Below are 123,792 nucleotides of genomic sequence, written 5' to 3' on the forward strand. Positions count from 1 at the left end.
AAAGAGTTGAAAGGTTTTTGGCCCATCAAAATCACTACAAAAATCGCAGAAACGACCAAATTATTATAAAGACCGAGTCTGCCACACTAACCCATTGATTGATCGGCTTCATCTCGCTCTTGGATCTATTTATTACATAAATAGGGAAATATTATATTTATTTCCATGTATGATTTTCTAGTGTCATCGAATTTTTTTCTCCTTCCGAAAAATAAGAAGATAGATTAATAAAATTGAAATTTGATAATATAAATGATCAAAATTTCAAGGTGACAAATTGATGTGACCAATAATATGATTTCCCTATATATTTTTTGTATATAGCCAATAACACGTTAACTTCCTTTCAAACAAAAATAAACATGTTAATATCGAAGTAATAATTTTGAAGTCAATTTCTGTCAAAAAAAAATAATTTTGAAGTCAATAAAATACTCTTTAATATAAGTATTTTGCTATTTAATGCAAGTAATGAATTACCATTTTTATCACAAATGCATAGCGAGGCAATAAAATATCCCCAACGATGAGAAAATGGAATTATAAAACCATTAATAATATATGAATGTAATATTTCTATTTGCTAAATGTTTTGTAAAACTACAAATAATATAGGCTAAAACTTATGTGAAACGATCTCACGGGTCGTATTTGTGAGACGGATATCTTATTTGGGTCACCCATGAAAAAATATTACTTTTTATTGTGAATATGGGTAGGGTTGACCTGTCTCACATATTATGGTCCGTGAGACGGTCTCACATAATATATATATATATATATATATATATATATATATAAATATATATATATATATATATATATATATATATATATATATATATATATATATATATATATACACCCCCAGATCGAGGATGAGCCCAGCCTACTTTCGGTAGCCCAGATAGTTAGTGGCCCAGCATTCAGGAACTCCTGGTAGGACATCTACGCGGGAGGTCATCCGGGCCGACCTCCCAAACACCCGTAATTAGAGCAGGAGGGAGTAGGGCCGAGCTCCAACAGGGTCCAGGATAGGAACGAGCTCTTGCCTAGGAGAGCTCTTATTCATGCATTAACGGGTAGCCCATGGAAATGCCGGGTCTTCCTTACAACATTAGTAGGACCGGCTCAGAGGTGGTTCGATCTGCTGTCGTAACATTCCGTCACAAGCTTCCGAGAATTTAGTACTATCTTTATGAACCAATATGCCACCAACAAAAGATACTTGAAGACCTCCCTAGGTTTGTTCAATATAAAGCAAGGTGATACAGACTCACTAAAGGATTTCATTAGACGGTTTAACGATGCAGCCTTGGAGGTCCCAGCCGCGGCCACTGAAACCCTGGTAAATGCCTTCACGCAAGATCTTCGTGGGGGACAGTTTTTCAATTCTTTGGTGGAAAAGCCCCCTCACAGCTATGACAAGCTCCTGAGCCGAGCTGAAAAGTATGTGAACCTTGAGGATGCACAAAGAAAAAGACGTACGGATGGCAAGACGGAAGATAAAGACAAAGGAAAGGAAAAAGTGAGCCGAGCAGGAAGAGGCCTGCTGAAAGATCAGAGGAACGAGGCCGAGGTCTGGGACCTTTCCCTTATGCCCAGTTGGCTATGAGCTTGGAAAGGGTCATGGCAATATGTGAAGAAAGGAGGAAGTTAGGACTCTCGAAACAAGCCGAAAAAGGGGCCACGTTTACCTCCCTCGGATAAGTTCTGCAAATTCCATCAAGAATATGGTCACATTACAAATGACTGCCAGAGACTAAGGGAAGAAGTGCAATGGATCATGCAGAGAGACCCTCACATGAAGAACCTCTTCGCCCGACCAGAAGGAAGGTACCAAGATGGCAGGAGAGGTCGAGGACCTCTCTCGGTGAATCAGAGACCACCGCCCAGAGAAAACCAACCTAACCAGGGGGGGCTTGGGAGACCCTCAGCGACAGCAGGTACCTCAGGTCGAACAGATAACTAATGATCCAACCCGAGGTATGATACACATGATATCTGACGGATCAACCGACGGAGATTCCAGCAGAACTCGAAAAGCCCATGGTAGGAGATTGGAGAGCCTTGGTTTAGATCTCGCTCCTAAGTCCGACCCAACCATCAACTTCGGAATGGAGGATCTGAAAGGTATTGTGGAACCTGATAGACGTGGTTTTTACATATTTTATTGCATTAGTTTGTGTGTGTTTGCATTGTGCATGCGTACATTTCATTTACATTTTGTTCATTTTAAAGTAAACATTTGCATTTAATCATGTCTCACTTGTGTGTGACAAAATTTGCAGGAAAAATGACCGGAAAATCGAATCTGGAGCAAAGTGCGCAAGCCAAGAAGAAAATGGCAAAAAGGCTGACGCCTGAGCGGTGAAATTATACCGTTCGGGCGCGAGAGGTGATCCGAGCTATCTCCAGAGAGGATGGCGCTCGGGCGACAATATTCCACCGCTCGAGCGCGACCTGAGTCGAGGTGGGGATGATTGGAATGCAACAAAGAATGACCTCCAAAAGGGAGGTTCAACTCACATCAGAAGAAAAGCCAGAGACAATGGAGATAGGAATTCAGCGAAATGTCAGGGTGGCGACCGACCTAGACCACCCCACAACTAAGCACGATTTATTGGCATGTTTAAAGGCTAACCCTGGCGTATTCGCTTGGTCCCCGCAAGAGCTTCGAGGGGTGAGTCCCAAGATCATGAAACATCGCCTCAACATACTTCCTGAAGCCCGACCAGTCAAACAGAAGAAAATACACTTTGGTCCCGAGAAAGACAAGATAATAAAGGAGTAGGTAGACGAACTCCTTAGGACAGGGCACATACGGAAGGTCTTTTTCCCAACATGGTTATCAAATTTTGTTCTGGTCCCTAAGAGCTCTGGGAAATGGAGGATGCTTGTTGATTTCAGAGATCTTAACAAAGCTTGCCCAAAAGATTGTTATCCTTTACCAATGATCGATTAACTGGTTGACTCCACCGCATGTCATCAATACCTATGTCTAATGGATGTTTACCAGGGATACCATCAGATACCACTAGTAGAGGAAGACTAGGTTAAAGTAAGCTTCATCACCTCCGAGGGGACATTCTGTTATGTGGTAATGCCTTTCGGGTAAAAAAATGTAGGAGTTAATTATCAAAGGCTCATGGACAACGTTTTTTCAGCTCAGGTTGGGAGAAATGTGGAGGTCTACGTAGATGATATTTTGGTAAAGTCCAAGAGTTCGGCCGACCTCATAGAGGACCTCCGTGAGACCTTTGCCACTCTCAGATCTTATGGGTTAAAGCTGAACCCCCAGAAGTGCACCTTCGGGTTCAGGAGCGGAAAGTTTCCGATATATAGTAACGGAAAGAGGAATTGAGGCCAACCCCGAGAAAGTAATAGTCATTCAATCTATGTCACCTCCTTGGAATCTCCAGGAGGTCTAGAAGCTTTCCGGGAGAATCGCAGCTTTATCGCGATTCAATTCAAGAGCAGCACACCGAAGTCTGCCTTTCTTCCGAGCTCTCAGGAAAGCTAAGAAATTTGAATGGGATGAAGAATGCGTGAAGGCATTCGATGATTTAAAGAAGTATTTGGCTGAGCAGCTCCATGAGAGCAATTATATGTTTATCTCTCGGCCATTGAAACGGCTGTAAGCTCAGTCTTGATCAGACAGAAAGGCACGAAACAGAGTCCCATATATTACATTTCTCACACACTCAAAGGAGCGGAGCTCAGGTATACAGTGGTAGAAAAACTTGCTCTAGCTTTGGTCACAACAGCTCGAAGACTGAAGCCATACTTCTTATCTCACCCAATTATGGTCCTCACTAACAGCCCTCTCGAGAAGATAATGACTAATATTGATATCTCAAGATGGTACAGACGCTCATCTCGAGTGCTTATTATTTAGAAGATCGGGAGAGGAATAAATTGAAGAGGCCATGAAATGCTTATCACCTCTGCAAATATTATGCTTAGATACTGTAAGAACTTTAGTTTCTTTTATTCTGTCAATTATTTTTGTTGCAAGGACATCAAGTTTTGATGTTTTATTCAGATATATTAATAAAATTATGCATTTTGGTTAGAAATTATCGCAGATAAGATTTTCCACCATGTCTCAGTTCAGGGGCATCAGAGCTCACCTCATCTTGGTAACGTCAAGTTTATAAGGGTTTTCACCCTGTCTCAGTTCAGGAGCTTCAGAGCCTACCTCATCTAGGTCACGCCAAGTGTAAAAGGGTTTTCCCCCTAACTCAGTTCAGGAGCTTCTGAGATCACCTCATCTTGGTTACGCCAAGTCTATAAGGGTTTTCACCCTGTCTCAGTTCAGCAGCTTCAGAGCTCACCTCATCTTGGTTACGCTAATTTTATAAGGGTTTTCACCCTAACTCAGTTCAGGAGTTTCAGAGCTCACCTCATCTTGGTTACGCCAAGTTTATAAGGGTTTTCACCCAATCTCTGTTCAGTAGTCTCAGAGCTCACCTCATCTTGGTCACGCCAAGTTTGTAAGGGTTTTCATCCGATCTCAGTTCAGGAGCTTTAGAAGGTCACCTCATCTTGGTTACGCCAAGTTTACAGGGTTTTCACCCGACCTCAGTTCAGAAGCTCTAATGACACCATAACTCATCTCGCCACAATCACGCTGACATGTGTTAATTCCCACCTCAGCTCGGCAGAAACTTTATCGTTCGAGTTTTTATATTATTTTGTTTAAGTATTGTGCCAAGCTTCTAGAGCCCAGCCGACCTCTCTCGAGGTGGTCTCACCAAATTATTTTTATTAAGTGTTGGGCCGAGCTCATAGAGCCCGACCGACCTCCCTCGGAGTGACCTCACGGAGTCATTATTTGTATCAAGTGTTGGGGCGATCTCCCAGAGCCCGGCCGACCTCTCTCAGGCTTACCTCACCAAGTCATTATTTTTATTAAGTTATTGGCCGATCTCTCTCAGGATGACCTGTAAGGAGGACCGTGTATCGTGTTATCGTAAATCCTGTGTGATTATCGATAATTAATGAAATTGTCATGTGATTATGTATTTGATGTATATCGTGACAATGAAATTGAGAAATGAATATTGAATATGAATTGACGTTATAAGAGCTCGAGAGGAAAAGCCAGACGCCAATTAAGTACAAAACCAATAATTTGTACAGAATATGTGGCGCCCGAGTGGTAGAAAATTACCGCCCGAGCGCCAAGGTAGAAATCATGAGTGTTCGGGCAGAACATGCCGCACCCGAGCGGTAATTTGTAACCGCCCGAGCGCGGTGCATTTGTTAGCCGGGGGCAGAATGTCTCGCGCTCGGGCGCGAGAATTCTACGCCCGAGCGCGAGAGGCGGTGGGATAAGCATAAATTCTTCTTTTTTCTTTCCTCCGTCAATTGATTTCAGTAACTTCGAGAGACACGAGGGATTTCGATTTTCTTCCGTCCAAATCGACTTCGAAACGATGTCTAAACGCGAAACAAATTATATATTTTTGATCGTCGCGTTGAGGGCTTCTGACTGAGGTAATTTTCTTCTAGTTCCAGCAGCTTGAAATATCAAAGTGCTGGAATATCATGTATTTGAAGTTGAAATTCCGATATATAGTAGAATAACCGACAATAAACTGATATTCGAAGTCGGAATTGAATTATGATATGATTTTGATTTGATATGAATTTTTGAAGTTTCAAATGATATTTGAAACTCATATTAATAATTTTGGAGTATGTTATTGATTGGAATGAATATGTTATTGATGTAAATAAAGTGTTATATCAGTATCTTCAGGCTAAATTGGAACGAAGAATTGAGGTATGTTGCGACCGGGTAACATACGACAGGTATCTGTATTATATGATATATGTTGGATTGATTTGATTGATTGGATTGAGAATATGTGTCTATATGCCTATTTGTTGATTTGATGTGGCATACATGACATTGAGATTGAGATATCGATGTATAAAATAAATGTTTTGTTAACACACATCATTTTATGCATACATCGATACATGACATGCACGTTGAGCTATGATCCTTGGATACCCTGATATGATTTGATTGGATTCCGGGGTTTGTGAACACAATGGTATGTTTGGTATTACATGACCCTTAAAACATAGACATTTGTGGCCCCATATGATTGGATATGAGATGTGAGATTGATGGCGCTTCGTCGACGTTATCATACGTGTATTCCAATATCGGCCGGTGTGCCAGCTCGAGCATTGATTTGATTTGATAGCGATTCGATTGATTCTGACATGTGCTCAGTGGATGGGCATTTGACCCGATACCTCCACCACATACATGCATTGCATACCATATATCATTGTTTAGATATCTGTGGTATATATGATTGGTTGTTCCATACGGAGCTTTGCTCACCCCCAAGGGGGGCTGTTGTTGTCTTTGTGTGTGGACAATGGCAGGTACTCCAGGATATCAGGAGACCGGAGAGGGTACTTCTGGAGGGAGCCACAGCTTGGGCTGAGGTTTTATGTTTATGTCTTGTTCCCAGTATATGTGTATATGTATCTATATACCGGGGCATGTCCCAAGGATATGAGTTGTTTGTATATGATTATGTGTGGGCGTGTTTTATGATTTGAATTTAGATACTATTTTTAGTATTTAAATATTAGAAGAGATATTTTGAGCTCATTGTAAAGAAATTTTAAACTCGTTTTCCGCTGTAATTACTTAACTCTAATCAAATGCATTGTAATAACGATTAGGAGCTAAGGGCCCCACATGACCTCTTCGGGTTATTATTTTTGTAACGTCTCGAAAATCGAAAAGTCCGCTTGAACCACATGCATGCAAATTATTAAATTTCTTTAGTATTTATTAAATTCTTTTAAAGCATAAAATGTATGTTTATTTTATTAAATTATGTTTAATTATTTTTATGCATTATTATTGCATGATGGGATTTAATTCATTAAATTTTAAAAGTTCATGCACTATGATTTTTAAGTTTCATTTCGCGCACGAACGAAGAGCGGAGACCGGGAAATTTTCAAGAAAATTATTTTAATTATGTGATTCATTTTTATTAATTAATATAAAATATTTTAAAGGTATTTTTCAAGAAATGAGATTTTTGGGGTATTTTACTTGCATGATTTTAAATTTTAACGGTACGCAAATTTTGGCGAATCGGAGAACTTTTTGAGGGTTCGGCTAATATTTTCAAAATATTTACAACATGAAATATTTTTCGGGAGTGTGTTTGGATTTAATGAGCCTACTTTTAAGTTTGTGGGCTTAAATATCTTTTTTAAACTTTTAATTAAACGATTAAGGCTCATTATTTACTAAGTAATCATTTAAATAATTTAATAGTGTTATCCTACACCTATTATTCTTCAACAACCGACACACCCCTTCCCCTATAATCCTCTCTTTATATCAGCAGCTCATCACCAGCCAATCTTCGACAAAGCTTCAATCTTTGCAAAGAAAATCTCTCCAGTGCCCTCCCTCGTGCGATCGTTCAAAGTTTTGATTCAATATATTTCAAGGCACGCATGTACTTTTATTTCTGCATCATACATGCTAGTTATTTTCGGATTTGGGTGTTTGTTTGCATAAAAGTCTCGATCCAGTCATGCACAGGAAAGCTTTTCAGTTTTACTTACGTTCTTGCATCTTTTGATCATTACTCACGTTTTCCTTGTGTGATGTGCCAAGGGCTGCTACGTTCAAGTGTTAAAGGGGCTGTGCGAAAGGGGTTTAGGTGCTGTCATGGTTGCTGAGGCCGCAATCTGTACTTGCTGATGAGAAGGGTCGGTGGCTTTGAGGTTTAGTTGATGTCCTTGGTAACCGAGAGTGAGGGGTGATGGGTTCAAGAGATGTGAGAGATCCAGCTGTGTGAGAACCCTTCCTAACCTTGGATCAGACCCTGGTGGGACTTAGCTATGGTCTGGAATGGTGAGAGTGTACAGCTGAGCGGTTGTGTGCTTGTTCGAGTGAAGGGAAAAGTGTAGTGTGCGTGATGCTTGGGTCCCGAGTTCGTGCGTGCTAGGGTGTGTATGGGGTTGGGGCCGTTAGTTTTATGGGTCCAAGAAGATTTCAAGGTGGGCTTGGAGGGGTTGAGGAATGACTGGTCTTGTTAGGTGCAAGCCTAGGAGTGCTTGAGTGCAAGTGGTGCCATTCGGGTTTTGGGAAGGAAAGTTGCCGAGTTTTCCAGCAACTGTAGGGGACTGATCTTCGTGAATTAAGGGCCTTAATTGTTGGGTTTTAGGACTTTTAGGTGTTTTTAAAGTATGGTAAAAAGTTGGAAAAATATTGATTAAGTTTCGAGTCGATTTGGGTTAAAATCGGGACTCCAGTCTAAGTTTTAAAACAATTCGGTTAAGTTATGAAATTGACTCGATTTTACGTCTAGGGATGTTTTTAAATATGTATTGGGACATTTTTATGAGTTTGATAAGTTTCGGATCAAAATGATAAGTTTTGGATATATCCGGGATTTAATCGTCTCACGAAATGTTAATTAAAGGATTATTGGAAACGTCTAGATTTAAGCTTAATAAAATTATGGAAAATTATATTTAAGCTCAAATAATTATTAGAAGTCTAATTTTATAAATTGAGAATTTTATGCTAAGATTTGGTTTAATTCGGGATTAAAACGCATTAATATGTTATAGTGAAAGATTAATTTAAAAGTCATCGATTTAAGCCAAATAAAAATATGGAAAAATTCGTGTAGGCTTGAATAATTATTTGGGACATTTTAGAGTCAATGGAATTAAGAAAATGTCAAAAAGGTGAAAATTTTACGTCTAGGGGCAAAACGATAATTTTTGAGTTCTCAGGGGCAAAATGGTCATTTTGCACCCGGGTGAGATTTTGGTCCTGGCAGCGCCCTGAGAACATTTTATCATGTTTTTAAATGTTTATGCATCACGTTCATGAATTTTATGGAATTACGATAAATACATTGAATGCTTGGTTTAAAGGAAAAGTTACGTATATACATATTTTTATTAAGTGATGATTATGATGCTATTTTGAAGGATGAGATTTGGTTGTGACTGACGATGTATATGTATACGATGATATGAGATATGATGAGCTGAGGCTCGGGCTCAGTGGACGGGTAATGCTGTCGCTGATGTCCCTCACCGTCGGATACCACGGTTACATGCAGATGGATCCATCGATAGAGCTGATACGATAGAGCTAGTACGATAGTCACAACTAATGAACTGAATTCAATTAAAAAAGAAATGTTTACGTATATGATGACATGAATTGACATGCTTTAACACGTATATGTTGATACGATGATACATGCTATGATTATTATCATGTTTTGAAAGGATACGACACGTTTACGTATATGATGACATGAATTGACATGCTTTAACACGTATATGTTGATACGATGATACATGCTATGATTATTATCATGTTTTGAAAGGATACGACACGTTTACGTATATGATGACATGAGATGACATGCTTTGACACGATATGATTTTACACAACATGTTTACGTTATGCTTTTAAGTTATGAAATATATTTTGAGTATGATATTTTTCACTGCTGTGTTCTATGTATATATACTTGTTATTTCTGGTACAGGTGTGCTGAGTCTTTAGACTCACTAGGCGTGTGTGATGCAGGTGAGCTAAATGTTGAGGAGACTGGAGGTGCCGAACTCTGAGTAGGCAGACTTGGTTCGGTGACACAACCCGAGGACCACGTGTTTTCCGCATTACGATTTATGCAATTGAGAGGAGATGAACATTTTCTTACGATGATGATTTTATGATTTTTACACGTTTACGTTTACGTATGGTTTTGGACGAGTTTGGTTATTTTAAACTACGCTATTTTTACTGTCAAATATTTAAGATCATTTTTAAATATTATTTCGATAATGCGAGCTTTTATTTTTTTTAAAAAAATTGTCCAGTAGAATTTTAAAAATGAGTGAGACGTTACAATTTTATAGTGTTGGACTTCTCTGAGGGTGACCTCACAAAGTCATTATTTTTATTAAGTTATTGGCCGAGCTCCCAGAGCCTGGCCGACCTCTCTCAGGATGACCTCTTCGTGTTATTATTTCATAGTATTGGGCCGAGCTTCGAGATCCCGGCCGACCTCTCTCAGATTGACCTCACCAAGTCATTATTTTTATTAATTGATCGGCCGAGCTCCAAGAGCACAACCGACCACTTTCAACGTGACCTCCGCAAATCATTATTTTTATCAAGTGATCGGCCGAGCTCCAAGAGCCCAGCCGACATCTCTCAGCGTGACCTCATCAGGTTGATATTTTATTAAGTATTAGGCCGAGCTCCAATAGCCCGACCGACCTCATCAAACTACTGATTACTATTCGTTTTGCTGACCTTACAAAGCACAAAATAATGAAATAAGGTTTCCTTGAGGGAGTTCAGTACAAGAAAAAGAAAAGAAAATAATAATAATAAAAATACAAAGGCGCTGGGGCGTGGAGCTTAGTTAGTCTTCTGGTGCCTCTGGGGGAGGTTATCCACCACCTTCTGAGCATCGAGAAAATCGGCTGAGAACCCCTCCGGAGGGTAGCCAGCTTCCCTGAACTGAGCCACGACACCGTCAAAGCCCACATATATGAAGTCAAGGGCCCTCTCAGCAACAGTAAGAGCAAACTCTTTTGACTTCAGGAAGGCCTCCTTGAAAACAACGGAGCCCTTTTTCAGGTCACCTTGAGCAGCCCTGGCCACCTCCTGAGAAGCTCTGATCTCCTCATGAGACGCCTCAAGTCGGACCTCCATCCCTCGCAGCTCATTCTTTAACTTCATGGTCTCCGCTGCAAAGCCCTGGCGCATGTCATCCTCCCGTCTCTTCGAGTTGGCCTTCTCCTTCTCCAAGGTCTCCGTAAGGTCGGCCAGTTTTTTATCCAGCTCAAATGAGGTTGTCTGGAAGGCCCTGGCATCCTTCGAGTACTCCTTCCGAAAATTGGTGGCCCGGAAAGCCACCTCGGCGTTCAGCAGGGCAGCCTGTGCAAAAAGAGCGTTTAGTTACGTTCAAAGAAAGCACAAAAAGATTATTTTAAAAAAAAAAAAACTAAGAAAGAAAACATTACCTCAGCGCTGGCAGAAGTGGACCTCGAGACGAGCTCGGACCAATTGAGCTCTCGGAGGAAGTTTGGATCGGCCTCAGAGACGACGTCCCACAGAACAGCTCCCGCCAGAGAAGTGGGCCCTGTCCCTATTATCCGGATGTCATTCCGGTACATGTCGTTGAGATTGGACCTCCAACGGATGACCTTGGAACGAGAGTCCGGCCTGAACTGACGCAGGGGCACAACATCAGTCTGGAGAGGCCCGAGCTCCCCGCTACTACCGGACTGACCTACTGGGCTAGAGGTGCCCGGGGCTCGGCGCTTCCAGGAAGATGCGCTCTGGGGGGCCTCCCGAGCATCAGTAACCGTCACCATGGTAACTTCCTCAGTGCTAACCTCGGCGGCCACGGCCTTACCTTTGCTCGCAGCATCCGAGCTAGCCTTCTGCTGCTTGCGGGCCGCAACTTTTTGGATCAGCGCATTCATGACTCTGCTAGCTGAGGCAAGAAAAAAGCGGGGTCATATCGAAAAAAAAAGAAAAAAGTAAATATAATATATATATATATAATTATATATATATATAGACAATTAAAACAAAACAACAAAAGAGAAGGGTGCGAGTAACATAGGCCGCACTGAATTCCATACCCTCATTGCCCTTGGGAGTGACTTTGATCGAGCTGAGCCCGTAATAACGCAAAAGGTCCTCGGCTAAAATGGTGGGAGTATGAAAACGCCGACCCCGGATGGCCCTGAAGGGCCCAAGGAAAGTCGAGCTCTTACGAAATCCCAGAGTGGGAGAAGGGAGCTCAAGGAGAGCAGCCTTCCATTGGGAACAGATGTCCCAAAGGTCAGAAGGTTGGACAAAAAAATAGTGGTGTTTCCAAAATTTGTTAGAACTCGGGACCCCTCGAAGAATTGACAGTTTGGCCGAGCTGAGAAGTAGAAGGGGCCTTCTTCCGACCTCTTAGGGAGGTAGAAGTGGGAGAAGCATAGGGAGTCTACTTCGAATACTAAGGCTTTGAAAAGAACAACAAAGTTGCACAAGGTAGAAAAAGTGTTGGGTGTGAATTGGTCGAGGTGAATTTGGTAAAATTGGATGAGCTGTTGGAAAAAAAAAGAGAGAGGGAAAGGAAATCGAAGGCCACACTCTAGCTGGTTTTGATTGAAGGTGGAGCAGCCAGGAGGGGGATTATTAGCCCTCTCCTTAGAATGAGGAAAGATGAACTTATAATCCAAGGGGCATGGGAGAGAGCTCGGATGCGAACCTCGTCCTAGTCATCCAACCATGAAGGCTGGAGCTCGAACCAAGGATCGGACGTCCTGGTTAGCTCCTCGGGATGACTGAGACTAAGCTGGTTCCGGATTGCGCCATCATCACCAGTGGTAAGACGGGAGCTGACCCCCTCAGTCTCAGAACACTCACCCGACCCCGAGGCGATCTCCGTAAGGGGATCATACTGATCCACCTCTAGGAAGATCTCCTCGGAGGTCGGCGGGGAATGAAGAATTGGGGAGGTCATGGTAACAATACCTAATGGAGAGCGGGAGTGGGGAGTTGGAAAAGAAAAAGAGGAATACTTTCAAAAGGTCGGAGCCGAGGTGAAACGATGGAAAAGTTAAAAATGAATGAGGGGATGGCCGGTATTTATAGAGGGACCAGAAGGAGATCGGACCGTTGATTTCAAATGGGTTGAACGGCCGAGATCATCTCGAAATGCATGAAACTAGCTGTTTGAATGACAGGTGACATCGACGTTTCGTGTTTAGGACGGGAACCAACATGGCTAGAAGCTTCGTGCCTCCCTCTTTTTCAGCTCAGCACGGGTAATGACTATCGACTTAATCAGCATGGCTAGGGACTTCGAGTTTCAGATCAGGTCAGCTAGAACCTTGTCATACCCCAGCACAGTGGAAAACTTTGCTTAGTCGCTCAGCTCGGCTAAAAGCTTCGTCTTCTAGATCAAGACAGCCAGAAACTAAGAGCTCAACTAAAGGCTTTTCCCTATTTGATCAAAACATCCTATAACTTTTTCATATTAAGCTCAGGACAGGTAGAAGCCTTTAAGCTCGGGAAAGCAAAGAACTCGTAGCCTAGCTTGGCTAGAAGTCTCACCTCTCAGTTTAAGGAAAGCCATGGACCACCGAGAGTTCGGACAATAACGAGCTTTTGGTTTACAACATCAGCTCGACTTGATGGGGGACTCGTGATACCACAGATCGAGGATGGGCCAAGCCTACTCTCGGTAGCCCAGATAGTTAGTGGCCCAGCATTCAGGAACTCCTGGCAGGACATTTATGCGGGAGGTCATCCGAGAGGTCATCTAGGTCGACCTCTCAAACACCCGTAATCAGGGAAGGAGGGAGCAGGGCCGACCTAACATGCCGAGCTCCCATGCAGAGCTCCCACGAGTCTCCGACCCCACCTCCCATATAATGTTACCGCGCCAATAGGACATATATTGACAGACCTCTCGAGCCGAGCTCCAACAGGGTCCAGGATAGGAACGAGCTCTTGCCGAGGAAAGCTCCTATTCAGGCATTAAAGGGTAGCACACGGAAATAAAGCCCAAAAGATTAAGGCCCGTCAGAATCTTACCAAATCTTGCACAAAATCTAACCAAATCTAGCCAAATCTGGCACACGATTCTGAAGATGTAAATCTACCAAATCAGGACTCTATCTTTCTCCTATAAATACCAGGTTTCGCTCATTTTTTATTCATTCATATATTCACATTCTCTCAGCACACACATTATTCTCTCAGTTTTCTGTTATCTGATTTGAGCGTCGGAGGGGCTACGCCGGAATAATCTTCCAGCCCCCTTCTAACACCCTTGTTTGTGCTTCCAGATTTCAAAAGTCCGATCCAAGCTCCCCAAATGAATATCCAACCTCCCAGCTACCTTTCACAAATCAAATTAAAAATGTAAATATTTATGAGGCAGAGTACTTGTTAATCCTATAATTTCAAATTCATGGATCACGCACGCCTGTTCCAAACCAGAAATTTAAAATCAGCACACAAATGAAAGCAATAACCAATAGTATGAGTTGAACAGTTTTCTCCATGTCTTTACACTTGATTGAGCTGCGCAAATCATCATCTTTCTTCTGATGTAGCAGCTCCGGCATGTTTCCACCCGAACCTCTCTCGAGTTCTTCAACACAACTGTCTGGCGACATTCTAATCTTCTCTCTCTTAGGAGGGCCGTGTTCCGCAGCAGCGGGGAGAGAAGAAAAGATTCTTTTCTCATCGTTCATGTGTAATGATATCACCTTGTTTTCCCTGCATTTCATCCCAGAAGAAGAAGCAGCAGCAGTGATTATGTAGTGCTAGCTTAGTTTGCGTGCGAAGATATTATAATAATTATTTAATTGTAAATGAAAATATCCACCACGAAATTCAACAATTGGCAACTTAAATTTGTACCGTGCTTTGCTTTATTTTATAACTCCTTACCTTTGAAGTAAGCTTGGATGTCAGTTATATTTAAATTAATTTTTTTTCCGTTTTATTCGTGAAAATGAATCGGCAATAGTACAATTATGTTTGGTCTATGTTATATTAATTTAGAATGTTATTCTTCATGTATTTTTAGACAAGATATGCATATAAACATCTGAATTCAAAATATAAAAAAATATTGATAAATTCCACATTTTTTGTTTTATATATAGCATAGAATGAGCCATTATAAGTAAAAAAAACGTGTATACCTCAAATTTTTGGCCCATGTTGGGTCTGGCCTTATCCGACAAGAAGGTCGATTGTCCCAATACCTATCCCTCGGACACCCGATATACCTTCAAATAAGGGAAAATAATCGCAATTCAAAACCAAATATACACATATACAATAATCGGTGAAAACGAATGTTTATGAAAAAATCTTCTATTGTTTAATAACTACTAAAAAAATCAGCCTGGATACAAAATTAAATTCATATATATAAAAAAAACAAAAAAACACTAACTTGAGACGGAGCCAGTGGTCGATGGACTTTTCCGGGATAGCCTCCAAGTAAGGTAAATATGGAGTACCCTCTCCGACGCTTTCGAGTTTGATAATGATTCTGGCATAATATGATAGTAGATACGCGTTGATTTCCAATCCGGAGAACTCTTTATTCATCATAAATCGTATCTTCCATTTTGGGTTGTTGTGCTTGCGGCAGGCTTGTAGTACTTTCCATAATTTGACATGTCGTTTCTTTCCCGGTGGCAAGGCCCGGAGGTGGAAATACCAGTTTTCGACCTCGAATTCAATTTCTTGATTGGTCTGGTTGCGCAATTCAGTTATGTGAACAAGTACCTTCTCCATTTGTAGATGAAATTGTAGCTAGGGAAAGTAAAATGTCTTCTTGACAAAAGGATAGTCGGAATAGAAAGAAATAGATGGATTAACCATGGTGTTATAGGGATCGAGAATATATGGAACGTACGCCAACTAGTGATTGCTAGTTTTATCGGCCATTACCCATTTTATTGCATGAGGTTGCTAGCGGAACATCGATGTTTTTATAATGGAGATTTTAGATTGAATTTTTCGAACCAAATTAACTTAATTTTTGAAATTGAAAAGGGATAAGAATTCCATTTCAAATCTAATCAGAATGACATGGAATTTATTGACTTTACACGGACATATCTTAATTAGATGGAGATTATCACATTTTGATGCGTAAAATTTCGAATTCCACTTCAAATCTAATCAGAAGGACCTGGCATTTATTGACTTTGAAGGACATATCTCAATAAGATATTGGAGATTATCACATATTGATGCGTAGAAGAAATATATTGTCAATGTACATTAAATTTCGTTGAATTCATATAAAATTTTGAATTCCACTTCAAATCTAATCAGAAGGACGTGTCATTTATTGACTTTACACGGGCATATATTAATTAGATGGAGATCATCACATTTTGATGCGTAGAAGAAATATATTGTCAACGTACATTAAATTTCAAAGAATTCATATAATATTTCCTGGAAATTTCCCATTCTGCATTAGAGTAAGTCATGAAACCACACTGGCGGGGCGATGGAGTTGCATCGGGCTCAAATTTCACATTTCGTTCAAACTTACATCAACTATATTATAAACGGTGGAGATCTAAAATCGTAGGTATGTTGTTCTCACCTAAAAGTGAGCAGGTTTCTTGCAAAATTATATACAGAAGAAAACTAACAGTTGGATTTGGCTGAATTTTGGGTATGATATTCAAAACATATGATAGTGTATTCGGAACGATAGAGATCGGATTTGGACAGAATCTTTTCCTGAATGTATCACTCGAAAAATGAACAAAACTTCGCCATGCAAAATCTTCGAAAATGGTGCAGCACTTAGAAGAAGATTTTAGAAATATAGAATGAATTTAAAGGTGTGATTTTTGAGAATGGGGTGGTAGTATTTATAGGTAGTGGTATGAAAATCTTATCATAATTCATTGTTAATCTTTCCAAAATTTCGAGATATTTCTTCCATAATTTCGAAATTCTTCCTTGATGAGAAAAACTAACTTCTATGTAATATTTTTTTCCATTCGAACATGTTAAAAGACGTATTGAATCAGAAAACAAATTTAACTACTTACTTGTGAGATATTATGATAGTCGTACTGATCCAATAAATGTATTTTTAGGTTAATACCATGATCGCCACATGCTTTTCGACCCCGTCGATGACAATGCCTAATCATCAGGCCTTCATTTTATTCATCAGATCTACCCTGCTACCTTCCTACTTCGCCACATTATATACACATCAAATATTCAAAATAACTTATATATACAACCCTCGACGCACGCTCACATACACACACACACACACACACACACACACACACACACACACATATATATATATATATATATATATATATATATATATTATGCGCCAGAATATATGTAATATATATTATGAAAATACAAAGATGTACATGTACCTTATTTAATTCGTAGAATGTAAGTGCTAAATGTCTCAAAAACTAGCTAAGCATCATGTATTTATAATAGTGAAGTATTTAATATTTTGGAGTACCTGTGAAGCTCCCGGACATCGCAATGGACTCGTTCCAAATTGTCAACACGGCGACGTGTCGTCGGGGGCACCGCATGTACATTGACGAATTATTTCTTTTTGAAATTGAGTAGTTTGAATCTTGAAAATAATTTGTGTCACGCGATTTTCGTACGCAAAAGTACGATGTCAAGTTTTAATATATGAATAACATAATATTATTCGCATGAGGATTGCAAATTAGATTTACGTGAAGTACAATAATTAAAATAAGACAAAAACTTATGTGAGACGGTCTCACGGATCGTATTTTATGAGATAGATCTCTAATTTGGATCATCCATGAAAAAATATTACTTTTTATGCTAAAAGTATTATTTTTTATTGTGAATATCGATAAGATTGACCCGTCTCATAGATAAAGATTCGTGAGACCGTCTCACAAGAGACCCACTCTTAAAATAATCTCAATTTTATTAGAAAATTAAGATTTAAGATTATAATAAATTAAATAGATTAAATAATGTGAATTTCAAAGATGGCTTTGTGGACAATATTTGAGATGGGTTATAGATAAAAGATTTCACTCAATTTTCATTCATGTAAATCATATTAATTGATAATATCCAATATTCCAATTTATAGACCGATAAACCTTAAGTGTTATTGACTTTTTCTCTCTAGAATGTGAGTAAATCTTATTATTTTAAAGTCAATTTCGATATCGCTATTAGAAACTAAGCGTCAATATATTTAATCAAGTTATATGGTTTTCTTTTCACTTAACTGAAAAGAAATTGTAAGCCTCATGTACTCCACAAATATCATATGTTGTGATTTCCTACTATCATATTCAAAATTCCCTATTCTGAATATCAGATTTCGAATAAATTTAACATTTAATTTGTTATCAATAAATTAAAAGGAAATAAAACCGAAATACATAAAAGGATTGTTTTATTCCTAATTAATCTTTGTCCTTTATTTAAATTAAAAATAAGAGTTTTGCATTTCTAGATTAATTTGACTTGATAATGAGATTTAGATCATTCAATCTTGATATTTATACTACATGATTTCGTATTTATCCCTAAGATATAATATCTTAGATTTGAATGAAGTTTAATTCATAATAAACTCTTGCTCCAAAAGGTGAAATCGCTCACCTTAGGCGCCCCTCATCCCCGGCCCGACAGGAATGTGAGAGGAGGTAAATCATGGTGACTCAGTCAACCAGCAGCAGCTAGACCTTATGCTACGCCGCGCACAAGGAGCTCCCCCTCATTGGAGGGAATTTAACTCCCACACTGCCGCTTGCGAGACTCGATCCCTGGTCATTGCTCCAAGATTTACTGCTGCTGACCAACTGAGTTAAGCCCATGCGGGCAATTCAAAATAAACTCTTGTTTTCATATTGGTAGGATTTTGTTCTTATGGAAAGATAATTAAATCAAGATATGAAGATATATATATATATATATATATATATATATATATATATATATATATATATATATATATATATATATATAATATGGAGAGAAGAACGGACGGCTTTTGAGAGGATTGCTCGCAGCTGCTAGAATTCATCTTTGGACGTACACAAAGCTCAGAGTGGAAGATAATTTTCATGTTGAAGAATTTGAGTGATTGATTCACGTTTACGTTGTGTTGCTGATTGGCGTTGAATCACACGAAGAACAACACTGATACAGAGTGTTGATCAAGAATGTTATTTTATTTGTTTTAAGCTACTTCGGTTTATGCATCTTGTTTTTTAGTATTGGTTTATTTTGATGTATTTTAATTCTTTGGAGTGTCAATGAATTTGTTTTTTTTTTAATTTTTATTAGCATTGTTTTGTGTAAACAAATTGTATATTTTCCTAGTGAATTTTTGTCATGAAGAATTATACAAGTATTGGTACTTATGCATAATTTAAATCTGGTCTCTATTTATTCAAGTTATACTTGTGTGTCAATAATCAATTTTCGCTACATGTTGTGCGCTCGTATTGACAACACCAGCGTACAACACTAACTTTTGATACGTACAATATATTAGTTTCTTGTACGTTTATGATCAGCCGCTATTTCATACACAAATAAATTTTAAGAAAAAATAATAATACACAAAATGATATTCAAAACATGAAATCAATCAAGATCTGTCAATCTATAGGGAGAACTAATAACTTTATAATGAAATAATCAAACATGTAGACATATTCAAGAATCTCTTCAATAAATCAAGAAAATAATAAAAATAAAAGAGTAAAGTTAATTATTTTCCTCAGATGCATTTCATTCGTCTTGTGATTCAACTGTCACTTGTCGTTCACTCTTACATATCAAATTCATGTCTCGAACCTCATTGAATGCGTAGTTGTATGGTTCTCTTCTATTAAAAAATGGGTCTACTTCTATTTTTATCATTAACGGGCAAAAAATGACGCAAAAAATTTAATATAATTTTAGTTTTGTATTTTCAGTTTTTCATGATTGACAATTTTAGTGATTTTTCTGCAAAATAATATTTATGCAGGATTGCACATATCTGCTCCATATTGTTGTCATGTCAGTGTCATGTAGTAAAATGAATTAAATTGACAAAAATCAAAAGACAACATACTAAAATTTAAATTTAACAACACATATGAACAAAAGCACAAAAAGAAGAAGAAGAGAGAACCGTCTTTCTATTTCCCACGAGAAGGAATGAATTTCATGTTTGTAAATTCACATTCTTAGTCATTCATTTCAAATATAAATCTAAGAAACAAGTATTGACAATGCATGATTGCAAATTTTAAACAAGCATATTTAATCATTTTGAAATAAACACGAGTCTATAATCATTCCAGGATTAATATTTGTCAACATATTGTCATCTCACGATCTAATTAGAATTTCATATTAAAATAGAATTTATTATGAAATTTATAATTAAATTGCTCCAAATCCTACACAATTCCATTATATATAAATGTCATCATCTATATGTCTCCACATCGACTGTCCAAATAAGACGGCCACATTTATAATGTTCAGGACCACATTAGTTATATGTTAATTAAAAAGCTCATACTTTAATTAATTTCATCACGTACTTAATTTAAGTTTATCATTAATAATTTTAATCATCTTGTAAATATAACTTTTATATATATTAAAATTATAATTATATCCAATAAACTAGAGATTTTACCGTGATATTCAAGATAATAAATCAAAAATACGTTCTAAAATCACTTCAATAAATAATAAACAATTCCAATGTTTTAAGAACACTGTCCCACCAAAAGATCCCACCAAAAGAAGCTAAATTCTAAATATAATCTCCAACAATTCGATGACACAAATATCTTATATTATAAAATGTCATCTACATACACGAACGACCACACATTTGCTCGCGAAATAAAAATCGCCGAAAAAGTAATTACTTATTTAATAGTTTCCATATACTCAAAAAATATCCATTATTTTATTAAACTATGATATTATATTCAAAGCAAGATAGTACCATATTCTTTTTAATCAATAATATTTATATTTTAAACTCTTTTATTTAGTTTATTTAAAAATTTATTATATAAAATTTTTAAATACATTATAAAATATAAAAAATATATTATATTTAGTGATACCTTAGAGTAACTACTTCAGAAAATACCAAAATATTTAATTTCATGATTACTCTTCTTATCATTTAAAAATCTTTTCAAGTTATTTCATATTTAACATAAAAAAAATCTAAACAAACAACTCTATTAAATTAAAAATAATTTCATATTAATTATTTAATATTATTTGATCAACTTTAAAATATAATAATAAAACATATAACTATTATTAAGAACCCATATGTCATGAATAAAATATGGTAAAATAATTACTTGCCGTGTACTTCGTTGCTTCCTTAATTTAATATATTTGTTGGACGTTGAGTTGCTTGTCAATTTGGAGCAACCGCATTTTGTATTCAGACGTGATAAAAGCGTCGGATGTTATGCTGTCCCCATTCCATTTTCATAATATAATACTAGTTACTCGGTACACGCGATGCGTGTGTACAAACAATCAGTATAAAATGTGACAAAGAACGTCAACACGTGGAAATAAAAACCAACACACATGACACATCAATTGTAACAAACAGACGACGACGTTTGAGGGATCCCAACAGTATATAGGAATTCAACAAACGGCATATAAAAACTGAACCAAATTTCTACGCGTCGTCTCTCTCCGTCGAAGATCTCCGCCTTTTCTATACACACACGAGTCTGTATCTATCTACCCACTGTTTCATTTGCAACCCTAATCCCCAAATTAAGCTGTCGAATCACCTCAAGCCCACCGTTGGATTGGTATTGGCTATTTTTTGTTTCAGTTTTCTAGTCAACAGCTTGGAATTTTCTTCGAGTAGTGATGGTTGAGATTTATAATGGAGGGCAGTAAAGTTGTTATCGACAATGTCAGTGGTAGTAGAGAGAATGGCGCCTCCGGCGGTGGACGACCGCCGATTCCCAACGCCTTTGGGTCGGGTTCACCATACCGACGCTGTTTGAGCTCTGTAGACTCGCCGTCTTCGTGTGTAACGTCTCTGGTTCGACATCCCTCTTTGGTAAGTTCATCCCCGGTGTTTTGTGCGTCGACGTTCTGCATTTGGTTGTATGTTCTTCATGCCCAGATTACATTTTTATTGTTGTTATGTTCACATACTGCATCTGAATTGAAGAAATGGACGATTGTTTAGGATATTTGGTAGTTAGTCGTGCTTATTTTAAAAGTTTCCTGGGATTGATCCTAAAATTAAACCGCTCGTTGCTTCTGATTATTAGAGTGGCTGCCTTTCTGGAGTAGAGGAAGAGTGTAGTTGATCGTAATCTTTTTTATTTTATTTATAATATATATACGGACGAGAAATGGATGGGGCGTAAAATGACATATCTTAGAGCTGAATGATTTGTTTGAGGTGAGAACAAAGACAGAAAACAACAGAAATGAGGTTTTAAAGTCAAATTAGAGGGCTTAAATGTGTCACATGATGTCAGTTAGCACAAGGTAGGGTAATGAAACATTGTTATTGTATATAGTTATGCCGGAAAAAACGAATACGGTTGCAAATTTGTCTGTTGCTCATAGATATTCACTTGTTGGTGATATTATGTATGCGCCATGTTTACGTAAGTGAATGTGTTCCTTGCCAAACTGATAGGAGAAGGTTGTGGAAGGGATTCTTTCTGCACATGGAAATGATGAAATCGTAAAATGACATATCTTAGAGCTGAATGATTTGTTTGAGGTGAGAGCAAAGACAGAAAACAACAGAAATGAGGTTTTAAAGTCAAATTAGAGGGCTTAAATGTGTCACATGATGTCAGTTAGCACAAGGTAGGGTAATGAAACATTGTTATTGTATATAGTTATGCCGGAAAAAACGAATACGGTTGCAAATTTGTCTGTTGCTCATAGATATTCACTTGTTGGTGATATTATGTGTGCGCCATGTTTACGTAAGTGAATGTGTTCCTTGCCAAACTGATAGGAGAAGGTAGTGGAAGGGATTCTTTCTGCACATGGAAATGATGAAAAAATCTTTAAATTCATGTGAAAGTTATTACACATTGATTACTGTTTAATAGATGTGACTATTTGGCTATTTGAACTGATTGCATGCACTAGTAGCAGTGCGGTGCTTTCTTGACTATGATGTAAGCTCTATCTCTTTTTTGGTATTCAATCTATTCAACATTTGGAGCATCGGAAAATATTATTTAGTTGATTATCCTGTATTAAATATATGTTTTATGAATTTGACTTCAACTTACTTGTATGTCGTAAGCATTTGTTCCACTTCATCTGAAATCTGATGTTGGAGTTTCTTTATTTTAACTGGATGGATGATAGTTTTTTACTTGAGCTTTGGCAGGTCATGACCAGGTCCTCGGATATTGCAATTGTACAGACATTGAATGGAGAAGATGGTGAGACTGAATTTACTCCCCAACTTCGCTCAGGTGTGTGGGCTGACATTGGTTCTCGCTCAAGCATGGAGGATTCGTATGCCTGTGCAGACAATATGATGAATGATTATGGGCAAAATGATGGTGATGAAAGACCCAGGGCATTTTATGGGGTAATTGCTCTCTTCTAACACCTAATATCCACGTCGTATTCTTACCCTTTCTGTTGATGGACATATTCTAGTGAGCAGTGCATCACAATCGTGAATTCACGTGATATTGATCTTTTTGGGATTTTTGGTTTTGCATGGATGATTACATTTTTAGTTTACTATTTAGGTTTCCAATGTGATATGGGTATGTGCAATGGATATTGATAGTTGTAGAACCAAAAATTTCTCTTCATTCTTCAATATTAAAAGCTCACAACTCATAGCTTAGTTCATTGCTCGTTGGATCAGGTTTTTGATGGGCATGGAGGAAAGCACGCTGCTGACTTTGCTTGCTACCATTTACCAAGATTCATTGCTGAGGACGAAGATTTTCCTCTGGATATTGAGCGCGTCATTGCATCAGCTTTTCTGCAGACTGATACTGCTTTTGCTGAAGCATGCGCTTTAGATGCTGATCTTGCTTCTGGCACCACTGCTTTGGCAGCTGTTGTCATTGGAAGGTTATACTTCTTGCAATTCATGAACAACTTTATGAACCAGTGTTTAGTTTAAAAATGCAAACAACATATTATTATTATTATTTCTCGAGTCAAGTCATTAAGGAACCCTCGATCCGGAGGTCGTAGGAAGAATGATGCAATTGATCCGGGACCGCATTCGCGGTCTTCCAGTTAAAAGAATTAGATGTAAGATGGGGCAGTTTGGTAAGTCTTCAGCCTTGAGGAAAGCAATAGCGGTATTTGTACTAGTAGATCTGCCCATTATCTAATGTTCCAAAGTAGGCTACGCCCTACGGGTTACCACAGTGAGTGGGCGGGCATGTATTTTGACCCTGTAAATCAGGGTTTTGGTGAGATTGAGTTACTCTGCTTTTGAAATTAGTACCTTTGGCCCAATCTCGATCCTATAAAGCTCACACCTATACAATTCACACCCAGCTCAATTATTCAGGTTTTGTGCTGAGCTCCCTAAAACAAGGACTTGTCATATATCAATACATAAATTCGTTAATCATAAAAAATTGTAACTCCATAACTATAGTGTAGGTTTACATGACAAATTGACAATTAATGATCAAATTTATCATTTACGGGTCTCAAAAAGTAACCAGTGAACGTCCATGCAAGTTTCCATTTCAATGGTCTCCGAATGAGCAAGTCATCAGGTTGGGCTTTGAATGAGGGACTGAGAATCTCGACGACCAATGTCATCTCAGATTCTGATTAGGCTAAACCCATAGATATTGGGCTTAGCGACCCCATATGCTAGACTCTTAACTTTTGTCAGGTCGGGTGGGAAGAGATTATAGTAGCGTGCTCCAGTTGACAACTTGACAGTCTTACGTATGGTTTCCATTTTGTTTCTGATTGCTTTCTGAATGAGTTTGTAAATTTATTTTTTGTGTCCATTTTTAGTTAAGTTTAAGTGTTCCCAACATGAGGAATTTGTGTCTTTTAAGGTGATGAAACTGTGCTGAAATTATTCATGTTGTGTAGTGTTTGAATTCACCTTTTTATCTCGGAAATTTTGTAATTTACGTTAAAACTCATAAGTTGAAGGAACTTTCATACTTCTGCCATCTGTGGATTTTATGCTCTTATTCTACTATCAGGTTTCAGCCTTGTATGGATAATGGATTAATGGGTATATTCTTGAAAGCTGGTCAAAGATGGATTAGTAACTTGATCTTGAGTTGATATGCTCTTGTAAACATAGATGTGAGTAGTGGAGTAGGCAACGTGAGGGTGGTATTGTTGTGTGACTTGTTAGTTCACATTCAAGAACCTTTTGTTCATCAAACTATATTTCAATGCAGTTGCAAGTAATTTTGTTTGCAAACACTGAATACCTGCATTTTAAATGATGAACGTAGTAAACAATTCTCATTTTGTCCATTAAATGGAGGCAGCTCTCTAGTTGTGGCAAATGCTGGAGATTGCCGGGCAGTACTTTGTCGTAGGGGTAAAGCGATTGAGATGTCAAGAGATCATAAACCTATTTGCATCAATGAAAGAATGCGAATAGAAGCTTCTGGAGGCTACATCTATGATGGGTATCTCAATGGACAACTAAATGTCTCTCGTGCTTTAGGAGATTGGCATATGGAAGGATTAAAACGTCAAGATGGTGGCCCCCTTAGTGCAGAACCTGAATTTATGAGCACAAGGCTAACAAAAGAAGATGAGTTCCTCATCATAGGCTGTGACGGCCTGTGGGACGTTTTTAGGAGCCAAAACGCTGTTGATTTTGCTCGAAGAAAACTACAAGAACACAATGATCCAATGATGTGTAGCAAAGATCTTGTGGAAGAGGCCTTGAAGAGAAGGAGTGGAGATAATTTGGCAGTGGTCGTAGTGTGTTTCCAGCTACAGCCACCTCCAAACTTGGTTGTTCCGCGTGGAAGAGTTCACCGGAGCGTTTCTGCGGAAGGGTTGAAGGAATTGCAAAGCTTCTTGGATGGCTTAGAGAAGACTTGACAATGAAGAAAACATCCCCCCCCCCCCCCCCCCTCTCTCTCTCTCTCTCTCTCTCTCTCTCTCTCTTTCCTAATTTCTCTAGAGTTTTTTTTTTAAAAATTTACTCCTTAATTGATTCGTGGGAGAGAATGTAATTTACAACTGTAACATATGCGGCGTCGATACATCCTTTTGTAGTTTTCTACTTTTGCGTGTCATTTTTCCTGTTTTATGTTATTTATTCACGAGGATTTTTGTCCTTTTGACATCTGAGATAATATGTTTCCATTTATTCAAGTAGATGGTTACCCCATCTGGAGCAGGAGCACGGTTTTATCATAAATGCGGCATCTTGGGCTTCTGTTAACAGAGTTTGTGGTGTGGCCTATTACTTGCTTTGTACTGAAAAATGCTCCTTGCTATTCCAGGGAGGTTTGTTAACCATTTTTTTGTTGAAAAAAAGTAAAAGGGCCAAGGTGTTTTTTGTTCTTTTTTTATGATGCGAAGGTGTTTTTTTATTCACTTATAAATATAATGCGTAAATAATTAGAGGGGTTGAAAGTCGAACTATTTTCTTTTACAATGATGAAATATGTGGTCTTCGTTAGGGGCATATTAGGTCAAGAATACATGTTTTATGAGATGATTTTATCTCATTCGAACTAACGTGACAATCTGCAAATTATGTACTCTTGACCTAATATGATCCCATAACGAACGACATTAGATCTTTCATGACATTGTCTAACTGATTCGAACTAATGAGATTATAACATTAGATCTTTTGTGATCCATGAGATCGTTTTACAAAAAAAATTTATGTTTGAATTAATGTGAAAATATGCAAATTATGTTTTTTAATGGATATGAGATAAATCATCGTCCTAATACAATATTCTACAACTAATGTTAGTCAAATAAAGCAAATCTGTGTACTTTATGACAAAGTGAACTTATTTTATGCATAAAGTAAATGTGAGCATTAGCATTGTGGCAAAAACTTGTATGAGACGATCTTACGAGTCGTATTTTGTGAGACGAATCTCTTATTTGGGTCATTCATGAAAAAATATTACTTTTTATGCTAAGAGTATTACTTTTTATTGTGAATATCAGTAAGATTGACCCTTCTCAAAGAGAAATATTCGTGAGACCGTATCACAAGAGACCTACTCTAACATTTTGTTAGGTGAGCTGATCTAGCCCATATACGCAAAAATATATAGTTCCATACAAATTTAATGACATTATATTGTTTTAAAAATTTTTTTAATAAAATGTTTTAAAATATATTTTTAAAAACTAAATATATGTTTGAATAACTATTTTATAAAAAGCATTTTATAATTTAAAAGTAGTTGTTTTCCATCCTTATTTTCAATTATAAAAACATAAAAAAACGTATCTAAATTGTTTTCTGAAAACTATACCCGAAGAACAATTTTCTAAAAGTATTTTTCCACATTGTTTTACAAAAATCTTATCTAAATACATATTTTAATTTTTTCCACTTATAAAATACTAAAAATATTTTTAAAAGGACTCGTTGGTATGTCTGTAACTTCTGCTTTCGTCTTTTTAAATTTATGCTATAAAAAAAAGATATGTGGGTTTTATGCTTAAAATAAAAACTTGAGATTTCAAAAGTTAAAAAATTAAACGTAATAACATACATTTTTATCTCTGTTTAGATATTTTCAAATTAAGATAGCAGTCGCAATTCATTCTACCAAGTCTTGCTAGAACATGTGTATGCATTTCTTGCAGTTCACGTGGACTTATTTTCGTTTAAGAAAGCTCTTTCGCTCAACCTCATCAATATGGTTGGACTAAACTGTTGGATTAATTCATCATTAAGAACATTCTCAGCCTCGTCTTCTTCAAGTGTGACCATAACTACTCTGCCAAAATCGGCATCGCTTCCCGGGGATGGAAAGATCAGAACTTGCCCCGGTCCAACAGCTGGATTAAGGTAGTAAGAAACACGAACTGGGCTTGAATTACCTTCAAAAATGGCAGAATATGGATCCGCATTCTCTAAATTTGCACAAATCAGATGATAGTCTGTCATCCATGGAGGATTTTCAATGTTTTCCTGCTCCAAGAACTCTATGAAATCCATAACTGTATCCTTATTTACTTGTGAGACCACTTCCTTTATAGCAGCAGCGGCTTTAGACACTTCGTTTTCATTCAATCCATCTCCTTTCACCATGTTATACACAGTGCAATTTCCGAAGAACCCTTTATCCAATTGAAGCTTTTGTCGTGCGTCCAAGCTCACACTCATGTCCATCAAGGAACCTTTAATTCCCTTTGCCTTGCTGATACTTGTCCAAAACAAAGCACTCAAGACCTCAAAGGGTGTTAGTTTCAACTCTTGTTCCTGTCCATTAAGTGCTGTTTCAGACATCTCAATGAATCTCTTTACCATTTCATGTTTGAATTCTAGAGTAAAGGTAGTTTGTTTTACATCAGATACTGCATATGGTTTCCCAAATACTGATTTGTAGTGGTTGATCATTTGAAAATAGGGCCGGTGGTTGGGGGTGTTGCCTTCTTGTTTTTGGGGCGGCAAGGGTTGGAAGGAGGGTGGAGATATGATCTTTCCTCCCAATGTTGTGTCAGCCCAAGCCTTTATCAACATGGTGGCACATTTGGGATCAGAAAGAAGGTGTGTACAGCTCAAACCAATTGCTAGTCCTCCAGTTTCGAATTCTGTTATCTGGGGCATCTCCAAAACAACCAGACATTAAAAATCTAAATTACGGTCTCAAAATCAATAATTTCGAATAGATTTTTGGATAAACAGTTTCTATGAGTCATAGGCCTCTCGAAAAGCAATGGCAGGAGCGGATGTTTCTTTACCTGAACATAAAATGTAGACCAAAAATATGGTTTGTGAAACATTTCCTCCCAATGAACAAGCTTCAGCTCCTTCTCCCTATCCACATTCCTTAGCCACTCGTCCAGTGTCACTCTCGCCCTCGCTTCCACCATTCTCAGCCCTGCATCATTGCATTTAACCGTCCAGCGCCCTTCAGGGGACTTTAAAAGCCGCCCCACAACTACAGGAAACGAAGACAACATCTCTGATATCGATTCTCGAAGCTTCATAGTCAGCTCTCCGACTTTTCTTACCGCTGGAAGCTGGTAATAGAACACAATTCGAAGATTGTTATGTTCCATTATGCGGTCCAAAACTGATAGAGGGATGAACTTGCCTGGTTGCACTGGTCTAGCACTAATCACGGTTCGTTTACAGATAAAAGACACTTCAGCCATTAAGTTGGTAGTTTGTAAGATGTTTCAGCTTTAGTAGTGTGATGCTTTCAAGGTTGTATAGGTGCTTATTTAACAGAGTTTTATTCATGGGTTCAAGAAAAATGCTCCGTCTTTTCTGGGCAAAATGACTTTTTCATGACATGTGCACGGTTAAGTAGTTAACTAGAATAATGTTCCTGACGCAAACCAGACAGAAAGAAAAAGCACATCGGTTTTAGTTTCAACATCTAAATTACGTGATTGTAGACTCAAGAAATTAAACTGCAAATGGCTTTGATGTATCAAGTTCACATATGGAAATCTTCTTTGCTTTCCTTGTATTGGCGCGGTTGCTAAAATGGTTTTTGAAAAATAAAGCACCCCTCCTCGTGCACAACCACCCAAATGTCTCTCTATTACACAAGCAAAGTTACGTCGCTTGAAATCTTACAGGATTCACACCACGGGTTTCACACTGTTCAAGGACACATTTGCTGTTCAAAGAAGATACTATATTTATATTAATCATTGTGTGTAAGATAAGAGCCGTGCCCAATAAGCACCAAGCATCGGCAGTTGTCGTGTTGAATGAAAGGTTTCTAAATATTACGCAGCGTGGATTTATTGTGCAGTGCGCACCTTTAAGAACATGCCAGTGACCATAACCTTCACCATAAAGTATTTTAGGACATGGACCCTCATTCGCGTAGAAGTCGTAAATTTAACATATTGTAATACATCATATTCCTGTACAAAGAAAAACAGTATCTTTACAAACAGATCAACTCTGTAGACCCAATCACAATGGCCTGCCATCTCCGAGAAATGGTTTCAGTATGCCACCATGAAGGACTGATTCAATTAGCCAATAACCATCCCAAGAACCACCCATCCTCTATAAACGAAAATAGCATCCATCAGTTGAAGTGTTAAAACATCTGTATCCCAACTCAATTTTCAACTTACATAACAAAAATGCTCCATGTTCCTACCTCAGCAAAGAGACCTGAAGAAGAAATGTAGTCAATGAAAAAGGAGCCATAATCATACCTGAACCATCGTAAATTGAAGTACTTCTTCTTCCTCAGGCCGAGCTCCTAGTATCCACACTCGCTGCTTATAGCAATTCTGTATAGCATATGCTAATTGTTCAAAGAATAAAGAAAGCTAATACGCAGAGTAGCTATTGTCACGCCCCGAGATCGAGGTTAGTTGACATCGGCGTTATTCAACAATCACATAATTGCTAAACAACAAGCCTCGTAGTACAGTATAAACCAAAACCAGTTTATATATCATAAATGCCATAAAAATGGAATCTTCTTTACAATAGTACCTCTGAAAACGATAAAAATCTGCGGAAGCGTTTATAACTTGAATTAAAAACTCACGAGAACATATTCTTAATTAAAACTCTTCATGCGTCCACTATCAGTCCCAAAAACTGGTGTCCGATTCTTCTTTCTCTATTTCTTCTTCTGACTTATCTGGGGAGGATAGAGTAAGGGGTGAGTATTTTGGGAAATACTCAGCAAGCAGGGGCCGTTCGAGTACAATATAACAACATGCATAAAATTTTGAAATCACATGACTTGCATAACATCATTCATAACACATGCTTAACATTGACCAGCACTGAGATTCATCTACTTTCTATGGTTTACTGATATCAGTCCCTAATTTTTACTCCTCTAAGGGGGCGAGGCCGTATAGCGGTTATGTCCCCCACCGCGTAAGGGTACGTCATGGTTGGGATTCCCACCCATATACAGTCGAATCCTCACAGTGCTCAAAACCGTATGACAACCAACACAAGAACGGAGTAGAAGAAGAACGTACTCGACCGTATTTTCAAAAAAACGAAATAAATATGCATAAACGAAAGTTTAATCTTTAAAACAAGCCCACTTACCTTAGACTGGAATAAAACGTGAAGAACTCGGAAAACATAGTAGAATCATGCAACCAGCACTTTGAAAACGCAGCAGCACAATCGTCGAAAAATCAGCCGTCTTGAAAAATTCATTGCGCCTTATTGAACCGTTGGATTTTGCTGAAATTTGGATATGTTATTCGGAACATATCGAAGGATATATTGAACGGTGGAGATCGGATTCTGAGCAACCAAACGTGAGAAACGAATTTCTAAACTAGACAGAATTTTGATGACTCGTGCAGAATTTTTGGGAGAAAAATTTCGAAAATTTCAGCAGCATGCGGAGAGCAAATTTTCGAAATTTAGGGTGTAGGGAATGCTAGGCTTGATGTGGTATTTATAGGAGAGGAGAAATGAGCTAAACTTGGTATTCAAATCTTACCAAAAACCGATTGATTTTCCTTCCAAAATTGCGAGATAATTATTCCTTAATTATCGAGATGCTCCTTCCATACATATTGATATGCTTCCTTGTTGAGAAAATTTGCCTTGTTTGTAATATTTCCTTCCAAATTTGATTGATATCCAGCCTTATTTCGAAATTAATACATGATTTGTACTGAAATTGAATTTCATGTATTTATTGGCTTGAAATTTCCAATACCATGTATTATTTAATATTTTCGAATTTATTATAACTCGAAAATAAATTCTTATACATGTCTATATTTAATTAATTACATGCCCAAAATTTTGGGTTCTCACATTCCTCCCTCCTTATTGGAAGTTTCGTCCTCGAAACTTGAGTCGACTTGACCTTGGAAAAGGTAGGGATATTGCTTGCACATTTTCCCTTCAAACTCTCATGTAGTTTTCTCGTTCTGTTTGTTTTGACCATTGCACCTTGACGTAAGGAATGATACGTCGTCTCAATACTTGGTTCTTGGTGTCCACGATATGAATAGAGACATCTTCATATTTCAGCTCTCCCCCATGTTACATTTGATCATGAGCGGTTTAATTTTCACAACATGGCTTCAGTTCGAGATGTATTTCCTTATTTTGGACTTGTGGAATACATTATGGATTCTAGACATATCTGGTGGCAATGTTATTCTGTAAGCCAATATGTCAATCTCTCCAGAATTTTGAATAGTCATACGTACCGAGGTTTCACTTTTTCAGCTTTACTGAATCTAATGATTCTTTCAACTAGTGAGACCCTTATATAAGCTTTTTCCCTCAATGTGAATTACATTGGTCTCTTTTTAAGATCAGACTAACTCTTTTGCTGGTGTTATGCGGCCTTGAGTCAGTCTCTGATGATGGCCACCTTTCCATTGTCTCTTGGATTAGTTCTAGCCCAGTTATGACTGTCTCTTCTATTTTGTCCTAGTACAGTGGTGATTGATACTTTCGTCCGTAAAAGCTTCAAATATATTCATTCCAATATTTCCGTGATAACTGTTATTGTAGGAGAAATTCTATCAGGGGTATATGTCCACTTCAATTACTACTGAAGTCTTAGGCACATGCCCTTATCAAACCTTCTAAGGTTTGAATCATTCTCTCTGTTTGACCATCATTATAAGGGTGATAAGCCGTACTAAGAGTAACTTTTGTTCTCAGGGCTTTTTGAAAGCTCTACCACAGACGTGACACAAATCTTGGATCTCCATCCAAAATTATGATTGTAGGCACTTTATGTAGCCGTATAATGTTATCCATGTATAGAGTAGCCAACTTGTCAATATTATAATTCCTTCGGACGAGTAGAAAATACACAGATTTTATGAGTCTATCTACGATTATACGCACCCTGTTGTGACTCTGTATTGACTTTGACAATTTTACAACAAAATCCATGGAAATATGTTCTCATTTCCATTCTAAGATTCTAACGGTTGCAGTCTTTCCAGTCGTTGAAACTCGACTTTCACTTGTTGGCATACTTGTCACTTAAATATAAATTCGGCGATGTCTCTTTTCATTCTGCTTCGTCAAAAACATTCTTTCAAATCTCTATACATCCTTGTAATGACGGAATAGATCGTGAATGTTGACTTATGCGCCTCTTACATCACTTTTTATCGAATATTGTCGATCTCTGGCACACACAATCGTCCTCTCATTCCTAGGATTCCGTCTGGGTCCACTTGAAAATCTGACAATTTTATTTCCTTGGCTTATTCTTCGAAAAACTCTAGTGTCGTGTCTCGACTCTGATTTAACTTGACTGCTTCTCGAAGACATGGTTGTGCGGAGAGTGATGCTAGGGTTATCTTACCCATGTTTTTCCGACTTAAAGCATCGACAACCTTATTTGTCTTGCTGGGGTGATAGCTTATTGTCAAGTAATAGTCCTTGAGCAACTCTATCCACCTTCTTTGCCTCATTTTAAATTCTTTTTGCATGAACAAATACTCGAGGCTTGGTGGTCTGTGAATATTTCACACTTGATATCGTAGAGATAGCGTCTTCGAATTTTCGAAGCAAAGATCACTTCTACCAACTCGAGATCGTGAGTAGCTTAGGTTTGCTCATGCGGCTTCAGTTGACTCGCCTATCTCGCATGAGTACGCATCTGATATCTTTCTTTGAAGCTTTACTGTAGATGGTAAAATCTTGTCCTCAGTAGATCATACCAACATTGGTGTAGATGCTAACTTCTTCTTTAATGTTTGAAAGCTCTTTCACATCTTTCTCTTCAGTTGAATTCATAGTTCTTTTGTACGAGTCTCGTCAGTGATACGACTATTGAAAAGAAACCCTCGACGAATTTCAGCTAATAGCCTGGTAATACAAAGAAGATTCTAATTTCGATTGCATTCTTATGTTTCAGCTAATTTAGAATTACCTCTACTTTCTTTGGGTCCACTGATAGTCCTGATTTTGATCTTACATGACCTTATTCTGAATGCTGACATTGGGGTGTCTTCTGCTCTGACCTATAGCTGATGATAGCATGTCCTCAGGTCAACCTTGGAGAATATTGTAGCTCCTTTACGTTGATCAAAAAGATCTTTTATCATTGGAAGAAGATATTTATTCCTAATTGTGATTTTATAGAGTTCTCTATAATCTATACACAATCTCATACTTTCATAATTATTCTTTACAAATAGGACTGTAGCTCCCACGAGAATGCACTTGGCCTAATATGCTTTTTGTCTAACAACTCTTGAAGTTGTTCTTTTAGCTCCTTGAGTTCATCTGGAGCCATTCGGTACAGTGTATTGGAGATTAGTGCATCACTGGTACCAAATTTATCTCGAAATCTACTTCTTAGTCCGAGAACATTCCAAGCAGTCTTTCTGGAAAAACGTCTGAAAATTTTCATATTACTGGAATATCTTCCAACTTCGGCTCATCTCCTTCTTGCACTTTGTTCACCATTGCTAGGTAAACTTCTTCTCCCGATATTATGGCTTTCAAAGTCTAGGTAACAGAAAAATGTATTTTTATTCCTTGGCATCACCATGGTATCTGATTTTTTCTTGATTCGGGGTTCAGAGTTTGACATTCTTACTCTGACCATCTACTATTGCACGGCTCTTAGATAACCAATTCATCCTTAGTGTGACGTCGAAATCTACCGAAGTGAGTTGAATTAAGTCGGCACTGAACATACACGAATTGATACTAATTTTATCTTATCTTGAAATTATCCCGATTCCTATCTCAAAAATTAAAACCCATATAGAATATTGAAACTTAACTCAATATCGATCTATAACTTAAATCCCGAAAATTATAACGTAGTCGTTACCTCAAATATTTATTCTTTTAACTAAATCTTACTTCATCAAGATAATGAGCCTATCACGCTCTAATACAAAGGAGTTCACTGGATGTCATTCTCTTTGAATCATTCTTAGTACCATAAAAGTCAAAACTTATTGTACTATACTTTCCTTGGTACCCATCAATATCTCATAACTTACTTTTTTCATTTTTTTACGTAAGGTCGTAGCCTACTTGTTATCCCAAAATAATATAAATTCCTTAACCTGATGATATTTTCTCACGTCATATTCCAATGTCCTACATATTTAAAGTTAACGCTTAATATTCTTAATAACCCAAACATATTGCTCACACAATTAACTATCGACATAAAATCAACTTCTATAGTACAATACCCAAAACTTATGATATAATTCTTATATCAACTTTTCTCATATTAGTTTTCATAAGTAACTTATCATCCTCGAGTCAATTTTTTTTTCTCCTTAAATCAGAAGCTTAAGTCAACTTATCTTTGATAGATATATTCCCAAAATATATACAAATATTAATTGTCCTCATAATAAATTTCCATAAGAATTCTACAAGTAATCCCAAAAACGCGTTGAACGTGAATTTTCCAGAATTTTTCCAAAAATAGAAATTTTGGACATTGACCCATGGATAGAAAGAATACGTCGAGAGGATTCCAGAACAGTTGACGAAATTAAATTCTGAGTTTCCTACGAAAAGTTATGAGTTCTACGAAACTTTCCTAAAATAGCAAAAACATGATTTCAGATGTCTAAATGAAGGATTTTCTCGTTTTCGGACCACGCCTCACATCAAAGTTGTGAATAATACTTGTTGGAAGTTCCGAAGGGGACTGCGTCAGCCTTTTGCCATAATCTGACAAATTTTTCTTCCCAACTGGATTATGAACCTGGCGGCTCTGATACCACTTAAATGTCACGCCCCGAGATCGAGGTTAGTTGACATCGGCGTTATTCAACAATCACATAATTGCTAAACAACAAGCCTCGTAGTACAGTATAAACCAAAACCAGTTTATATATCATAAATGCCATAAAAATGGAATCTTCTTTACAATAGTACCTCTGAAAACGATAAAAATCTGCGGAAGCGTTTATAACTTGAATTAAAAACTCACGAGAACATATTCTTAATTAAAACTCTTCATGCGTCCACTATCAGTCCCAAAAACTGGTGTCCGATTCTTCTTTCTCTATTTCTTCTTCTGACTTATCTGGGGAGGATAGAGTAAGGGGTGAGTATTTTGGGAAATACTCAGCAAGCAGGGGCCGTTCGAGTACAATATAACAACATGCATAAAATTTTGAAATCACATGACTTGCATAACATCATTCATAACACATGCTTAACATTGACCAGCACTGAGATTCATCTACTTTCTATGGTTTACTGATATCAGTCCCTAATTTTTACTCCTCTAAGGGGGCGAGGCCGTATAGCGGTTATGTCCCCCACCGCGTAAGGGTACGTCATGGTTGGGATTCCCACCCATATACAGTCGAATCCTCACAGTGCTCAAAACCGTATGACAACCAACACAAGAACGGAGTAGAAGAAGAACGTACTCGACCGTATTTTCAAAAAAACGAAATAAATATGCATAAACGAAAGTTTAATCTTTAAAACAAGCCCACTTACCTTAGACTGGAATAAAACGTGAAGAACTCGGAAAACATAGTAGAATCATGCAACCAGCACTTTGAAAACGCAGCAGCACAATCGTCGAAAAATCAGCCGTCTTGAAAAATTCATTGCGCCTTATTGAACCGTTGGATTTTGCTGAAATTTGGATATGTTATTCGGAACATATCGAAGGATATATTGAACGGTGGAGATCGGATTCTGAGCAACCAAACGTGAGAAACGAATTTCTAAACTAGACAGAATTTTGATGACTCGTGCAGAATTTTTGGGAGAAAAATTTCGAAAATTTCAGCAGCATGCGGAGAGCAAATTTTCGAAATTTAGGGTGTAGGGAATGCTAGGCTTGATGTGGTATTTATAGGAGAGGAGAAATGAGCTAAACTTGGTATTCAAATCTTACCAAAAACCGATTGATTTTCCTTCCAAAATTGCGAGATAATTATTCCTTAATTATCGAGATGCTCCTTCCATACATATTGATATGCTTCCTTGTTGAGAAAATTTGCCTTGTTTGTAATATTTCCTTCCAAATTTGATTGATATCCAGCCTTATTTCGAAATTAATACATGATTTGTACTGAAATTGAATTTCATGTATTTATTGGCTTGAAATTTCCAATACCATGTATTATTTAATATTTTCGAATTTATTATAACTCGAAAATAAATTCTTATACATGTCTATATTTAATTAATTACATGCCCAAAATTTTGGGTTCTCACAGCTATGATCAGTGCACAGAAGGGGCGTAACCTCATTAACGTTTAAACTGCTCAAGATCTTTCTTTCCAGGCGAACAAGTAAAACTCTGTAGCTCGAGTGATGAAAGATCCGCCTGAATCTTTCAAACTGCACAATAACCAGAGTTATAAAGCGACTTCAGTTTTTTACAGAAGATATAATTAACATAACATATATCTATTATTAATTTCAAGCAAGTACCATTCAGTACCGACTTTAGCACTAAGTAACTAAAAATACGAAAAGAACATGTGGGGTAAAATTGCCAAAGCCTAAATACAGACTCACCTGTCCTAAATCAAAGAAGGGGCCGAAAAATGTTGATCTTCGAACGGATCAAATCCATTAAGCTGTCCGCATATAACATCACAGTGCCGATAACAAAAATTACTTTAGGTATGTTCCAAAATAAACAACGAATCAGAGTTCACGAATTAGCCTATGCATTACTTCAATGCCATAATCTGCCCGAGGTTGCTCGTTGAACATCAAAGCATCGAGCTGGTATGTGACAGCTTCTTCGGCACTAGACTATAACATGGAAAATGAAACACAATTAGCTTCCTACAAGAAGAGGTAGTGAAACATATCTTGTCCAAGATTTCAGCTCAAATGTTACACTCAATCTTCGCTCAAATGGTCTTTTCCTACGAGGCTCGAGCCTGTAAATGAACATGGAAATGACTCTTAGTAATTGTAGGCCAGAAAGAAGCAAGGAGCAGATGAGCTGGAGTAACTAGACGATTGACTTCCTCCAAATGAGAAATTATTCTAAAAATATGATTTGTCAGTAGAGATTGTTCTACCTATGAAACCCCGCTAATCAAAATCAAATCCGCAATTGAAAATTTTCAAAATTATCCCGGTTAACATATAAACACACAATACAAGCATGCACAACTGAAAAAACGTCAATTTCACAATCAGATCAAGACTTCGTCTCCTATTATATTGTGAACGAAAAACAAGAAAGAAGAATACCAGTCAGCAGAGAGAAACTCAGGGACATCGGCGGCGCATGCTAGAAAGCGTAGGCTTAAAGGTTTGGAAGAGTGTGAGGGTGCAGACCAGAGATGAACCAACGCACACCGTTTCCATCGTATTTTAATCTCGAATTTCAGTCATCGGCTGTTAGGAAATCCTCGGATGAGAGGAAAGGTGGGGACATGAAAACTAGTGGCCGTGTTTTTTTAGTATCAATTACACTTAAAGTCGCATGTTTAAACAACGATTTTGACTTGTGCTCCATGATTTGAGCTGCAGTTTCCTACAGGAGAAGTGTTGGAAGCTGAGTTTTTTAGACAAAGATTTGGTTTTGATGGTGTAGCCGTAAAACTAACTTTTTTTCTGAACTTCTTTTTTCTTGTCTAAATCTTTAAATTAAAAAATCTTTGTCTTGCAAGTGTAACAATTTCAAAAAAAAAATGTAAAATTTGATATAACAGTGGAGAATCGCCCTGCGTAAGATTCAAGCTGGTATTCAGGGAGTGGAATTTGTATGTTTTCTATCGTTAATGTTGCGATTGTTTTACGTTTAAGTCGTTCCCAAGATCAAAGTAAATCATATTCTTGAAACTTCGAAAACAAGTTGTGGAAAATACGAGTGACTTGAACACAATCACACCCTGGATTCCACCATTTTCTTCAAGGAAGTTCCCTGATTCCAAACCATCTGTCAAATTGAAGTGTGTGAAGCTTGGATCCAGTTACCTCATAACCCATGGAATGATCCTGTTTTTGCGCCTTTGGTGGTTATATTGCCTCTGGAAATTTTCATGTATGTTATGCTACCATCTCAAACACAATCTCATATCTGTCATCTTGTGCTCGACTTTCTATCCTCGTCCTGTGTAACATTTGAAATGCCGTGATGAACAGCCCTAGGCATGTTTTCATTGAGGTCGACCTTGACTGGTTAATTTACCTATGTGGTCCCTGATTTCCGAGGGAAAATTCTTGGGAGGTCTCACCTTGGTGAGTTGAGTTAAATTCCTGAGACTATGCTACGAATTCCACCAAATCCATGCATGACCTCAGAAGAAAAGAAATAAAAACTGTCGTGTGTGGTGCTTTTGAAACGCTTCTTGAGAAGAAAGTCTCTTAAGCCCAAGGACATTGGGGTTTTGATAGTGGATTGTGTTATTTTCTATCCAGTGCCTTATTTATGTGTTGTGATCTTTAATCATTACAAGCTCAAGAGAAACATTGTAAGCTACAATATTGATGGAATGGTGTGTAGTGCTAATTTAATCGCCTTTGATCTTGATAAAGATCTTCAAGTCCGTCCAGAAGCTTGTGCTCCAGTAATCGGCATGAAGAGTATTACTCCATATGAGAAATCTGCACTTGATTATTTCATATGGGGATTGCTTGGGATTCTGCTGGCAACAAAAATCAGAGTACTGGAGATCCAAGTATTCGGACAATAAGTGTTTCTCCTGTGTAACACAAATGGAGGATCCCAACGGGAAAATGTTGGAGTTGCACAGTTCACAGATTTGATGGCAGTGGATGATGATACCTTGAAAACAAACATAATGACTCTAGGTTCTTTTGTGCTCCACATACGGGAACAGTTGCTTTTCTTTGCAAACTTGGCGAGGAAAACCGATTTGAAGTTGAAGATGAAGCTGAAGTCATTATCCCTGAATTTGAAATGGCTTTCGAGCATATCTGCTTCCTTGCCAGCGGAAGGTGGTGCTGGATGAACTGGAGAAGAGCCTTCAGTTGTTGGAGTGTCACATGGAGCAGTCGAGGATGGCTGGGTACCGGTTTGGTAACATCTCTAGGAGCTCTCTGTGGCAAGAATTAGCTCATGCAGAAGCCGTAGGAAGGATCAGGGTTGGAGAACCATGGATTGATGAGACTCACCAGTTCCCGTGGAGGTTCCCAAAATCTCTACTGTAATATACGGGTTTTTTTGTTGTTGTAAATTTCAATTTTTTCTCTTTCTTTGTTCACGGCAGGTAGATGAACTTCGGTGGGTACTGATTGTTTAAAGATTGGGAAACCGATTAAGTTATTTCATATGTATCTTTCTAAAGACTGGGAAATCAATTTAACTATACTAGTGTTGCCTGTATTTCTTGGATTGATAGTACAAGGATGAATCAAACGAAGCCACATTTTGAACGACTACACATCATATCACATTATGCTTATCCTCCAATCCAACGAACACGTAGATACTGGAAACAAAGTCATAAACACAACACATCCATTAGACAAATGATATGTTCCACGTTGCATGAGTGTGTTTCCCTGAAGCTCTAGGACAGAAACAAATTGCTGAATCCCAGTTCAACATGCAACAAATTAAACAGATGTGTAGACATTCTAAGCCAAGTCCTCAAATCCACAGCATTTGTTAGCCACTATAGCTTACTCAAGAACAAGAAAACAATAGAATCCTACTCCTTGGAGGACTTGTTGATGAGTGACTTGTGTATATGTGGAATCACACCACCACCAGCTATCGTTCCTTTGATAAGAGTATCAAGTTCCTCATCACCACGTATAGCCAGCTGCAAATGCCTGGGTGTAATACGCTTCACTTTCAAGTCCTTGCTTGCATTGCCAGCTAACTCCAACACCTCAGCAGTTAGATACTCTAAAATCGCTGCGGAATACACAGCTGCTGTAGCGCCCACACGTCCATGAGCAGTAGCTCGCTCCTTCAGGAGTCGGTGAATCCGTCCAACAGGGAACTACAGGATTGAAATGGAGTAAAAGAGAATCTACTAAGTTTACATCATGAATCGATCAAAACAAGAAAATCTATTTTTAATTCTACAACAAATGTAACCGAAAAATTACATAGGGGCAAAAACGAAATATTTATCTTAATCTTAGCCTCTTTACAATTAAAAAAATGAAGTGATTATTAAACCATGTGGCTTCATAGGACAACCACAACGTTCTCAAGTAACTCACTATTTCTAAAGAAAAATTTCCTCAACGCTGCTGGTTCTCCACAAGCCTCAACTTAATGAGATGTACAGATTTTTTATGATAGACTTTGGTACGCCTACTTCAAATGTTTACTTCACTTCCAATTTCTATTAGATACACCAACCTGCACAGAGAATCCTCTATGCAAGAACAACGTAAATAACCAAAAAAAAAACAGTTGGCCAAGCAGATTATACAGACAAGAGACGACAAACTACCAAAAAAAAGCCTCTAGAATCCCCCAACAAATAAGGAATCACAAAGAAAAATGCATAAAATCGAAAACCCTAAAACAGAAAATGAAAAAAAAATCAATACTCAGAGCAAAAGGTAAGATCGGAAATCATTCCTCCAAACAAAGAAAAATACTAAAGAAACCTGAAGTCCAGCGCGAGAAGAGCGAGAAATTGGCCTCTTTTTGTCCTTGTCCTTGTCTTTGGAAGCTGGGGTCTTCCCCGTCAACAATCCCTTCGCCCCTTTACCTGACATTATTCTGATCTACAAGTTTCAATACCTAACAAACAAAATTGAATTCCAGTGAAGAAGAAGCACATGACAAGGGAATCGAGTGCTACTTACCCTTTCCACGAACAGCCAATGAGCTGATTGGATCCGGGATTTGGATGTTGTAGGCCTAGCTTGATATTTGTCTTTCGATTATGGGTCTCACTGATTTAATTTAGGGGCAAATACTTGTCGTCTATACGGTTTCACGGGTCGAATTTGTGATACGGATCTCTTAATTAGGTTATCCATGAAAAAATATAATTTTTTATGTTAGGAGTATTACTTTTTATTGTGAATATGAGTAGTATTGACTTGTATCACATATTAATATCCGTTCACATGAGACCCATTCTAATTTAGGATTTCGGTTCAGATAAGTTTTGAAGTTTGGTTTTATTTTATCGATTACTTTCGATATTAGTACAAAATGTTCAGTTAAACATAGAAAAAAAATTAACATTAAACTCATACGTACATATGGTTACACGTTACTTTTAAAATTACAAAAGTATCTGAATGAGATTATCTTTTTATAGGCGTATATGTTATAATTTTATAATCTCAAAAGTAAAATATAATGGAGTACGTCTTTTGTGAGACGGTCGCATAGATTTTTATTTGTGAGACGGGTTAATCATGCTCATATTTATGATAATAAGTAATTTTTTGGCATAGAAAGTAATAATTTTTCATGAGTGACTTAAATAAAATATTTGTCTCACAAAATTGACTCATAAAACTGTCTCACAAAAGTTTTCGTACATATAAAGTGTGTATAACCTTCATTGTACATAAAATAGTTTCATTATATTTTCTAATATTTTTACATAAATTTTTGTGCTCCTCCCTGATAGATTTGGGGGAAACATCTCCTTTATGATTTTTATTTTTACTGGGTTGACCTCGATCCCCACTCAATCACTATACAGCTTCCGCGATCCATTGGGCAGCACTTCAAGATCAACGATGATGGTTTGCTGGGGGCCGGTAGTTGGCGGATTACTCCATGGGATCCATGAGTCTGTGGTCTCTTTATAGAAGGATTTCCCTAAGATGATTTTCGAGTGGAAACCATATCTACGTCTATAGATCTGACTTTCCACAGCTGCGCCAATGATGTGATCCGTAAAAACTGTGTGAGGTGGGTGGGTAATTTCTCGGGTAGAAATGTTCTTCCCTGGGAATGATCGGGATCGGTAGGATGAATCCGAGTTGGATGGTCTGCACACTTGTAAACAAGAAACATTAACGGGACACCGAAAATCACTCTGATGTTTAGGTTAGTCAATTATTCCCACAAAAGAAAGAAAATTCTTTAAAGTAAATATTAAGAGTATTTATGAGAATAAAAATAAACTCTCTAATTTTAGCTGTGCTGAGGTATTTATAGGGTCCCAAAGTCAAGGATCATTCCGAGATGTTTGGGTAGTGGTAACGATGTAGGAACATGGCCCACGTCCCATTTATCGGAGTATTTGGTGAATATGGGGGAATGTGTTCCATGATTATCGTTGGACAAGACCCACGATCAATTGACCTAGTCTTTCGTGTCTTGCTCGGCCAAGAATATTAGCCCGGGCTCGTATGCGTCCCTAATGGTCTGTAATGTTTCTTGGGCAATTGCATGATCGGGTGAAAATGGTGGTCTAAGTAGGGTAGACGTTTACTTTACCCTAGCTAGTTCCAGCTCGGTCTCCTGAGACCAGCCCTGGGTTGACCTCACCTCGGCCTTTCTTTCCCGTCCGAATCCAAGAATAACTCAGGCCTTTTCTGAGGCATCACTCTCAAATGTTACTATTTTGAGCAGCGCCGAGCCTGTGCACCCCAAAGTTAAATATAATAATGCGAAACTCATGTATTTCAATGAAAAATCACATAATGCACCGAAATCTAAATGTTAAAATCCGATCATAGTTTATGAATAAAAAACATTAGATGTTTTAGACTTTTCTCATTTTAAGTATGTAGGTCAGAAATAATACAATATTTTATGTGTGGATTGATTCATGATAGTGCGTATAAGGTCGGGGTTTTACATGTTAAAACATGAATCTCACGATTTCGATATACTGAGATCATTGAATTTGACAGAAATTTGTGAAATATTACCATGATTATGCCTATATTTTGATATACGAGTAGCACGTAAAAGTTTTCACGTACAAAATCTATCAAAATTTTTCGAACCAAGTTTAAATCTAGTTCCAAGATTCTTCGTTGGGATCTATATAATCAAAAAATGTACATATCCGAATGTAAGCATAATTGCATTTATGGGCGGAGCCGCTAAGCCAAGTGTAGGCACTTGCCCACGTGACTAATTCCCCACACTAAACTCCAAAAACAAAATTTTTTTCCTTGATAATTTATATACCCAAATTTGATGAGATTCAAAATTTAAATTATTGCTTGATATTACTATACAATAGAAATTATGTAATTTTCTGTACAGTTTTTTCTATTGGATTTTGTTTTGATTGCGAGTTTCTACGTGTTGTTTTTCATCATTTTTTTGGTGTTTTACATCAATGAATAAGTGCTTTTAGTCTCGTGTTTGAACGTTAGGATATATTATTTATGACTGTTGATTAAACAGTCTTTTTTTTTGCCTTTTCAATTATAGTACATTCTTGTCTATAGTACTGAATAATGATCCTTGCTCCGCCCCTGATTGCATTCATCTTAGAACTCCACACCAATATCAGAGCTAGCCAAAACCAGATGATCGCCATCTCGGATTACAGCCAAGTCCTCGACCAATGCTCCGTCTTTCATCGTGATTTTGTTGGGACGAATACCGAACTTCTGATACCCATAATTGAGTAGCTCATCCACAGATTTAGGCAAAAGTATCAGTATTCCAGCTGCATCACCCCTTTGTGGATAGCTAACAACGACTCTTGCCTGGTGCTGAGGTGGAGCAACATTGACACGAGTTTGAAACATCAAATTTGCTCCTGTTCATGATACAAGAAAACATGTGAACAACATAAATGATTTGTTATTTTAATCACAAATTGCCACATTATCTGTTTTATGTAGCCGCCACTACTCTATAAAGTTGCTTGAAATATATATGATATAAAAATATTTGAGTTGTATCGGTACTGTTATCACAAGTAACTTCTTATAAGCAGTTTACTGCAAATCAACTTTTGTAAAAATTCACCTTCATTTTGTCTATGGCCAGCTGTGATGATCCCTGCAAGCGAATTCTGGGAAGCGGTTGCCCTGCGCCTCGCAAAGCTGTTAGAAAATCTCACGTATCTGGAATATGAAGTTTTCTCTTCTGGATTCAAAGGAGGCATGCTAGGTTCGCTTGTGTGCTTTTTAAGGTAAGGCACGTCCCTCGACTGAGATGGGAAACTCCCATTTTTCTGTTGTGTGTCTCGGTTTTCAGGCTCTTTCCTGGTTTGAAGGAAGGCTTTGATCTCTTCATGACCTTGGTAATCGGCTAAGGCTCGAGGAGTCCATCCATGGACGTCTGGTTTGTCTATGTCGATTCCCTTTTCCATCAAAAACTTCACGATTTCGACATTTTCTTCAGATATAGCTGTATGAAGAGCTGTGGTTCCCAAGCTATTAAGCAATGTGACATCTCCTCCAAACTTTATTATTTCATTTAGTAGCTGTATGTTGTTTTGCTCGACAGCGTAGCATGCAAAATGAGCAACGTCGCCAGAAGTTAACGTTGCCCCATTGTCTACCAGAAGTTTTATCACAGAATCGTGCTTCCCCAAGATTGCATCCCATAATGGGACATTTCCTTCGGAATCTACACAAGATAATTCTTCTCTTTAGTTATAACATTGAATATTTTTCATTTAAAATCATGTAGCCTCTCACATTGGTACCTCTTCTGTTAGGGTCCGCTCCATAATCTAAAAGCAGAAGCACGCATTCTAGACTTCCTTTGGATGCGGCAATATGCTGAAAGTTGAACACGAAGATGCTAGCTATCAGCAGTTACGACACTTCAAACATAAAACAATGCGTAAAGAAATATCTCGTACCAAAGCACTGAGACCGTTGTTGTCTAATTCATTCGGATCCATGCCTCGTCTCAGCAAATGTTGCAATAATAAATCATCTCCTCTGGCGGCTGCAAAGCATAAGCTGAGTGGCATGTCCATTCTCCCATGAGCAAGCATGTGCTCCGTGTCTATCAAAATCGACTGCATCAGAGGGTCTTGCCTTTCTTTCAGATTCTGCAAACAAATCTGATGAATTATTTCAAAGCCATTAAGGAGAGATCCATTTTGGTTGATAGCTATACTTCCAACCGTTGTTCTCGAAGGCAAATTAAAGATCGAAATATGATATTTTGCCTATACACGACTTAAAAGATTTCAAACGCATCACTGTTAGTGGCTATAATTTTTGTGTACTGGTGCAAGCACACTACTCAACCAAGCAACCCCTGTCAGTTTCAACATGTGTCATGGTATTGTTGATTTACGAAATTTCGAAAATGTATAAATTTTGATTTTGATATTGGAGAAATTTAATACGATAAGTTTTACACATGTAGTCGACGACAAATATTTCCGGACTTACTCATCAGATAATGACAATATGGAACAAAGGGCGACCAAGAAATAACTTTAAAGTAGCGAAATGCAATTATTTTTCAATGTACCTGAAGTACATTGTTCATGATTATTGTCCCATCTGCAACATTAGCTTGAAGAATGTTCAAAAGTGCGTTACGACTCAACCGCAGAAGCTGGCTCAATCGTTTCGTACGAACCGTAAAAAGTTGCGGCCTACAGCTAAGAACACCAATTTCACCGCATACATCTCCAGTCTTCAACTCCCCAACTTCCTTAACGATTCATAGAAAAGAATTTGTTCTGATCAATTTTATGTTTATACCACCTTATAGAAATCTGATGTAAGGAAAGGTATTAGTTTACCTGTTCTGTTCTATTTGTATGCGTGATAAGATCCTATATTGCACCGTAAACACAGTATTAGATTGTTGCTGAAAATGCGAATGTAATTGCCTGATTGACATATGCTCACACCGAGAGAGCTCGATTTGATCTTACCACTGCACCGCTAACCAGAATATATAGATCAGTAGGAGCTTCATTTTGCAAAATTATATCTTCCCTAGGAGGATAATATTCGGCCTTCATCTCCGTGACCTACAATATTTCAGAGTTAAGACCATCAAGAATATCTATTTGATACGAGGTTATTTATAATCAAATGGAAAACAAGAACACCAATCTGTACCAGTTGAAAGAGCAGGTCGCTAGATACCCCATGGAACAAGTACACTTTATCCACAAGACTGTAAAACAGAAAATGTGATATACTCGAACGAAGAGCTTTCGGGAGAGCATCCATAGTCTCTTGCTGCTGCAGCCCTTCTGAATCAGTTCTGAACCTGAGGCTCAAGTGAGCAAGCATCTGATCTTGCAGTCGAGGAGGCAGTTGGTTCCTTTTCGCAAATCCTGAGGCTGCATTTATAGTTTCTCTCTGCAAAAGAAGTTGGACTACACCATTCGGTGGAGGTGGTTGGATAAAAGATTTTAAATCGACACAAGAGTGAACTTACGAATTTTCTGGTTCTGAAGGTTGATTGAACGATCAAATTGGTCATGTTTCCAATGATATAGGCAGTCAACCCGAGATTGAATAGCATAAAGAAAATGTCGAATATCATTTCATCCTTGTTCACGGGATGAAAATCGCCATAGCCGGTAGTTGTGACGGTAACTATAGACCAGTATATAGACATAACATAGCGATCCCATATCGGGGATTCGTGAAAATTTTCCATGAAAAGTGCAATCCAAGTCTTCTGTGGATCATGGTACCTATCAGCAATAAAATAGAAGATGCAACCGGCGAAATGAACCGCAAAAATAGTGACCTACACGAAGCACATACACTCGATCAATTAAGTTTATATTCGATAAGTGAAGCAACCACCTGCCTTTTAAGATTCTTACCCAAGTAAGCTTCAAGATTCGAATCATGAAATAGTTGTAGTTTTTGTCTTTCTCCAATCTGCAGAGACAATTAGATCATATCAACAAATATACCTATATCATATACTAACTTTCATTTTAACCAAATGAACTTTGCAAGAGGCAAATATGGTACCTCTTGAACATTGCACTGACTCGTCTGAGACGCCAGAGGCGAAGCATACTAAAGTATCCATATGTTTCCGTCGTAGAGGGTAAAATTTTCCGAGCAAGTTCAGAAGGTATAGTGGAGATCACATCAAACACCAGCCAGGTTCTTGAGTATCTCAAGGCAATTAGCTTTTGGTCGTCGATTAAAAGAAATGTTTCTTTGTCGAGGTAGGCGACAAAGAATGTAAGGACAATGTCGATGAAGAAAAATGAGTTTACGATGTTGTCTGTAATGGCGAGAAGCCCTCTAGGTCTTCTAATGAAGCCAAATTCAAACGGGGACACCCACGCTGTGTAGAAGACCAATAGCACTAGATAGGAGTCCCAAGCTCTGAAAAGATCGAACAGATTAAACAATATGCATCATGTCCAATATTATGTCTTATGAGTAATATTTTTTTAGAAAACTTGGTTCACTAGCCTGACCTTAACCAATTCAGGGTCTTCACCCACAGGGCCAAAGATTTTTTATAAACTTAAGACTGTAAAAATCAAGCTGCATTAAATCTTGATTATTGATAAGCAAACACACGTGCATACAAACAAAATTTAACCATTAAGGCTTAAGCTGAATTTAATTAGCAATATCCCATGTTTAGCAAGTCACCATTCAAGATTTTCCCAGAAACTGCAATCAAATCATCATCTTTATGATACAGAAAACTGAACCAAGAACGTGATCACATAATTATTAAAAAAAAAAATCCATTTATGATACAGAAAACTGAACCAAGAACGTGATCACATAATTATTAAAAAATAATAATCCATTTAAAAAATCCTGGTCCACGACCAAATATGCATGCAAAATCAAACACAGAAGATGACACGAACCACTAAAAATCATTTGATATTTTCCAGAACTTTTAAATTTTAGAAAAAAACTGCATGCAAAATAACACACATGCGTGCCGATCTCCAAAACATATCGAGCCGGCGTACCGCGTACCTGTAACGACGATCAAAAGGGGAGACAATGAAGCGACGAAGCTTGACCTTGCGATTGCTGTTAGCGCCGAGAGAAGGAAGAATGCCCCTCGAAATGGCATCAGAATATTTCTCATCTTTCGAGACTAATTCGATTTCATCATCTATCTCTCTCATTCCACACATGGAGCCATTTAATATTGGCTTTTTCCCAAACATGTGCTTCATTCTGCCCACACGAACGAGTCCGCTTCTTGGCCACCTTCTTATGTTTCTTTGTCTTATCAATGATATAATGGTTTCCGTTCCATTTTCGTGGCTGTTTTTTGTTGCTGTGGACTCTTCGCTATTGAGTCTGTCTCTCTTTCTCTGATTTTTGTACAGTTGGACGATGTGTTTTCCGGTGAGACAGCCTCATCGGGTACTTTTTCTTGTGCTTCTTTTGCGGCAAATCACGAGTTTCCTTTCGGTAGTCCCGTACGTCCAGATGGCGGAATTCCTTATGATGAGCTTCTTCGGAGGATCTTTAAACGTAGTTTACTAAGTAAAGAGGAAATTAGATATAAATCTCCTCTCAATTTTTAGTTTATTTATTAATTATATATATATATATATATATATATATATGTATATGTATATATATATATATATATATATATATATATATATATATATATATATATATATATATATATATATATATATTGAATATGTTATTCAATATAGCTGTACAAAATCAGTTCTAAACTAGTTCGATACCGGATTCAAACGGATCGAATTAAAATGATTTTTGATTCATTTGAAACAACTCAATCTAATTTACTATTGATGTTGAATTCGATTCAATCTGGATGTTGATTCCATATTAAACCAGACTAAATTGGTTCGGGATTAATTCAATAATTTATGTTGGAGAGGCGTGGGTTCTAGCCTACCATCCCACCCCAAGCAATTGTACTAAAAAAAAGGGGGTTTAGAATGCTACAGCTGCTTCTATTCCAAGTCCTTGAATATATGCGTCATTCAATTGTATCATTAATGTCCAATTAATAAATGTCTGTGTAACAGGTCAAAATGTTTATATGGTATAAATGAAATCGGTATTTGTGTTGTTATGGAAGATGCATTAGATGGCTTATCAGGTACATTTGAGGGGAAAAATTAAGTATGTTTGACTAAACTAATAAGTTTGCTATCAGTTCATTCTTTCTTTTGTTATTTTAAGAATGCCACATAAGTTTCGCACAATAACTATTTGAGACGGTCTTTTATGAGACGGTCTCACGAATCTTTATTTATGAGACGAGTCAACCCTACCGATATTCACAATAAAAAGTAATACTCTTAGCATAAAAAGTAATACTCTCAACATAACAAGTAATATTTTTTCATGAATGACCCAAATAATCGATATTCACAATAAAAAATAATATTCTTAGCATAAAAAGTAATAATTTTTCATGTATAACCCAAATAAGAGGTCTGTCTCACAAAATACGACCCGTGAAACCGTCTCACACTATTTTTTGCCTAACTATTTTGAATGGATATTCTTGAGTATGATGAATGAAGTAAATATCCTATTGATCAAGAATACAAATAATTAATAATTAGTAATATGAATGAATACAAGTATAATGAATTTGTTAGAACACTTATGTTTTGGTGATTTAATAAGAGTGCTAATCCAATGGATAACTACAGAGCTTAATCGAATTAAATTGAAAAAAAAAAAACCGATTGTGTAGATATGTTTCCAGAGCAAGACTGTTAATCAGAGTCATATCGTTGCCTAATGAAAATGTTATTGAACTATTTGACGACAAAGGATCGCTGATAGAAGTCGAGATGAAATAAAGGGTCGTTGAAGGCAGCCGAGCCGATCAAAGAACAAGGAATAGAACAATATACTTCAGCAAGTCAGTTAGTCTAAACAACGGAAATTACACGAATATCTGCTAATCATTTCTGAATAGCAGAGCCCAGCTGATGATTGAATAAGATCTCATATAATAGTTTTTTTAAATTTTTTGAATATCAGATTCCATGCGAAGTACCAAAAGTGTACTATTTGTCAGAAAGGATGATGACATGGTACAATGAGATCTATATTTGTAACGGATTTCCAAATTCAAAAGAAAGATCATTATATGCGATACCTATAAATAAATCAGTCGGGCATGCTTAAGATCTCTCCTGGCTTCAACATTTCTATTTGTCTAAGAACAGTTCTTCGAGTTCAACGAAATTTTTGAAAGCAAAACTGATCATATCAAGCACACACTGACACTTTGTAATTTGATCATTAAGGATCAATTCGTTCTTAGAATTTATTTTGAGAAATCATCATAGCTGAGAGTAAGAAGTCATACTATTCAAATTGTTTAAGAATATGATATACTAAGAATTTCAGTTAGACAGTGTGGTAAGTCTTGCTGAAGTGGGCAATTTTAAAATATTGTAAATATCAAAGTCTTTTAGTGAAATCCTTCTACAAGGAAAAATGTGTGACATATGAGTAATTCAAGTTTTCGTATACTCAAAAATAAATTTTTGTTATTTACATTCCGGTAAGTCCATTTTTGTTCAATATTTGATAACATAATTGTTCTTAACTTAAACCATTTTTTTGTATTCAACACTTTTCGGAGAGTCTTTTTTTTTCGCTAAGTAATCAACTATAAGTTTATTTATATCTTATCGACGAGAATTGTGTTTCGGTATTGTTAATCCAACAGAAATATTTTTACAATTTGTTGAGATTATCTATTCATCTCCCATCTAAATCAATCTCTAATTCTAACATAATGAATACTATAAAGTTTATGAAAAAATGCTATCAAATTAAGTATCGCACGTCTTCATATTTCATGAATATAAATACTAATTATAAATAAATACCAATAAGTATTATGAAATTAAATGAATACTAATAAATATAATGAATGAATATTAATAAATATTATAAATTATTACTCTCATAAGTATAATATCAAGTTAAGTATCCTCTTGTTATTCCATAAATATTGTGAATTAATATTAATGTATAATATCAAATTAAAAATATTCTCTGGATATCATGAATATCAATATATATCATGAATGAATACTCAATAAGTATAATGAAAAAATTATATTAATATATAATATTAAATTATATTTGTGTATATTTATTTTGTCTTTTTTTATTCATCAAAGTTTATTTGCGTGTTTAATTAATATATTCTGTTACATATTGTGAATATGTGCTACAACACATGCATACAACATCTAATTCTGATACACACTTTCTTCGTACATTTGAGTTAAACAACCACCATACACCTCGCCCTATGTACATTTTCTCATTGGCCGTGTTACTACTTATTAGGTCTAAACTATGCGGGGGATCGTTAGTAAACTGATGTTGATCAATCATTTTTTTAAAACTATCATTCCCTCGTATATTTGAAACACTTCAAATACTCTGTGAGGGTTAGTTTTAAAAATAAAATATTTGAGCAAAGTCATTTATTAATATATTATTCTCTAAACACGAACTAATCAAAGTCATCGACGGTCTCTAAATGCATTCATCTCTATCCAAATGCCGCACGTTTTTTTTACATATCTGTTCATTTATCCTCTTATATGATCAATTTTTCCTACTTTTGCGAGGTGCATGCCTGCCTCTATGGAGCTGTTTAACTTCTTATAAAGTAAAAAATTTATATCCAATATATGAGTAGGTCTGATCATGTATGACGGTCTCACGAATCTTTATCTGTGAGACGGGTCAACCCTACAGATATTCACAATAAAAAGTAATACTCTTAGCATAAAAAATAATACTGTAATATCCCAAGTTTTTATTGTTCTATGATCAATGATTTCATGTGTTATGGTTATGGGATATTCATATATTGATATTGTCAAGTTTGATGATGGTTATAGTTAATGTTATTGACAATGGTTTAGAGAATTTATAGTGGTCTAGTTGTTGATGATTTTGGGAATGGATGAATGCTAGTTGTGATGGTATTATGCTTGATTTTAGAAGAAGTTTGGTTGTTATAATTTATAAGAATTGAGTGGAATAAGAAAAGGTTGGATATTAAGTCAAGAAAGGATGTTTTTAGGAGTTCGTGTCGGAGGAATAGAGCTAGGGTGCAGCGCACCCGCGCTGCCATAGGCAGCGCCGGTGCGCTGCCTGCACCGGGTGCGCTGCCCTGCGCTGCCCGTGCGGAACAGCACGCACCCGCGCTGCAAGTTGAGCGCGGGTGCGCTGCCATGATGTATTGGACGAAATTGCTACTTCCAAAACACGATTTTAAGGTTATGGAATGATTTTTATAGCATGGTATTGAGAAATATCTTCATTCCTTCATCTCTCATTTCTCTCATAGGTTCCCTTCTCTTTTCCCCAAAATTCTCTTCTCCAAATCTTCAACCAAGTTCAAGGATTTTTGAGGAAATCTTAGCATCTCCTAGTCTAGGTGCAAGCTACAAGGTAAGATCTTAGTTATTCTTTGGTTTTACAAGGAATTGTTGGGTTGAAGGTTTGCGTTGACTTTATAGATCTATGTATATATGGTGTTAATTCATAGATTTTATGGTGTTTATTGTTGTAGGGATTCTTTTGAGATCATCTTTGCCACCAAATGTTGATTGGGTAGTAAGTAGAGGCTATTTCTTGTGCTCACATGATATATATGTATCCAAGCCATTTTTATTGATGTCTAGCTTCTTTCATGGACATGTTATTGTCATATTTGTTGATATATATTCATTGATCCAAGAATTTCATTGATTTCATTGATAAAGAAGCTAGCAAGATATTGTACCTATCAAGTGTTTGTTCAATTGTCCCAATGAATTTCATATGTTTCAATCCAAGGAATGATAGTAATTCATGCATGTCATTGGCCAATCACATGAAGAGTATCTCTCACAGTCTGGTATATATTTTCATATATCACAGAGATACTATCCATAGGTTATCTCTCACAGTCCGATATATATTTATATATATATTAACAGAGATAACATTCACAGGTCACAGATTACAAGTTACAGACTATCATTTCCTCTCATGGTTATCTCTCACAGTCCGATATATATTTATATATATTAACAGAGATAACATTCACAGATTACAGATCATTGAGCTATTGTTTCATTTCCTTTAATTCATGTTATGAAATATCATCTATATCGATTTTATCATTATTGTTCATTGAAGATGATATTATTCAATGTTTATTGTCATTGCAATGTTTCAAGCCAAGCCATATAAATATGTATTTGTTATGTAAAGTTCTCTACTTACTGAGTTTTATCTCATTTCAGTTAATGTCATGTGATGCAGGTAATAAAAAGATTTGAAGCAGATTGTCCAAGGGGAAGAAGTCATATAGCTACTGTATTGGAAAAATTTTATTTGAATATGTTAATGATTTTATTGGGGTGTGATGAACATTTAAAGTTTTTAAAAATATCATGTATTTTATTATATGTAATATTGGTATTTGAATTAGATGTTTGAGATTATGTATGGTATGTATTGTAAGATAATGTTTGAAATGTATATATAGTATATTTTATTTTAAAGATAAATGCTTCCGCTGATGTCAGGTTATTTTAAATTTAAAAATGTTTATTTAAGTGGGGTGTTTCAAATACTTTTTCGTGGATGACCCAAATAAGAGATATGTCTCACAAAATACGACCCGTGAGACCGTCTCACACAAATTTTTGCCCCAATATATATAACAAAAAATCCGACCATATCAAGACAATTACATACGAAAAATACAATAAAGAAAAGAGATGCACCAAGTCACCAACGAGACCAAATTTGATTGATCTAGGTTAACTATATGCTCTCAATATCAGCGTATGTACCATGTATTAATCACGGAGTGAAGCTCAGATATTAAAGTTTGCTCTCATGCATGGTGATTTTTTTTAAAGCTTCGAAACTTGACAAAACAGTCAACACTAATATCTCAAAACTATATTTTTGGACCAATTTCCTATAATTTTTATTTAGATAATTATATAACATATTATTTTTTGTTTATTTCTTATAAATTGTATATGACGTGGAGACCATTAATGTAATGGGAAGAAAAATGAGGAAGGCGGCTTTCACGCTCGATCATTTTTCAAAAAAATACTTAAAATGACAATTTCTTAAATAATTTTTCAAATTATTAATAGATATAGTTGTTAATGTCACACAAAGACTAAAACCAAGTTATAAGTAAGCTACATCTCTTACTATAACATTGAAATTGAAATAACTTTCTAGAAACATTTTTACACATTAAATTACTTCTTCCAATGTTTTTAAGAATGAAAAAAAACAAGATAAAAAATCGAAATTTTGTTGGCTCGCGGCTACACGCCGCATTGTTATCAACACTACTATATTTTATCATCTTTTCAATATATACAGCGTGTGATTTGAAGGGCTGCCATAAATTATTTTGGACTATCGAATTTATTACATAATTGAATTAGCTAGTTCTTAAAAATTATTTTTAAAAAAAAAAACAAAAAAAAAAAGTAAAATTAATATATAATTTAATTTTTTGGACCCTATTAGACGTCTGGGCCAGAAGCATAGGCCTCTTGGGCCTCTCGTCATGTCCGGCCATGATTGGGTCTCAACCATGGTCAGTGCTCATGATTTATATATTTCTTCCCAAGAAAATTTACTTACCTTGAAACAATTTAAATACGTAAAGTACTTATTAAATGTTAAAACTTAAACCTAAACATGGTTATCTCGATGGATCTAATTGTTTTATGTAAAAGAACAATAAATTGATAGATTGTTGACCAGGTTATTTTGGGCATAATCAATTGTTATAATTGTATTTATTTTGCATGTTTTTTTTCCTTTATAATCATTCTTCTTATTTGATGGTAACTAAAATTGTTCCTTTTTCAGATTCTTCAACTCATGAAGCTAGTCATATCGATGGGGCCGCGATCCCTGTACATGGATAGTATAACATTTTAATATTCATTAGATATCGGAAGAGAATATATTGCTCGCGTAATCGAATTTTATATAGACGCAGGAGAAGAATACTATTCGAGAAATGAGAAAAAAAATTTAGAGCCAACATGTAACAATCTTGGTTGATATCTCGGAGATGGGTTCGGCTCACTCTCGATAGCCCATACCAAGTATTCAGAAAGTATCGGAAGGTCATTTTCGTGACAGAACCCATCAAGAGGTCACCTCATGTACACGAAACTTTGAGGAGATCATCCCAGCCGACTTCCCATATATATGTAATCTTGTCAATCAGAGAGAAAGATGGCCGACCTCCCATCTCTATCTGAGCCTACTTCCCAGATTATGACATCGTGTTGATTGAGAATATTTTGGCCGAGCTCCGATAGGATTCAGAATTTAGGCGCGCTCATATCTAGAAGATCTCCTACTCAGACGTTAACGGGTAGCCTACATCAGTAAAGCCCACAGAGGTAAGACCCGAGAAGGTTTAATTTAATTTTTTCCAAGATTCTGAGAATCTAGACGTACCAAATCGAGAATTTATTCATCTCCTATAAATATCAGGTTTAATTAATTGTTTACTCATTCGTATATTCACTCACACTACACAAATATTATTCTCTCAGTTTTTATTTTATGACTTGAGCATCGGGCGGGTTACGCTGGAACAAGCTTCCGGTCCTCTTCTAACGTTCTTGTTTGTGCTTCCAGATTTCGAAGGTCTGATCCGAACTCTACCAATGAGATCCGACCTCCCAAGTGCCAACTACCATCCCAAATTTTAACGGTCATTGGTAATTGTCTATTTTTGGACATCCCATGTGATTGCATGTACTATGATTTAACAAGTGTTTCCTCTGTTGATACATCAACTTCCATTTTGTTTCTTGAATGTCTCATAAATATAGGATATTGTCATAGCAGCGGAACATGCAGTTATAATTTTACATGCTATTCATGTATAATTTATATGCCTGAGTAGATTCGCATTTTGTCAAAAAATTCTCATCACTATCAATAATTTTTCACATGCTATTCTGGATATATGGAATATGGATGTATATGTTCGTTCTATACAACTTTAAAAGATTAAGTTTTTGGTAAAAACGACAAACGTTTGATTCATAATCTTACATATCTAGTTTATAAAAAAATTTGCGTAATGTGTATTTATTTTTTAATGTGTTTTTTTATATAATTTTATCTAATTTCGGTATTAAAAAAAATTTGCTGATATTCTTTTATATCCATATCATTAATTACACGGCCACGTGAATTCAGGCCCGAGAACAATTCACGATCCAAAGTTCTTAGGCCATCTCCAACCCAACACCATGTTGGTGCAATACTCCATCATGGTGTGAGTTTTTCTTCTCCAACCCAACACCATTTCCTACTCTATTTTGGTGGTGTGCTACAGTATTGCACCAAATTTGGTGCAATACTGTAGCAATAGCGTTAATTTTTTTTTTTTTTTTTTGATTTTTTTATGTGATTAAATTAGCAATTATTACATTCAATTAAGTATTAAGCTTAAGTATTTAAAATAATAATATTAAATACTAAAAAATTTAACGTAATTCAAAAAACATTATTTAATTAAATTTTTTTAATTCATGTATATTTATAATGAATTTCGATATATACATTATTTTAGATATTAATGATATTTTAATTATTGTGTTTAAAATATTTTGTGAAATAAATTATTTGTTGTGAATAAAATAATAGGGAATATTCTGAGAATATTCTTTTTGATGTAGAGTTTAGAGTTGATGGGTTGGAGATGAGTTTAGATTTAGTGTAAGAATTACACTATTTTAAAGTTAGTGTGACACTAAGATAGTGTAATGGGTTGGAGATGGCCTTATTAGGTGTAATCGAACCTACACATCTGGTCCATGTAGTGGGCCCATTTCGGTTAATGGGGTCTCCAACTCTTGCGCCATGTTTGGATGCGCTACTGAAAATGATGTTATACCATCTTGTGTGAAATGTGAGATATTAATTGATTACACATATTTGTTTCATTTAACGTCAAGTTCGAAAAATGATTAAAATTAGAAATCATCATGTTTATTATATACGTATATACAAAATGATTTATCATTTACATTTTATACATTATTTATCATCCATCTCATGAAGCAATTTTTTTTAAAAAAAGTTGATTTTGTTCTCTCCTTTTTCTATTGATAAAAATAAATAATTTAATTTTTTTAAAAAAAGATAAAAAAAAATAAATAAATAAATAATGGATGATTACGTGTTTAAAATTTAATTACGATACTAAATTCTTGAAAATAGACAATGTGTCACATGCATGTTGATTTCCATGATTGATCCATGTAATTTCTACGGGGTTGCCCCTTTGTCCCTCGATAGTGTGATAATACATGTGCAAGCACTGATTGCGTATCTTGGCATTTCGTAGTCCATTAATTTATTTGGTCACAAAATTTGGTACCGACAAGATAATAATGATATTTACATAAATTATATAATAAGATTTTGATATTATTTCGCGATATTTTTTATTTTATGTATCTTAAGATTTGATAAATAACATTTTTGTATTTAATTTTTTATAGTATACAAAATATTATATAATTCTTCGTTGTATATGTAGCATTGCTCTCGACGAGGTACATTAAAATCGACTAGAATAGTACTTTAATTATTGTTTATTTTATATTAAAAGGTTATGCAATTTTATTTTTTTTCAAATGTGAACTCTCATTTTATCCTGATTTCAACATCGTCCATGAAGAGTGATTCATAGGTAGATCATGGGTTTTTTTTAAAAATAATTTAAATTTTAAAATTAATTTCAAAACTAATTTAAAAAAAAAAACTCTTTCAAAACTAATGTAATCCGCGCTTACGGAGCGTGGACGCTGCTCAGGAAGAGGGACGAAAATTTAGCGACGGAATATATCAAATAAACCGTCGCTACAATCAAATCCGCAACGGTTTATAATGACCGTCGCTGTTTTAAATCTGCGACGGTTTATATCCGTCGCTAAACTTAGCGACGGTTTTTATCCGTCGCAATTTCAACATTTTGGAATTTTTTTAATGGTAGTACATTGTCGTTTGTTTAACTAATTTAGACATTATATTTAAATATTTCACTAAGAAAACATGTAAAAAATTAACATATTATATGTTACAATATATTTATATTATTAATTTATGTGAAACAGTCTCACGAGTCTTATTTTCTGAGATATGACAAAAATTCATGTGAAACAGTCCACGAGTCTTATTTTCTGAGACATCTATCTTATTTCGGTTATCTATTAAAAATAAAAAATATTATTTTTTATGCTAATAGTATGATTTTTTATTGCAAATATCGATACGGTTGACGCGTCTCAGAGATAAAGATTCGTGAGACCGTCTCAAAAAACCCTACTCTAGAGATATTATGCACGAACTTTATTACGTTTCTTATTATTATTACTAAAAAAAATTTAAGTTTAAGATACATTTATTATCTTTATTCTTATAAAGATTTCATATTTTAAAACTTAAATTTTTTTTAAGTAATAATAATAAGAAACGTAATAAAGTTCGTGCATAATATCTCTAGAGTAAGATCTTTTGAGACGGTCTCACGAATCTTTATCTGTGAGACGCGTCAACCCTATCGATATTTACAATAAAAAATAATACTATTAGCATAAAAATAATATTTTTTATTTTTAATGGATAACCGAAATAAGATAGATGTCTTAGAAAATAAGACTCGTGAGACTGTTTCACATGAATTTTTGTCATATCTCAGAAAATATGACTCGTGAGACTGTTTCACATAAATTAATAATATAAATATATTGTAAAATATAATATGTTAACTTTTTACATGTTTTCTTAGTGAAATATTTAAATATAATGTCTAAATTAGTTAAACAAACGACAATGTACTACCATTAAAAAAATTCCAAAATGTTGAAATTGCGACGGATATAAACCGTCGCTAAGTTTAGCGACGGATATAAACCGTCGCAGATTTAAATCGGCGCGGATTTGATGTAGCGACGATTTATTGGATATATTTCGTCGCTAAATTTCTGTCCCTCTTTCGTGGCTACACCTGTGCAGTGCCCGCGCTCCGTAAGCACGGATTACATTAGTTTTGAAAGAGTTTTTTTTTTTTTTTAAATTAGTTTTGAAATTAATTTTAAAATTTAAATTATTTTTAAAAAAAACCCGTAGATCATTGACTGAATTCAAATGAGAATCAAACAGCACGTGCCTTTTGATCATTTTGTACATGGAAGGTGTTTCAAGGTTTAGTTTTTTTTTTAACTCTTATAATTATAACCGAAAATTAGTAGTGTAACATGTAAATATAAATATAATCACTAAGCAACGAGATTAACGATCAATTGATTCGAAAGATAAGATGATGATGGATAAATTTATTTATGTAAATAATAAAATAATTTAGATTTCATTTAGAACTAAATATATATGCAGTATTTGGTATACATATTAAGAGATGATTGATTTTTAATTGTTCACTTACCGTATGTTTTGTGTTCATGATTAAGATTGTGATATATGCTGAGGGCATTTAAATAATCATAATATAATTAAAAAAAGGCAAAAACTTGTGTGAGACGGTCTCACGGGTCGTATCTGTGAGACGAATCTCTTATTTGGGTCACCCATGAAAAAATATTACTTTTTATGCTAAGAGTATTACTTTTTATTGTGAATATGAGTAGAGTTGACCCGTCTCACAGATTTTGATCCGTGAGACGGTCTCACATGAGACTCACTCTTAAAAAAATAATCAAGAAACATAAAATCATATCAAACATCATATAATTTATCACAATATATTATTTATCATTACCTTTCATTTATAATCACTCTTACTATGTATTATTTACTAATCATATCACACGAACCAAACAATGTTATAGACAAAAATTAACACCGTTTTTTTCTTCCAAAATCACTCTTATATGACGTACATATTGTAATTTTGTTTTTCTATTTTTTTAGTTTCAACATTTCAATTGTGCTTTAATCTCTTAAATTTTAAAATTATGAAATGCTCCTCATATAAATATAATTCATTCAAATGTTAGTATAACCCTTCACTATTTTTTTACAACGACAATATTATAATATTTGGATATAAACCAAACTAAATAGAAAAAATATTAATCATGAGTAAGATAGTCATCCCTTCAAATATCATATATAAATAAATAATTTATAAGTTATAGATAAACATTCTAAAACAAAACAAGACACAAATGGGAGGGGAGGGAATGTGGGCATTAAATGATCCCATGTGAAGCTGCATTATTTATGATCAATCGAGAACCGTCCGATCATAAATTTACACTATTAATTATTAAACACAAAAACCAAGGTCATTTACTCCCATTGGCATGTATAAGTAGCCCCTTCACTCAAATCCCATTTGAACTACAAGGAAAAAAGCCATAAATTCTTCTATCAATTCTCACTTCAAATTCAGGGAATGAAGCTCTTTTTCACTGTCTTTTTGTTGTTTTGTTTGTGCACTTGCAGAATTGCCGATGCCTTCACTGACGGTAAGCTCCCAAGCATGTTCGACTGCCTTCCAATGGCCATCTTGCTTGCTTCTTTTCAGAATGTAATTTTGGGCGTAGAGTAGTGTAATGCCTAGATTCTGATACAAATTTAAAATATAAATCCTCATACTGAGTCTGTAACTGTTGGCATGATGGTTGGAGATATGCATTGATGAGAAAACGTACTTTTTCAATCCTGATAAGTCTGAGTTGTAAAAAGACAAGACAAATGTTCCTTACTGTGCGCTGAAAAGGCATACTCTCTTGTTAATTTGTTTTTGAGCAAGGATACTGTATGTAAATTTTGTTGAAGGAGTCGTCTAATTTATTTTAATGTTATTTTTCTAAATATTTTAGACGCTGATTCTACCACTTTAAAGTGCATTAAATGGCCTCCACATCTGTGGGTCTACCACCAGCACACATATGCAGATGGTCCTATCCATTTTCTGCTGGCAAATGTATTAATTAATATAATGGTCAAATAAATTTAAATCTTGTTACATTGTAATTTGAACCTATGTCAACATGCACAAAATGCAGGACCACTACAAAATGGCAACTTTGAGCAGCCTCCCAACCCCTCAGACCTCAAAGGAACAGTGGTACTGAAACCCCATGCCATACCGAAATGGCACATTTCGGGCTTCGTCGAGTACGTAAAAGCCGGACAAAAACAAGGCGACATGCTCCTAGTCGTTCCTGAGGGGTATGCAGCCGTACGGCTAGGCAACGAGGCGTCGATCAAGCAACTCATAAATGTTACCAAAGGAGCATCCTATGCGATAACGCTTAGTGCTGCTCGGACTTGTGCTCAAGACGAGAGACTAAACGTTTCGGTGGCACCAGACTATGAGGTCATACCAATCCAAACTTTGTATAGTAGCGACGGTTGGGACTTGTACGCGTTTGCATTTCGCGCAGTGTACGATGTGGACTGAGATACTACTTCACAATCCCGGGAGAGAAGAGGATCCGGCTTGCGGGCCTTTGGTTGATTCGATTGCTATCCGGCTTTTGAAGACTCCTCAAGCTACCAAAGGTATGCTTAATTTGTAGTCTTGTTCAGCTACTGCACATTTCATATCTAAGCACCATACAGATTTTGATGACCTTTTGTACTCGTTCTTGCAGACAATCTCATAAGAAACGGAGATTTTGAAGAAGGTGCGTACATGTTTCCCAACATAAGTAGTGGAGTCCTTATACCTCCAATCAGTGTAGATGATCACTCTGCTCTCCCAGCCTGGAAAGTCGATTCCCTGAAAGCCGTCAAATACATAGACTCGGCTCACTTCTCCGTCCCACACGGCAAACGAGCCATCGAACTCGTCGGGGGAAGAGAAAGTGCCATAGGGCAAGACGTCCGAACCGTCGTTGGCCAAACATACGAGCTCACATTTGCGGTCGGGGATGCCAGCAATTCCTGCGAGGGATCCATGATAGTGGAGGCCTTTGCGGGTAGGGAGACACTAAAAGTCCCATACGACTCCAAGGGAAGAGGCGGGTACAAGAGGGCTGTTCTAAGATTCGTGGCTAGAGCTACTCAGACTCGAGTCATGTTTTTCAGCACGTACTATCACACGAGGAGCACCGACTATGCTTCCCTTTGTGGCCCTGTTGTGGATGATGTGAAGTTGGCTAGCATTCCCAATCTGAGGCGATTCTAAGCTAGTTTTGAGTGAAATTTGGTTAAAGTATACTAAACATCGTGTGAGGGGAAGTGCAAAGAGTTTTTGTTATTTTGCTTCCTACTTCTATACTATGTATGAAGAGTGTGCTTTTGAAATATCATATGTAACATGCTATTTTAAGTTAAATAAATTTGAATATACTTTTACACTATTGTTTACTTCCCACATTTTCAAATTGCAACTCAACGTAAAATTTCTTCGAATTTTATGTTTACATACTTCTGTTACGTTTAGATGAACTCTGGGATGAATCACAAGCTTATTTCGTTTACAAGAAAAAAACAAAAACAAAAGAAAAGGAAAGTAAAAATCGAAGGCGGACTTTATGTATCAATTCAAGGTTGATATCAATTAATCAAGAGCAAATTTAATAATTCAATATTTCTTTTCAAGGACACTTTTTTTCAAAATTAGAGCAGTATTGTCGTATGTCAACCTCTTTTAAGAAAAAAACAAATTTTGTTTTTATATATAATTTTAAAATTTCATGATTTTGAATTACTTTCATAAGTAGAAACAATTTTTTTATTTAGGTCACCAATGTTTTGTTTATGTGCTTTGTAAGACCTGTTTTATTGGAACATTGGCCCGTAACATGTTTCTTTAATTGGGCTATGTGGCCCAAGTAGTAAGCCCACTTCTAGAAAGACGTCCCCCCACCCCGAACACGCGACAAGCATGTGACACCGCTACAACTTTTGATCCAACGGCTCAGATCATCGCGTCAGCTTAAAGCTACTCGGTTTAGCACAAATTCAAAAATCTACTCCGCATTAGGGCTTCCGAATCCATATATATACGCGTGCTTACAAACGCATCATTCGCAGATTTTACGCTTACTTCCTCTCTCGAGTATCGTCTTTTGTTCAAAACCGCAGAAAAATCACATGGTAAATGTTCATTCTTAGATCCTTGCAGCAGATTTGTATTTGTGTTAATTTGATTCTTCTGATCTTTTTTTTTTCCGTTTTGGTAATATTCAGGCTTTACCGAACCAACAAACTGTGGATTATCCGAGCTTCAAGCTCGTAATTGTCGGCGATGGTGGCACTGGTAATTTTTATGTTTATTCAAATATTGATTCTTGTTTTCGCGTGTTTATTTAGCCGACTATGTGATTGTTGCAATGTTTATTTCATCGATAAAAGATTTATGATGATTTCGGCAGCTCATGTTATATGTTCGAATGTGTATCAGTAGTATTTTGTTCGGATTTAGGTTTAGTTTTTTCCACTTTTACTCCTTGATTAGGATGTTAGACTGGCTCAAGTCTTGGACAGAATAATTGATTTAATAATTAGGGGGAGGTAGGGTTTGTGATGACAATTGCATTTTGCTTTATGGTTAATTTCGTACTCAATTGTCTGTTCTATCAATTATGCAGTTTCATACGCCTTAGTTTAGTAATTTCGATAGAGCTATGATAAAATTCTTGTCTTATAACCTCGAGTTTACTGTCTTATGACTGTTTCTGAGTTTAGAGTAAAGGAAATTGCTCTAGTAAAAAAAACCCATGATTAAGGATTTTTTCTGCAACTTGGCCATTTTGGTTTTATAGATATTATAGATTTCTTTTACTGGTGTAGGGAAAACCACCTTCGTGAAGAGGCATTTGACTGGAGAATTTGAGAAGAAATACGAGCGTAAGTTTCATTTGGATGTGTTCTCTTTCGCACTTGTTTCAGAATACTTTTTTCTGTATGATTGTTTTCTAAAGATCCTCTGTTTTTGTGCAGCTACCATTGGTGTGGAAGTTCATCCACTAGATTTCCATACTAACTGTGGGAAAATCAGATTTTACTGCTGGGACACGGCCGGACAGGAGAAATTTGGTGGCCTGAGGGATGGATACTAGTAAGTGAATTTTGTTTTTTGATCTTATGAAGTGTTACTGTAGTTGCTATGATTCTTGTGATTTTGCTGCTCAGTATTTGGATGAGTTTTGGGAAGGAAAGATTGTGTTAGAAATATTTAATTGACGACTCTAGAGATGAGTCTGATTAAAAGGCGAACTTAGTGTCTTGATAGAATGCATGGCTGATACCTTCTTGAATTGTGTGCTTCTTAATGATAGGTTGTCTTTTATATTTTTCCCATAAATATGTAGAAATTTATGATATTATCAATATAAATATAAATGATTTTATATCGGTTTCAAATGATGGTGTGTTGTAACTTTGGTTGATGAGAAAAACCAAGGTCCATTTCGATAACTCTACTCGTTTGGATGTGGATATACATTATACTTCCTCGAGTACGCTATCGCTGTTTGTCTTGTGACTTGTCTTTGGCTTACTTTTTAATATCTAAAAATGATGCTTATATTCTGCTGTTGGACTGTTGTAGCATCCATGGACAGTGTGCCATCATTATGTTTGATGTAACAGCTCGACTTACATACAAAAATGTTCCAACATGGCACCGTGATCTTTGTCGGTATGTTGTATTCTTTATTTAAATTGTGTGTGATGTTTGGTTTAAAATTCTGATGGCATAATGACATATTACATTTTCTGCTACCCATATTCAGGGTTTGTGAGAATATTCCAATAGTGCTTTGCGGAAACAAGGTTGATGTTAAGAACAGGCAGGTCAAGGCAAAGCAGGTTACCTTCCACAGGAAAAAGAATCTGCAGTATTATGAAATATCAGCCAAGAGTAATTATAATTTTGAGAAGCCCTTCCTGTATCTCGCCAGAAAACTTGCAGGGTGGGTGTGTACACATTTGATTACTTTCGAGAAACCATGCATTTCTCTTTATCATCTAATTTAATATTTGTATTTGTTGTAAAGAATTGGATTGTTGCTTTGTTTCTGTTTGCAGCGATGTTAGTTTGCATTTTGTCGAGTCTCCTGCTCTTGCTCCGCCAGAAGTTCACATTGATATGGCTGCACAGCAACTGTAAGTATCTCTCTTTCTCACACCCAGCCATACATGGCTAAAGCTCCATACACATCCACATAAAACCTAATCCAGTCGCATGACTAAATATTTGAATTGTGAATTTGAACTCACTTTCATGAAGAAGATCTATTTTGATTGGTATTTTTTTTTTGCAGACATGAAGCTGAGCTTGCTCAAGCTGCTAGTCAGCCGTTACCAGATGACGATGATGAGTCATTTGACTAGAAGAGGGAAGTGTGATGGAAACAAACTGGAGTTGAGATCTTGCGACCTTTTATGGATTTAAGACTTGGTTTTGGAATATGTGGTAGGTTGACTGGGACTGTGTTGTGATTTGTTTTGGTTTTATCTAAGTATTTATTCTTCGGAATGTTAAGGTGTCGTTTTAGCCATTTATGAATTGCTTGTCACAAATATGGTCATATATCACACCACAATGCCGAAGCATCTCTGTTATTCGATGCCTCAACTTTGTCCTACTTTTTTCCGAGACTTAACTCTAAGGGTAAACTTACTTTGGCTTTATTATTTTAATGGTTGAATTGATACAATTTTAAATTTAAAATAAAAATGATATTGCCACCAAATGAAAATCTTTTGTTAACCATTTTTTTTATCAATATGTTCTTTGACGGATATTTAGTTGGCATGTGTTTCAAATAGTAAAATTTTCATTTGGCGAGCTGTTTCTAATCGTGTACCCACGGAGTTTAGCTCGTCATCATGTGCCAACTACGGGTATGTGCCGCTTGTGTCATTCTGCTTTGGCGACTAAGTGTCACTCACTATTCTTTTGCTGGATCATTAAGCACCATTAGAAAAAATGTTCCTTTTTGGGAATTTTTGCATAATACGTGATCTCCAATTTTTGGATGATATAATCGGTATTTCAAAGTATTCATCTAAGCGTGATATGGTGTTGTTCTGTGTACTTGCGTACGTTGAAATGGAAACAATTGAATCGAAGCATCGTCATATAGGTGTCATATGCCTTCAATTAATTTTAATGCCGTTAATTTGCAATAAAACTATTTTTCTTTTCCAGCAAACCCAGGTTGATGACCCCGATAATTTATCTTAAAAACATATACTACATTTAAATACCGAAATTTAAAATATTAAAATTGTTGTTGTTTTTTTTTAAATAAGCAAAACAATAAATATATGTCATTTTTATCTTAAATTATTATTTATGTATACATACTTTTACATATTTATGATATATGATATATTTTCCTTAAAATTTGTGTAATACGTAATATGATCTAAAATTTAAAAACAATAATTCTTTGGAACTAAATTATATAATTTGGATTAATTAAATTGATTTCATCACCTTGAAATCAAAGGTGCTTCATGACATAAATTTATTTTATTTAAATACTGATTTAGTAGTTTCAAATTTGAACATCTATTTATATTAATATAGCTAAAAAAATTAATGTATATAAAATTATTTTATGAAAAATTTACTATTATATATTGAATTAATTTTTAAAAAATGCCTAATTGGTAGCAAAATTAAAAATTTTAATATTAAAGATAATGAAATAAATAGTAATTTTCTCATCAAGTTCCCAAATCAATATTTTAGGCAAGTCTAATATCACCAACAAAATCAAATAGCCCTCTCCCAATCTAGATCTGTCAAATCATGAAACTGGATGATATCTATGGCCATATCTCCCTGTCCTTGATTCTCTCTGCATATTTTTAAAATTATCGTTTTCAAGAAAAATCTGGCGCAGAGCACATATAGCAGCTTAATGAGGGAGAATTACGTCTGGGGATAAAACTTACAGAAATATTATGCATAAGATGTGAAATTTTTAATGTGAAAATGGAGTAAAACTGGTTTGCACCTGGCCTGTCCCACTGTCCAAGATCTTATAAAGCCTCGACCGGAGTTGATTATTGGGAACTTTTGTTGATCACTGAGATAGCTAGCTTTCAATTTTTGTTCTGTGGGCCCTTTTAAGCTTTAAATCTATGCGATGCACACGTAATTTATTCATGATTTTACAAATATACAGTCCATATATATATGCTCATTACTTGACATAAAAATCGAAGCTTGAAGCTTATATTTAATTCCTTGTACGAGTACTAGGTTTTATGTAATAATGGATGTGTACATGTATAGATATGCATCATAATCCCATCCAGGGGGCCATGCATGGCCTAAGGATTCAAGAGCTTCCAGCACTCGTACAACTTTATTTCGATACGAAGCCTGAAATATACCTCACCTTCAACAGCATCAGTAGTAAAACTTGCTATTCCTCTGTGCATGAAAAAGTCGTCAGTCCCGCCAATTACCGAAATGTGCCTGGTTGGGGTCAGTATCATATTCAATCCAGCAAAGGTAAGAATCCCCTTATATTTTGTGGAGTTAAAAACCATGGAGAATGCATGCCATGATGCTGGTTGTTTTGTATTGCTATACACGTAAAACCCTTGTGCTCGGCCAACTGGTGGAGACCGGAGGTTGTTGTCATCTGTCAGAGGATCGTCGAATGCAATCAAGTCTCCAAAACGGATTGGTCCAGCAAGACTAGTCTTGTTTGCCCCGTCAGGTTCGCCTACAATGGTTGCAGTTGCGTTTTGGGCATTGCTGCCATTGTAACGGATTTCGTGATGGTATACAACCATTTTTTTGCATGGGCGGTGCACGTGGCGCAGATAGGGGTCTTGGGTGGCTGAGCTACCAGCTAGGAGGCTGAGGGTTATGCATATGAGTATGACAGGGTATGGTGCCATTGGTTTGTGAGTGTTTCTATTTGCTTTGGTGGTGAAACGTGGGGCTTTTAAATAGAAGGAGATGGTAGGAGAGTATTTTCAGCACTCAATGGCTCTTTGTTACACATGGTTTTCTAATGTTGGATGCACGTTAGGATTAGCTGAATCTGTATTCTTTAACCATTTCAGGTTGTTTAAACTGTGTTCGATGGTGCAAATTTTTGGGAATTTTTACCTACTTTTGATTAAGATATTAATAAATATTTGATCATAGATTTAAGCTTAACATCAAGATAAAATAGAAAACAAAACAACGAAGACAAACAGTACTTGATGTAGGAAAGAAACACTCCTTATAGTCACTTTGATACATGATATCACAGTTCATTATTACACATAAAACAGGGCTTGCTGTTGCGACCTGCGGGCATGTCGAGTTGCTTATCAACAGCTGAGTGAAATTTTGCTTCAAACTTGGCTTTGATCGAGCGTTATTTCAAGTTCAGCTCCAAGTCTCCAACTTTAGTGTATAAAACTCGAGCATGCTCGAGTGGTACTCGAGTTTGAAATAATTTTCGAGAATTTAGTTCAATTATTATTCATGATCTACTTCATAACAAGAATTATCTTTTAAGAACTGATTTTATAACATGTAAATTAAAGAGTTTATCAAAAAAAAAATCTGATGAATCACAACCATGTATGCATCATATATGTCATCTTCCATTCCTACTACCTAATGTCGAAATATTTTCGGACTGGCGAAATGAAAACAGAAGCTACGAATTAAGACGATAACAAAAATCACATACGAGCCTAACTATATATCAAATAACACAATGACCGGCTCAAATGAATATGCCGGTATGGCGATATCCAAGAATCATACATATAGATGTTGAAGAACTCTCTTTATCATGTTTTGCATCACTCAATCTATCTTAACAGAAGAATAAATCAGCCTGGTGAACCAGAAGCACGCGTAGAATCCAATCGTGCCTGTTACCACAAAGAAGGCATACGAAGCAATGAACATGTACCCGAAGTATAACGCACCAGAAATGGGCTTTGTGATGTCGAGTTTAGTGAAAAAATAAAATGTGGCATAGAGGAAAAGATATAGAGCGGACGATCCCGATGTGAGATATGATCTCCACCACCAGAGGTAATCTTCACCGCATAGTTGAAAATAGCATAGGACGATTGTTATTTCTGCACAGGTGATGATGAGGATGATGAACACTATAAAGAGGAAGCCAAAAATGTAGTAGAACTGGTTCAGCCATATCGAGGTTAGAATGAAGAAGAGCTCGATAAAAACAGCCCCGAAAGGAAGAATTCCTCCTATCAAGATGGAGAAGATGGGGTTCATGTACCAGGCCTGTTCTGGGATCTGCCTCGGGATTTTGTTCGTTTTTACAGGGTCCTCTATCGCTGGTTTTCTAAAGCCAACATAGCTGCCTACGAAGACAAGCGGAACTGATATTCCGAACCAGAGGAAGACCAAAGCAAACATGGTGCCAAAAGGTACGGCTCCTGAAGACTTCTGGCCCCAGATAAGCGCATTTAATGCAAAGAAAATGACAAAGACCGTAGCTGGGAAGAAAAAGGAAGTCCTCAGGGCGATTTGCTTCCACTCAGTTCCTTTGAACATTTTATAGAGACGTGCAGATGAGTAACCAGCGAAAAGTCCCATGAAAACCCAAAGCAGCAACATGGCTGTCATCAGTCCGCCTCGATTTGAAGGGGAGAGGAATCCAAGTACTGCAAAGATTGTGGTGATCAGTACCATTCCCAAGAACTGTACTCCTGTTCCCACATAAACACAGAGGAAATCTGAGTTGATAGGTGGACGGAACACATCAGCATGGACCAATTTCCACCCAGTTTCTTCTTGTGCCTCTTCTTGGGTCTCAAGCTCATTGTACCTGGAAATGTCTCGATAGAGGGTACGTAGCATTATCATGGCAACCATGCCAGAGAGGAAGAGAACTATCATCAGAGAATTAACTATGGAGAACCAATGGATTTGGTCGTCGGTCATTAGAAGATACGTGTCCCATCTTGATGCCCACTTCACATCACTCTCCTGCAATGAAGTTTGAATTGAAAAGAAACAGATTACAACATATCAATTTCACGTGAAAAAGAACAACATATCTGTTGATGACAGCCCAAAAAACTAGAAGGTGTAAAAAGTACAACACGATAGTTAGTCCACCTCCAATGAGTTCAAATATTCTGGAAAAAATGATTCAAACATGATATCAGAGCAACTATGTCAAACATTCAAAATTCCTTGTCCACACTGCACAGAATTCCATATATTTCAATAAAGTATCTTGGATGCTTAGTTATAGGCCTTTGTTAATCAATACCCGATCTATGTGTATGCGTGCACTTTTAATACTAGATTTGAACATGTATTTTTCAATGTTATGAGCGCACGTTAAGGAAAACATACTGAAATTTAAAATATCGTAGAGCTATCTCCCCATCTTATCTCGACCACTTGAGAAAACGATTGCTACACAAGGTACCTCCAAAAGTAACAAAACAAGTAAAAACAGGCTGAAGGCATTTACCTGGTACGCAACATCGTAAGTTTGGGCTTTGATAATAAGTCAAGATTATATGAAAATATATAGTTGGTGAATGGATTACCTGGTACGCAACATCGTAAGTGAATATGATTTCTTGTTTATCATCAACCTCTTGGGGAGAATTTGAAGAAGAAACTGTACGCTTTGAATGGGGATCACATGTAGCTAGACGGGTATTCTCACTCCATTTTCCTTCATATTCATGCTTGACACTAAACCGTGAGAATTAAAAAAATAATATTAATGAAGTTGAATTTTATGTCAAAAACCAAAGGCTGTACTAAAGTTCTTTTGAAGCCACTCACCTGAATGGTGTGACCTCAAAACCTACAATCCTTGCAGAATCAGTCTGCTGATCCCTGTGATACTTGACAACAAAGCTCAAGTGGTTGTGAAGAAAGTACTTTTCATCCTTGCTCTGCATAAAGTAAAAACTGAGAGTAAACAAGATATTGTGCTTATATAGCAATTGCTCAAAACAAACATTAGGTCGATAATTAGTCAACTTACACCACTATATTGTCCTTTCACCCCTATATGAAAACCAAGCTGATAGACGGTACGGCCCTCTTGCTCTGATCTTGCAATTGGAACAACCAATGGAAGATTATCTAAAATCCTGAAATAACAAAGTGGAAATCATTAAGAAAGATATTTTTCTACTGACAACTCAAACTAGAAATAATATAAGAAATGAAATCGATCACAACGACGAATACACACATGTTGACTCGATACTCATCTTCAATCTTGTCTTTTAATTGTTTTGCAATTTTAGCATCAAGCTTAAGTCGGCAAACAACAGTGCACATTTGTGGTTCCCTCATTTTGAACTGTAGCAGCAACAAGAAAAAATCAGTCACCAATAAGAACTGTCAAAGAAGCACTGTCAGGGAATCCAGGAAAAGGGGTAATATGAGACAACGGAGTGAGGGGGGGCGGGGGGATTGAATGCATTTGGAGGGAGGTTTAGGAGTAAAAGATTTAGAGAAATTATACAAAAAATTTCAAAAATTCCCGATTGAGAAAGGGTGATACACTCCCTCTAGCTAAATTCACCACTGAGCATTATATCATCAAAAAAATAGCACCGACCACATAAGGGGAATTCTCAATACGATCACCACGAAGTACTTCTCCAAGATTTTCTCTACTGTCAACTATGGTGTCAGGGGGGCATAATGGAAGAGAATAGTATGAATAAGGAAGCTGAGTCTTTATAGAAGTCAATTTGTTCACTTTAACAAACAGTGGATCTCCCTGTAAAGAAAATGAAGAACAATAAGAAGCAAAACAACAGAATTTGACAGATAGAAAATTTAAGTACATTTCTACATTCAATCGTACATCATTATATAAAAAACATGCAGTGAAGAGAATGTCACCAACTCTTTATAATCATTATATGAAAAAACAACGCAGTGAAGAGAAATCATGGTTATCCTTCAGCATCTTCTTTGCTTTCTTTTGAAAGCTAATGGTGCACTCGTTAAATTCAGCTTCTAGTGGTGTTGGAGAATCACTTTTTAGATATTATGCTGAGTCCATACAGATTCAAATGCAATGTCATCATTTTACTTTTAAACAATCACTCAAGTTTGCAGATTACCATATACCAACTAAATCACTAAATAAGATGCCTGGTTTCAACTATATGCAAAATATGCATCATATCAAAACCTCATAAGTGGGACTTCACTAACAAACACATTCGCCAATAATATTTTCTTCTCATTTTCAGATAAGAGACCAAATTTAATTACAACAGAATGGGGGACAAAAAATTTCAAATACTGTACAATCCTGAGCACTATACAAGTACAAATAACCCATTTCAAATAAGTGAATAACTGATCCAGACACAAGCTCTCAGAGTAACATGCACAAAAGATCAGATCTTAGAACAGAACCCACATCAACAAACTTAGTGTAAGTGTAACTATGCCATATCACATGAGAAGCAACGAAATCACTGTTTTTGCTGATACCCAAATCACATAAACGAAAAGACGAACACCAAGAAAAATTTCAGATTCACATAAAAAGATTGTACCTTTTGGAAGTCTTCAGGGGCAACACCAGGCAGATAGAAGCAGAGGGCATTGTGGGACAGGAGCAATATGCATATAGTTTCCAAGATAAAGAGTAAACGAACTGTGTGAGATCTAACAGCAACTCTTCCCATCGTGTGGAAGAATGAAGAGCCAATTATGCGTCTTCAGATCCAGAACCAGAGGGAGATGCGACATACAAATCTGAAATCTTGTTTTTGGTGTGTATTTTAAGCTTGTCGGTTGCCCGGTAGTTGCAATTTCACATTTTAGATTCTCTTTTTTTTTTTCCTTATTTTGGCTTTTTGCGAGGTCACACTTCACAGTCTAGTTTTAAAGTCGGTGCGTCCTTTTATTTTTTTCTTGATTGAAACTTTGATTTTTAATTATAATGTTTTTAGTCGATTAAAGATTAGAAACTATTTTTGTAATTTATTTTTATGACGTGAGAACCTGTTATTTATGTTATTCAGTGTTCATTGTGTAAATCTATAGCCTATAAATTATATATAATATGTATACATATACTGTATATAATAAAATATACATATGTATATGTTTGCAAATATATTTATATATATTATTAATAATAATTTATTTAAGTTTTTTTTAATTAAATGTATAGCGGATTCCCAACCCGGGTTTTGAAACGTGGCGGGTGGGTTCGTCCTAATTTTCTTTGACTCGATGGATCTTGGGTTTGGTCAAATCCACCATGTTACCATCTCTGGAGATAGAGTATGAAAAGTGCTCGTTTTATAAAAAAAAATTGCTTTTTATAGTTTTATATTTGTTTTGATAGGTATTGTATTGCTTTTAAAACAGGTTAAAATAACTATTTTTCCAAATTAACAAATTCATAGCTTTTCAAATGCTTTTGAAATAACTCAAATTTAACAAACATTTTTTTATATATTTATCCAAACTTAAATTTATTACAACTTTTATTTTAAAAACCAACTTAAGAAAAGTCTTAGTAATTAATTTTTGGATTGTATCCTAGTAATTTGACTACGTCTAGTAATTAATTGCTAATGGATTTCAGACAAGGTAGGCTACTAAAAAAAGTAATTAACTTCTAAGACTTATCAAGAAGCCCTCGTTGTTTCCTAAAAGAAGTAAACACTATTAGTGAGATTTTGTGGTCAAATTTAATAACGTGTGATAACAAAGTAGAATGCAAGGAATGCGAGATTGTTGGATTCTGAAGGTTAGATGTCATTCCTCTGAACACTAAAAATAAGGTAGTCGGTCAAAAACTCACTCACACTCGAATCAACGATACTCAAAACTCGTGAAAATATGGAAATTTTTTAAGAGCTAAATGAGAATTTACTTGTAAACGAGAGATTTAACATATGTAGTATGCCAGTCCAAAGGAGGAGGTCCCCCTGCTGCCCTGCATACTCCCTCCATGCACGCACAAATAAATAAACACATCGATCGTATGTGGTACTCTCTCTCTTCTGCATGCACCAATTCGGAACAAAGCTGAGCGGTGACCATTCACATACATGGGATACTCTTGAGATTGGCAATTTAAAGAAGAGATCTTGGAGAGTACTCAATTTCTGCTGAGTGATCTCTCTTGAACCTCCTGTCTTCTGATAATTGCTCACAACAATATAGAGAGTGTTTTTCCTTTCGGTTGTATAGTTAAGAACTTGAGTGGTGTAGTTCATGCTCTGTGATTGATCCTGTAACTTATAATTCACCATCAAGGTGATTTGTGTTCAATAAGATGGATCGGGTGCTGCTTGTCCGTGGAGTAGACACATTGTCGAACCACGTTAAATCGTTTTGTTTGATGGCATATCTTATTCGGTTTTCTTCCATCATCGGCTAATCGTGAATTCTTGAGCTGTGATATTTGTTGCATTCGATATTCTCTGAGTTTGGGACGAGTTAATTCGAACATAAACATAATCGAATTACAACATAACTAAGAAGAAGAGGAGGAGAGTTGAAATTCTTTCTTGTTATACCGGGTTCTTTTTACTCTTTTCTGCTGTTTAGCGCGGGAGACGAGGCAGTCTCTTAAACGCTGACGAGTCTTTAAAGGAAGATCTGATTAGAAGTGTGGGTTTAAAGTTGGATGAAGCTTGTATCAGTGACCTGTTGATCCGAGCGAGGTCGCCTCAGACCACAATATATGATACTGAGCTTGTTCAGAAACTCGTAGATCAATTTGTGACCAACGGAAGAAGCAACAGGAACTTGAATGTTGCAGAAAAGAACGGTAGAAATGAAGGCGACTTTGTTTTAGGACATGGGTCTTGGTTAAGAGTTGTAAAGATAATTGATAGTTATCTTCAAGAAGTTGCTCGTGATCTGAATCTTCCGGTTGTTGGTTTGATTGAGTTGGCACAGTCAATTCCCGAGTCAGCAAGGCGAATTCATGATTAGACTATATTGTGCCATTGACATCTACTTGAAGCCTGAAGGTATCCTAGTTCTACCATACTCATCCCATATATATGTCTGTGTATATTATATATAATATATTTGATTCAAACTGCATAATATTGGACACCCTGTCACGCAGGAGCACCCAAGTTTGACCAAAGCCGAGAGAAAGAACTTGTGTGGGCTAATGGACGTCAAGAAATTGACAACAGACGCATCCATGCATGAAGGCTGCAGCACAGAACGAGCAGCTACCACTTCGTTTGGTGGTTCAGGTCTTATTTTTCGAACAAACTAAAGCGGCTGCCACCCCAAGAAACAACAGAGAAAACTGGACGAAAGCAACCCCAGAAAACCCCAAATCCCTTCGAAAGCAAATGGACGAGTTGAAGGTTAAAGAAGAGGCTGAATTGGTAAAAAACCGGAAAGTTAACAAAGAGAAGAAGCAAGAACGCAGGATCCCGAGTGATGTTGCTGCCATCTCGCTCAAGAAGGATCTTTGATGAGCTCTGGATTGTGGGTAAAGTGCTGGGAAATGGCAATAACAAGAGTTCAGAGACGTCTGCGAGTTCACAGAGCCCCGTTTCTATGGTACAAGGTGAGATCAAGTTGTCTAGTTCATCTTCAAGACGGAGGAGATATTCTATTTCTTAGAGCATGATCATCTTAAAGTTTGTATGAGCTTGTTAAATGATGGGAATCAATGGACATGTAAAGTTCTAGGATCTTTGTTACAATTGATTAAGGTTTGGCCAGATTTAGAGTTTTATTTTCCTCAGTTTCTTGGATATTATTGTCTTATGGAACACTGGGTCAATTGTTATATATGTACTTTATTGTGATTTTTTCTTTGTGCATTGGTACTGAATGAAATATTACTTTTCTTCTCTATCTTGTTTCGGCAGATCCAATTGAATAAAATCCTAAACAACAAATCCAAACTAAATTCAAATAAATATCTTTTTACAAGAATTATCATTATCAACATGAAGATTTTAATACTTCATCCTAAAATTAGCGAATGATGTAGTGACATAAATTAATGAATATTTTGTAAAATATACACTTATATTTACCAAAATTACGAAAAAAAAATCACAAGGGAAAATGTCTGAAGTGATTTTGACAGGAAGAATGATTCAGTGGGTCAGGATTAAAAAAATATCAAGAAAATATAAAAACCAAAATTAACAATAATAGGAAATTTAGAGGCAAAAGTGTGAATACCATAAAACCACTCTCTTTCGGCTGTTCATCTCCCTTTTAAACTCAGGAGCCGCAAGGGGGTCTGGTCTTGTTCATTTCTTGAATAATGCAGAAACTCAGTAGATTTCTACTGCCATTGAGCCGTTCGTTGCAAAGAAATGTTTTTTGTTCTCTTCAAGAAAGATACTTTACCGCCCTTCCCAGTTATGCCCAACACGATTATCTGCAAGAAGAGGCTAGTTTCTCGATTTCTTTTGGTTTTTTGTTTGTTTCCAATTTTTGGATTATTGAAAGCGACTGAATCTAGTTAATCTTCTTGCTAATTTTCGTAGCGGGGCGATCTTTTCTACGAAGAGAGTGTGAAGAAACTCGTTGTTTTGTACATATGATTGTGTGTATATTTGTATTATTGCTTGATTGTGTTTCGACTTTGCTAAAATGGTCTTCATCTTTCTCAAAAGATTGAGTTTTGTGACCTGCCCCCTGTTTTGACTTTAAAAATTCAGGTATTAGTGGAAGGAAGAGCTAATTCAAGGGTAGCAATTCTCAATAGACCCTCTGCACTCAATGCTCTCACCACTTCTATGGTTAGTTTATTGTGTATATTTTTCTCTCATTGTTCTTGAGTTTTGCTGGTGAATTATTTTATTGTTTTGTGCTCCATTCTCCAACTACAAGAATTGGTATTTTCATGTAGTATTTACGAAATGAGGCATTATGCTTTTATTCCGGTACTACCGATTTGGTCCTTTAGATTTTAAGTTTTTAACCTTCTGGACTTATATTTTGCTAGGCTGCTCGATTGAATAGATTATATGAGTCCTGGGAGGAAAATTCAGAAATAGGATTTGTCATGATGAAGGTTACCGAATGCACAGTATTTATCTCCCTCTTCTCATAGCTATCTTTCAATTGGCTGAGTTCTTTGCGTTTCTTGAAGGGTGGTCAGAAGGCATTCTGCTCTGGCACAGATGTTGTGAGCCTGTATCGGTTGCTCAATGAAGGTTGAACATTGACTTAATTATGCATGGATTTATTTTATAAAAAATGAAGAATCGAATTATGTGTGATTTCGATTTCAATTCGACAAAGTTCCAGCAAAAGAAAGGATGTTTCTTTGAATGTTGGTACTGGTATATTTTATTAGCAGCAAATGCAGTTTATAAAACATTAGTTTCTATCCGAATGAATAAGACTCTTGGGTCACTATAAGATTCTCTTTATGCTTTCCGTTGGTCATTGTTGATTGATTTTATTTTCAGGGAAGACTGAAGAATGCAAAGCATATTTTGAGAATCTGTACAAGTTTGTCTATGTTTTGGGAACATATCTTAAGCCACATGTGAGTTCATTTCTTTCAGTTTTGCTAGTTTAAAGAAAAGAAAGCTCTTTTTTCATGTTGAATGTTTTTGTAAAACATTGAAGAATTTAGATTCTCTTGCAACTTCTGGATTTTTCGTCTCTCGAATGGCAAGATGATGGTTTTATTGTTTCCTCGTTTATGGGGCCTATGACAAGCATAAGCCTGTTTTTGGATGGAGGCAGAGATCCTCTTTTGGGATTGAACCCGACTGTGATATCTGCTTTGTGAGATGAAACAAAGTGCTAACTCAATCGTCTTGATAAGTCATTCCCTGGCCGGACAACCTCTTTGATGGTTAATCATCTTTCTCAGAGTGAGATGGCATTCAATTTGACTGTTATAATCTCCAATTTATTTTGCAACACCTGTATCATACAATCACAAATATCTGCCACTGTCTGGCGACATGGAGATTTTCTTTCTAATCATGACCTTAAGATGTTATCATCAGAAGAAAATATACATATTGTGGAAAGTTTTGAATGTGGCCTATGCATCAAACTCTGTGTTTGAAATTAAATATTAGTTTGTACTGTGGCACAAAAAATATGTATGCGTATATATTATGTCATCAGTTGATCCGTTGATGTTCTCATGATTTAGTTCCACAATTTGTAGCATTATGTGTCATGCAAGTCAGTAGTTATTTATTAACAGAAACTCGTTAGTGACATTTTCTGTTTTAAGTTGCTTTTTGTGTGGAAGTGTTGTGAAACTGATGCTGGTCATTTGATGTTAATCTGTCATATTACAGGTGGCTATAATGGATGGTATTGTAATGGGTGGTGGTGCAGGTATTTCACTCCCGGGGATGTTTCGTGTTGTAACTGAAAAAACGGTATGAATATACTTCACGCTTATTTTTTGGCTAAATGCATACGACTTTCATTAGATTATTATGATGTAAGATATAATTGTGTTATCTTAGCTTTATGGCAATCTTTTTTTGTCTTCTGACCGTACACTTAAACATGGGATAATACCTATTTTTGTTCCTATCGGTCTTCCCTTGTCTGATTTGGGCAAAATTCAGTAATTAGGGTTCTAAGTTTTATGGAGAATAATATTGGAGGAGCATTCATAACTGATTTGAGGAAACATGAGCACATGACCGAGTCAACGTTGGGTCTAACAAACAGATAACACGTGAGACTATTTTGGGAAGAAATTAGAAAGCTGAAGGATGAATTCGGCCCTCAAGAAAGAAGAGGGACGAAAATGGGAAAAACAGCAAACAAGAGAAAGAAGAGGGACGAAATGGGAAAAATGGCAAACAAGAGAGACGAAAACGAGTATTATCTCAGGAAATATGGGTCATGTGCCTCTCACATGAATGGATAGGTAACGTGAGGGATAGGTAACGTGAGGGACGATTTTTGGAAGAAAGTTGAGGGATGAATTCGGCAGTCAAGAAAGAAAATTACGAAAATGAGAAAAGCGGAAAACAAGATGGACGAAAACGGGTATTATCCCCTTTAACAGTGCTAACAAATATAAGCTGGGCTTACTTTCTTCGATATGCCTGAGTACCCTTTAACTGGATTAACTTTAACCCTGAAAAAAAGGGAAAAAAATAAATTGAGAAGGGCATTCAATGTCGATTATGCTTTATTTGAAAAACAGAGAATTTTATTATTCTTTTGCTGAGTCAAAATAGATATACTTTTTGGTTTGTCTTCCAATCATTTGGAAAAACGTGTTCTATTGACCACACCAAGTTAAAATTTCAAAATATGGTAATACATGTCTTGATGGGTTACGTACAAAGGGCTTTTTCTGATAAATACAGGTCTTTGCATCTCCTGAAGTACAAATAGGCTTTCATCCTGATGCAGGGGCTTCATATTATCTTTCTCGTCTCCCTGGCTATTTAGGTATGATGAAAAAATAGTTCGACCTTTGAATTATCATGTAGGAATCTTGATGATATTCAAATCGATTATCAAATTGCTTCTATATCATTACATTTTTTGTGGCTAATCATTCCAAAATTTATGTAATTTTGCGGATGTTCTCAAACATCGGTCATAGTACTTAAATGAAGTGGACATACCCCTCAAAATACCTTTTGGAGAAGAAAATCACACCAAATGATATTTAAGAGTAACTCAATGATCAGAGATATTAGCAATTCACCTGTATGTTGTTACTAACATGCAGGTGAATATTTAGCTCTGACTGGAGAAAAGCTCAATGGTACAGAAATGATGGCTTGTGGTCTTGCTACACACTACTCGTTGAAGGAAGTCAGTCTTCCATTTGCTAGCATAATTTTTCGTTTTAACCACATCTTTGCTGATTCATTTTTCCTAACAGAAGCTTCCTTGGATTGAAGAACGTCTTGGTAAGTTGATAACTGATGATCGTTCGGTCATTGAAAATTCTCTTTCTCAATATGGTACCTTGGTTTATCCAGATGAGAGGAGTCAGCTTCATCGGTAACGGCTTTTTTTTATTCAGATTTTTTTTATCTTGTAATTTTTTCTTATTTCAATATCACTAAAATCATGTTCTGTCTCTTTGGTATCACTTTGTTTTTTGATGTTTCAGGTTAGAAACAATCGACAACTATTTTTGCCATGATACCATGGAGGAAATTGTTGAAGCTTTGGTAAGAATACCATTATGCTATAATTGCTATTTATTTCTTTTGGGTCTATTTTTAGAGAAAAACTGTTGGATACCACTTTTTCCAAAGTTTGGAGCTCATTAAAAATTGTCTAATGATAGTTTTATAATATAACAAGAACCAAGTTCAGGACTGTTGATCATGTGGAAGCAACAATAGGACACGCTTGATCAAAGACTTGCCATTGACACAGAATACCGCGGTTTGATCAACGTTTTTGTAACTTGGTGAAGCTGTATAATAAAAAAGAAGTCCTTATAGATACTTCGAAGTAAATAGGTTGTTGAGCTTCCTTAAATAGAAACTATGAAACTGTATAAGTGGAAATACTACTAGAATCGAGGAGATAATCTCGTCTACAGTTCTGTGATAGTTACTGAAATTGATGTCGGTCTATGCACATAGGGATCTTCTGTTTAGCTACAGTTACAATTTGCAAACACCATGAGAATAAAGCATGGACAGATGATAAAGAATCAGGCACAGACGTGGAATTTCTGTGTATGAAATAGAGCAAAATTTGCAAAGCTGTTGGCATTAAAATAACAGTATTTCTAGATAAAGTTGGTGTTAAAAAATCCAAATTTTGACATATTTGTTTATCGGCATATCATACTGCCGACTGAATTCTGTTTTTCACGTTGTAGGAAAATAGAGTGGCAGGATCTTATGATGAATGGCCTTCGACCGTACTTGGTAAAATTAAAGAAGCCTCTCCATTAAGCTTAAAAGTGACTTTGCGATCAGTAAGTCGCTTACCATTGCCTCTATCCTGGTAGAAAATTTCATTTTCCTGCACGAATTCGCCCCATTCTAACCTCAATGTTTCTATCACACTCAAAAGATCAGAGAAGGTAGATTTCAAACTCTTGACCAATGCCTCGCCAGAGAATACCGAATATCTTTAAAATGGATATTTAAAAAGGTCTCTAATGATTTCTCAGAGGTATATCCTTATCTGATTCTTCATTGATACTTGATAGTCGTTATTACCTTATGAAAATGATTGATCGAAATTGCTAGAGGAGCCGCATGTGTAGTTTTATAAACTTTGTCAAGCATGTCCGGCGTGGGACAGAGGTATATGTGACAAATGGAATATAATCCGTTCACTTGAAACTTGTCATTTGTAGGGCGTTCGTGCAAGATTAGTCGACAAGGACTTTGCTCCAAAGGTATTTGGTTATTTTTAACCTCATATTTTGCAAGAATTTTTGTTGGGCAACATAGTAATCCAGTTTTAATTTCAAAAATTTTAGTGGGATCCATCCAAGTTGGAGGAAGTAACAGTTGACATGGTCGAGTCCTTTTTCTCTCCTCTCCGTGAAGTTGAACCAGAGCTAAACCTGCCCACTTCGCTACGAGAGCCAGATGTGTGAAAATCTGCCATACTTTTTTCTGTATGACTCTCCATTCATTACTCTCTTGGTTTAGGATTCATGACAGAGACGGAGTTCCTGTGGAGCCAATGCAGTGGAAGTGAGTAGAAGTATAGGAGCTGAAATAATCAATTGTGCCATTTTTAGTAGCTTGGCTTTTGTCTTCAGAACTCTGATTAAAGCGACTTAGGATATGTTTGGTTGACAGGGGATAGGAAGGATTGTCTTTTTATTTCCGGGCTTGACCTTAACCCTGAGGCCCGACTCGCATATTGTCTTCAGAAAGTGCACAAATTTGATCAGCATTCTCGTTTTTTTTGTGAGCCCAATTCGAATTTTTGCATTTTTTTAAAAAAAAATTATGAAATATATATTTCTTTGGTGAGATAACCAACTTAGGGATCGGGGATTATTGTTCTTAGAGTGGAGCAACCATTTCAAACTGATGCAATCTATCATGTTCTGAAATTGGAGCAGAAAATCTGAACAGAGGCAGAGTGATGAAATAAATAAGAAGAAAATGTGCAAGTCAAATATTTAATTATAGTGAGTTTTAAGTATGAATATTAGATTTTTTTTAGTAACATAATCAAAATCAAATCATGTAAAAAAAGAAGAAAGTTGAGTCTTAGCTCGAATTTCCTACTAACAGAGTTGGGATTTTTTAGTTTGATGAGATTTATTTGGTGGCTGCGATTGTGTGTTCAATCTTGAATCGTAGCGTGTGTAGCTTAGAAGGATGATAAATGGCAGAGACAGATAATCAAAGGAAAAACCAGAATTGTGGACATTTAAAAAAAATTATAAATTATTGGAACAATTGATGATGTAATACAGTAATACTACATATGTAGGAAAGCACACTGTTTAATTGCATAACATGATAAGATTTTCCTATACAAAATCTTGAACTTAGTACACAGAATTTGATAAAGACAGAGTTGGCAAACTGGAAAATGAAAGCAAACTGAACTTCTCATCTCCTCTGGAAGTTGAATGTCTTAATGGAATAGGCAAAAATGAAGGTGAAAAGAATGACGAATCCAAGAAGTATAAGGGCGACTGCCGCAATCATATCACGTTCAAATCCGAAGTAATCTTTCAGGTATTGTTCCACTGTTCTACCATCGCCTTCTAGCGTGTCCTGAATTTCTCCAAATTGTGTGATAATTAAACCGTACAAGGTGTAAGCCACGGGAGTAGCCCAGTAGTACCATCTCCACCATATGGGTATTCTCTGTTTTAGGCAAGATGACAAACAATTATTAATTTTTGTGAACTTGTGATTGTACATGGACTAAAAATTTGCAATGAGGTTTCTTGACTTACTGGTCGTGGGATGACAAATCCTGAGAAGAGATTCCAGATTCCGTAGAAGAAAGAAGAAATAACAGCGGCGACATTGTGGTTAGGAGTGACAGCCACGGTCATCATGCCATACAAGACGAAGTACAACAATGAGACGTACGTGAAATATAAGAACCAGAAGAATTTCACAGCTGTCCAGTCGAATCCCATCATCGAGTAGACAAGGAGACTGTATACTAATGCTTGCACGAAGACGTAAGGAATTTCGATTAGGAACTGCAAACGCGATAAAGAACTTTGTAAGAGAATATATACTTCAGAGGTTGCAGAATTCAAATATGTACCCCGGGTTAGTGGTTCATAAGGCTTTAGCTAATTACCTGTGAGAATGCATATGGTAACGCAGAATACATTCCGGCTGCCTTTTCTCTGTAGAAGACTGTTCTTTCGATAGCCACCACTGGCTGTACTGACGAACTATATTGGAATCCTAAAAAGTTGATTGCAGCATACATGGAACCCATGGCGTTGAATAGATCTTGTTGAGTTTTCCTGCAACAAATGACACGTGACTCTGTTAGCTAAAACGAACTGAAAAATCGTGAAGCGGACATAGATTTATTTCTTTTCACTCCCAACATACCATTTAGAGCCAAGGTCCCAGAACATTGTCCCGAATATGAGGGCGATGAAGGTTGTGAACAAAATTCTGACGGCGGTATAAGGTGGATTCCTCCAGTATGACCAGTGTTGTTTCCACAGGCAGGCCAGGCATTGAACGAGGAAAGGTTGGGAGAATTGGTTTGGGAAATACAGGTCTTTTGTGCCAGGGCGAGGGACACTCAACTCCTTGATTAGGGCCTTGTTCCTCCTGTAATTTTTGCGTTAAAGATTATTAGCATAATATAACACCATGCTTGATTCAAAAAAGGATGTTTCAAGTAATTATACTAACCCAAATAGTTCTGATTTTTTGTAGTAGTCTGCGAAGTCAACCCCCAAAACAAGTTCTTGTGATGTAGTAGAAACCTCCAACATCCAGGTAGCCGGATTGATACCATCTTTAATCTTTGATACACCTTGAATTCCTTCAAAGTACTTGATCAATTGGGATGAGTGATGGCCTAATGGTCCTACGTATATTTCTTGTCCTCCGCGTTTCATCAAAAATAGCTGCAAAATCAATGTTTTATAATTAGCAACTGAGCTTGAGAAAAAATGATCATACTATAACAGTATCTCATGAAAACTAATATTAGATCTTCAAATAAATACTTTTACACTTTAATTTAGCTTACCTCGTCAAATGCTTCAAAAATGTCAATGCTAGGCTGATGGATGGTGCATACGACTGTTCTTCCAGTGTTTACTGTATTCCTTACTGTTCTCATCACAATTGCAGCAGCTCTTGCATCAAGGCCTGAAGTTGGTTCATCCATGAATATGATTGAAGGGTTTGCCACAAGTTCAACTGCAATTGTCAGCCTTTTTCTCTGCTCGGTGGAGAGACCGTTGACCCCAGGCAACCCAACAAGCGCTCCACTCAAGGGGGTAAGTTCCACAAGTTCCATGACTTCCTCGATAAATGTCTGCAACTCAAAGAGAATTCATCTTACTAATCAAGTCTGATTACAAATATTACAAATTGAGGTCTCACTGTACTAACCTTTCTAGTTTTTGCATCAACTTCTGCAGGCAGCCTCAACCAGGCTGAGTATATGAGAGACTCATGAACCGTAACGTTCGGAGAATGAATGTCGTTCTGCTCACAATATCCAGAAATCCTGGCAAATGTTGCCTGGTTTTTTGGGTACCCTGAGATTGTAATGTTTCCTTCTATGTATCCCCCCGTTTTTCTTCCAGCTAACACGTCCATCAAGGTTGTTTTACCAGCTCCACTAACACCCATCAAAGCTGTAAGAACACCTGGCCTGAAAGCACCACTTACACTCTTCAAGAGTTCCAATCTATCTTCAGTGGCGCCTTGAGCTTTCATCTCCTGCAAATCAAGTTACTCTCGTGAACATTCCTTTCAAAAACATTTTATTTTTCATTTCGAATGCTCGTTTTTTAGTGTCTACTAGTAATGACCATTTTCAAAATAACATTTTTCTTTCAGCTGGAAACCAATATTTTGAGGTGAAAAACGGTGAAGCTATGCAAAACTCAGTTCTTTGACATTTATCGAAAAATACGAGTCCTTCAAATATTTAAGCAAAACTTACCGCTGGCATGTCAACAGAGTATTTTATCTCATCGAATGTGATAGAATGGGGTTCAAATGGAAGAATCATTCCTCTTTTCTTGTTCTCATTGGCTTCACTGGCATCTGCTATTACGGATGAGGATCCAGATGAGATGCTTCTCCTTTTGCCTGCTTCACCTGGAGCTGAAACTAGAGCAGCCTGCTGGTCATTTTGGCTTTCTTCTGGTAATACAGATCGAGGCTTCTCAAATGCTGTAACAATATGATCATGTTAATTGCTGAATGTCATCTTGAAAGTACTAAAGTATATAAAGTAGAAAACTCACGGTTCAGGTACATAAGAGCAATGACATAGAAGACGTTGAAAAACCATATGAAACCAAATGTTGCCCCAGCTCCTATCCAATACCAGTATGAGTAAGGAAAGAACCCACGAGCTTTCATCACTTGTACTCCCAATGTGGTTCCATTGATCATCTATAAAATGAGAAAGTTGTGTCATCCCTATGATCAGATGTATAACCATATGGAATATACAAAATGTAGAGATTGATGCCTTGACTTACTTTACTCCAACTGTGCCCTGTGAATTCATTGACTAGAATTGCATTCTGTGCATACATTAAAGGTGAGGCCCAGTAGCCCCATAGCCACCACCCCTTCACATCATCTGCAAAACAAAAAATGGTGATGAGATATGATTCATCATTTTAGTGCGATATATATTTGAGCATCTTATCGCTATTTCATACTTCGTGATAGGACAAATCCACCCAGTGCAAAAAGCATGAGCAGCGCAAACAGGCCAAATGTGTTAGCAATGATCATGGTCCTGCCCAATGCCCCAATAAGTCTGAATAATGCCCCAGCTGTCTGGTTTAGAAGTAGGAGCAATAGGTATTGCTTAAACAATCTGCAACGATGATTATTGATTAGTATTTGTTTGAAAAAGCGATGAATAAGTCAGTTTGAGGCACTGCTGTTTGATTCTTACCTTCCTACATTAGGATCAAATCCAATCACATAGTACGAGAAAAAGGTCCATAATGCAGCTTCTAGGAAGCTGATTGGAATTTTCAGGACCCATGATGGAAGAGCATAGGCCCATGGGGGGAAGAAAAACATATCCCTATGCTTGTAGAAAACAGGAAGCTTGTAAATTGTCATAGCAAGCTCTGACAATCCATTGAACAGGGCCAGAATGACCGCATAAAATAGGGCGCCAACAAATATTGAACCATCAGCCAAATCATTTTTGTGCATCTTGACACGGAAGAAGACTGTTGTGGCAATCAGTGTCATCGTAATAAGCTGCAAGAAATTATATGGAATTTACTTTCACTAACTGAATTCAATTTAAGGTGTAAGATGAACAGTTCAGGATTTCAAGTTTGTGAATGCATGCCTGGAAGAGCTTGAAGTAGTAAACAAACGAATTTCTTTTCATCAACAAGGATTCTCTGTCAGTGCAAGCTTTCAGAAGTTCTTTCTGTCCAACACCGAATTTTTTTGTTGTCAGAGCAGCAGGATGGCTTTGGCTCTTATCATATGGAATAGCAAGCTCGTCCCCCAGTTTCCGTCCATCGATATAAGATTGGAACGCCTCTGCAAATTCACTAACCGTGACAAACCTGTAAGGCTCATCCGTACGTGCCCAATATTGTCTTTGATCTTTCTTTGATGTCACCTGAACATCGAAATCAATCTCATTAGAACCAATGAAAGTGTAAAAGCTCAAAGGATTGTAAGTTTTAATAATTTCTTTTGCTCACTTCTTGCAAGAAATCAGCCACTCCTTTCCTTTTTGGGCATTTGAAACCCATTGATTCGAAGAAACCGACAACATTTTCCCGAGGACCATGATAAACAACCTGTCCATCTGACAAGAGCACAATGTCGTCAAACAGATCGTATGTCTCGGGTGCCGGCTGCAAGAGGGAGATGAAAGCAGTTCCCTTCATAATGTGGACATATTGTCGAAGCATGTTGATGATTTGGTAAGTCGTAGAGCTATCCAATCCAGTGGATATCTCATCCATGAAGAGTGCCTTTGCTGGTCCAACCAACATTTCACCTGTTGTAGAATTTGCAAACAAAACTTCAGCATCTACATACACTGCATAAAAAGTTTCTTCTTTGTTGCATAAACATATATAAATATATATATAGTTTGGTTACCAGTGGTGACACGCTTTCTTTGTCCTCCGGAGATACCCCGGATCATATCGTCTCCGACCATGGTATCAGCACAAACATCCAGCCCCAAAACCTGCATGGAGGTTCAAATGGTAAGTTCATTAAATGTTATTTTCAGGAAAATGTGATGGACGTTTCAAGCTACTGATTTGTACCTTAAGAACGTAATCCGTGACAACATTTGCCTCATCCCCTTCGGTGGCTGCTGCCTACATCAATATTTATAAAAAAATTCAGTCAGATATTATTTAATTTCGTTTTTTTCAATTTCTTATCGGAATTACTTTGCTAATGTAGAAGGTAAGTTATTAAAAATAGTTTTAGAATATCGAAAATTCACATAATAATTAATAATCATTTAACTGGAAATCGTACTATTGAAATATCATATTTCAAAACAAGTATCCTCATATCGTCAATAAGTGCATTGAATAAATAAGTAAATCAAGAATCAAATTTAAATTAACAGGAAAAGTAACCCGCCATGACTTCATAAAACACCTAGAAATATTTGTTTACAAAAATTCTATTATATTTTTTTTACCTTCATAAAAATGTCAATATCAGGATCTGGTTTAATATTCGCTGCTTTCTCTCTCCTTGACAATTCAGCCAGCATCTCTGTTCCCAAAAATCATGCAACAAGTTCAATAATAACCCCAATAATTAAAATTTTAGAATTACACACACACATATATACACGAACCGTATCGATCACCGACACCCTGACACCTAGCGGAAAACGACAAGGTCTCTCTGACAGTCATCTCTCCGATATGCAAATCATGCTGACTGATATAAGCTGCAGTTCTTTGCGGTACAAATTCATTCAGTGTATGTCCATTGAAAGTCACCCTTCCTGAAACCTGGAAACGAAAAATTTCAGTTTCAGACAACCATTTATCCAGAGGAACAAATAATGAATTAAATAAAATCTATTCAATCATTACATTTAGAGATGGATCTAGCTTTCCTGCCAGAGCGAGTAGAAGGGATGTCTTCCCTGAACTTGGAGGACCTAATAAAAGTGTCATTCTGCATGGTTTGATGACTCCACTGACGTCCTTGAGGATAGTAAAAGGCCTCTTTCCACTCGGAAGCAAATGGAGAGTATTCAAAAGTCCCTTTAAAAATGGAATTATAACTTTTAGATTGAGGATTCCTCTTTCTTCATCGAGAAACAAATCTTGAACAATTTTTAAATTTTTTTTTTACCTCTATGATGTTGATATTGAAGTTGAGAACAGTAGGCAGAGATCTGCCCTGACTGTAGGCTTCTGCATCAATAGTCAAATTCTCATATCTCACTTCGATTGTAGGCAAATCAATCCCAACCCTGTCGATTCTTTTCCGGAGCTTAAGCAGGAACTTCTCGTTATCTTCATCCACAGAATTAACCAGCCTATCAACCAAATTCCTCTTATCAGCAAATCCAAGACTTTGGACATCAATCTCATTCGCACCCTTTGATCCAAACAGGAGCCCTTTTCTCAAACGATCAAAAGTAGGCAGCTTCTCAAGTGCAGCCCATTTTAGAGCTTCCTCGTCGTCTTCTTCACGAGAAGAACGTGAGAAAACTTCAATCCCTGTGTTTCTCCATATATTCGAGCTGTTAACCCTGAAGCTTGAGCCCTGTCTCCCGCTTGCTCTTAAGCTACTACCTGCTTTGTAAAGATCACCAGGATCCATTGCTTTGCAACCCTTTTCTAAGTACCAAAAATTGTCTCTCTCTCTCTATATATATATATGTATATATATAATTTTTTTGAATGAAAGAATGAGTTTACAATGTCAGATGATTTTTCTCTGGGTTTTGATTATGGTGGATGGTTGGATTTTTATATATAGGTGTCTGTGTTTGGGATTCGAGGGCGGCTTATAAATTTCAAGTTGAACGAAATTATTTTGATGTCTGAGTTTATATGCTTCTGAGAAGTTGCAAATGCCTTCAACTTTGACTTCATGACTCGTTCCCCAAGCAATTAATAGAGAGAAGTATATTAAAAAATTAATATTAGTTGAATCTTCTATTTATTTATTATTATATGCATTTCATTTTATGTTTGTAAAAAAAAATAATTTGTTCTTTCTCTTGTGATCTCGTAAAATTGAGACTCTCACCGTCTCAAATATATAAATTTATTTATTTTTTATACATATTATTAAATTTGATTTCAATTTACCTACGAAATTCTTATTTTAACTTATTTATTTTCGTATAAATGGTTGGGTCATAATACGGTTCCTCGACGTTCAAAAAAGCTTGCTCCAACATTGAATGGTCCTTGGCTGCCCCATTTCACACGTATGGACAAAAATAAATAAATTTAATTAATTTATCTTTTTTCTCCCCTCGTCTAATCAATAGGAAATCAAAGGTTAACTAGGATAAATTAATTACTTTCCAGTCCCTCTAATTTCAAATGCTATACAATATAATGTTTATATTAAAATTGAATCACATGCATGATTATACAAATAGAAAAATATTAATTAAAATTTAGTGCTAAAAAAATTTTAAAAAATAAAAAAAAAGGTTTGTTAGATATTTATGCGTTATTTATAAATTAGTTTTTGAAGTATTAGATATGATAAATAAAATATTTTCGGATTTATTCACATTATACTATTAATAATGAGTAGGTCTCATGTGAGATCGTCTCACGGATCTTAGTCTGTGAGACGGGTCAACTCTACCCATATTCATAACAAAAAGTAATACTCTTAGCATAAAAAGTAATATTATTTCATGGATGACCCAAATAAGAGATCCGTCTCACAAATACGACCCGTGAGACTGTCTCACACAAATTTTTGCCATTAAGAATTTGTGTTGGGGTCATGTGCTGAAAAGATGGGCTTTCATTGGTTCATTTCCTCACGTGCTCAAAATTGCCGTCCTCGCTAATTAATATTTATCTTAAAAAAACACTAATTTCCACATTCATCGATGGTATTAACAAATATAATTTAAAATATTTGTATATGAAACATGGAGTGGTCGAGGTAGGTCTCTTGTCCGATGGTCTCACGAATCTTTATCTGTTAGACGAGTCAATCCTACCGATATTAAAAATAAAATGTAATACTCTTAGCATAAAAATAAATATTTTTTCATGGATGACTCAAATAAGATATTCGTCTCACAAAATATGACTCGTGAGATTGTCTCACACAAATTTTTGCCATGAAACGTGTTTGTGAACATTACAAAATTTTAAAAAAATCATATAAATATATAAATAAAGAAACTAAAAAAGAACATATATCGATCGATTGATGGGCATTTTTATTAAAGTTTATTTGTGATGTCTGAGAAACTTAATCGATCTTTATTTTTCGTTATTGAAAGAGAAATAATTAAATTTTTGTTTAGTAACATTATTATTTTTGTTTAAATTAGTAGGAATAAAAAAAAAGAGTGGTTTTTTGGAAAAAAAAAAAACACACACACACACACAAATTTGATCGTTTATTTTTCATAATCTTTTTCTTTTAAATTTCACAGATATTTATATTTCTCCTCAATTATTAAGAACCGAAGAGTTGAGAAACAATAGTAGTTTCACTTAATGTAGTCACAATATGACAACTGTCTATTCGGCACTAATGGGCTGCCCGCAACTTGTTGGGTCAATATTGTTTCCAAAAATAAATTTATTATTATTATTTTCCACAAAAAACTTGTCTGGTCAATATAAGAACTTCTAGAATTTTACGGATTTAATTTCTTTGTTTTCATAATTTTAATTATTATTTCGATTATGTAAAGTCGATAGACGTAATGTTACACTGATACACTTGTGAAAAATATTACAATTATAAAAAAATCGAAAAATACAAAAATAAAATTGAACTTTAATAACATAGAATACTTAAATAAAAAATAGTAGTTCTCCTGTAAGATGGTTTCACGAATCTTTATCTGTAAGACGGATCAACCCTACGATATTCACAATAAAAAGTAATACTCTTAGCATAGAAAGTAATATTTTTTCATGGGATAACTCAAATAAGAGATCTGTCTCACAAAATACGACCTTTGAGAGTCTCACACAAATTTTTGTCAATAAAAAATATATATATAACCAAAAATACATTTTCTTTTTTAAACATTAAATGCCTACAAAGACAATATATGTGTATTAAAAAATTTAAATAAACAATTCCCAACTTTTAGGTCTGGTTCGTAGCACACGAGTGCCACACTTTCTCTAGAAGAATTGATGCAATGGCATAAATTTTTGTTTGAAAGAAGATCGAATTTCAATTGATATAAATTTTATATATATTTTATTTATTAGAGATGCTATTAATTACAGCAAGAAGCTGACGCATATGCTCACATCAGCAAAAAGAGGTTTAATGTATGTAAAATTCTAATTATCATAGAGCCAATTCTCGCATTCCCAATTTATTAATTGATTTAAATTTTTATTTTCCCTGATATAAATTTCATAAAATATCATGTTATATTATATTTATTTCTTTTTCTTTATTCCATGAACAAAAGTCAAATCTGACGGTGCCGAGAATTAAATGATATACCAAATAAATAATGCGTTACATAAAAGCTGAAACTTCCTATGCCCGAATTTTCCATTTCTTCTCACCTATATATTCCTATTTATTTGGGGAGTGACTTTAATTTTAACTTGAACCTAACCCATGTTTATAGAAAAAAATTACGTAAAAAATAATATTTTTTATGGATCAAATCGAGATAGACATTTGTCTCATAAAATTAATTTTTATGTAACTATAATTTTCTTATAATAAACTTTGATTTTTTTTTACAAACATTTGTGTTAGTTTTGTAAAAAAAATAAAATTAGCTGCTTCATTTTTCATATATTATATTATATTATTTCTTTGAGATATATAGAAGATTTATACAAATATGATATTATTTTTAAACTTTAGAATTCACTTTTTTTTCTTAATTATAATTTATTTCTCAATTTGGTATACACATTTCCAAATACTTTATCATTTATACAAATTTAAACACATAAACTTTTCAGAAAACCAAAGTCGTTTGGCCAAAAAGTGAAGTTTTGCAGTTTTGGTTCCAATTATTTTTAGCTATATTAAAGATATCTTGTAAAAAGTATAAAATTAAATTCATTTACAATGTGAATGTTAGGATTCCTAATTCTATACATAGACACAATCACAAGACTAATTGCACACATTTCCCTCAGTCCTCTTCAAGTCTCTATAGATAATGAGGTTTGCTTTCAATTCCTTCCTTTACCAATTTTCGATGTACTTTTTTTGGGGAACCAACAAATATAATCAACACAACACATCAAATTACCACTCTCCTAATGAAAATAAAAAGAAGTCGTCTTTGATTTCTTATCTTACTACAAAGGATGTTGGGTAGGAGACCACGTCAATATGTGGTGTACCTGTGTTATATGATTTAAAATATTAGAGTTTATCTGTTATTGTTAACTATAACTTTTAGTAAAATAACAAAAGTTGGTATTATTATTATATGTTATAAACCATAATAATTTGTATTGGAAATATAAACACACTTATTAAATAGGAACATGCATATTCCTTTATTCTTCTTATTGGAACAAGATTAAAAGGGTAAATCTTTAAAATAAAAGGGTGCAAAATTATAATATTTATGTTTATATAAAATATTGTGGTTCTATTAATAAAGTTTGACACTGTTGTGTGGTACTCTATATTATTTATTAGTGGTATGCAGACTACCCAATTCACAAATGGTGACAAAATTTTGTAATTCAATTGATTGATGTAGTTTGATTTTTTTATAATTAAAATTTGAAGTCATCTTCATCATTATTCTCTCCGTCATCTACATTAGTTGCATTTTTATTTTCTTTATTGATATACTCTTATTAACTAAGTTTTAGAAAACGTAAAATCATTTGGCAAAAACTTGTGTGAGACTGTCTCATGAGTCTTATTTTGTGAGACATGTCCCTTATTTGGATCATCTATGAAAAAATATTATTTTTTATATTAAAAATATTATTTTTTATTGTGAATATCTGTAGGATTGATCCATCTCACATATAAAGATTTATAAGATTGTCTAAATAAGAAAAAAGTCTATATAATTGAGTATTTTGAAATAAGTCTTCTTAACTATCATGATTGATGATGAGATTTTTGGATGCTTTTATTTTATTGTTATTTTAGTTATTGAGTGGGTCACTATTTGTTTCTGGATAAATGATGGGTCCGACTTAAATATGGATCGTGTATTTGCTTTGGGTGTGAGCCGCCGGTAGCCCAGCCCATGGCGGCCTACTTGTGGCCCCGGGCGACAATATCATTCAATCCCTAAACATTGTTGTCACGGGACTCACGGCTCTTTATTATTATTATTATTATTATTATTTATAAATAACCTGTAATTGACGCCTTTATATATATTTAAAACAAATCTTTTGTAAAACGATCTCATTAATCTTTAATCTTTATATATAAGACGGCTCAACTCTATCGATATTCATAATAAAAAGTAATATTTTTAGTATAAAAAGTAATAATTTTTCATGGATGTCCTAAATAAAAAATCTGTCTCACAAAATACGGTTAGTGAGATCGTATCACATAAGTTTTTGTCGTATATTTATTCTACAGTAATGATAACAAAAACATTAATAATAATAACATATAAAAATACTTTTCAGAAGTTGACATGTTATGTACATATCAAGATGTAAAGGCGAATCATCGTATGTGCTGTCCGTTTTTTTTTATTGTACGATAATAAATATCCTAAAGGCTAAAGTAACATCTCATTAACCGGTAATATAGTATATTTATTAATTCCTAAGTAGATATGCTAACTATAAATACAACAAATTTAAGGGTGGAATCAAAATTACGATAAATTACATTTTATCCCAATGTAACAACATATATAATATAATCCAATGATTTTTTTATTTTTATTTTTTGGTTTAAAGCTATAATATATATGTATGTATATAATAGTGAATTGGAGCATATTATTTATAAATTTTAAACATTTTCTCCAATAAAAAGTGAAGAGATATAGAAGTTTCGTCATCACTTTTGTTTTCCTCGCAGGATTTTAAAATTCCAAGGTTAATCTAGAAGACGGCCAATATAACGGCGTCGCTTTGAATTTTCCCTATTTACAAAAATTATCATCAAGGGTTGGAAAACTAAAATTATTAAGCGTATCAGAAATTGTTGGAAAAAAACAGCTTGATTTTGTTTTACTAGTCACACCCCTTTGGAAATTATTAAAAGGTGGGCTCAAGCAATCGATTGTTACAAAGTCATAAAAAAAAGGTAAAAAAATTGTTTCGATTAAAAAACGTGGAAATTTTAATGATAAAAGTATTTGTGTCAGATGTCCGGATTAAATCATTGAGAGCATTATATATAGACTTAAATAATCATTTTTTTGAGTTAGTTTTTGAGATTGGGTTATGTCTAAATTTTAATGTTAACCGTTTGTTTTTTCGAGGAAAACATCATTAGAAAAAACAACAATTATATGTTGAGATTTTGTTATTAGCTCATGAGATTCTATATTGAATTTATCATGAGATTTTGATAAATAGAATTTTCGTATTGAACTTTTTTAGGTTGTAATAAATATTGTACAAATTTGATTGTACATGTAGTATTTATTACTCATTAGTTAATTCGCAATATTTGTAATCTAATTATTTATTAAATATATAATCAAAATATCGGAGTCTTGTTTGGAACAAGAAGTCAGTATGACACAATTCAATGCCCACGCGTTGATCAAGGAAAGCGTGCTAGTGAATCAAAGTAGGTCAATAAATTTATATTCAACACAATAAATTCAACACGGGTTACTACTAATTCCCTTTTTTTCTGGAAGATGACATCAATAAATTCATCTACGATCTTTCAAATTACTTCAAATAAAATTCAACCAATCAATTCTATTTTTTGAGTTTTTTTTTTACTTAAATACCCTTTATTTACTACAAATTAATTTCAATATTCACTTTTACAATATTGAATTTTATTCTTACAAATTCAATTATTTGTTTTGTCAATTTTATACTGATACGAACTTGTATAATCAAATTAATTATAGACCATCGTATGTATGAGAGAGTTTGGAGTCTATTTATCCAAACTTCTCTCAATTTGGTTTGGATCAACCATTAAAAAAAATTGTCCAAAATGTGAATATCATGTTGAGTGGATTCCTGATTCTTTAATCTCTCTTACCTTGTTTTGTGCGACTTATTTGGATTTTGTTATGAGACGGATTCTTCGATCTCAAAAGAATATTAAAATTTTAACTTTGGGGCCTGTCTGAATAATAAAACAAGGCCATGTAATTGAATCTGGTCTTGATTAATTTTTGTTACCATTTGGGCCAGCCCATTTTCTATTGGCGGCCTGTCACCTGCCCCACGTGGATTCTCTGCCACCTACAGCCATTGAGTCCCTTTGCTTTTTTCCTTTTTTTTTTTGTCTTAATGTCATCCACGATTAGCACCCAATTCGAAGGGTGTGTGAATGGGAGGAGTGTACAGTGATCCACAGTTGAATTGACTGGACGATGGGCAAATTTATTGGGGGGGGGGGAAATTGTGCAAGAATTGGATTCGTGGAGCTCAATGGCGGTGGGATTCCAAGCAAAAACCCAAACAGGAGAGAGACGCAGTCGGGTCACTTTCTTCACTTGTTTCTTCGTCTTTTTCTATTAATCTGATTTTGTTCTTCCAATTTTTAAGCCACCCATCTTCTTTTGTTGCAATTTCGATGGATTGGTTCGAGCAAAGCATCGTCGAGTTCGAATTGATATTAGTATTATTAAAGGAAGGCCCATAAACAGCCAATTATCATTAAAAATAAAAATCCATCAGAGACAGAAACACAAATTGGACTCGACAACTGTAGTAACGTTGGCAGAAAGCAAAAGCTGTTTGGGAAAATGGAGCAGCGAAATATAATGATCAAATCAAAACAGAATCGAAGAGAGCAAGGTATGGAGCATTTATGTCTTTTTTCAGATCGTGTCCATTTTACAAAATAAAATTTATATTTAAATGTTCAAAAATCAATCCATATTATACATTATATTATTTTATATTATAAACAAGAACGAGATTATGAGGTGACAAGAATAATTGAGAATCTTGAGTCAGTTTTTTTATTCAATTTTGTTAATATATATATATATATATATATATATTGATGAGAATTAAATCAACTTATTTGGTGTTCATGCATGCATGGATCTTCACCAAAATTAATGGAAGATGACATTTCTTTTGGTTGTAATTTAAAGTACAAAATTGAACCATATATCATATTGTTACTGTATAAAAACCATAAATAAATTAGATACAAACTTGTCAGATGTCGTATTTTGTGAGATATGTCTCTTATTTGGGTCATCCATAAAAAAATATTACTTTTTATGCTAAGATATTATTTTTTTATTGTGAATATTGGTAGGGTTGACCTGATTCAACGATAAAAAATTTTGAGACTGTTTCACTATAGAACTACTCAATAAATTATTGTCTTTCCTATATTAAAGCAAAAAACCAAAATTTATGTCTAATTATATATACAAATATTATTTCCAACCTAGCTATCTATTTAAACGGTTATATTAGAAAATTTAAGTCTTGTCAATTCAATTGCAATAATAATGGAATATATTTTAATAATTTGTGGGGAAAAAATTCCAAAAAATATATAATAATTTAAAAATCCTAATAATAGCCACGAGTACCTCATCCTGGCCGCCTGAATTGTCCGAATTTCTGTACTTTTGCCTACAAATAGAAAAAAGGCATGAAGTGAAAAACATGCGACCATCCCCTTCCAATTTCATCAAACCGGCTGAAAGGGAAAATTAAGTGCAACTGGGAGATGAAGGCCAAACAACCACAGACTTCAAAGCTTGAAAATATGAAAGGATTCGAAGAATCTCACTTATCAAATGCCTACATTCGAGCCTTTGTTAAGCAATTAACCTCTTCAAGATCCAAAGATTCATCAAATCCCAATGAGCATCGAGATATAGAGAAAAATGTTTGCGATGGAATTAGACAGGAGAAATCGAATCATCCTGTTAAAAAGCAAGTGAGGAGGAGGAATCACGCCAGCAGGCCTTATAAAGAAAGGCTTCTGAATATGGCAGAAGCCCGGAAAGAAATCGTTGCTGCTCTTAAGTTTCATAGGGCTAATATGAAACAGGCAGGTGAAAAACAGCAGACATTGGAATCCAGGAGCTGGAATTCCAGAATTTATGATTCAAACTCTTTGAATTCCAATCTTTCCAACAATTCTGTTCCCGATTTCTCCTATCCTACAGGCTTTTGTTCTTCTTACATTTCTTGGCCCTTTTTACCAACTGTGCAAGAAAATTTGGATTTTGTACTTCCTAGCCGAACGTTAGGCCTGAATCTGAATCTTCAAGATTTCAACAATATTGACATCCCTTTCCATTGTAGCGCCAACTCTTCATCAACGTACCCTTCTTCTTCTACTACTTCTTCCCCTGCACCCGACGAAACTCCATGTATGGTATTGCCGCCTTCTACGGTGGTGGAAAGTCGGGATTCAGACTTGCATCAGGTAATGAATGATGATGATAGAAGATCCACCGTGGAGCAGCATCAGACGGAGTGGAATGACAGCGTGAATTTGGTGAATTCTTCATGGTGGTTCAAGTTCTCGAGGAACATGGAAATCGGGGACGAGGATCAGAAGGACGAAGATTCTGTTGCATCTCCGTTCGATGAAGTCATGGAAGTTCCGCCATGGCTGAACGCAAATGAGAGCTGCTTGCAACGTCTGGATGAGGAATACTTGCGTGATCCTGCTTTGCCTTGGTAAGAATTGGCTTCACAATGTACTTATATCACTAATTTACATTAAATTAAAAGATTCAATTTTTAAAATATATGAATATCACTATCAAATTATTGAATAATTCGTTTGTTTTTGTGGCAGCAACTTTTAATGTAAGCATATAATTGTATCCCAATAATTGAATTAACTCATCATATCTTATCATATTTGGATGCTTCCTTTTCTGTGTTTTCAATGCCAACTAGTGGCAACTACTAACCATATTAATTCCCATGAAAAATGCAGCATGGAGATAGAAGAAATTGATGGAATGGATGGGGAGTGGTTTGCCTGATGAAAAAAATTTCTCTCTTTTTCCATGATTATCAATCTCCGGAAAATTATATATGGCCCGACTTGATTTTCTTTTCTCCCTTCTTTTGTGTTGAATATTCTTTCAACTAAAATAAAACTTGCTTGATTGTGTAATGAACTGGAAACCAGATGATTAAAATATCAGGCGATGAGGATATTATTTTCTACCTCTTTCGACGATTCTTGTTGAAAAATGACACGTTATCCGTTAGCCTTAAGCATTTATTTGATATTTATTTAAACCTGAGGAATTTTCCTTCGATTTGCATGCGCACACATGTTCTGGAAACATATTTAAGTATTTTGAAGACAATACCTCTCCATGCCAGAAAATTAGGCCTTCAACGCGATACAGAAGGTCGAGAACCTGCACTTTTTCTAGTGGAGGTTAGTTCATGAATTTTCAAATAGAAAATCAGCATGATGAAAAAACATCAGAAATCATATTTAACATATCCTTGAACCAAGTTAGACACAAATGTTTCAGAATCTCTTGTCATCACTAGCTATAATGCGTCCAACGATAATAGTAATTCTGGTGTAGTTCATATATAATATCCTGTAATACTTAAGACATTCAAAGTAGACATTATAGTAGATTCACAAAGTCAATCAAAGACGTTGATTTTTCAAATCTATTCGGTCAAAATGCTACTAACACTATACTTTTTCAAGAAACCCCACTTCAAAATCATGCCTAATATCCCCGTTGAGGATACCTGTCGACACAATCAAGCCATGGGTTTCTTGATGGCTTCCTGATCTTGCGCAGTGATTTCCACACCGCACTGTTGCATTTAAAACCGGAACCAAACGACAGTTGCCAGATACGATCGCCCCTTTGGACTCTCTCCTTTGCTTCTAAATATGCCAATTCGTACCAAATACTACTACTCGAAGTGTTTCCAAACCTGTGCAAGGCAGCACGGGATGCCTCAAGATTCTTGTCACTGAGTTCCAGGTTCCTCTGCAGCTCATCGAGCACGGTTTTGCTGGTAGCTTGCATGCAAAAGTGCTCGAATGCAAGCTTGTAGTCTGGGATGTATGGCTTCTGGTGCCGAGAGTCATTGCCATTGCTGAAGAGTAGCTTCGAAATTAGAGTTGAGAAAAAGAAGAACTGCTCTGAGAATGGGAGGACAAGGGGGCCTAATGTGGTGATGTTGGTCTTGAGTGCGTCGCCGCCAATTTCCACCAAATCTCTGCTTATTTTTATGCCCTTGAAGTTTTGGCTGTCTTCTTTTTGATAGATGCACCTGATGAAACAAGATCACGTTAGGAAGAAAAATCATCCAGGACAACGGTTTGTAGGAATTCCAAGAATGTAAAGAAAAGGATCATCGATCAATTTAGATGATCTGCAACTGTGCAAACTATTTTTAGTCATCCATATCTATTTAGTACTATTGCATCAAACTACCCAAAAGAGAGCAGGAGTTTTAGTACACAAGTAATAGGTTAAGCAATGCAAGAAGGTCCGAGGGTGTATTTGGTAGCAGGAATTGGGACCTATTATTTAATTGGATCACATTTACAATCTCAATCTCAGCTACGGTCCTTAAATTCCGCTGATAATATATTTAAAACACTTGCCATAAAAAATATATTTTGTAATGCAATTATAAAACAGTGGAAAAAAAAAGAAAGGAATCTCATGAGCATACCGAAAGCTGCGATCATCAGCGCCCTTGTGCGTTCTCACAATATGCTCAAGCCTATACTTTGCACGGTGGTAATCACGGCGGCGATTGGACAGCAGCACGGCGGAGCAGCCCGTCCGAAAAAAACAGTTCGAGACAAGCATGGGCCTTTCTTTCCCAGGATACCAATTATAGCCCACCATCTCAGTACTCACCACCACAGCGTATTTACGAGGATTTGCTTGCAGCATATCGCGAGCCAAGTCAAGGCCGATGATTCCCGCGCTGCACCCCATGCCTCCCAAATTGAAGTTCAAGATGTTTTTCATCATCTTGTAATGGTTGATTACCATGGCAGAAAGAGACGGCGTCGGATTGAAGAGGCTGCAGTTCACCACGAGGATCCCTACTTCCCTGGGCCGGACGCGAGTTTTCTCGAAGAGTTCGTCGAGCGCGCCAAAGATCACGGTTGAGGCTTCTGCACGGCCTTCTTTTATCGTGGCGATGCTTTCCGACGCGCCGATTGATTTGGGGATGTAGGATTCATCCCCGATGCCGGAGGATTGGAGGATTCGCTTCTGGAATTCGATGCTTGCTTCGTCGAACTTGCCGGATTTTCGTGACAGCTCGATGAGTTGTTCTTTCGAAACCTATATATATATATATCCATTTTTCATCTTCCAAATTCGAATAATACATATAACCTTGTACGTCTAAAAACCATTCGCCGAAATATATTGGAAAAAAATATTGAATTGAATTCAAATCCACGAATGAGAAAAACTTAAACTTTCCAAACAAATTGGACAATGTTTCATTAATTTTATACATCAGAACACGATCCAAATGCATTTATTAACATATCGAAAGCAATAGTTTTAGCTATAATTCTTTTTTTTTTTTTTTGTATCATAATTTCATTTACGTCAAACTCAAAGTAAGAGGATCGATATCAAATTCGAGCGATCTGGATTAACTAAAATCATCCATCACCAATATTATATATATACAAGAAAATCGTACCTTCAAATCGTCGTGAGGTTTGTAACATGCAAAATCAAGAAGGTAAATTGAACGAGTGCGGGAGAGGAGGTAAACTGAAAGAGTGAACACCAAAACGGCCAAAAAACCAATCACCGCGGCGAGATCGTGTCCCGCCATGTTTTCCCATATCTTCTGCCACGTCTCCCCGCTGTTCAAACTCCCTACCTCCACCCCGAAAACCAGCAGCAACGCCGGAATCGTTGCCAGGTAAAGTCCATGTTTGATCAAGTAATGATACCCTAGCTTGACATACTTCAAGTTCACCGATTTCACGAAATCCGGCAGCCTCCGCCTCACCCTCACCGAAAAAGCCGCATCATCCCGGCCGACTATCTCCGTCGACAGGAGGCGTTGCTCCGCAGCCATGCCAAGAAATATAATTCTTGATAATTTATATATATTTGTTGATCAGTAGTAGTACTGCTGGAAGAATGCAGTAGTAGTTGCGGAGAAAAATGTGGATTATTTATTCAGAAATTAGGACATAGAGTGAGGGGGTGAGCTATGGTAGGGTAGGAGGCAGTGGTGTCAAAATCAGACCTCACAAGTTCTGTAGGTTCCACTCGAAAAAAATTAAGTTTAAGTTTCAGATTTTTGGATTCGGGTAAAATTGGGTGGGATCTTAATCTTATAGCTTACCCGAATAAAAATGATCGGATTGAGTAGACTCGGGTTGATTCAAAAATTTTAATTTTTTTAAAAAAATATAATTAATAAATATTGCCTACATTTTTATATATTGTATGTCTGAAAAAATATTTATTGTATATTTATATTATAAATTTTCTTAATTTAATATTTATTTTGAACATTTTTTTAATTTATTTTTTAAATAATTGTTTATTTGATTTAGAAAGTATATTTTATCTACAATTAGACTTTCAAATTTAATTCATATATACGAGGGAGATTTTGTTATTATGTGTTTATATTAAAATATTATTATTATTATTATTTGAATTTTATTTAATTTTTTTAAAAAAAATTCAAAATCGAGTTCATTCGGATTCGAGTCCGGGTTGAGAGTTTTCGGGTTGGCTCGAGTTCGGATTGAACAAATTTTAAATAGTACTATTGCTCAACACGACCCAACTTACCCGAATCGACACCTCTACGAGGAGGTGGGATTCCATTTGCAACTAGGTTGGCGATGAAGTTTTTCTTTTTTTTGTTTTTGTTTTTGTTTTTTTTTTTAAAGAATAGTTAGCAATGAACATGAAGCCATAAAATCTTGCATTTATGAAAAGTGGTTCGAGACAAATTTGAATATACACAATCGACAGTTTCGTTAAGGGTTTTGGTTCCAGCAAGTATTCAAAGTTTGATTTTTTGTAGTGACTGAATTTTTTTTTTCCTTTTAATATTAATTCGAAGCAATGTTAAGTTGATATCGAAATTTGATTGTGGTGGCTTTAGAAAGCGTTGATGTGTCCAGCGCTATGTTAAAAATTGGATCAAATTAATAAAAAATTAAAAGTTAATGCATCCAAATTAAAATTCTTTTATTCTCGTTCTTCTTCTTTAATTTTTTTTTCTAATTTGCTAATACTATAAACTTTAATCTTATTCATTCTTCTATTTTTAATTAAAAAACGATAATATTCATGTATTATGCTACAAAAATTGTGTGTGAATGATTACTAGGTATATGCCTGCACTCGCCCTCGTTTCTTACTAAAGGAACTAACAAACGAGGTTTTGCGAGTTGCGTGTGTCTTATGTGAGACGTCTCACGGATCATAATCTGTGAGACGAGTCAACCCTACCCATATTCATAATAAAAAGTAATACTCTTAGCATAAAAAGTAGTACTTTTTCATGGGTGACCCAAATAAGATATCCGTCTCACAAATACGACCCGTGAGACCATCTCACACAAATTTTTGTCTTGCGAGTTTAGGTTTTGGGGGTTTAGACGTTAACCATATTTAATTCATTTTAATTGTTTTTGGACTTTTTTGCAGTCCTTTGATATTTCTTAAATGTGTGCCGAACATGTGGGTTAGCTAGGATAATTAAATTGAAAGTAAGTTTAACTAACTCTTCCACATGTTAATTAATTAATATACTATTATTTTTTGTTTGACAAGAATGCATGCATGTGAATTAAAAACAACAAATTATCGCTACTTCAAAAATGTTAAATATATACACTCCATTTTACTTTTATTTTCTTTGATCTCTTTAATAGAAAATACTATTTTTTTCTATATTAAATTAGTATATATTTATTATTGAAGGATGGAATATTAAATTAGTGCATGGCAATGTTATTATCAGAGTGGTCAAAACGTTTCAGTGGACAGACCGTGCCGCAATCTACCACAACTTGTTATTTGGCGGGATATAAGTAACCGATCCGTCGATTTTTAGTTATATTGGACGAGTTAAGCAAGTTAGGTCGTAATATGCCACAATCCACCATTTGGCGGTCTGATCACCAATCCGACGGAGCTGACTCATTTTGACAACTCTAGTGATTATGCATGAAATATTATTCTAATATCGAAATATTTTGTCCTAAAACACACTCCTCCGACCCGATAACGGACATACCTCAAATCTTAACAGCAGTTGAAACGGGGGAAGTGAGGTGGGTCGACATGTCATTTGGGAGAATTGAAAATTTTCGAACCCGACCCAGACGGTGGGGCGAGCTTACCCAACATGCTAATCTCTTTTGGCGACTCTACATGCCTTTGTATCATTTTTATATGTTATCTATTATATTTGAAATATTAAAATGAGAAAAATTGAATTTTCCTCTTTTATATTTGAGTTTTGTAAATTTTATCATCTATTTTATTATACTGAATTTTAATCTTAAACATGGGCGGAGCTTCTTCCCACACTGGGCTAAAAAAAAAAAGCAGACCAATCCAAGATTCCAACGATACCGGGAAAAAATCCAACATGCCCCAGCCATAACAACAGTTCTGACAGCCAGCCACCCGTGGATCATTGCAATTTAAGGTGGAATAGTGTAGTATGAGGCCAAGAAGTCCAAGCAGCACAAGGAAACTCAGAAACCCTGATTGCATGTTTACACCATAAACTTCATTAATATTATCACACTTTATTTAGACAAAAAAAATAGCCAGCCATCAGCATTTTATTAAATATTGAAAGAAAAGTTTGAACTCTAATAAAAGGTGATCAACATACAACAAATTTATTAAACAAAGTCTAGAAAAATGAGTGATGATTGGATGAATGATAGTCTCATTGTCTATGTAGAGAAAAATATATTTCTGATCGTTGATAATGAATCTATTGTACAAAGGTTTCAAAATATGAAGACTCGAAAAGAACAATTATAATGTAGTTATTTTGTGATGCTTTATGATTAATTTTTTTTTTTTGTTTTATTAACTATAATATACCGTAGCCTACACTGAATCAAAATTCTAGCTCCGCCCCTGATCTTAAATCTTTCATTTTTTTTTTTTTTTTGTATTTTAACAATTTGTTTTGCAATTTTAGTTCTTTTTTGCATGGAAATATTTATGTGAAATTCGACAAGTGAGCTCCACAACCTAGCACCACATCGGAGGCATGTGGATAGATGACTTATTTTTTTTAAAAAAAAATAATTAACAAAACAAAGATAGTTGATTAAAATTTAAATTTAACAGTATATATAATTAAAATCGTAAAGAAATAAATATAAATTGCCAGATTTGCAATTTTCTCTAGTAAAGTTTAAGAGAAATTTGTGGTATAATGTTATGACTGCATTTAGTTTAAACTTTCTTTATCGATTTTTGTTCTTATTTTGAAATTGGAACCAAAAAGTTATGGAAATGGTTGTTGGGAGCTACATTTGATTTTAATTTATGATTAAAAAAATCATGGTAGAATTTAAATATAAAGATTTTGCAAACAGGTGTTGGATAATTGTTTTGGAGATTGATAAAAACAAAAATAACCTTTTTCTTTTTCAAATTTATAATTGTTACGGGACTGGCCCAGCCCAAGTTCCCTTATTACATGGTCCACGACTTACGAGATTACATGTATGCTGCTTATGAATGGTACTTCAACGACACAGTTATTGTAATTAAAATATGTAGATAAAGATTCAACCCTTTCAAAGATAAATCAAGCTGCTCCTCTTATCGTGTTAATGGATTGCCGTTTGGAAAATATATTTTTTTCGTCAATTAACTTGCCCAATTTTAGGTTTTAGTTCATCAACGTTTCAAACTTTGGTCTCGACATACTAAATTTTATTTTCGACCATTTTGGTTCATTTACTTACATGGTATCAGGCACATCGCCATTTTTCGATGAATTAAAATTAAACTCTTTTTATTAGCTAACTTTTTTACAATTCCCAAAACACCTATAACTATCTAATTATAAATAACATTTTTTTTATGTTTTATTTTCTTTCGTATCATTTCAATTTCAACTATTTATAACGTTAATTTAAAAAAAAATCCGTTCTCTATGTTTTCTATAAAACAGATGTATCGTGTGTGTCACGATCCGTTAATATATATTATATACTAGCCGGAATAAAATTAATTCCAGGCATCATTTTAAGTAGTAAATTAGTATATGCTATTTATTAAAGTTAAATTTTTTTACTAGCTAACTTTCTTATAGATTTATGATGGTGGAACTTTTTTTATAATTTTTTAAACACCATGTAACTATCTCTTTATATATAGCATATTTTTTTTATATATTATTTTATGATCACCTATCATTTCAATTTCAACAATTAATAACTTTCATTAAAAAAAACTACTTCATTATCAATCTTTTCTTCGAAACACACGTACCACGTGTGACACGATCCGTTAATACATGCCGCAATAAAAATTAATTAGGGACATCTTTTTAAACTAGTAAATTAATAAGTCCCGTTCAACATCACATCTAAATCAGGAAAACATATATTTAAAAACTATATCAACTTCGATCGAGTTAAAAAAAATGGCCGCCATCTTCAAATCGACTATTATCACGTGATTATATATCAAACATATATATATAATATATATGTCATACCAAAAAGAGAAAAATAAAAAATATAAGAAACTTATTTTTTTAATTCTAGATTTCGGATATGGACATTTTTTTTAAGGTATATGTTTGGATATGAACTATTGGTGTATGCCTCGCCTCACATGCAAAAATGGCGCAGATGCTGGAAATGAAGTGACTAGATTGCTTGGAAGAGGCTCGAGCCATTGAGGAAACTTCTATCACGGCGACCCGAGTCAGAATGCACGAGTTCCCACGCAATCAAACTCGATATTATTGCACGAATTCGAACCTGATCACCACCAAAAATATGTGGGGTCGGGATGTATGATTCATTAAATACCAGCTTAGAGTATTATCTTAAGATCGAGTTTCAAAATTATCGAACTCGAACATTCTCTTTATCCAATAATATTAATAAATATAAGGAAATTATTTTTCTCGGTTTATAAGTTGGCTTTAGTTGTATATATGTTATAGATTTATATGACGGACATCGATTCTCGAGTGAATTTGGTCCATATATAGTATATGAGAGTATGGATTTGTTTACGATCTCGTATGCAGTATTGCACAATTAATTTATTACTAGTATACCGATGCACGCGTTGCGTGCTTGTACGATATTTTTTATAATTTATTTGGTTTATATTTAAATGAGAATCAAAATATATTTATAAGAAATAGTGAGTAGGCCAATTGGTCATGTTTATCGATTAACATCTAAGATGCAGTAGTAATTTATTTATCCAACATGTAACTAATTAAATTTAATTTGTCTTCGGAGTTAATAATTTGAAAATTGGAGAATCTAATTTTTTTAATGCAAAAATTATTGTAGTGTTATCAGGTATATATGAATTGGTGAAATAAGTGAATGTTTTTGATCATGGTCAGTAGTTTGATCATCTATCAACACTTTTTCGGATCGCATAAAATTTGCCTAGCATGATTGCAGGATATTGCATCTGCATTAGACCGATAATTTATCCACTACATATTAAAGATCGAGTAGCGATTTCAAATTCCAATACCGTCATTAAAAAAATTATTGTGATCGTGATTTAAAAAAAAAAAATAACTTACACTTCCTAATAATTTAGTCAAATTATTTTAGAATTAAAATTATTAAAATGGTTACCTCCCGGCGGCATAAAGGGTAATTTCCAGTCGCCACGATCAATGGATTATTGGATTATACATTCACGTGCAAACTCACTCAATGTATTTATTTTTAAAAAGGTTTTTTTTCCCTATCATTTATATTTATACTGTGTCCTTTACAATTCAACGCGCTCCTCGGACAACCTTTTTGACCCGTGAAATCCATTAGTTCAATCTTAATTCCATTTTCTACCTTCCCCCGTGGATTCTTGGACTGTGCTCCCCCTTATATATATATATATATATATTTAAATCAACTTAATCTCTCAGCCGCAACATTTACAACAAAAATGGATGCCAACAGTGGGAACTCGTCGAATCTCGACGCACAGGACCAAGAATTGAAGTACACGGGTGTAAGAAGACGTAAATGGGGGAAATATGTCTGCGAGATACGGCTTCCGAACAGCCGGGATCGCATATGGCTCGGCTCCTACGACACGGCCGAGAAGGCGGCGCGGGCGTTCGACGCCGCCCAGTTCTGCCTCCGCGGCCGCAACGCCAAGTTTAATTTCCCGGATGACCCGCCGAATATCGCAGGCGCCCAGTCGCTGACCCCGGGGGAGATTCAGGCTGTTGCACAGCGGTACGCTAGTAGTTATGGGGGAAGCTCAAGTAGACAGCGACTGGAACCGCAGCCAGTGGAGAGTGGTGTAGAGGACCAGTTTCGGTCCGGGTCTTCTAACTCCATTGATTGGTCGTTCTTGGATCCCGTAGAAAACGGCACTGGAGGAAAGAATCAACAGGAGAGTGTTTCTGATTTCGGGCTTTTTCAGGAGCACTGTGATGTGTACGCGCCGCCGCATTTCGCAGCTGATGTTGTTGACGACGATGAAGATAATGGCCATGGACATGACGGCTACTTTACGTCGAATTTTCTTTGGAATTTCTGAGGCAATTTTTGCAATCTCACATACTGAAAAATGATTTCACAGTAGATTAATAGAGTGAAATAGTTGGTAATAAAACTTTTATATATAAATAGTACTGCAGAGCTGCATGCATGCATGCAAGATACACTGAGAAACTAGAAGACTTTATATACCTTGAGGAGAATTAGAAATAATATATTTAATATAAATAAGTTTATTTTCAATCCAAGATCTTTATTATTTATAATGTTCTGATGTATAGGAGAACATTAAGCTGCTTACCGAAATTTAGGTAAATTTATGTCTGTCTTCGGAAATATATATTGTCCAATATAGAAGCTTGGGATTGTATTAATTATTCGTAATGAATTCAATAAATTATAAAACAAATTTTATGACAAGGTTTTCCATTTTTATTTCTAGTGCATTCAAAAGCTTGTTAATCGATAACAAAGAAAATAGACATTCTAGTAGATGAGATACAAATCTCGTAAATCGAAGTATAATTCGATAGTAACGTAATAAAAAAAAATTTAATCTCGTGTCAAAATTAATTAATTTTGAAATTTGAGCCACGTACATATTTCGTAAAAAAACATGAAATAACTGATGTTATTAGCTAGCTAAAGTTGATTAAGGGACTGCTAAAGGTCATTTTTTGTTATTATAAATACCTATTCTCGTGTAAAGCATAAACGCCCATTTCACTAAGTTTCTTCCCCAATTTGTAGAATAATGTTTCAGCTGTCTACACTCATTCCTGCCCCTCATCCCCTTTGTCATGCTAAAAATCATCTCCAAAAACCTACAAGTTCGCAAAGTACAAAAAAAAATTTAAATCGAATCCGATTTTTCCTAAGTTCAAAATACCATTCATCACAGAGATTATGGATGTCCTCGAGAGGGTGTCCGAGTTGATGGATTTGTTGAATGTTTGACCTATAGTCATGGTTCAATTCCTCCTATCAACACTTTCTCTGACAAACCTTGTGCGGTTTACCTAACATGGTTTACAAGCTACTATGTTATGTCTAAGGTTTACTCAGTGCATATCGAAGAAGCGTCTGCGTGATAGACTCAGAGTACATGTGATCGATCCATTCTTCATCAAACATTCGATATTGAATCCCACAATTTTCCTAATATTACCATTTTCTAAAATATTTGAATCATTTTTTTAAAGATATGTTCAATTTTATTTGAAGCTAGAACGCTAGAGTAATTTGGGAAAATATCAAAATGTAATAATTTGGGGTAAATGCCGCTTCAAACAAACAAAAGCTATTTTTAACCATGCTATATTTTTATTAAAATATTAATGCAAAGTATTTTGTGACGCATATTTAATGAAAATCACAAAATTAATTTGAAACATGATTTTGACCATTTGACGACGTAAAATATATACTATAAAGATATATACCATCGGATAATAAGCTAAAAAAATTAATAATTATTGGGTTAAATTAAAATCCAGAACTTTTGTACATGGCATTAAATAAATTTTAATTTATATATTGTGTATGTATATGTATATTATCCGGTAATTGATACGAAAAATAAATAATAAAAATGATGATGACGAAAACTCGTTTTTAAAGGATGTATTTTTGCTTGGGATTTTAATTCAGTCAGTCAAACCTATTTTAGCCGTGGAAAAAGCGCATTTGCATAATGCGTTGACTTGGATATAAAAAATATGCGGGAGTCCAATATCATTTATTTATTGGTTGAAGGTAAAAGGTGAGTAACGTTTTTGTCGTTGAAAGTCGTTAGTTACTTGAACATGCCCCCAAAATATAAATAAATTAGGCTTGGTTCTATCTACATCGACGCGTCGGGGGTCAAACCGTCCATCCATATAATATAAATTAGCTAGCCGTCTGATTATAAATACTTTATAATTTTAATTTTAATAATTCAATACATACATGTCTAACAAAATTAATCGTGTTTAAGAATATTGTAATTCGTAAAGTCACATTCTTATCTTATAAGTTTTTTAATCGGCCCACGTTAATCCATGCATTCATATGTACAAAATGGTAGGTATATGTATTATTATCAAACAAGCAACACAAGTAAGTTGACCAAAATTATATGTTCTATCGCCACATGTTACTTGGCCTAGTGATATCATTTGTTCCTAAAATGAGATAGGTCTCCGGTTCAAGACTGGACATGACATCGAAAAATGTTGACATATCTGATGACATATCAATGTTACGACGAAATAAAACCAACAGAAGAAAAACTACAAAATCAATATTCGATTTTGATGACTTAGATTCTTAGCATATCAAATCCGATAATAGATTACCTAAGAGAACCGTTTTGGTAATTTTCACTACTACATTATATGGGTTGTAACTCGAGTTGGAATTTTTTTTAAGAAAAAAATAAACATTTCATATATTTTTCCAGTTCAAATGTTAATATATTGTGTATAATTCATATAAACAATGTGCTTTCAGAAACTCTCTTTTTTTTTTCTTTCGATATAAACATTAATTTTAATTTCACATTTTACCTCTCCCAGAAAATATTATATTATTTTATGATATTATATACTATTCTAAAATCAATTACCAAATAAAATTTGTACGATTTATTAGAAAATCAATTACCAGCTAAAAAAACCAAATAAAACTTACACGATTTGACTAAATGTAATGTTATTTTGGTTTTTTTTTTTTAAATGAGAAGTATTAATTTCATTCCCTGTTTTACTTTTCAATAATTCATTTTCCGACACAGATGTTAATATGTATTTCATGCCTAATAAGTAATAACATATGTGTACGTAATCAAATATACGTTAATCTACAGTGATCTTTTTTTAATCTTTTAGATCACATGTGCGTCGATCTGTGTAATATGACTTTAAGACACAAATGAGAATGAGACTCTTCTTTTATGCCATGGATGTACATAAAATAGTACGAAGTGTGAACGAAATGAATCGAGCCATGACTAAAATTTGAATACTCGAATTCGGTAAGATCGAATACGAATCAAATATTTTTCGAGCTGAATCGAAAAATTCGTGAACTGACTCAGTTCGTTTACATCATTATTAAGCACATGATTAAATAGATGAACGTAAGCATTAAAAAGATAAAAATCACAGTATAAATTTTAAAATTTATCACTAAAATCAGATAAACTGGGTGGGAAAAGACAAAACCTGATACTTAAAAGAAATTACAAATAAAATTTGAAGGATTCGTTATTTGACACTCACAAACGTACGTGTTCGCACCATTCCCCGCAAAAAGCACTAAAATTTTGACATTCTGGCCTCTTGCACATCTGCATTAGATAATTTGACAATTCATTTCCTCTTAGACATATGAATCCAAAATCTGAGAAGACTGAGTTTTCTTTTATTATTATTATTATTAGGGGAAAATTCATATTTTCCATGAATGAAACTCAAAACACACCGCCGTTTTCCACATAAATTCATTTTCATGAAATAACAACTTAATATACTTTAGAGTATGTTTCCTATAAGATTGTCTCATAAATTTATATATGTAAAATGACTTGATTTGATTTATATTTACAATGAAAAATAATATTATTAACATAATAAGTAATATTTTTTTATGAATGAGTCGCGTCAAAAATTAATCTCATAAAAGTAATATGTGAGAAGATATATATACATACATACATATATATATTTATTTAATTGACCTTTATGATCTTTAGAATAAATTGGATTGTGGTATCATAAGATCATTTATGACTCATGCGATTGAGCAAATTGTTTTTTTCAAGATTGAAAGTATGTTGTAATTGATTCACGAACTCGATGTCTCGTATTAAATTTGGGATTTTGTATCATATAAAGTATTGGTTATCGGCCATGCATCACAAATGGTTTAATAGAACCTATTACATAATAGTCGAATGTTAATTAAATATTTGATATGTCTATTTTTAAGTAGATATATTGGATATCACATGCTTTCATCTAAAGTAAATAACAAAGTATATAGTTGACATATATATCAATAGGACCGACCAAATTAAGAGGGGTTTCCCATAATTGACTACTGACTATAGATTTTTTTTAATTTTTTTTAATTTTTTCTCAATCTAATTAAACCGAAATTGATTTGCATTCACATTTATTATATTTTATACAATTTTCATTTATTTTCTTATAAGTATAAAAATTATAACATGTCAATGAAGATGAACGGCATATATATAAAATTAGGGAAGGTGAATGTAAACTACCTCATATTGGTTAATCAAAATAGTTTTTTTTTTTTTTTTCTTAAAACATACTCTGATCAATATATATTTGACCTTAATTTAAAAGAAGTAATTCAATATTTTAAATTGGGAAAAAAACTGAGATTTTTATTATTATTAAAAAAAAACTCGGTTGATCATGGTAAAAGCTCGACCGCCTTGAATTAATGGTGTAAACAAATCAAAATGATTGCCATTTTTTTGAGTTTCTAAAAATATATTTGATTTTTATTTGAGCTTATTAAATTCTTGAACACACTAAAAAATATTTTCGAGTCGAATATAAGTTCAAATTATTTTATCGGATAATCTGTGAACCTCTCACGAGCTTTAATACTATATTGATGTAATATAATTATATATTAAATAAATATATATCAACCTTTTCAAGTAATTGTTTGAATATCTCGTGAATATAGTTGAATATTTGGAACCAAACTTGAAATCACACTTTAATTTGAATTAAATTCGAGCCAAAGTTTTGAACTATTCGAGATTCGAATGAAATTCAAGTTTAAATATGATTACTTTGAATCAATCTCGAGCCATATGATTTTTTTTTTTCATTTTAGATTTGGTTCATTTCGATTCGTTTCCCAACCTATACACATCCCCAAGGAATAACAATCTCTCTTTAAATGAAAAACTTTGTTTAATAATTTTTAAAAGAAATTATTTTTAGGTAAAAATTTGTGTGAGACGGTCTCACAGATCATATTTTGTGAGACATATATCTTATTTGGGTCATGCATGAAAAATATTATTTTTTATGCTAAGAATATTAATTTTTATTTTAAATATCAGTATGATTGACCCGTCTCAAGATAAAAATTCGTGAGACCGTCTCACAAAATCCTATTCTTATTTTTAATATACATTAAATTAAAATACTTATTGTAAATTCGGAAAAAGAGGATATAAAAAATGGATTAGTTTGATTTTAATTAAAAAAAATTAAACCAAGCCATTTAAATTTTCTAAACTATCATAAAATATTAATAATTTAATAATATAATATATCATACATTTCCATAAATTCTGAAAATATAATTTTGAGTTTTCATGCGCTATCATCACCGATGAGAAGAGATCCACCCACTGTTACTTGCGATTGCAAGATCCAAGCTGAAGTTTTGTCAGTTTCACTCAATTTTCTGGGTTACATTACTGCATTTATCGATGGATAGGGAATCAATAGGGATTGAGTTCGACCCGATGGGTGGTGGGGAGGAGAGGTGGTGCGTGGTGACCGGCGGGAGAGGGTTTGCGGCGAGGCATCTGGTGGTGATGCTAATCAAATACAACATGTTCTCGGTGCGTATTGCTGATTTAGGGCCCACCATCAAGCTGGATTCCGACGAGGAGAATGGTGTTCTTGGAGAAGCCTTGAAATCTGGCCGCGCCGTCTACGTGGCCGCAGATCTCCGTGACAAATCGCAAGTGTTCAAAGGTCCTCTTTCCAACATTATATTTTCATAATTGATGGTTAATTTGTATGAAAAAAGAAGTTACTTATTCTCGCATTCAGTGGATGTATACTGCCGAAGCAAGAAGTTAAACGTGTAAACAAACCAAATTAAGAGTTACGTCGTTCAAGCTCGGTTAGCTTTTTTTAATTTATTCATACTTCAATTGTGTTTTGGATTCATTCTTTGGTTTGACTGTTTTAAAAACCGATATGGAATGAGCTTTAGTCTAGCACTTTTTAAGGTAAGTGATGTCTAAGTTTGATTTGATGAGTCAAGTCCTTTTTAGCTCAAGTTAGCTTTTACCGATTGATGGAGCTAAATTTGAACTCCTTGCTTCTTTTTTATGGTCAAATGCTAACTTGTTTACGATATCCGTTTTGCGAAAGAAAGTAATTTTTTCACATCTTTTGCTTGTGAGTCCACTATGTTCGTTAGCATTTTGAAGACCGTTACACAAAATTGGTGTGGCTTATCTGACAGTGTTGAGATCATGAATCAAAATGTTCTTACCGAGAGTCTGGTATTGTTCATTAGACAGTTAAAAATAAGAAAGAATAATAACTTTGTAAGAGTTTGTAATCATGCTGTCCAATATGATTTGTGTTCATCTATTCATTGCCAATTTGTGCATCTAGCCTCTGGAATGTGTCATTAGCAAACGAACTTTTATAACTAATGGTGAGCTTTATTTCTTTTCTAAATTTTCTTGATGGCAATAATGGATTTTTGGCTATAAGGCCTTATCATAAATTTTGTAGGTAGAAGTGAATTCGTAAAAATATTTTAAAATTTGCACTGCAAAAAGTGTAATTGTAACAGTTGCATAGGTGGCCTCTTACTTCTTTCATCCCAAGATTTTTTAGGGATATCAGTTGATTGAAAAAAGAAATTCTGAAATGTCTTTGTTTATGATAAACATTATTTTGTGTTTATTGATGAATAATTTAATGTATGAAATGATGTGTGTTCGGAGAAAAAAATGGAAAGAAAGAAGTTAAAAAAATAGCCCAAAGGGCAAAGACAAATTTGTAAAAAAGGAAAATAATGGGATACTTTGCAGAAACGGAAGAGAGCCGAAGTTTCAGTCCTGAATTGATGTATTAAAATCCCAGGATCTGGTCTACTTAAAAATTTAAACTTGGCATTTCAGAATATACTTGTTTTTTTTTTTGTTAATTGAACTTCAGTACAGATTTCTGGAAGTGTTTGACCATTTCTTAAATTTTATTGCCATTGCAGCTTGCCAAGGATCCGAGGTTGTCTTTCACATGGCTGCTCCCGATTCTTCTATCAACAACCATGAACTCCATCACTCAGTTAATGTACAAGGTTAGTTGTTTCCTTAATCTTAGAAAGATACATGTAATTTTTCTGGATTACATTCTATCTCACCAACCAATTTACTCTCCCTTTATACTAATAGATCTATGGTATGTAGGAACCAAGAACATTATTGATGCATGTATCGAGCTGAAAGTAAAACGGCTTGTATATACAAGCTCACCAAGTGTTGTCTTTGATGGAGTCAATGGAATTATAAATGGAAATGAATCAATACCCTATCCTGCTAAGGTATTGAAGAGAATATTGATATTTTTGTTGGTTCAATGCAGCATAGTGATTGATTATCTGACGCAGTAAGAAGTAAGAACATTGTTACTCTTTTTTTAAGTTTTTAATTTTATACTGGTTATCACTTGTCAGTTCAATTCTAAGAACCTTGATGTTTAATATTTCTTGACCTATTAGTGTGAATGTTCCATCGCGAATCCCCACCCGTGCTTTTCATAAAGCATTGCTTTCAGCTATTCTTTTTAATATAAATAACTAGAATTCATATGGTCAATTTTTAGCACAATGATTCGTACTCCAGCACCAAAGCTGAAGGAGAGGCCCTGGTTATCAAGTCAAATGGATCGAATGGACTTCTAACATGCTGCATCAGACCTAGCAGCATTTTTGGCCCTGGTGATAAATTGCTCGTTCCATCTTTAGTTGATGCTGCAAGGGCTGGGAAATCAAAGGTAATTACTCGAAATATCTGGTTTTATCAATCTGGATATCATTAATTCGTCAAGTTATTATTTACGAAAGAGTAAGATTAACCGTTTATTTGAACAGTCAACACTGTGTTGTGTGTTTGATTGGATTACATAATTTTGGGAGTGATCCATGAAGTCATCCTTCCTCCTTTGTTTTATTTGTTTTTATTTTGATATGGATTATATTTTGTCTCGTATACTGAACAATTCAAGCACTTTTCTCGGACGTTCTGTTGTGGAATGACCAGTTTATCATTGGAGATGGGAACAATATGTATGATTTTACTTATGTCGAGAATGTGGCGCACGCTCACATTTGTGCTGAACGAGCTTTGGCATCTGAACAGCCAGTATCAGAAAAAGCTGCCGGACAGGTACATTTTTGCAGAAAGGTCTTCTTGATTGTTTTATCTTAGCATTTCGTTCTATTTTGATAGACTGATATTTTTTCTTTAATATGAAGTAGAAATATTAAGCCTCATTTGTTCTCGAGGTCGCATTGAGATGTTTCAATGGCAAATCATTCTTGCAGGCATATTTCATTACCAATATGGAATCGATTAAGTTTTGGGAGTTTATGTCTCTCCTTCTCGAAGGTCTTGGTTATGAAAGGTATTCTTTTGTTCTGAAGCATGTGCATCTTTTTCGTTTTAGGACAATTCCCCAGCTCCCAACATTCATTGGTGCCTAGCAGTGAGTTTGGAATACTAATCTTTGGCTGATTGGTATATTTAATCACGTCTAGAAGAAAAGTTGAAATGACTGTTTTTGCTTGATATCAGATCTTAGGGCAAAGTTTTTCATTCTGTTGTCCGAGTTGCTTTTTTTTTACCTTGGCTTTTGAATGATGTATTTAATGATATTTTTCTACCGTTCATACTTCATATATGACTGCTGCTTAGACAAATGCTATGATAGTAAGAAATCCAACAGCTTCCCTTTTTGCATGGCCAAAATCTTTTTTTTTTGAGGGATTGTTTTTGTTTCGTATATATAATTAACAGTTTAAGTTATCTTTATTTCTGATCTTGTGTAGTATGCAGGCCAAAAATTAAGATTCCAGCTGCTGTTATGATGCCAATTGCAAACTTGGTGGAGTTGATTTATAAACTTCTAGCCCCCTATGGAATGAAGGTACCACAATTGACACCTTCAAGAATTAGACTTCTGTCTCGGAGCAGAACTTTTGATTGTTCCAAGGCAAATGATCGTCTTGGATATAATCCCATTGTCACACTCCAGGTCTGCGAAGAGTAAACTCTCTCTTTTTCATCATTGGGAAACACAGTTGTTTAAGTTGGTTGCAAGCTGGAGCTCTACCATCTCATGCTATTGTTTTCTATCTGATACAGTTTGGTTCTATCGACTTTATAGGGCTTGATTGATGCTGCGTGCATGTGTATGCAGCAATATTATTAAGCCTATGGAACAATAATAACTTTTCTAGTTCTATTAAGTCACTTCATTCAATGCTCAATATTGATTTAAATGTCAAAATTTTCAATGCATTCCTAAGATGAACAAGGCAAACACTCTAGTTTGTGAACAAATGAACATGATTAAGATGAGACCGAATTCCTTTTGTGTTACAAATTTTTTTATCTCTTTATCAACTGCACAATTCCAATTTTACCTGTGCGGTACTCGTGGAGTGTGATATCATCTATTTAGTATTATATTCCGCAAATATGTGCATTTTGATTAGTTGGATGCTGTTATATACAGGAGGGCCTGAGAAGAACTATCGAATCATACCCACACTTGAGGGCTGATGCTCGACCTAAAAGGATTGGGCCATCTAAAGCTGAATTGCTTCTCGGCAGTGGAAAAGGTACTGATGTTTTGTTTTCTGCGGGGAGATTTTTCTTTTATTGGGATTTTGATTTGAATGCATATGAAATTTAACTTTTATGATGGAAAAACCTATCTATCGATGTCATTGCTGAACCGCAGACTGTGTTTGCATTGATATGCATCTTTGAACAAGGATATCTTGAACCATGTTTTAGATTATTATTTTTAAATGTAGTTAACTAGCTAATTCCAAAGCGGTGGTAATTTTTGGATATAGTGGGCTAGTGGCAAAAACCTTCACTGGGTAAGTGCTCTTGAACAGTGGCAGGGATGGAGTTAGACAATTTATGATACCCTGGCTTGGGTGCAATTAGAAGAGAAAATGAATCTTTTCACAGAATATCACTTTTTTTGTTTGTATTGATATTGTCTGCTTCTTTATTGCTAGTAATCACATCCTTTTTGCAGCTTGATTTCATTCTTTGTTTCCCATGGAACTGAAAAGCTGTGATGTAACTAATGGTCTAGTGAGATTATTTGTATTTGACTTGGGAATTGTAATCCATTTCAGTATCTCTAACTGATAATGATGACACTTGCAGTTGCTGATGTATTATTGTGGAGGAATAGAAAGGAAACATTTACTGTATTGTTGATCTTGGCTGCTTTTTACTTCAATTTCGTAGCAACCGGGTACACCGCCATTACTATAGTTTCCAAGCTTCTGTTAGCAGCATCAGTTTTCCTTTTCATCCACAGCAAGCTACCAAAGAAAATGTACTAGTGCTTCCCTTCTCTTTTTCCGTATATATACAAACACGTGTGCTTGCCTTCGTGGCGGCATTACCCTTCAACTGTTTTCTTTATTTCTTAAATGCGAACGCTCTGCCTTAATGATATAAATCATTTGAATTTTTATAATGTAAGTGGCGTAGAAGTGGTGTTGGAATGCTTATTTCAACATTGTGATGTTGTAGATTCGGATATGAAATAGAAAAAATTCCGGACTCGAAATTTCATGTTTCAGAAGCTGTAACTCGCCAAATCTCCTTGTCAGTGGCATCTTGGTGGAACTCTGCTATGAGTGATCTAAAATCACTTTGTAAAGGAAATGACTCCATGCTTTTCTTCAAGGTAATGTACTGCTAAAAAAAAGGTAGTTGTGTAAAGTGTTCATTCATAAACTGCTAACCACCTTTTCCTGAAAACATCAACACTTTACTTTAATTTACTGTAATTTTGGGTTCACAGGTCGACAAAAAGTTTACATTTATTCTCTTTTTGTTCACTAATCCCCATCAAGAAGAACTTATCGAATATATTCGTATTTCACAGACATTACTTTTTTCTTCCATCTTAAAAGTGATGTTCATTTTTATTTGCTCTTGAAGCAGGTATTTCTCTCTTTATTTCTTGTCAGTGTGGTTGGAGCATTTTCACTGCATAATCTTTTTGTGATAGGTATGTAAGATTCTTTGTATGTTCTATGTATTTTGGGCATGTATTACCTGAGTGTGTCTGTGAAGTTGACATTGATATATTTTATTTTAATGGCACATTATGTTCGCTACATATACTTCGAAGTTCTAATACTCACGTCCTTTATGATTTCTTTACATATCTTTGAACATTGCAGGAGTTCCCATCATCTTCATTGCTTTTGTTGTGTACGAGAAAAAGGAGGAAGAAATAGACGATTTGGTCGTCAAAGCTCTCTCATTCGGGTGCAAATTTAAGTCAGACTCAACCAGAATACTTTCCAACTCAAAGAAACATCAATAATCGGTGAAAGAGCCAAGTATCGATGCCCTCTTTACTTGCTGTGACTAATTTATTGATTTTCTTTCAAATTTGGTCTCCCATTGGTATTAAATGTTTTACTCCCATTCTAGAAAAAATATTTGCTCCCTTTTCAACTTAACTGAGAAAAAGAAAGACGAACTCCTAAATATTTGCTGATACATTTTCGACATCTTAACTGAGAAAAAGAAAGATGGGCTCTGCTATATTTGCCGGTACTTTTTTACATCGAACTTTTGACATGGAGCACCGTGTGTATTCTACACTTTGCAGTCTGAAGCGAGTGTCATGGACCTTGAGTTTGGTTTCTCTCGTGTCTCGTTCATTGTTCTTCCGTTTTCTCCTCGATACTGTGATTTTTACAACTAACCGAGACATTATTTTATAGTTGCTGTATTGAGATGTTCGTCGCAAGTAGCGTTTTTAATGTCTTGGGTTGTGCTCTTTTATCTATATCTATATCTATATACCTATAAAAGTGTGGATGATGGGCAAAGTTTTTTGATTGTGATTTTACTACATTGCCCAAAAACTATGCATTGTTTGTATTAATTGCATGGGCATTGGTGGAAAAAATATATAAAATTTAGGGACAAATTTGGGATAATGGATTTGTAATGTATTGATTATGTATTTAATTGAGGTATTTATTTTTTTGAACTCATTAAACACATGAGGATCATAGTGTTTTTATTTTTTTAATAGAAAATTGTAAAATAAGAAATTTTGAAAATAATATTACATAAAAATTGAATCGATATTCGATAATAAAAAATATATTAGAAAAATAATATTTTCTTCATACATAATTCTTACAAAAAATATTAAAAAGAATATATATTTAACTATTATACTTATAAAAGTACAAAAAGAATAACAAAATTTTCATTGTAAATTTTCTACTATTCTTATAAATTGTGTATTGTCAGATTAATTGCATGAAAATTACACAATTATTAAATACATAAGGATTAAAATAGTGTTTTTATTTTTTAATAAAAAATTGCAACATAAGAATCTTTGAAAATAATGTTACATAAAAATTGAATAAATATTTTATAATAAAAATATATTAGAGAAATAATATTTTCTTGATACATAATTCTTAGAAAAAATATTAAAACAATAGCTTTTTTTAATTTTAAAAAATCATTAAAAATATTAAAAGAATATATATTTAACTATTATACTTATAAAAGTGTAAAAATAATAACAAAGTTTTTCATTGTAAATTTTCTACCATCCCCTTAAATTGTGTGTTGTTAGATTAATTGCATGGAAATTTTCTACATAATTTATGGGAAATCTATGCATTAAAAATGAATATATGTTTGATAATAAAAATATATTTTTTTTATCTATAAACCTACGTAAGTGTAGATAATTGACAATTTTTTCAATTGTCAAAAAATAAAAATGACATTCTCATCAATACAAATCCAAAAATTCAATAAAGATATATTTGTAAATTTCTAATTGTTGTAAGTGTAAAAAAAAAATATCAATTTTTTTTATTTATTCCACCTAATATATAATTAATTAGTAGCCTAATTATTCCACATCATATATAATTAATAGTCTAACAATTGCTAAAGAATTATCACTACAATATACATTGATTGTAATAATTTATATCACTTCAAGAATAAAATGTAATTCCTAAATTAACTTTCTCAAATAATCCATCTTTATACTAAGTTTAAATATTTTATCCTTTTAATTTTCTTTCTACATGTTATTTTATTATTTTAATGCAATTTTGTAATTATATTTTAGTGTAGTTTCTAATTAAGTAATAAATTATAGTATCACATGAAGATATAAGAAAAAAATAATTATATATGCAATAGTACAATTACATGATAAGTATATAATAATATAATAATATGAAATTTAATACTAATATATTTTATTATTTTTTAACTAAGAATTGAAAGTAAAGAATTTAATAAATTATTTATTAGAATTTATATCAATAATTATGAATTTTAATATACTAATAATATCATAAAATACGAATCTGATAGAAAAATTAAAATAGTTAGCTATAATAAGAAGTTTAAATATTTTAGTCGCACTTATAAATATATATATTTATATATATATATAAGACAAAGTCTTTTATTGGAATCCTTTTTACAGAGGAAGGAGTGACGTGTGAGTGTTTTACATCCATAAAATTCCCGTGTCTTTACTATTCACAAGTTTTTACATTTCAAACTAGGCAAAAACTTGTATGAAACGGTCTCACGGGTCGTATTTGTGAGACGGATCTCTTATTTGGATCATCCATGAAAAAATATTACTTTTTATGCTAAGAATATTACTTTTTATTTGAATATGGGTAGGGTTGACCCGTCTCACGAATTAAGATCCGTGAGACTGTCTCACATGAGACTAACTCTTCAAACTATATCTTGTTGTTTAGATTGTCAACTGGTTGAAAATATCATTAGAAATATTGAACCGTCTTTCACATTTTTCACGTGGTTAGTATTTATAACCGTTTGAGAAAATCTTTCAACCGTGTAAAAATGATTGAAAACAAATTTTAAAAGCAAATTTTGAGTATTATAGGTTATATTTTATTATCAATTATTATTATTTCATTAGTTTTGATAATATTTTGACGAGTTAGTCATAAATATTTTAAATTGACAATTATTTGTCCTTAGTGTGCTTCACTTATATAAATTATGATTTATGCATTTATGAAATCCATAATCTGGTTGATTTTTAGGTTATTATACCTTATACGTGGTTCTTTAGGTTATTATACCTTATACGTGGTTCTTAGATATATATATTTTCAAAATTTCTTTCAGTTCAATTCATTCTATATATTATGCTAATTATAATTTATTATATAACATAAAATTAACGACTTGAATTTCAATTTGAGAAACAATTTTGAAAGTAAAGTATATAAGTTTTTAATTAATTTATTCGTCTAATATGACAAAAGACTAAATCAATATAAATAAAAAAATGAATCAAATTATTTTTAAAAAAAATCAAATTTTAATTTTTATTAAATAATTAATATTTACGTGCATCGCACGTGCTTCTTGCTAGTTGGATATAAACGTGTCCTTTTTATTCATTCAATTCACTTGCCCATCAAAATCCTTTTTCCCCCTCAAGATCTGTTTTGAACGATGTTTTATTTTGAATTTTATGCGTGTAAATTAGTCTATGTCTTTTAATATTTGAAAAATAATTTAGTTTTTTTCTTCTTTACATCATTCTATTTATATTCAGGTTGTATTTTAGGCATGAATGTAAACTATCCAAATCAAGCTCAATAGTATCAAGTTTGAGTTTGACTCGTTTAAGATTGATAGAGGTTCGAGCTCGATTCGATCTTTTATCATCATGCTCGAGCTCAACTTGTCTTGAAATTACGAATCTCGCGAAAAGCTCGAGCTCAGATCGTTAAAACTTTAGCTTGATTCATTAATAGTTCGTTTATCATGTTTAAAAAGCTTGAGTTGAGCTCGGCTCGTTTTCGAGCTCGTAGAACATACTTGAGCTCGAGTTTGAGCTTTATTCGAACTTGTTAAAAATTAAATATATCAATGAACTAATTTTAAATCAGACATTAAATTATAAATTCATTCATAAAATTAAAACGACAAGCATAACGAACATATTTGCAAGCTTACGAGTCGAATATCCTTAGGCTTATGTTTGGTTTGATTAAATTGTC

General features: G+C 35.0%; 16 protein-coding genes and 1 pseudogene across 20 annotated transcripts; 8 read left to right on the forward strand and 9 right to left on the reverse strand.

Annotated features, from left to right (window-relative positions):
* Positions 1–10,365: 10,365 nt before the first annotated feature.
* On the reverse strand, positions 10,366–15,643 carry LOC140834435 (uncharacterized). The gene is made up of 5 exons (XM_073199312.1): positions 15,024–15,643; positions 14,767–14,853; positions 14,127–14,335; positions 11,068–11,543; positions 10,366–10,981 (listed from the first exon to the last, which is right to left on the reverse strand). Exons 1-5 carry the CDS (start codon positions 15,368–15,370, stop codon positions 10,460–10,462), a joined length of 1,641 nt encoding a protein of 546 aa, XP_073055413.1. The 5' UTR covers positions 15,371–15,643; the 3' UTR covers positions 10,366–10,459.
* Positions 15,644–21,268: 5,625 nt separating this feature from the next.
* Positions 21,269–25,975, forward strand: LOC140834436 (probable protein phosphatase 2C 22). The gene is made up of 4 exons (XM_073199313.1): positions 21,269–21,707; positions 23,016–23,222; positions 23,511–23,722; positions 25,132–25,975. The coding sequence occupies exons 1-4, from the start codon at positions 21,528–21,530 to the stop codon at positions 25,697–25,699; spliced, it is 1,167 nt and encodes a 388-aa protein (XP_073055414.1). The 5' UTR covers positions 21,269–21,527; the 3' UTR covers positions 25,700–25,975.
* Positions 25,976–27,294: 1,319 nt separating this feature from the next.
* LOC140834437 (protein ECERIFERUM 26-like) lies at positions 27,295–29,451 on the reverse strand. Its single transcript, XM_073199314.1, has 2 exons — positions 28,547–29,451; positions 27,295–28,403 (listed from the first exon to the last, which is right to left on the reverse strand). Exons 1-2 carry the CDS (start codon positions 28,961–28,963, stop codon positions 27,447–27,449), a joined length of 1,374 nt encoding a protein of 457 aa, XP_073055415.1. The 5' UTR covers positions 28,964–29,451; the 3' UTR covers positions 27,295–27,446.
* Positions 29,452–29,604: 153 nt separating this feature from the next.
* Positions 29,605–38,082, reverse strand: LOC140835492 (uncharacterized). The gene is made up of 6 exons (XM_073200986.1): positions 38,053–38,082; positions 37,435–37,515; positions 37,273–37,317; positions 36,997–37,092; positions 29,993–30,070; positions 29,605–29,837 (listed from the first exon to the last, which is right to left on the reverse strand). Exons 1-6 carry the CDS (start codon positions 38,080–38,082, stop codon positions 29,742–29,744), a joined length of 426 nt encoding a protein of 141 aa, XP_073057087.1. The 3' UTR covers positions 29,605–29,741.
* A 953-nt stretch (positions 38,083–39,035) lies between these two features.
* Positions 39,036–40,048, forward strand: LOC140835493 (3-ketoacyl-CoA synthase 11-like; annotated as a pseudogene).
* Positions 40,049–40,187: 139 nt separating this feature from the next.
* On the reverse strand, positions 40,188–41,604 carry LOC140834438 (probable histone H2A variant 3). Of its 2 annotated transcripts, none has more exons than XM_073199316.1 (3): positions 41,515–41,604; positions 41,314–41,428; positions 40,188–40,691 (listed from the first exon to the last, which is right to left on the reverse strand). In XM_073199316.1, exons 2-3 carry the CDS (start codon positions 41,422–41,424, stop codon positions 40,395–40,397), a joined length of 408 nt encoding a protein of 135 aa, XP_073055417.1. In that variant the 5' UTR covers positions 41,425–41,428; positions 41,515–41,604; the 3' UTR covers positions 40,188–40,394. The 2 variants fall into 2 exon arrangements, with proteins under 2 accessions (XP_073055417.1, XP_073055416.1); XM_073199315.1 differs by having other exon boundaries at positions 41,314–41,449; positions 41,515–41,589.
* A 2,449-nt stretch (positions 41,605–44,053) lies between these two features.
* On the reverse strand, positions 44,054–49,057 carry LOC140834439 (potassium channel AKT1-like). The gene is made up of 12 exons (XM_073199317.1): positions 48,544–49,057; positions 47,560–47,925; positions 47,406–47,463; positions 47,009–47,326; positions 46,684–46,929; positions 46,494–46,592; positions 46,359–46,391; positions 46,082–46,267; positions 45,456–45,650; positions 45,297–45,372; positions 44,612–45,217; positions 44,054–44,399 (listed from the first exon to the last, which is right to left on the reverse strand). Exons 1-12 carry the CDS (start codon positions 48,747–48,749, stop codon positions 44,125–44,127), a joined length of 2,664 nt encoding a protein of 887 aa, XP_073055418.1. The 5' UTR covers positions 48,750–49,057; the 3' UTR covers positions 44,054–44,124.
* Positions 49,058–60,912: 11,855 nt separating this feature from the next.
* LOC140834440 (BIIDXI-like protein At5g11420) lies at positions 60,913–62,957 on the forward strand. The gene is given in 4 exon segments (XM_073199319.1): positions 60,913–61,112; positions 61,656–62,047; positions 62,049–62,154; positions 62,247–62,957. Coding segments are annotated over 4 exon segments (1,107 nt in total). The 5' UTR covers positions 60,913–61,039; the 3' UTR covers positions 62,783–62,957.
* A 500-nt stretch (positions 62,958–63,457) lies between these two features.
* Positions 63,458–66,237, forward strand: LOC140834441 (GTP-binding nuclear protein Ran-3). Its single transcript, XM_073199320.1, has 8 exons — positions 63,458–63,696; positions 63,790–63,859; positions 64,393–64,449; positions 64,543–64,660; positions 65,153–65,242; positions 65,337–65,516; positions 65,632–65,709; positions 65,868–66,237. Exons 1-8 carry the CDS (start codon positions 63,694–63,696, stop codon positions 65,935–65,937), a joined length of 666 nt encoding a protein of 221 aa, XP_073055421.1. The 5' UTR covers positions 63,458–63,693; the 3' UTR covers positions 65,938–66,237.
* Positions 66,238–67,692: 1,455 nt separating this feature from the next.
* Positions 67,693–68,517, reverse strand: LOC140833505 (disease resistance response protein 206-like). Its single transcript, XM_073197842.1, has one exon. It carries the CDS (start codon positions 68,470–68,472, stop codon positions 67,894–67,896), a length of 579 nt encoding a protein of 192 aa, XP_073053943.1. The 5' UTR covers positions 68,473–68,517; the 3' UTR covers positions 67,693–67,893.
* An 861-nt stretch (positions 68,518–69,378) lies between these two features.
* LOC140834442 (transmembrane 9 superfamily member 9-like) lies at positions 69,379–73,374 on the reverse strand. Its single transcript, XM_073199321.1, has 7 exons — positions 73,108–73,374; positions 72,150–72,314; positions 71,778–71,887; positions 71,565–71,673; positions 71,360–71,472; positions 71,116–71,266; positions 69,379–70,540 (listed from the first exon to the last, which is right to left on the reverse strand). The coding sequence occupies exons 1-7, from the start codon at positions 73,237–73,239 to the stop codon at positions 69,383–69,385; spliced, it is 1,938 nt and encodes a 645-aa protein (XP_073055422.1). The 5' UTR covers positions 73,240–73,374; the 3' UTR covers positions 69,379–69,382.
* A 3,362-nt stretch (positions 73,375–76,736) lies between these two features.
* Positions 76,737–82,401, forward strand: LOC140834443 (small ribosomal subunit protein mS47-like). 2 transcript variants are annotated; one of them, XM_073199323.1, is made up of 15 exons: positions 76,737–76,952; positions 77,224–77,304; positions 77,511–77,579; positions 77,658–77,721; positions 77,980–78,059; positions 78,835–78,918; positions 79,870–79,954; positions 80,241–80,326; positions 80,397–80,518; positions 80,631–80,691; positions 81,357–81,455; positions 81,554–81,655; positions 81,843–81,884; positions 81,969–82,109; positions 82,175–82,401. In XM_073199323.1, the coding sequence occupies exons 1-14, from the start codon at positions 76,824–76,826 to the stop codon at positions 82,086–82,088; spliced, it is 1,224 nt and encodes a 407-aa protein (XP_073055424.1). In that variant the 5' UTR covers positions 76,737–76,823; the 3' UTR covers positions 82,089–82,109; positions 82,175–82,401. The 2 variants fall into 2 exon arrangements, with proteins under 2 accessions (XP_073055424.1, XP_073055423.1); XM_073199322.1 differs by having other exon boundaries at positions 76,738–76,952; positions 81,969–82,401.
* A 460-nt stretch (positions 82,402–82,861) lies between these two features.
* LOC140834444 (pleiotropic drug resistance protein 1-like) lies at positions 82,862–89,735 on the reverse strand. Its single transcript, XM_073199324.1, has 20 exons — positions 89,014–89,735; positions 88,749–88,922; positions 88,505–88,664; positions 88,343–88,419; positions 87,954–88,007; positions 87,781–87,871; positions 87,375–87,676; positions 87,008–87,289; positions 86,597–86,913; positions 86,355–86,515; positions 86,169–86,272; positions 85,929–86,079; positions 85,622–85,854; positions 85,063–85,395; positions 84,695–84,985; positions 84,352–84,569; positions 84,040–84,267; positions 83,777–83,948; positions 83,418–83,672; positions 82,862–83,325 (listed from the first exon to the last, which is right to left on the reverse strand). Exons 1-20 carry the CDS (start codon positions 89,485–89,487, stop codon positions 83,065–83,067), a joined length of 4,338 nt encoding a protein of 1,445 aa, XP_073055425.1. The 5' UTR covers positions 89,488–89,735; the 3' UTR covers positions 82,862–83,064.
* A 7,607-nt stretch (positions 89,736–97,342) lies between these two features.
* Positions 97,343–99,208, forward strand: LOC140834446 (uncharacterized). The gene is made up of 2 exons (XM_073199327.1): positions 97,343–98,663; positions 98,929–99,208. Exons 1-2 carry the CDS (start codon positions 97,699–97,701, stop codon positions 98,975–98,977), a joined length of 1,014 nt encoding a protein of 337 aa, XP_073055428.1. The 5' UTR covers positions 97,343–97,698; the 3' UTR covers positions 98,978–99,208.
* Positions 99,209–99,521: 313 nt separating this feature from the next.
* Positions 99,522–102,121, reverse strand: LOC140834445 (3-ketoacyl-CoA synthase 10-like). The gene is made up of 3 exons (XM_073199325.1): positions 101,658–102,121; positions 100,659–101,284; positions 99,522–100,250 (listed from the first exon to the last, which is right to left on the reverse strand). The coding sequence occupies exons 1-3, from the start codon at positions 102,042–102,044 to the stop codon at positions 99,695–99,697; spliced, it is 1,569 nt and encodes a 522-aa protein (XP_073055426.1). The 5' UTR covers positions 102,045–102,121; the 3' UTR covers positions 99,522–99,694.
* Positions 102,122–108,127: 6,006 nt separating this feature from the next.
* LOC140833506 (ethylene-responsive transcription factor ERF017-like) lies at positions 108,128–108,981 on the forward strand. Its single transcript, XM_073197843.1, has one exon. The coding sequence runs from the start codon at positions 108,128–108,130 to the stop codon at positions 108,728–108,730; it is 603 nt and encodes a 200-aa protein (XP_073053944.1). The 3' UTR covers positions 108,731–108,981.
* A 5,051-nt stretch (positions 108,982–114,032) lies between these two features.
* On the forward strand, positions 114,033–120,530 carry LOC140834447 (3beta-hydroxysteroid-dehydrogenase/decarboxylase-like). 3 transcript variants are annotated; one of them, XR_012118719.1, is made up of 12 exons: positions 114,033–114,428; positions 115,687–115,776; positions 115,886–116,019; positions 116,301–116,471; positions 116,738–116,863; positions 117,022–117,101; positions 117,533–117,731; positions 118,215–118,320; positions 118,886–119,060; positions 119,311–119,417; positions 119,678–119,744; positions 119,920–120,057. XR_012118719.1 is itself a non-coding variant. In XM_073199328.1 (12 exons), exons 1-12 carry the CDS (start codon positions 114,158–114,160, stop codon positions 120,063–120,065), a joined length of 1,722 nt encoding a protein of 573 aa, XP_073055429.1. In that variant the 5' UTR covers positions 114,034–114,157; the 3' UTR covers positions 120,066–120,530. The 3 variants fall into 3 exon arrangements, 2 of the variants coding, with proteins under 2 accessions (XP_073055430.1, XP_073055429.1); XM_073199328.1 differs by having other exon boundaries at positions 114,034–114,428; positions 119,261–119,417; positions 119,920–120,530; XM_073199329.1 differs by lacking the exons at positions 118,886–119,060; positions 119,311–119,417; positions 119,678–119,744; positions 119,920–120,057 and adding an exon at positions 118,519–118,879.
* The last annotated feature ends 3,262 nt before the right edge of the window (positions 120,531–123,792 follow it).

This window comes from Primulina eburnea, chromosome 6 (genome assembly GCF_022965805.1).
Source record: "Primulina eburnea isolate SZY01 chromosome 6, ASM2296580v1, whole genome shotgun sequence".
NCBI classification, from domain to species: domain Eukaryota; kingdom Viridiplantae; phylum Streptophyta; class Magnoliopsida; order Lamiales; family Gesneriaceae; genus Primulina; species Primulina eburnea.

Coding starts and splice junctions, on each gene's coding strand:
- LOC140834435 (XM_073199312.1), bottom strand. CDS start 15,370: ATGGAGAAGGTACTTGTTCACATAACTGAATTGCGCAACCAGACCAAT. Junction 14,854..15,023: donor GACCACTGGCTCCGTCTCAA/GTTAGTGTTTTT, acceptor CCTTATTTGAAG/GTATATCGGGTGTCCGAGGG. Junction 14,336..14,766: donor ACATGGGCCAAAAATTTGAG/GTATACACGTTT, acceptor GATGAAATGCAG/GGAAAACAAGGTGATATCAT.
- LOC140834436 (XM_073199313.1), top strand. CDS start 21,528: ATGGAGGGCAGTAAAGTTGTTATCGACAATGTCAGTGGTAGTAGAGAG. Junction 21,708..23,015: donor TGGTTCGACATCCCTCTTTG/GTAAGTTCATCC, acceptor GAGCTTTGGCAG/GTCATGACCAGGTCCTCGGA. Junction 23,723..25,131: donor GCAGCTGTTGTCATTGGAAG/GTTATACTTCTT, acceptor AAATGGAGGCAG/CTCTCTAGTTGTGGCAAATG.
- LOC140834437 (XM_073199314.1), bottom strand. CDS start 28,963: ATGGCTGAAGTGTCTTTTATCTGTAAACGAACCGTGATTAGTGCTAGA. Junction 28,404..28,546: donor GGTCTACATTTTATGTTCAG/GTAAAGAAACAT, acceptor GAGATGCCCCAG/ATAACAGAATTCGAAACTGG.
- LOC140835492 (XM_073200986.1), bottom strand. CDS start 38,082: ATGGAAACGGTGTGCGTTGGTTCATCTCTG. Junction 37,093..37,272: donor CCTTCTTTGATTTAGGACAG/GTGAGTCTGTAT, acceptor GTTATTGTGCAG/TTTGAAAGATTCAGGCGGAT. Junction 30,071..36,996: donor GCAGTTTAAACGTTAATGAG/GTTACGCCCCTT, acceptor TATGCTATACAG/AATTGCTATAAGCAGCGAGT.
- LOC140834438 (XM_073199316.1), bottom strand. CDS start 41,424: ATGTCAGGTAAAGGGGCGAAGGGATTGTTGACGGGGAAGACCCCAGCT. Junction 40,692..41,313: donor CTTCTCGCGCTGGACTTCAG/GTTTCTTTAGTA, acceptor TCAATCCTGTAG/TTCCCTGTTGGACGGATTCA.
- LOC140834439 (XM_073199317.1), bottom strand. CDS start 48,749: ATGAAGCACATGTTTGGGAAAAAGCCAATATTAAATGGCTCCATGTGT. Junction 46,392..46,493: donor TTCTGGTTAGCGGTGCAGTG/GTAAGATCAAAT, acceptor GGTGCAATATAG/GATCTTATCACGCATACAAA. Junction 44,400..44,611: donor TGGCCATAGACAAAATGAAG/GTGAATTTTTAC, acceptor TATCATGAACAG/GAGCAAATTTGATGTTTCAA.
- LOC140834441 (XM_073199320.1), top strand. Junction 63,860..64,392: donor TGTCGGCGATGGTGGCACTG/GTAATTTTTATG, acceptor TTACTGGTGTAG/GGAAAACCACCTTCGTGAAG. Junction 65,710..65,867: donor GATATGGCTGCACAGCAACT/GTAAGTATCTCT, acceptor TTTTTTTTGCAG/ACATGAAGCTGAGCTTGCTC.
- LOC140833505 (XM_073197842.1), bottom strand. CDS start 68,472: ATGGCACCATACCCTGTCATACTCATATGCATAACCCTCAGCCTCCTA.
- LOC140834442 (XM_073199321.1), bottom strand. CDS start 73,239: ATGGGAAGAGTTGCTGTTAGATCTCACACAGTTCGTTTACTCTTTATC. Junction 72,315..73,107: donor CCCCTGAAGACTTCCAAAAG/GTACAATCTTTT, acceptor TTTTCTTTACAG/GGAGATCCACTGTTTGTTAA. Junction 70,541..71,115: donor CTTACGATGTTGCGTACCAG/GTAATCCATTCA, acceptor ACTTCATTGCAG/GAGAGTGATGTGAAGTGGGC.
- LOC140834443 (XM_073199323.1), top strand. CDS start 76,824: ATGCAGAAACTCAGTAGATTTCTACTGCCATTGAGCCGTTCGTTGCAA. Junction 77,580..77,657: donor TAGGATTTGTCATGATGAAG/GTTACCGAATGC, acceptor CGTTTCTTGAAG/GGTGGTCAGAAGGCATTCTG. Junction 77,722..77,979: donor GTATCGGTTGCTCAATGAAG/GTTGAACATTGA, acceptor TTTTATTTTCAG/GGAAGACTGAAGAATGCAAA.
- LOC140834444 (XM_073199324.1), bottom strand. CDS start 89,487: ATGGATCCTGGTGATCTTTACAAAGCAGGTAGTAGCTTAAGAGCAAGC. Junction 87,872..87,953: donor TCACGGATTACGTTCTTAAG/GTACAAATCAGT, acceptor ACCTCCATGCAG/GTTTTGGGGCTGGATGTTTG. Junction 84,570..84,694: donor TTTTTGAAGCATTTGACGAG/GTAAGCTAAATT, acceptor TTGATTTTGCAG/CTATTTTTGATGAAACGCGG.
- LOC140834446 (XM_073199327.1), top strand. CDS start 97,699: ATGAAGGCCAAACAACCACAGACTTCAAAGCTTGAAAATATGAAAGGA. Junction 98,664..98,928: donor CGTGATCCTGCTTTGCCTTG/GTAAGAATTGGC, acceptor TGAAAAATGCAG/CATGGAGATAGAAGAAATTG.
- LOC140834445 (XM_073199325.1), bottom strand. CDS start 102,044: ATGGCTGCGGAGCAACGCCTCCTGTCGACGGAGATAGTCGGCCGGGAT. Junction 101,285..101,657: donor AACCTCACGACGATTTGAAG/GTACGATTTTCT, acceptor ATATATATATAG/GTTTCGAAAGAACAACTCAT. Junction 100,251..100,658: donor GCTGATGATCGCAGCTTTCG/GTATGCTCATGA, acceptor TTGTTTCATCAG/GTGCATCTATCAAAAAGAAG.
- LOC140833506 (XM_073197843.1), top strand. CDS start 108,128: ATGGATGCCAACAGTGGGAACTCGTCGAATCTCGACGCACAGGACCAA.
- LOC140834447 (XM_073199328.1), top strand. CDS start 114,158: ATGGATAGGGAATCAATAGGGATTGAGTTCGACCCGATGGGTGGTGGG. Junction 115,777..115,885: donor TCACTCAGTTAATGTACAAG/GTTAGTTGTTTC, acceptor TATGGTATGTAG/GAACCAAGAACATTATTGAT. Junction 119,745..119,919: donor GCATAATCTTTTTGTGATAG/GTATGTAAGATT, acceptor TGAACATTGCAG/GAGTTCCCATCATCTTCATT.